The 130,070-nt window shown below is 50.8% G+C and overlaps 8 protein-coding genes across 9 annotated transcripts; 2 read left to right on the top strand and 6 right to left on the bottom strand.

The window, feature by feature from the left end:
* Window positions 1–10,418: 10,418 nt before the first annotated feature.
* On the bottom strand, window positions 10,419–12,496 carry NHLH1 (nescient helix-loop-helix 1). The gene has a single exon (XM_090051959.1). It carries the CDS (start codon window positions 12,025–12,027, stop codon window positions 11,617–11,619), a length of 411 nt encoding a protein of 136 aa, XP_089908085.1. The 5' UTR covers window positions 12,028–12,496; the 3' UTR covers window positions 10,419–11,616.
* A 15,420-nt stretch (window positions 12,497–27,916) lies between these two features.
* On the bottom strand, window positions 27,917–44,075 carry NCSTN (nicastrin). Its single transcript, XM_090050464.1, has 17 exons — window positions 43,919–44,075; window positions 41,866–41,970; window positions 41,052–41,175; window positions 39,635–39,753; window positions 38,354–38,499; window positions 37,561–37,711; window positions 36,931–37,040; window positions 36,306–36,458; window positions 35,054–35,158; window positions 34,722–34,799; window positions 34,392–34,561; window positions 32,167–32,269; window positions 31,811–31,906; window positions 31,131–31,218; window positions 30,840–30,994; window positions 30,220–30,432; window positions 27,917–28,635 (listed from the first exon to the last, which is right to left on the bottom strand). Exons 1-17 carry the CDS (start codon window positions 44,028–44,030, stop codon window positions 28,513–28,515), a joined length of 2,151 nt encoding a protein of 716 aa, XP_089906590.1. The 5' UTR covers window positions 44,031–44,075; the 3' UTR covers window positions 27,917–28,512.
* A 40-nt stretch (window positions 44,076–44,115) lies between these two features.
* On the top strand, window positions 44,116–69,740 carry COPA (coat protein complex I subunit alpha). The gene is made up of 33 exons (XM_090050463.1): window positions 44,116–44,257; window positions 45,804–45,917; window positions 46,457–46,530; window positions 46,857–46,937; window positions 48,090–48,166; window positions 48,532–48,641; window positions 53,356–53,465; window positions 54,188–54,287; window positions 54,734–54,869; window positions 55,017–55,099; window positions 55,695–55,845; window positions 55,956–56,022; window positions 56,552–56,627; window positions 58,970–59,052; window positions 60,262–60,401; window positions 60,867–60,952; window positions 61,597–61,735; window positions 61,900–62,062; window positions 62,171–62,317; window positions 62,839–63,028; window positions 63,161–63,256; window positions 65,005–65,093; window positions 65,294–65,417; window positions 65,671–65,760; window positions 65,840–65,949; window positions 66,374–66,451; window positions 66,636–66,704; window positions 67,141–67,277; window positions 67,469–67,655; window positions 67,753–67,863; window positions 68,254–68,415; window positions 68,727–68,921; window positions 69,043–69,740. Exons 1-33 carry the CDS (start codon window positions 44,125–44,127, stop codon window positions 69,100–69,102), a joined length of 3,768 nt encoding a protein of 1,255 aa, XP_089906589.1. The 5' UTR covers window positions 44,116–44,124; the 3' UTR covers window positions 69,103–69,740.
* Window positions 69,741–70,560: 820 nt separating this feature from the next.
* On the bottom strand, window positions 70,561–73,263 carry S100A11 (S100 calcium binding protein A11). The gene is made up of 3 exons (XM_090051953.1): window positions 73,048–73,263; window positions 71,283–71,441; window positions 70,561–70,874 (listed from the first exon to the last, which is right to left on the bottom strand). The coding sequence occupies exons 1-3, from the start codon at window positions 73,048–73,050 to the stop codon at window positions 70,692–70,694; spliced, it is 345 nt and encodes a 114-aa protein (XP_089908079.1). The 5' UTR covers window positions 73,051–73,263; the 3' UTR covers window positions 70,561–70,691.
* Window positions 73,264–76,275: 3,012 nt separating this feature from the next.
* TCHH (trichohyalin) lies at window positions 76,276–89,234 on the bottom strand. The gene is made up of 3 exons (XM_090053720.1): window positions 89,203–89,234; window positions 85,985–86,143; window positions 76,276–85,422 (listed from the first exon to the last, which is right to left on the bottom strand). Exons 2-3 carry the CDS (start codon window positions 86,120–86,122, stop codon window positions 77,104–77,106), a joined length of 8,457 nt encoding a protein of 2,818 aa, XP_089909846.1. The 5' UTR covers window positions 86,123–86,143; window positions 89,203–89,234; the 3' UTR covers window positions 76,276–77,103.
* A 7,582-nt stretch (window positions 89,235–96,816) lies between these two features.
* On the bottom strand, window positions 96,817–100,545 carry LOC149861093 (uncharacterized). 2 transcript variants are annotated; one of them, XM_090052128.1, is made up of 4 exons: window positions 100,408–100,455; window positions 99,989–100,056; window positions 99,583–99,742; window positions 96,817–98,145 (listed from the first exon to the last, which is right to left on the bottom strand). In XM_090052128.1, the coding sequence occupies exons 2-4, from the start codon at window positions 99,994–99,996 to the stop codon at window positions 97,099–97,101; spliced, it is 1,215 nt and encodes a 404-aa protein (XP_089908254.1). In that variant the 5' UTR covers window positions 99,997–100,056; window positions 100,408–100,455; the 3' UTR covers window positions 96,817–97,098. The 2 variants fall into 2 exon arrangements, with proteins under 2 accessions (XP_089908254.1, XP_089908255.1); XM_090052129.1 differs by lacking the exon at window positions 99,989–100,056 and having other exon boundaries at window positions 100,408–100,545.
* A 19,698-nt stretch (window positions 100,546–120,243) lies between these two features.
* On the top strand, window positions 120,244–122,295 carry LOC149861092 (uncharacterized). The gene has a single exon (XM_090051432.1). The coding sequence runs from the start codon at window positions 120,244–120,246 to the stop codon at window positions 122,293–122,295; it is 2,052 nt and encodes a 683-aa protein (XP_089907558.1).
* A 5,282-nt stretch (window positions 122,296–127,577) lies between these two features.
* LOC149861091 (uncharacterized) lies at window positions 127,578–128,813 on the bottom strand. Its single transcript, XM_090055362.1, has one exon. The coding sequence runs from the start codon at window positions 128,811–128,813 to the stop codon at window positions 127,578–127,580; it is 1,236 nt and encodes a 411-aa protein (XP_089911488.1).
* Between the last annotated feature and the right edge of the window lie 1,257 nt (window positions 128,814–130,070).

The raw sequence follows: 130,070 nt of genomic DNA, 5'->3' as shown, positions 1-130,070 counted from the left end.
GCCAACAACTTGTGACTCCACCAGGACGGTGACTCTGTGTCTCCGGGACTGAGACCAGATCCAGTGCCAACACCTTCTGTTCAGCACTGGGGAGCCCACATCTGGAGTCCTGTGCCCAGTTTGGGGCCCCCACTACAGAAAGGATGTGGATAAGTTGGAGAGAGTCCAGCAGAGGGCAACAAAAATGGTCGGGGGGCTGGGGGACAGGACTGGTGACGGGAAGCTGAGGGAACTAGGTTTGCTGAGTCTGGAGAAGAGAAGACTGAGGGGGGATTTAACAGCATCCTCCAACTCCCTGCGGGGTGGCTCCAAAAAGGATGAAGCTGAACTATTCTCAGTGGTGGCAGATGACAGAACAAGGAGTGATGGGGTCCAGTTGCAGCACGGGAGGTTTGGGTTAGATGTTAGGAAAACTTTCTCACTAGGAGGGTAGAAATGCACTGGAACTGGTTACCCAGAGAGGTGGCGGCATCTATGTCCTTGGAGGTTTTGAAGACCCGGCTAGACAAAGCCCTGGCTGGGATGCCGTAGTTGGGGCTGTTCCTGCTTGGAGCAGGGGTTGGACTCGATGTGACCTCCTGAGCGCCTTTCCAACCCCCATGCTGTATGAGTCGATGGGGCTGTCCGTGGCCCATGTCCACAAGATTTGGCCTGCTCCTGCTGTCTGGGTCGGGGAAAGCTCTAGCATACAAGCCCCATCCCATTCGTTTCAGCCTCCTCTGCCCTACAGTGTCATCCTCTGCACTAAGGGGAGAAAGGCCAAGCGGGTGCAAAAGGCACCCAAGGCAGAGCAGCGGCATTTCCACCCATTTGCTCCGGTGGATACGGCTGCCCAGGAAAGCAGGTAGATCAGAAGCAGAGCTCAGCTCCCGGCGGCTCTGATAGCTCCTGGCTGGGGGGTCAGCAAGAGGGGGTCTCTGTTTCAGAGAATGTAGCTTCTGTCGAGATTGCCCCTCCTCCCACTGTAAAAGAAATCAAAAGCCAACCCACAAAGTGCCCCATGCAAACCCAATCCTGGCACTGTGGGTCTTGGAAAGCAGGCCTTTTACTGAAGGCCAGGGTAGCACTGTGTTGCTGTCTTGCTTTTCTCCCCAGCCAAGCACAATGGCACCTGTGGGCCCAGCTGAGGACTTGAGGTACAGCTCTGCTCTGCAAAAGGATGGTCAGCGCTGCATGCAAAGCCAGGTCTAGCGCCTGCGGTCTTTCCCCACATCCATCGGTCCTTTAACGTGTGACACCAGAAGGCCGTGCTTGCTTCTGACCCCTCTGTGTGGTTTCTGCACCACAGGTTTTCACACAGCCAGCACGGGCACAGTATAGACAGAGATGCAACCTCAAAAACAGCCTCCGCCCTGTGTTAACAAGGACTGTGGAACAAGCTGCCCAGGGAGGGAACGTCCTCCCTCGAAGTCTGGCTGGGCCGGTTTAGGTACCATGTGTCCTTCCCCATCCCTTCCCAGTTACTAGCAGACCTCCCTTGGACCTTTCCAAGAGTCCAATGCATGACACCCCCTCTCCCTCTAACAGCTACCTTGCATAAGAGGAAATAACCTACTACTGCTATCCCAAAAAGGAGGTCCAGTGGCAGAGATCCAGGCGTCTTGGGTATCCAGGCTCTCAACTTCAACCCTGGCTTCCCAGACAAGCCAAGGAGCATTTTCCTGCATTCGCAGTCATTCCTCCACTGCATCTGACCAGGTAGCGGAGAAGCCTGGTGTCCCATTACCCATCCCCTGAGACCCTCTCCTCCCCAGGGCACCCACACAGGCAAATTAGAGTGCTGTTAGAAGATTAGCAGGCAGATTAAAGGATGGAGAAATAGCAAATGAGAGCTGGGAGGGCGTGAAGGAAGGGGCATAGAAAGTCCAGAAGGGAACTGATGACATTGCCTGTCTCCTCACGGGGCCTTTGGAGGCTTGGCAACAAGCCTGGGGGATAACACAGGGGCAGAGAGGAGGTTGTATTACAGGGAAACCTTTATAGCCCTGGGAAAACCACCCAGCAGACTGAGAGAAATGGTCAGGGCTGACTACCATGCCCTGCACACCTGGGCAGGTGAATGCCACCTCCTGTCACTGCCCCTTGTTCAAGGGCAGCATCCAGCTGGGTGCTGTACAGTTGCTGTGATAAACCTAGGCCATAAACCTAGAGGCACGGGAAGGGGGAAGCAGGACTTCCCAGTGCTTTGGGGACCACCCAGTCCACCAGAGAGGGGAACAGGCCAGCCGACAGGCCCCAAAACTGCAGGATCTTAAGCTGGCACAGAGCCCTTTGGGCTCACCTGGCTCATGCCAGGAGCTAGGCAGGCAAGGGAGTAAGAGGCACAGGAGAGCTGCATCTCTACCCAAGGCTCCTGCTCAGATTTCCTTTCCCAGAGCTCCTGAGGTCAAAAGTCAGGGCACTCGGGGGAATGGAAAATAGGAAAACCAGAGGCATCAGCTGCAATTGCAAGTGCTGCAAGTGCATTGGGGATGCAGAAGTGACGGAGCGAGGCTGGCGGGGTTGGGTCTGGAAAGACCGGGGCCACGAAGGTGGCAGGGGTAGAGGGGCTAGCAGCTGAGTGAATGCAGGGATGCAGGACAGCGGGGCTGCTGGGGGGACAGGCAGGCACACCCCATGCATCCAGGCAAGGGGAGGGGGCAAGGGGCAAGTACAGAAGACACCCATGACTTCCCCCATCAGGCCCTTTTATTGAATGGGGAAGGCCTGAGGGGCAGGGGAAAAGGTGGAGACTCTCTCCACGACTGACCAATTGCTGGCGGTGCCTAGCTCAGCCGCCTGCCATTGGTGGGATTTAAATGTATTGTTTTCTCTTAAAGGGAAAGAGAAGCAAAGGCTGGGGTGGGGGAGAGGGAAGGTGGGGGAAAAGGGGAGAGGAACGAGTTGCGTGGAGAAGGGGATGGGGAAGGGATGGGGAAGAGAAGGGATAGAGCAAAAGGGTGAAGGTGCCAGGATGTGGCGGGGAGGAGAGAGGCAAATAGTGCTCCCTGCACCCGAGAGCATGGGCGTTCCCCAGCCTGGGTGCATAATCGGACCGTGATGCGAGGCTGGGCAGGGGGGTGAGCAGCTGCCTGGGTGCAGAATCGGGGCCGTGATGCTGGGCTGGGCAGGGAGGGGGGCGAGCAGATGCCTGGTGCCCCAGGTAGTATCCTCTCTCCAGTCACTCCCACTCTCCCCTCTGCCTCCCAGCACAGACCTTGCACTCACCGATGGCCCCGGGCACCCGCCCAAGAGCAGCGCAGCAGGCAGGGAGCTGCAGCGGGCTCCCCTGGCATTGGACCTCCTCCCAGCACCCTTTGCACGCTGTGCTGCTTGCTTTTGTTGGGATGGCACCGACTGTTGCTGGGCCTCACATCGCCCTGCCCCCAAGCCCTCGTCTGCTGGGACAGGAGCCAACACGTTCCAGAGCGAGTGGCACGAACAACTGATGAGCTGGGCAAAACTGCTTCGGTCAGCAGCCCACAGAAGGGACTGGGATGAGGAAGGGTATTTGGTCACTGCCAGGGGAGGGAGGCAGGAGGGCCCGGGGGTGGGGAGCACCCCACTGCTCCAGTGCTGCCACCCCAGGGCGTTGCTGGTCTGCAGCCCTCTGGTCCCCCTCCTCTTCCACCCTACCCCTGCCCAACTGGTCTCAGCTGCTCTACCAGTTCGTCACAGGTAGATCCTGCCTGACAAAGCTTATAGCCCTTTGCGACCAGGTAACACACTGCCTTGACACCGGAGCTGAGGCGGATGTCATCTACCTGGATTTAAGAAGGCCTTGGATACAGTTTTGCAGCTTTTTCTCATAGGGAAGCTAGCAGGCTGTGGAGTGGATGCTCACACAGTCTGGTGGGTGGCAAACTGGCTTAGGGACCGCAGCCAGAGAGTGGTGGTGGACGGGTCGTTTTCCATCCAGAAGGAGGTGGGCAGGGGTTGGTCCTTGGATCAGTGTTATTTAATATCTTCATCAGCAATGTGGACGAGGGTGTGGAGAGCACCCTGTCCAAGTTCACAGATGACACCAAGTTATGGGGCAAGGTTAATACACCGGAGGGCAGGGAGCGGATACAGGCTGATTTGGACAGGTTGGGTCAATGGGTGGAAAAAAACAGGATACAATTCAACAAAGACAAAGACGAGGTACTCCACCTAGGGAGAAGGAATCCCCTGTACACCTACAGGTTGGGGGGCGACCTCCTCAGCAGTTCAGCAGCTGAAAGGGATCTTGGAGTCACAGTTGATAGGCACCCGGCTGGGGTCGTCTGACCTCGGTCCTTTTCCTGCCTGGGGCATGGGGTCGGACCCGATGATCCCTCAGGGTCCCTTCCGACTCTACTATCTATGAATCTATTCTTCACCTACTGCAGCTGGGAGCAGCCATCCACGCTCAGGCCCCCTTTTTTTGTAGCCAGCCAACCTGCAAAACCATCTCCTGGATGATTTGGGCTCTGCTGGGGAGGGGGGAGAGGTGGGCTCACTTATCAAAACCCTCCAGCCTGCTCCTCCACCCCTTCCGTCTTGCACCTGGCAGGGACAGGGGCCTCTGAATCCCCTTTTGTCTCCTTGTGGTCACTCAGAGCAGCCCCCAGGCTACTGCGACCGACTGCCCCGCAGGGAACGGAGAACAGGCTTGTGCTGGGTGTCCTCCCAGAAGGGCTGTGTATTGTCAGAGGGCTTTGTACCCTATAGCTGTCCAGCCTTTTGGGATGATTTAGGCAGCTGGATGTCCCCCCACACCCACAGCTCCCTGTCTGCCAGCTGCCCCGCCTCGCCTGGGCAGAGGTGATGGATGAGGCCCGTCAGGCTGACCGCAGCCAGCTGGGATGCTCAGGCCACTCTGTCAACTGGGGAGGGGCTCACTGTGATTTACTGGGACATCTCCATCCCCAGCCCTGACTGCCAGAACCTAATTCCAGATCTTCAGACAGCCGGTCCTAAGCCCTCCATCCTTTCAGCTTGCTCCATATGAGCTGCTCCTATTTGTCGGGGGGGGGGGGGGTCCAGACTCCAAGGCAGGGCCTCCCAGCCAGCAAGGATGGGTGACAACGACTTAGGCCAGCACCAGAAAGCAAGTGGAGCTGGGAATTCCTCTGGGAACGGGGAAGCCAGCCCCAAATCTCAGCCTGGGGCTGGAGGGACAAGCTCAGAGGTGGCAGCGGGGTCCCCCTTGTGGTGGAGGAGGAGATTGGAGCCCACGTTTTATTTCCAAACTAGGGGTCTCCGTCTGTCTGTCTGACCCCACTTGTCTCGCCCTGGACTCGGGCCATGAGCAGCTCGGGGCAGAGCCCGTCTCCTCGCTGCATGTCTGCGCAGGGCCCAATGTGCTGGGGCTGGAGCAGCTCAGAGCTATTGCAGTACAATTAGCAAATAACCACAGGTGAGTGCGGGCGGGCAGGACTCCTGGAGTCTTCTTTCAAGTAGGCCACTCGCTTCCTGGGAGGCTGTGGGCAAATCTGTTCCCCTTTCTCCACCTGGGCAAGGGGAGGCTGATCCTGACCAGCCCCAGGGAAATGTACCCAGGCCTGCTCCTGGGAGACAGGTCTGCTCATATCCCGGCTTGCTGAGAAGCTGGTAGAGAAGTGACGGCAGAGGGCACTGCTGACTCGAGCAGAGAGCCCAACATGCTGGGGGATAGTAGGAGCTTCAGCTGCTAGCTGGGGATGGTGGAAAATCACACCTGGACCCCCTGGGGAGAGTTTGGAGGGGACAGGCTGAGGACAGGGTGAGGGGCATGTGCCCCCAAACCCAGCAGACAGGATCAAGTCAGACCCAAATATCCATCCCGTGGTCTCAGCAAGCAGACAGGACCAGCCTGGAGAGTATGGGGAGGGAGGAGACTATGCCTACAATTGGATTGTCTCATGGAGGGAGGGCGAAAAGGAGGCAGAGCTCTGGGTGAAGGGGAACCAAGCATGGAGCAGGAGGGATGAAGAGATGCTGCCCTGAAGATGCCCAGGGGAGGAGAGGTACCTGCAATGGGCTTGCCTGGAGAAGCCTGATCCTGGATGCAGCCGATGCAAGAGGCAGGGTGGCGGCTCTCAGAGCCTTCTCCTCCATGCTGGGGCCGGCGGGCACTGCCTGGCCAGCACCGTTCACACTTGGCTGGCGTGTTTGGGGACCAGGTGGTGGCAGCACCGGAGAATGCTTCTCCCGTGTGGGATTAGCCGGGTGGGGAAAGAGAGGCAGCGTGTGCATGCACACCTGGACCCATACAGCGAGGGCCACAGCCACAAGCTTGCACCCGCAGCTCAGAGCACGGCCAAGGGACAGACGGGCACACTCCTTCCTGCACACACACACACACACGAATGCAAACAGATGTGCCCAGGGACACACACATGCACATATGCCTTCTACACACCTGTGTGCAGACACACACATACATAAACCCAACCTGCTGGCATGAACATGCACGAGCACACACAAAGTTTGCATACATGCACGAACATGCAAGAAGATATGCTCCCACAGATATACAGGAGACCCCCACGTGCAGGCAGTGAGTGAAGCCTGTAGCTGGAAAGCTCAGCTCGCCTCTCTTTAGCATCACAGCTAATAACAACTTTCAGGCCTGGGTTTTTAAGGCTATTCAGGAGCTTGCCTCTCACTGAAACCCACCTGGCCCTTAAATCCCCAGAACAGCCTCCCTTTCCAGCTGCAGAGCCAGGTCTGAGCCAACTTCGGCTTCTTGGCACCTGAGACCCCAGGGAGAGATGACATTGGGTTTGCTTGGCAGATTTTCTTGGCTAGGAAACGAGGGGGTGTGGATCGGTGCCTACACACCCTGCTGATGGCCACAGCAAGCTGGGTACAGTCAAAAGACAGGTCCTGGGCATGGGAGAGGAGGGGAGAGACTGACGTGCCACGGATGGGGAGAAAGAAGCAGAGAGGTTGTGCATGGAAGGGAGGATAGCAAACAGATGGACATCACGGACAGGCACTTTAGACATTAGATTGGTCATTCTCAACTAGAGGACTGCAGCACCCCAGGGTGTCTTCTTATCTTTTCAAGGGTGCCACACACTGTTAGCATTGGTAGGCATGCAAACATGATCCACAACATAAACTCAGAGATATCCTACTGAAGAAGGGTGATTACACCCAAAAGCTAGCAAAAAACTTTTTTCCAACTACTTAGTAGGTCTAATAAAAGATATCCTATCTACCCAAAGGCCTGCTGAGATTTCAAACAGGAATCCAAGGTGTTAAAGACATTTGGACCTGGTGCAGGCTTTCTGAGTCCTTTGCAATTGAAGAATCGCTGTATTATTTCTACAGTAAAGAAAAGCCAAGTGAAAAACAGGAGCTGGCATTTTCTGAGCAGTGTCTTGAGTGTAACCAGGGTGCATTGAGTCTAAAAGGTTGAGAAACACTGAGTTACATGCACGTGCAGAGCCCCACGCACTCAACTCTGTAGATCAGAAAAACAGCGAGGATATAGGAAGCTGAGAGGGAGATACAAAGATAAGGAGCAAATAGGGGATGGATGGACTGATCGAAGGGGTGTGCATGAGGCTAGATAGAGCGTGTTTGTAAAGCAGACGGATGAAGGATGTGCAGGGCGATAGACAGAAGCTCTCTAGGGGGATAGGTGGGGGGCTTGCTGGAGGATGGATGAATGTCAATGGGAGACTGGAGCCAGTGAACCCCTCTCCCAAAAGCTGCCTGGAGAAGCAGAGGGACAGGGCACGGGGGGAGCCCCAATCTGTCGGTGATGACAGTGCGGCCGGAGCCAGAGCCTAAATTAGCATTAAGTGTTTCCATTGTGCGCTGCACAATGCGGACCATATGTCAGGGACTTGGCTGGCAGGCCCAGGAACAATGGGCACTGCAGCCGGCTGGGGAAGAGCGTCAGCATGTTCACACGTCCTTAACGTGATTAATCTGTCCGTGCTCGCGGCCGGCTGTCTCCCCATGCGTGCAAGGCCCAGGGGGTGGCAGTAGGGGCCCAGGCCGGAGAAGCTGCCCCCCTCCCCCCCCCCCGCTGTACACAGCCCTGTTGTGCTCATGGGACATCATGAAGTTTGCATTTGAGGCTGGGATGGAGATCGGAGAGTCTGTGTGTACAGCAGGCTGTTCCCAGGCACCAGGGAAGTTCGGGGGCAGAGGCCTCCCTAAGTCATCTGAGCAGGGAACAGGACACCCCTTGAACCCCAATCCTTTCCCCAGACTCCCAGAGGAGACCCCAGAGCCCACTTTGGGCTCCAAGCCCGTGAGACTGGTTTTCCCTCAGAGCTGGGACCAGAACCTGCCTCCCCTGCCCTGCCCATGATGCACCAGCGCCCCTCTCAAACCCTGCATGCTTGCTCCAAGGTGGGTATTTCTGGGGTGCAGCCCTGCCTGTTCACACAAGGCGCCGTTCCCCTGGGTGCAGGAGCATCCGGCTGTTCCTTTGCTCCTGATTTCTACACCCACCTTCCAGCCAGCTCTGGGCCCAAAAAAAGCTGTGCTCCCCTCCCTCAGAGCCACAACCCCAATTGCCCCTCTGGACATAGCTACAGCCAGGCAAGACCGAGGGCTCAGCCCCTTCCCTTGTCCCCCACAAGCCTCACCCTGGGCCCTACTCTTGGCTCACCCATTCCACCCTGTTTCCCTGGCAGTGGTGAGGATGTTCCCTGGTGCAGGCGGTGGAGGTTTGGACCCTGGCTTGCTCTAACCACAGACTTTGGTAGTGCAGCTCAACAGTTTCATAGCCTGGACCTGGGAAACACCCTGCTGACAAATGTTGCACTCATGTGGCTAGGTTTCTAGAAGCCCTAGTGCTCTGGATGGCATCCCATGGCAGCGAGAGAGAAAACCTGCGTGTGCAGAGGGGGTTGTGCCCAGCTAGGGTGGATGCCGGACCACAGACGTGGCAGCTGTGACCTGCAGACCCCAGGCTTTGCTCCCAGGAGCTCTTCCAAGCTGAGCAGGCTCAGGTGGGACCACGACTTGGCCGAGGGATCTTCCCCTGGCTGCAGTTGTGCTCTGTAACGACCCAGCCTGGGCAGCTCAGAGGCTGGTTTTGGGCCAGCTGGATCAGCGGCGACCATGCACTCGCATAGGGCCTGGCACCAGCACCCTTTACCTTTGCACCCGCAGCCCCAGACAGTCTTCTCCCTGGGTGCAAAGCTCCAAGCAGAGCCGGCCAGGCTCTGCATCCAGCAGGCACAGGCAAGCTTGCTTTCTTCCTCATAAAGTAAGGGATGATGGGACCCGTGGGCCTCCTTTCCCACTGCTACACACCTGAGGGTACAAGCCACTGCCAGGTGGGTCCTGTGACCTTGCAAGGGACTGGGACTGAATCTCACACCCAGTTTGGGAGGAAAAACAAGGGGCTGGGCGGGGGAGCATGCTGCAGTCCGCACCAATCGTTTGGCTCTGCTCAGCCAAGACGCAGCCGAGGCCAATCGATTATCTGAAGAAATTTGGAGCAAGCACCGAGCAGCTGCAACCAGCCCCCCCAGGGACCCCTGGTGATTGCTGGGCAGAAAAGGGAAAGGGGCAATAAATTCTCTCCCTTCTGGATGCTGCAAGGAAAGGGGAGGCCAGAGGGGGGTGGGGAGGGCAGACACCAGTGGGTGTTGAGTTTGCAGATGGAAATAACTGGAGGCAGAGAAGAGCAGCAGCACGTAGCACCCAGGGACAGAGAATGGGAGACCCCCCCCAGCCTGGCTCCAGGGTGCTTTGCAGGAAGGGGAATCCCTTGGACCCCAAGCACCCCGCTGGGGGCCTCTGACCTGCACGTGCAAAGCTCCCAGGAGTTTGGAGGCACGTTGGCCTGGCTGAGCGCTTTGGTCCAGCTCTGCTATTAATGTCCCCCCTGACTGCAGCACAGGGACCCTCAGCTGAGCCCACAGCTGAGCCAGGGATGGGGGCCATTAACCCTGCCTTGCCTGGAGGAGCAAGGACAAGGAGGTCTCGCAGACGGCCATGTCTGCAGGGGTCTGTGGGGAGAGGATCATTAAATGCCATGGGGCAGGTCTGGGGAAATGAGGGGCCAGTGCACGAGGATCCCAGCCCCTTTGGGTCCCCTATTTCCCAGCATAGGTGTGTATCCCTGAGGCTGGTCCACATGAAAAGCTGGGCACCTTGGATAGATGGAGGGGGAAGGTCTGATCTTGCAAGTCCCACCACTATGCCCAAAGAGCTGGGTCTGCCGGTGACCCCCAGCTCGTTCCCCACTGGGAAGGCACAGCTCCAGGGTAGAAACGCAGGGCACGATGCTCCTGCTGCCCAGGACCCCTGGCACACCCCTGCCCAAGCCCTCCAGCTCGCCCCGTGCGGCGAGAGGCAGAGCCCTGACCCCTGCGGCAGTCGGGCCACGCGTAGGAGCATGAGATTTGATTACGCCCGGTCTTAACATCCCTCAATTACACTCATGAAATGACCCAGCTGCCACCAAAGGATGAGGATGGGGAACGGAGGAGTAGGAAGGAGAAGGAGAGTGGCTCATTTCCAAATCCAAGGGCTCGGGCTGTGGCTCCAGCATGGTTTAATTTCATTTCCCGCTCCCAGCTTCCCTATGAAACCCTCCGTAACAAACCCTTGCGCATTCCCAACAGCCGACAAGCCCTCGGGGCCCGGGAGGGCCACAAGGCTGGCTTCTCCCTTGGCGGGGGCTGGTTTGTTGTGGTGGTTTTCTCTCTTCTGCTAAAAAAAAAGTGCACAACACTGCAAAGAAACAGCAACGGGATTGATGGATTGACGTGGTAGGGATCCTCGTGGCACAGAGTCATGGCGGGGAGGCCTGGCTGGCCCCGCTCTGCCCTATGTGTCTGTCTGCCTGCCTGTTGCTCCAGCTGAGCCACGCCGGGGATGGGAAATCCTGCTCCGTTTGCCACGGCCGTGTCTCTTCACCACTTCTCTCCTCCCAGGGATCTCCGAGCGCGCTGTGGACATTCACGGACGAGTCTTCGCAAGACAGAGGTAGGTATCATTCTCCCTGCTTTTACGGGAGAGGGGAAACTGAGGTACAGAGAGGGGGGAAAAGGGGGCACCCCTATCCCCCTGGGCGAGTCAGCGGCAGGGAGGGGACAGGACCCAGGAGTGCTGGTAAGAGCTAAATGTTGGAGAAAACTCTTGCGGTTGGTTTTTTGTCTCTTGACTTTCAGCTGAAACCCCAAATGGATGGGAGAGGCTGAGGGCTGTGAGCAAAGCCCTGGATAGACCAGCGAACAGACACATACCAACAGGCAGAGGCTTTTGGGGTACGTGCTGGGATAGAGAGACAGACAGAGGGAATGAGCACGTGGGGATGGACAGATGGATGGACACGGCATCAACCACGCATGGGTTGTGGAGGGTCCAATGCAGGCGGACAGACGGCTGTTGGCTTGGGAGCTCTGACATCCCAAGGCGCACATGGACTTGGGAGCTCAGATGTCATAAAATCCTAGAAAATGTCCAGTGCATCATTCAGGTAGCAGATGCAGCAGGCAGGCAGGCAGACAGACAGACAGACAGACCCAGGCTCGGAGGCTCAGACCTGCATGCACTCTGTTCAGGTGGGACGTACAGAGGTTGGATGGATGGATGCTTTGTTGCATGGATGCAGAGATGGAAGGCAGGGGCCAGGCGGCTCAGATGTCCAGCACGTGCTTCAAGTAGGGTAGTCAGCGGGCAGACAGACGGATGGAGGGCGGAGTGGGGCGGTCAGACGTCCAGCACGTGGTTCAGGTAGGAGATGTAGCAGATGGCCAGGCGGAGGATCTCGATCTTGGAGAGCTTCTTGTCTGGTGGCAGCGTGGGCAGCAGCTTGCGCAGCTCGGCGAAGGCCATGTTGAAGGCCTCCACGCGGATGCGCTCCCGCGTGGCGTGGGCCGTGCGGTACTTGGCCGTGGCCCGGCGTCGCCGCCGGCGCTCCTCCCGGCTCAGGTGCTGCAGGTCCTTTTTCAGCGCCTCGCCTGGCTCTGCCACACGGGACTGGCCGCACAGGCCGACGCTGCCGGCGTCTTCGGGGCCCCCCCCGCGGCCGCCCACCCCCCCGCAGTCACTGAAGACCGACTCCGTCTCCGAGTGCGTTGGGGGCAGGTCGATCTCGGTCTGGTCTGAGTTCAGCATCATCTTGGAATAAGAGGGACGGACGGACGGACAGAGAGATGGACAGAGTGTACGAGGATAGAGAGGTAAACAGAAAGACAGGTAGATGGACAACCAGACAGACAGACAGCTAGATAAATAGGGTAGGCAAGTGGATAGATGAATAAATAAATGTAGGTAGGATTACACAGTGAAATCGCTTTCTATTTCCTATAAAACTCCTCCAGTTTACATCGTCATCACCATCATGAGGAAAGGAATGGATGGGGGGAATAAATAAGTAATAGTAATAATAATAATAGTAATAATAATAATAAATAATAATAATCTTTCCAAAGTGGGTTTCAAAGCTGCTCCCTTTCTCCGGGGAATCAGCGATGCCAGCAAACCATCTTCCCCATAAATACTTTAAATAAATTTTCAATAAATATATAAATTAAATAAATAAATAAATAAATAAAGCTCTCCTCTGTGCGTGGGCGGGCGTGCGTGCACACGTGTGTGAGTGTGAGATTGGGGGGGGGGGGAGGGGAGGGAGGGTGTTGGCGGAGAGATTGGAGGATCTTTCTTCCCGTTGCTGCCGGGAGCTGGTTTTACTCTTCAGACGTCAGTCTCTGGAAGTTCCTCCCAGGTGCTCTGGAAGACAGAAACAAGCAGCTTCTCAGTAACTTTTTGCTCTCCAGGGAAGAAAGAGGAAAGAACGAGTGAAAGGAAGAGACAGGGAAGAAAAAGAAGAAAACGGGAAGTTTTTTGGGACGCTCTTTTTTATGGGGTGGAATAAAGTCAGGCCAGCTTTCGAAAGCAAGCAATTCTTCCAGGAGACGGGTGAAAGAAAGCAATAAATAGGAAAGAAAGTGAGAGAGAGAAATAAAATGCAGGGTCCAAGATGGATGGATGCAAGAACGAATGAGAGAGAGAACCAAAACGCGCTTTCCCTGTCCTGGAAGTGGAAGCCCTTTGCGGCTTGGCTCCCGGCAGAGCACAGGCCCAGCTCAGCACACCCGCCGTGGAGCCCCAGGCCTTGCAGCACCCAGGGGCGCTGGGGATGGCTAGACGAGGTGGCTGTGGAAGTCGACGGGAGCCATTTCTCCCGGGCTCTCTGGAGAGATGACAGGTGGCGGATGAGTGAAGGGGAAAGACAGACTGCGGGAGCAGGGGGAGCTTATTGTATATTAAATGAGCCCGTATGTCATGGATTCTGGCACCCCAGACATATGGAACCCAACACAGCTGCTTTGCTTGACGTGTCCAAATAGAAACTGGCTCCCTGCTCCCTCCGGGATGTCGCATGCAGGCGGGGAAGGCTGTCTTGCCATCTCCCTTCCCTCCCCCTGCCTTGGCCAAATACTCTGGAGCCCAGGTCGCAAACAGATGCTTCCAAAGCAAGGCGGGGGAAGAGAAGGGGGTGCAGGTCTGGGCTGGGGAAGGCTCGACTGTACCCCCCAGCTAGACTGGCACAGAGCAGGGGCAGGGACAGAGTCCGCAGGGAAAGGGGGGCAGTGTTTGGAATAAGGGGAAAGAGGAAGAAGTCAGTACTAAAGGGGGGGGGGTCACAATCTGGGGTTGTAAATAAGAGATGGACAGACAGCATGATAAGCTCTTTGTGATGAATGACACTACTTCGAGCAGTCGAAGCAGACCAGGTATAAGGGCATGGAAATGAAAGCAATGATCTCTGTCCCGTTAAATGAAAGCAATGATCTCTGTCCCGTTCGAAAGGACCTGCCAGGCACTGAACTGTCCCCAGGGCTTTGCAGAGATAAACCTGGAGACATACTTAAGGGAACTTACCTGCACATACATAGAAACAGCCCCCCCAGCACGCATGAATGCACAAGAAATCCCACATGTCTACACCACCGTTCACCCATGTGCTCTCACACATGCACACGCAGGTCACACACAACAGACAGCTTGACACGCAGAAAGCCATTGGTGCACAAACACCTCTCAGAGCAATTCATTTCCCTGTGGCCCTGTGAACATGCAGCTTTTGTCCCCACGCACATGTATGCACATGTAGAAATTCACACAATAGTGAACCTCATGCCCCAATGCAGAGAAGTGCAAAGGGACAAAAACCCGCTCCATGTCGCACAATATTTGGAAGAAACCAAAAGACAGGCAACTAAGAAAGTCTGCAAAATATGGTCCTAAAATTGCCACAGCTGAAACAAATGGCATGCTTTAATTACAAAAAAAAATCCCAACCCAGGCCCTTAATGAAGTTATTTCAGCAAAGCCCAAAGGTCCCGTGAGAGCAAACGGGTCGGCGGCTTGCTCCAATACTTCTTTCCCTCTCTAAAGTCTAAGCCCTGAAATGACTGGGCTCAGAGCTGTGCTGCATTCAGGCTGGGGTTGAACCTACTTCCCTGGCAGCAAGGTTCAGAGGCGTCAGTAAGTCAGGCCCTGATTGAGCAAAACACTTGCACATGGGTTTAAAGGCACCTGAGTGTGCAAGTGCAAGTGCCCCAACTTGCACAATGACTCAGTGCATGTCTTATCTAACTTCCTGGCTCTCTCCCCCGCTTCTGCTTCCCTTGCTCCTTCCCCCTTTTTCACTCTCCTCTTTCGACCCACAAATGTTCCCATCTAACCAGGATCTCCCTTCTCCCACCATCCTTCCTTTGGGACATCCTGGCCCAGAACAAACACCATGATTCTCGATGATCTGCTCGGGTCCTTCTACCCTACAAACTATGAAACCAGTTGTGCAGATCTGGCCGCGGCAGTGATATTGTTAGAGAGCTTGTTTCTTTGTGGCATGGGCATTTCTTTCGGGTAGGGCAGGCGCTGTCCACGCAGCAGTCCCTGCCCCAAAAAGATTACAGTCTGATCTGGCTGGAGCCACCTTTGGAAAGGTGCTCTCAGTGGCAGACGTGCCAGGCAGCGGGAGCCCTGTGGACTGCAAACGGGGCACTGCTACGTTTAGAAGAAGCTGGCTTCTTCCTGCCCCCCGAGATCCCTGCAGCCAGGCTGGGCAGAGCAGCCTTCCCCCAGGCATTGGGGACTCGCACCAGGAAGGCTCTTCTGTTACCTCCTTGCACCCCTGCAGATTTGAATCCAGTGCCGGGGGGAACAGACACGTGCATGAGCAAGTGCATGTCTAGGTGCATGGCTCTTTCTAACCCCAACCCTTTCTCCCAAATGCCAGGGGTTGCATTTGCTTCCAGGGATGTGCTTCACTGCTCCAGTGGTAGGCGAGCAGCGCAGAACTGAAGCCAATGGGCCCAATTCTGCGCCTCGTGCATCACTTCCATTGCTGCAAAGTGCAAGGCATGATGTGTCCTGACCTGGACAGGGAGCCCCTGACTTTGCAATAGTGGGCATGGCCTGCTGCAGTTACCTGGAGCAGAGCCTTGATGCTCTTGGCTCTGGGAGAGGACAGAAACAATTGCTTGACAAACCTGGCCCCCTGGGAGATGATTCATGGAAGGAGGGGGGGGGGGGGGTCTGCTATCTCCCCAAGGCAATTGCCAGCAGCATTATATGGGGAACATGGTTGCTGCACAGCCCCGTCGCTAGGCAGGAACTGTCTGCATGAATGCCGTGCTGCAGAGAATAAAGTTTATGTGCACCCAGTGTGTCAGACAAGCCTGGGCCCTCGCTGCGACACCTCTGTCTCTGTGAGCGAGGCGGGGAGCAGCCCAGGCATTTGCAATACAAGAAGGGCAAGGGTTGTGTGTTAAACCCCGGGGCTCAGTGTTGGGACTCTGACACACACGGAAGATAACAGGATGCACCAGATCTCTCATGTGGGGGTAGCTCAGCCTCCCCCCGAGGCCTCTTTCCTTCCTTCTGTCTGCCACCCCCAGTTTCTTTACAGCAGCGACTTACTTTCACTTTTGGGAAATTCGCACTTTTCCTCAAAAAGAAATGCAGAACGCCTTGTCTGTCATTATGCCTGTTGTGGGGGTGGGTCTCAGCTAAGAACCCTTCACTTGATCATCTGCCCACGGCCTGGGTGGTGCCTTTAGAGGGCATTAAAAGAAACACAAGAAAATTGAAGGCAGGGGTTTGTGCGTGTGCCTGTGTGGGTGTGCGTAGACACCCCTTTTTTTTGCACCGGCATTCAGTCCCACCAGGAAAAGCAGGACAAGTTTGGAAGGACGGCAGATACCTGAAAAGGCAAAGCAGCGGGTCTGGGCTCGGGACCTGCTTTGGAGTATGCAGGGATGAACCTGCAGTTTCTTTTTAGCCACGTTCACACCAAAGAGCCTTTCCCAAGTGAAGTAAGGGCATGTGTGTGTGTGCACAGCGCCAATCCCCCATCCCAATAGGTCTTTTTGTAGATAGAAATGGGGTCAGAGGAATCAGCCTATCTGTCAGTCCATCCATCCAAATAATATGCTGATACATCTACTTCTCTGTCCATCCATCTGTCCATCCAAATAACATGCTGACCTGCCTAGAAACCTACCTCTCCATCCATCTACCCAGGTAATACGCTGAACTATTTATCCATCCATCTACTTCTGTAACGTCTCACTGAAGCCAGGTATGCGGCGATGGGTACCACAACCTACAGATGCATGGCTGGTGCCCGGCTCTGCCCAGACCCAAGACGCGCCTTACCCCTCACCAGACGACATCCCCGAGCCCCGAAGCTCCTCTGGCTTCTCTCTCCTTGCAGGATGGGGGTCAAATAATCCAGGCACGAGGGGCTGCTTGGCTCCTCCGCTCATGTGTGGGTCCGAAAGTTTCCCGCGGAGAGCTCAGACGCCTGCTCTGACCGGCGGGCCCGCGGCGGGGAGCAGGGCTGTCATGGGGGCCCAGGCTGGTTTCCCCCTGTGCCGAAGGGTGAGCGGGCCTCTGGGCATTGATATGCACGCACCTGGCAGCATGTGCCCGGCACGCTATATATACACACTCATCCTCGCACGCTGAGTCCGACCTCAGGCTTCTCATTGGCCACTTTGGTGCTCCCCCCCTCATAAATATTAAAGGTAGCAAAGGGGTTCCCATTGGCTGGGAGGGAAGTGAGACCCCCCCACCAAACCCCCCAGAGCAGAGGGGAGGTGGGGTGGAAGGAGGTAGTGGGGTGGGAGGGGAGGGGGGTGGACGGGCTCCGGGAAAAGGAGACATCTGTTCACCATGCATATTTCATAAAGGAGAAATAGAGAGATGGGGGGGGCATGAAGAGGGGAGAGAGAGGAAGACTTCTCCATGGTGGGGTGGGCCAAGGGCAGCACGGGATAACACGGTGCCAACAGCTCTCTCAGACACCCTCTGGCATGTGGCATGTGTGTGCATGCACACGCGAGGGCATGCATGTGCCTATTAGCGCTGAGAATGCATGCCTAGGTGCTTGGGGGTGCAAGCGTGCGAGGGTGTGTGTGTGCATCCGGCCCTTCCTGCCCCATGCTCGCCTCTCTGGCTGGCTCGGTTTGCAGACTGGATCATCCCGTCCCCGCTCTCAGCGCCTGAGCTCTCCTTTCTGCCTGGCCTCCTGCCCCACTCAGACCCCCAGGGCCTAGCTCCCCTTGGCCGCTGCGGCAGGCGGGGCCCAGGTGATGGGCACTCGCACCTGGGCAGGCTCCAGCCTGTGCCGCGGACCAGCAGATGGTCCCGGAGTTTGCAGGCCGAGAAGGAGGGGCGGGCGGGGAGGGATCAGGTGGTGGCGAGGAGCTTGCATCACCATTGCTATGGCACCGATTATAAAACAATATCGGCTTAATGAGCTCATGGCAATAGCAGCGTCCGCCCTGTGCTCCCCGCCCCCCGCACGGCAGCCATCGCACACGGGAGCTCGCCTCGCACAGGCACGGACGCGGATCAAGTGCACGCATGCATGGGCACCAGATCCACCCATGGGGACAAGCCTCAAGTATTCCGTACATGTGGCATGCAATGAGCAGTGCACACACACTTCACGCACACGCACGTGCACACACACAGAGCATATGCACACACACATGCAGTTACATATCACGCACACAAGTGTTCAGACACATAATACACCTGTGTTCAGACATGATACGCACACACATGCACAGACACTTATTGCACACACACATATGGGAACTCATGTACAAACACTTCATAGCACATATGTCCCCTAGCCCCATATACCCTTGCGCAATCACATATCACACACAAATGTCACACCCGCATACACACACACACACACACACACATACACACGTGCATGCATTGTGTGTCCACAAGCAGATAAACAAATGTCACAACCACACACACAGAACTCATGGGCATCACAAACTTACGCAAAGCCTTTGGCCTCATGCTCACACACACCCATTGCACACCGCTCCCCTCAGCTTTGACACACACTCTCTCTCTCTCTGCAGTGCACACACACACATATGCACATGCACACACTCTCTCTTTCTCTCTGCAGTGCTGTGCCTGGCTCCCCGCAATGTGACAAACGTGGGCTACACATGCGTATACATATTTGCACCCTCCTCTCCCAGCGCCTTTCCCTCCTGCCCCCAGGGCCATTGTCTGCTGGTGCCAGGATGCCAGCCAGCCCCGCTTACCTCTGCAGCTGATGCTGGGATGCTGCCTGGGCCTTGCTGGGGCCCTGGCCGGGGTGTGGGGGGGTGCAGGTGCTGGAGTTTCCCCCCACTGGGAACTGGTGCCTGGTCTGTGCTTGGCTCCATGCAGGGCCCAAGTCTCTCTGCTCTCAGTTCCCTTCATGCACGATCTACACCAGCCTCAAGCCACTTCTCCCTTTAGCTGAGGCCAGGGGACATCCCAAATTCTCCCAGCCCTGCACAGAGTGGCTCACAGCCCGTGGGACTACCCCCACTCCTGCACCAGGAGAGCAGGCATGGAGAACCCCAGTGAAACCAGCACAGCCCAGTGCAATGGGGATGCAGGTCAAGAACCAGCACCCGAACTCTGGCTCTGAGAGACCCGAACCGTGGTCTCTGCTCCTCTCCTAGCAAGGGCTTGCTCTTGCAGCAGCCATGGGGGTTAGGGTCTAGCCGGATCCATGCCAGACCCACGTAAGATCAAGGGCTTTGTTTTTTAAGCTGGGCAAAGCCTTGCTGTTCATATTGGAGTAGGGCTGGAGCAGGCCTAAGCCCTGCTGTGCTGGGCATTGCACAGACACAGAGGGCAAGGCAGGCCATGCTTGGATGACCTGAGCATCTAACGAGGCTACGTTGACACAGGCAGAGCACTAATTCCTAGCGAAAGGCAAAGTGACTCTCCCGAGGTCATTCAGGGCAGCAGTGGCAGAGAGAGAGGAACTGAATGCGATTCTCCTGCACACAAGAGCCCTCCCCTGCTGTTTCCCAGCCCCAAGGGGAACAGGGAAAAGCAAGAGAAGACACATCTATTTACCCAGCCTCATGTAGCCAGGGACAAAGGCAGTGGTAGGGCTCTCCCGGTCATTGCCCGTATTGCAAAGTCGTCTCTCCTGGGTTCGAAGGGTCTTGCCTACCTTGACCGAGCAGGAGCAGAGCTGTGGCTGGACAGAAGGGCCGTGCAGTTGGACTCGGACACCTCCCCCAGCCCAGCCTGCCCAGAGTGGAGCAGAGCAGCTCTGGACCCCATCGCAGTGGGGAGGGGAGGGGAGGGGAGGGGAGGGGAGGGAAGGGAGGTGGGGGGCAGCAGGAGGTATGAAAGAACCTAGGAGAGGCAGCATTTGGCAGGAGACGAGGTGACATATTGTACCAACCCACTGGGGACCCACACTGGCCCGTGCTTGTCAGGGAGAGCAGACGGCTTTAACCCCTGAGGCACCAGAGCACGCGCAGCCTGGCTGTTTTTACTGGAAGCTGAATGACTGTCCGAAGGCCTGGACTGGGACCCAGCCCTGACAAAGCAACATGGGCATGGAGGGAGGCATGGCTCCAGGGCCCAAGGAGCTGAGACCCTCAAGCTGGAGAGGGACAAAAAAGAGCATCCAATGTTGGGGGACTGAGATGGGAGGAAGTGAAGTGAGCTGCCCAAGGTCAAGAGGGCAGTCTGTGGTGGACCTCTGATGCTCTAGCCGCTACACCACCCTGTCTCTCTGGGGCAGCAGAGGCCATTGGAGCGTCTGCTAGGATATGGGGCAAGGCTGGTGCCAAAAAGGTCACTCAGGAAGGGGTGACTGTGCAGCCAGAAAGGCTCCTGAGATCCTCAGGCTGGTGCTTGTGGTGTCAGAGCAGGTAGAGGGTTTGGGGTAATTCTGAAATATCTGGGAGCTTGCAGGGGTGTCGGTGGTTGCAACGCATGCAGCTCGGCACGGCCAGACCAAGAACAATCAGCCTGACACCGAGTGAATCCACACTCCACCGGCTGTGTGTGCACGCGTGCCCAGCTCTGCATGTGTTTGTCTCTGTATCAGGGCGCCTCTGTGCCTGTGCACATCTGGAGGGGTTTTGCTCAGTTGTGCTCGTGCACCTGCAGCGGTGCACGTGCACCATTATGTGTGTTTGCTGATGCACGTGTGCAATAGTGCCTTTTGGAGCTGTGCTGTTCACCAATGCACGTGTGCCCATGTGTGATCGTGCCTTTTGGAGCCACACCCGTGGGCGTGTTGGTGCAGGTGTGCAAACGCATGCCCGCACGCCCAGCTCATGGCAGACGGTCTCAGCTCTGCCTGGGCCCTGGCTAGTGACAGAAGGTCTCGGCTCCGACACCCCTCTCCTCTCCTCGCCTTTGTCTCCCTGGCTTTTATGGAGTGCAGGTTTTGTGCGCGGTCGGTGACAGACGGCCCCGGAGCTCGGTAGCAGACAATCTGTCACCGCCGCCGCTGACAGCTTTCACAGGAGCCCCTCTCCTTTCATCCCCCCAGCTCCCCACGCCCCTTTCCCCACGTGCTCCCTGGCTTTGTTCCCCCCTAAAAGCCAAATAGCGACAGAAGCTCCTGATCATAATATCGCTCTAATCGAGTCTGTCATCATCTGATCCAATCTAATTACGGCCAGATCCCTCTCTTCTCCTGCCTCTCTGTAGTGCCCGTCCATCTGTCCCCCTCTCCCATTCCAGTCTTTGTGTCCATCCATCTGTCATCTCTGGGCCGTGCTCCCCCCCTGCACCCGCTCCAGAGCCCCTGCCCCCTCCGACGCGTGGCTGCCCGACCCTTCCTCCGGAGGGTCCCTCTCCAATCCATCTCTCTTAGAGGCCTCTCCATCAATCCATGCCTCCTTCGGCCCATCTGCTATTCCCTTCCTGCCGCCCCAGGATGCAGAATGGCTGCTGGGTCTGTCTGCCCCAGTTAGCTCCAACCTAGGCCAGATAAAGCTCCCTTGGGCGGCCTGAAGCCCGGGGTCACCTACCTAGGCTGCCGCCAGCCACAGCCCAAGACAGGATCCCGAGATAGATGGAGAATGGATCTCCTCTGATTTGTAACCTTTAGACCCTGATTATCAACACATGTTGGCACTCAGATGCCTGCTGGGCACCAGCCACTAGGCCAGCGCTGCCCCCTGCACCTTGCTCAGCTCTGCTGTGTCCAGCAGGGAGCCCAGGCCTACCAGCTTGCAGGGCTAGGAGGGGCTGGTGATCTCATGCTAAGAGCACTAACTTGGGAGCCAGGACTCCTGGGTTTTCCTTACACCTTCACCAGCGACCCACTGTATGACTTAAGATGGGCTGGTGAACCGCTCTGTGCCTCGGTTTCCCTCTGCTTTAACACTTACCAGTCTCGCTTTCTTGTTGCCATCAGTTCTGAGTGTCTTGCGGGGCGCAGGCGTGGAGATCTGGTTCCTCCATGTCTCCGAAATGCCCTGACATCCTTGCCACAAAGGCACGAGGGACATGCAAAGCACTGGGGAGCCAAGAAAAAAACCCACGTGTTAAACAAGTGCAAACTAGTTCCTGTAGGCACATGTTTGCCTACCTCTCTTGTGCTGTCTGCTTGCCCTGGGTAAGCATTTCCCCATGCTAGGTATAGCTTTAGTATGGGAAAAGTTTCTCTCATCCTTGTTACCCTGTTATTTGTACGGCAGCATGTGCAAGGCCCTGTACGTGCACCTTGTGGGGGACAGTCCCTGAGTCAAAGATTTGCCAGCTCAAGGAGACAAAGGATGGATGATCACCCCATTTCACAGGGAGGTGAGCCCTGGAAGAGGCAGCTGGTGCCTTAGCCAGCTACTCCAAAGCATCCACATCTCATTTGAGCTAGGTGGCCCCTGGGGCCAGATTTGTAGAGGCCTTTAGGTGCCTAATGCTGCTTGACCTGAAATAGGATTTAGGCACCTAAAGATGCTTCAGATTCCAGCCCAGGCTGCTTTTGGAAATGGGATGTTGCTGTCAGAATACCTCAAGGCACCTGGGGAGAGTGATGGCCTGGAAGAAATGTGCTAACAGGTCTGTCCAGGGCATCAGAGGAAAGCCAGGCTGGAAGGGACCTTGTGAGGTCAGCTAGTCCAGCCCCTTGCTCAGGGCAGGAGCCTCCGTCCTCGAGTCTGGTGGCTGGAAGCAGCAGTCCAGGGGCAGTCTGTAGCCCATCACCATTGCATCATATTAAACCTGCAGCCACCTTGTTACCAGGGGGCTCTTAAAGCGCCTGTGTTCCACCCCAGAGGCAGCCGCATCAACCACGAGCAATACCCTGAGCAGTGTTGGAAACTTCCGACAATGCCTCATTTCTCAGCCTCCAGTTCTCCTGCTTTCCTGAGCTCAGATCCATCCTGGCGTGTAGCAAGGGATCGTCAGTCGGGGCTTGTGAAGCCCAATGGAGTCACAGCAGTTTCCATTGTCTGGGATCTGCTCCAAGGGTGGAAGAGGCCACGTCACCTTCAGCCGTGCGAATGGATCCATCCCCACCACTCATCCATGTGCCTGCTGGCCCCATGGGTCACATACTAGCCCTGGGCTCAGCTCTGTGACAGGCTTCCTACCTGCCCCCAGGCAAGTCCCAAAGCTGCCTGTGCCTCGGTTTCCCTTCCCTACAGGGGAGTCGCTAGCACAAACCTCATGCACCGTGTGGCTGGGGGGACATTTAGTCTCAGCGTATGGAGCGATGGGGCCAGTTGAAAGAGATACTTCCCTATTTGGTCTCTGTCTCTATTGCTTCCCCATGCAGAGGCCAGGCCGTGGGGCTTTGTTCTGGGTATTAATTAACTTCCCTGCCTCTTAATATTCCAGAACGATCGAGCTTCTGGTGCGAGGAAGAAGCACATCCCCTCCATTCTCTCCTTGTCCTCTGCATATGGTCCCCCCCTCAGGGCAGGGGGCAGCTGCAAACAAACCCTCCTCCCAGCCGCAGCCCCACCTCTTCGCCTCCAGGGATGCAGCTGAGTGCAGAGGTCGAGCCAGGAGCCAGGCGGTGGCACGGCTTTGTGCCGAGCTGCCTGGCAGAGGCCGTGGGTGGGGGAGAAGGGAGCAGGAAGGCAATGCTGGCAGGGGCTGGACAGGGCAGGCAGGGTCCTTACTGGGGGAGCTGGGATGTGGGAAGCTGCACATGCCAGCTGCCTGGCTGCCCCCGGGTCCTGGCACTAAGAAGCCCAACCCAAAGTCCTTGGGGGTAGGAGCGGCCGGGGGAGCATTGCCCCGCTTAGGGGAGGCAAGCAGTCACCCCAGGATCAGGACAAGGTGCAGGGGAGGCTGAAGCAGCTTCCATAGAGCAAGCCCCAACAGCCCCCTGCCCCAGGGACAGCTCAGACCTGCAGCCTGCTCCTTACCCCTGAGACGGGGGCCGAGACAGCCGCACCCTGAGCACCTCCTGGCAGCCTCCTGCGGGGGTGCGTCCAGCGCTGCTGGCGTCAGCGCCCTGTTTATTTTAACCAACCGTGCAGTAGTAACGCTTGCTGGAAGTTGCATCATTCCTTTCCCCTGGGCCTGGAGCTGCAAAACCAGCTTCTCCCTGCTTCCTCGCTGCCTGCCAAGGGGGTGAATTTCTCCTCTGCTGCTTTCTCCCTCCCATGGTTTCCATCCTGTGCTGCCCAGACCCATTTGATTTCTAGGACATCAGTGGAGCTGCCCGCATCCCACAGCTCAACACTGCAGGTCCTATCCAGCCCCCGCCAGCTAGGCCAGATCTCAGAATAAGGTGCATTAAGCCCTGCTATGCCGGATACCGGGGAAGATGACATCTCTGAGAGCCCAAGCAGGAGAAACGAAGCGGGGGTCAGTTTGTTCTGCCTGGGGGAAACCGAGCCCTGCAGACACAGGGCGATGTGCCCCATGCTCGAGGATGATTAGTGGCAGCGGTTTGCTACTGCCCATTGCAGCTCAGTGGGGCTTGGTTGGATCAACAGGGAAAGCAGCAGCCTGGCCCCACTTGCAAGCAGGGGGCAGGGGCTAGATGAGCCAGAGCTCTTCTATGCTGGGCATGGGGATCGTGCCCGTGCCGGAGGAAACAGTGGGTCCCTAGAAATGGACCAGTCTGAACTGCACCATCCTGCAGCTGTGCCGGGAGCAGAAGGAGGCCAGCCCCAGCCTCCCCGTGCTAGACAGAGAAAGGGCCAGGGAATCTCGCCCTGGCCCCACAGCGCCGGGTTGTCTGCGGCGCAACTGGATGGCCCAGGCGGCCACTGCAGGGAAGTTATTTACCTTCCACGTGTTTTTCATAACATCCCTCACCGCCTTGCCTAATTATCAAAGCAAACAGGCTCCGAGCAGGGGAATTCTCCGGCCCGCGTCATCCGCCGGCAGCAAGGCAATGCAGGCTTTGCAGCGCCACTGAATGCCGCCAGCCCCAGCATAAGGTCCAGCCTTTTGGCCTCCTGAGTGCAAGTTAGGGGAAGAAACCAGGTGGACAAGGTCTGCTTATTAAGGAAGAGGCCTGGGACTCAGGAGCTCCAGGGTATATTCCCAACCCTGCTTCTTTATGCTTGCCCCAGTCTCTACCTTCTATGGCTTTATCTGCTGGGGAGACCACAGTGCTTTTCATCCTATACAGAGAAGGCCACCATGCACATGACTGCAGACACAGCAAGGACTGGGCCCGTGGGTGCTGCCACCCTGCTCAGTCCTTTCTGTCCTGGGACCATCAAGCTGCTTCCCTTCTCTATGCCCATCTCCCCAGCTGTAAAGTGAGGGAAAAGAGGGAGCCCCTCCTTTCAGTGCTTTGAGATGTGCCAAGAAAAGCCTAGCACTGCCTGAACACAACACTCAAGTGTTTGCCCCAGGATGACACAAGCCCCCTCGCTTCAATGGTGGATGCTCCATCTGTGGAGGTTTTTTTTAAGACCCAGCTCAACAAAGCCTTGGCTGGGATGATGTAGTTAGGGTTGGTCCTGCTTTGAGTAGGGGTTTGGACTAGATGTGACCTCCTGAAGTCCATTCCCACACTTACTTTCTATAATTCTCTTTCCTGTCCAGAGAAAGAGGAAATCAAAGCATATGGCGACACTTGAGCAATGTCCCTCCCTCCACAAACAGAACGAGCGCTGCAATCAGGTACCAAGAAGGCATTTATCCACCGTTGCTTATTAGCATTAGGAATGCTCTAATTAATGCATATAATCACGGGAACGATGGAGGAAGCGCATCAGGGGAGTTGTAAACTTTTCCATTCGCACAGCTGAGGACCGCTGTCGCTCCTGCTGAACGGGCAGCCGGGGCCGGAGCCCAAAGCCCTGATGGCAGCTGCTTTTATAAGCACACCACTGGGAGGCTGAGCAAGGGACGAGCTGGTCAAGGCAGGATTAAGCCTCTTCTGGAGGCATGCAAGATGCAAGGTGGGGAGGGGATGGCTTGGGGGACCAGTGAATGAGCCTTTCTAGCACTGCTGTGACTCGAGACAGGGCTCATCACGGCTGCTCTTACAGGGATATAACATCTCTGTCCTGGTGCCAGGGGTGGGAGTTTGTGCCCCAAACCCATGCCTGGCATTTGGTCCCTTTGCTGAGATTAAAGGACTGGATGGGTCACAGAAACCCCATCCCTTAACAACCAGGAGCAGTATCCTGCTGGTGGATCAAGGCAAGATTTTGTTCTCCAAGGCAGCTCCCTGCCCCAGCTGTCCATTAAACTCTGCCCATGCCAAGATCTCAGGGGCTGTTTGAAGAAGTCTCAGTGCTCCTGCAAAGTAGGACATCACCTTTGCTTTGCATATAAGCAAGCTGAGGCAGGGAGAGGGAGAGTCACTCATCACCAAATTTGTTCAGAACCAAGAATAGAAACCAGGGGATGCCGAGGCGAATTTTGTAATTCCCTAGAGCTGTCAGGAGAACTGCAGTCCTGCCCGCCTGCCCCAAACCCAACATCCAGACTTGACTCTCCAAAGAGAAAGGACTCTTACCCCAACAGGGCAAGCTGGGAACCCAAATCACTGAACTAGTCCCAGCCCATGGCAGAACTGCAGGAGGAGCACTGGGAGGGCCATTTCCTCGCTCACGGCAAGGGGAGACTGCTGGCACGGAGGGCTCGGGAGGGACTCCGAAATCCCAAGCTCAGAGTCAGTTTTGGGCTGACAGTCAAGCAAAGACTTTTGGTGTTTTCCAGCATTGGCAGCAGCGTGAAAATGTGTCTCTGCTGCTCTGGTTTCCTGCCTGGCCCCTTGCTTCTCCGCTCCCTTTGTCAGCCAGTGATAGGAGGGTTGCTTACTGCTCTGTCCGCGGGGAGACCTGTTGGCTATCCAAGGAGTGGTGTAGGCACAGACAACAGAGGCAGCTGTTTGTTAGCCTCGCCAGCGATCGGCTGCGGAACAAAAAGCTGGGACTGACGAACAGGGGGTGGTGGTGGTGGTTGGGGGAAGGTTTATTTCTCTATTCGCACACGGATAAATACCAAGGAGAGGGGGAAGAAAAGCCAGCCGGTAACCTTCAGAAAAAACAGCAAACACACTAAAGCTGGGTCTGGAGGGAAATGAAAAAGACCTCTCTAAAATTAAAAAAGGGGCTGAAGTCCTGTTTGTATTGACACGGTTTGACGACAAGCTGCAGCAGTCATTCCAACTGGCCCTTGGGTAGCACCCTTCATCCAGAGATCTTAAAATAATTTGTTCCGAGTGAAATGAAGGTCTTTGCCAATCTTTAGGAAAACACCATTTTAGGAAACGGAAAGTAAGATAAGAACATCTTTTCAAGCCCCCTGTATCACTAGCACAGGTTATTTCTGCAATATGATGCAACTGGAACCATCCTGGGCACGTTGGTGTGATTCTAGAAGAACTGGGATGGGTCAGATGTTAGATGGGCAAAGGGTTTGGCAGTAACGATGCAGAGGGGGCCTCCACCTGACCTGACACTGGCAGGGTTTCATCGCTTCCAATAGGAGCAAGGAGAAGAAACCAGGCAAGGGTACACTGCTCTGAGTTTGGGGAATGGCTTCCTGAAGGAGAGGCAGTGGTAAGGAGAATCATAGAAAATGAGGGTAGGAAGGGACCTCAGATCATTTAGTCCAACCCTGCGCTCCAAGCAGGACCAGCTTCAACTATAGTCTCCTCAAAGGAAGCACACAAAGACCCCAGCCCTGGTTACTTCAAGACTCAGATGGACAACTCAAAACAGACTGTTAAAAACAAAGCAGAGAGGCTGGCTGGCCCCTGGGGAGGAGGAGGAGATGACGTCTGCCTCCGGGCTGCCTAGCTCCGAGCTGTTCCCTTTGAACATAGCCATCATAGGCTGGGCTCTGATCAGGAATACTGAAGGAAATAAATCCGATGCAGTGAAAAAATAGGGCAGTTTGGTGGCTGGGTCTCCTAGAGTCAAAACAGCCCCAGGTGCCAGCCATAAGTGCCCAATCCTGCATGGGACTAAGCAGTGCCATTGATTCAGGCGCAGTTTGCTCATTCGTATTCATGTGTTACAGATATAATTAGTGACCTGAGCGTAGCCCGTATGCACAGAGAAGCCCGTCTCAAAGAGCTTTGAGTTGCACTGGACAAGACAAACAAGGTAAGTCAGCTCCAGCCCTATTTCACTAAGAAAGGAAAGTTTTGTTGCAAGGAAAAGATAAGTTCAATTTTCCCCATGAGCAGCCACTATGGCAACACCGAACAGATTCCATTCCCAAGAGCCCTTTGGTCCTATGAGCTGCAATTAAGACAACACAAGCAAAGGGGTTAATTTGTAAGTGGCAATTCTTTTTTAATTAAACCAAGCTATTTATATATGTACAAGTCCCACCCTGAAATATTGCACTATTGAAAAAAAAAAAAAAAGTACATCTCTCATCTAATTGTTCAGTATCTCTTCCCCTGCTTGCATTGTAGTATACACAGATTCACAGCAACTCCTGGACAATTCTTCCAGAAGCAGAGGGGCAGTCAGGGATCTCAGGAAGCCACAGAAGTCTGCTGTCCATATACATCAGAGAGGTTTCCTTCATATTTCACACCTGTCCTCACTTTGGAAACATACCCACAGCAGCTTGGTCCAAGCAGCATTAGATCCTTTTGAGTTGCCCAGAAGAGAGGACAAATGAAAAAAAAAAAGTTCCTAAAACCCGAAGCAGCCATGATTTCTTTAGGGCTTGGCCAGCACAGTTTTCTTAGGGACGAGTTTTTTCTGTGAGGGCCTTGGTTCTCAAGCTCACCCTGGAGACTGTGGAGTAGTGATCCATCTGTGTCCCCCTTAGGCAAGAGGGCTATTCCAGTGTAGATCTAGTCAGTATAGTTGTAGTATGAATGCTGGGGCTCCACACCCCAGAGGAACAGCCTCAATAAGCCATGGCCCCAGGGTCCGGTGGGCTGCTGAAGAGCACGTCTGCTTTGGCATTGATGAAGTAGGTTGCGAGGAGCGAGAAGACGAGAATGGCTATGCCCACCACCAGTGTGATGATCTAGGAGGGGGTGAGAAAGGACAGGCATGTATCAGTATGTGAAACAGTGGTGGTTGCCTCTGCATTGTGGCCAAGGGTTTGCATTGAACCCATGTGCCTGCTAGAGGTGACCACGAAGGAAATGACCCAAAGCATTACACAAGGGGCATGCAAGGAGATGATAATCTCTTTGGGTCAGAGACTGTCATCTCCACTACAGACTAGATCAGATCCCCATCTTCAGCAGCAGTCAGCATTCGCTACTTCAGAGGAGAGGGTAAGGAACCCGGTAGTGGACAGAAATGGGATCATCTCATGCTTGAATCAGTTCCTTGACAATGCCCAAGAACCTGAGGGGTCTCAGCCCAAGAGCATCTTGAATGCTAGCTCTAACTCTGGCTGTTCCATTTTATCAGTGAGTTGCACAGTTTTAGAGCTCTCTCAAAGGTAACCCTTACTTTGCTGACACACAAGCCTTCAAGTAACAAAGCGACAACTGCAGAACGAATTTTATCTGACTGAAGATGATGTCAAGAAATTGAGAGGAGATGCAAGTCTCTACTTTCACCTCAAACATGTGACTATCTCTGTGATTGATCCCACTGATCAAGCTGCCAAGGCAGCAAAGCAGCTCATGGGGGTGGGTGGGAATCAAAGTACATTCCATTAAAAATGTCAGAGCTTGATTTTGCAGCCTTAAAAAGACCAGAAATTCCTTCCAATTCCTTCTTTAAAAGGTTGAGCCAAGACTCCCCTTTCTGCTGCTTTGTGCATACACATAACATGGTCTTTAAGTCACAGGCTCACATGTCATTAGGAGGGAGATCATGTCAACATTCCAGTTGCCGCAATTAGGAATAAGATCTCAAGGGGGTGTGGAGCCTTTCCAGCCCGGCTGTGCATCCAAACAACAGCACTTCAACCATTTACTTCTTGCAGAGGTTTTCCTCCACCCTGTAGGCTAGAGTCTTTGTCTTTACAAGGACTAGGTGTCTCTGTGGAACTGTGCTCCACAAGTAAATACACTAAGGACATTCCCCCCTCCATGAGTTTTGGAAAGTCCACATTAATTTGTAGAATATTGTGTTGTTTGCAATGTCCTGTTCATCCATAGAATCCCAGGGTGTTTTCTGCACTTAACCCAACATGCATGATAGACAGCACTGATCTTCAGTTTAAACTGGGGTGGAATACACAAGAAGTTCCATAGTGCACAGCATCACTGAACAACTACAGCTAGAACTACAAAGGGAAAGCTAAGGAATCAAGCTGGAATTTTATTGGACACTGAAGTCAATCCCTTGAACCTTGCAAAGTGTCACAGGCTCTTTAACCAACCCAGAAAAATCCTTGAGACGTCTAGATTTGTGTCCTATCCCCAAAAAGACAATCTATAGCAAGCAGCACAATGACTTGAGAGGAAGAGGATCATCTATGAGCTCTCAAGAGTTGACCAACTCCCACTCTGGTTGATAGCACAAGGTGCTGTGACAGCTAACTGTTTCATGCAAAGTTTGCCAGGAGGCGCTACCACAAGCCACGACAACTTTGCCTATTTTTCAGAGTTTTTCTGAGGTATTTTCTGACAGACATGTTCCATCTCACCTCTAGTTCCCTGCTGGCTACAAGAAATATCCGGGCCCGGATGTCCTTCCAGCGACTCTCTGTCCATGTGGAGTACTCTGTGGAGCCCCACTGCTTCAGCTCGAAGGCAGGAGAGAGGGCTTTGCTTAGGTGGACAGTTGACCGGACGCAGAAGGGGATCCGTGAGGTTGAGTTTGGGTCTCTAGGACCCTGCACCCAGGAATATTCATATAGCTGTAAAGAGAGTACAGGGGAGTTAGAGCAGGGCACAGAAAGAGAATCCCAGTGAGCATTTTGGGTTGAAACCACACTCATTGCCTTGGACAGGGAAGAGCTTAACTGACTGTAAGAAGGTCACTGAAAACCAGCCATCACCCTCAGACTGATGCATTCAAGTTTCACTCAGCCCAGAGGAGTATTTCCATTTCCATTCTCAGGCAGTGGTGCAGCTGGCAGGGCCTCTCTGTTGGCAATACCTTTCCACTTCTCTCTGTGTCTTAAGGACGAGGGCTCTTTTTCCTTCATTCAACCTTCTTCAACAGGGTGAATATAGGACAGAGAGGTCTGAGAGAGATCAGTGGAATTCACTTGCTCAGTGCTCCTGTTCCCACCCCCAACACCCTCAATTTTACTTCACTTACCTCCTTCTCAGGGATGGACATTTTTTCAGGGTTCTGGCACTCCTCCTTGGTGAAGTTGACAACGGTACCTGTGAGGTTGACCAGGACCGACTGCACCAGTTGGGTGGTGTTCACTGGGCTGTTAACAGCGATGTAGTGCTGAGGAACGCTGTCAACTAGTACAGGCAGAGAGAAGTGGGATTGGCACAGGGCACACCAGAAGCAAAAGGTGTTACTAGAGAGCCCCATAAAACTGCCAGGTGACACAGAAAGGACTCAGCAGCCCCAGATACTTCCCCTTGTATTGCTTACCCATGATGCTTTTCATGTCTTGTTTAATGATGGACTGGAACCAAGAGTTATTGGCTTTAATCAGAAACCCATAGAGCATCTGGGAGACCTGGAAGCAAGAGTGAGATTGGTTCATTAGTCCAATAACATGAAAGGAGAGATCAGCAAGAGGAGAAAACAGAGGACCTCAATGCAGCAACATTTGTCTTCTCAGTATTCAGCTGCAGAAGATGAATTAGGACGTACTTCCACTGGCTCAAAGCACTGAGCTTGGAGCCAGGGCATGTCTGTGTTCCTTGTGCAGTTCTGGGAGGCAGTGTGATCTAGTAGCTGAAGCATAAGGTTTGGATTCATGATTCTTGGGCTTTATCTCCACCTCTGCCACTGACTCCTTGCATGGTTTAGGCCAGGGCACTGCATATGTGCCCTGGTTTCCCTTGCCTGCTCTGCAGAATGAGGATTAGCTCTGCTCTGTCTTGTTGTGGGCTATGTGGGGGCCAAGCATTTGTAGGACACTGGGATCCTGATGGAAGGGTAACATGTTATTCATTTGGTGATGCTGGGGAAAGTGAGAGGGGGAGGCAAGCACCCGTGGAGACAGACAGGACAGCATGCTGTGTAAACATATATAAACAGAGACAGAAGGGAAATACGTGAGAGCTCAGCATGGATGCCAGGGCCTGAATTCCATCTGCTCATACCGTTTCTGGAGCTGCCTGAATAGCGGAGGTGCTGCTGTTCCCCCCTGCAAGCTGGTAGAGAGCACGGGCCACCACTGTGGCTACTTCTGCCAGGGACTGCAAGAGAAGAGGGCTCCATGTTAATCAAGATAGGCAGGCCCAGTGCAACAGGGAAGGAAAGCCCGCCAATACCCACACATCCATCAAAGCGCTTACAGCCTGCTAGCATCTCAGCAGCTAATGCCACCATAGCGATATATAGCACCCGAGCCCTCGGCAACGGACGGAGAAACCACCTTTGCCACATGCACCCTGCCCAACCCACAGGCCTCATTTTGCTGCCTTGCAATGGACAAAGGAAAATGTTCCTCAGGAACCTTAGCTGTGTCTGTGACATAGGTCAGAGCCTCCTCGGGGCTAAGCCCTGCAGGGTAGTCCATCAGGATGTTCTCTGGAGTGTCGTACACGCTCTGGTAATATCTGAAAGAAGAATGCAAACGGGATTGGGGAAGGGGGCGGAAAGAAACCACAGGGCATGGAATTCAATTCAGTCTGTGCCTGAAGCGGCGAGCGGGAGTGTCTCCTGGGAGAAGAGTCACAGCCCTGCCAGTGTTGGCCTCCCACACGCTCCTTAAACCATTTAATGAGGCTTTATAATTAACTTGGCCCTTCTGCAGCTTCTCCCATCTGAGGATCTCAAAGCAATTTACAAGCAGGGACTAGCCCTCAGCCAGACAGGCATTATCCCATCCATCAGGCGATGGAGAAACTGAGGCACGGAGCAGGGAAACGGCCCTGCTCAGTGCTACATCGATTAGAGACAAAGCCCCTTGTTCTCAGTTCCCTCCTCTACCAGACTCTCCTACATGGAGCAGAATGAGAATCCAAGTTCACTTGGTGACAGTCTTGCATCAAGACATCTGCAGCAGTGCACAGCTGAACTGAGGTCTGGGCGCAAAGCCCAGCACAACATGCTGTGGTTCCAGGTTGGATGGGACCATTCAACACCATTCTGTGAGACTGAGGGACAGTCAGCAGAGCAAGAGGTACTGCCCCTGCCCCAAACCCTCCAGGATCCCCAGAGCAGCAGGGCACTTGGGTCTGTAAATGGGTTGTTTTCCCATGCTGTCTATGGAGACTGCATGACAGAGATCAGAGGGAGGGGGGAAAAGGCAACCTGAAAGGGATCCCTCCTCTCCCTTCCAGACCCAGAGAGAGGAGAGGACCCTTGTGTCACACTCTGCAGCGCATTTGGGGAGGTGGGGGGCAAATGGAAGTGTTTTCCAATGCCTGTGGCTTCCTGCCACCACAAATAGAAAGATGTATTAAAAAAAAAAAAAAGCAGCTTCTGGAAAAGCAGATGAGGCTCGGGCACGCTCAGTTGCCATTTGCTCACCTCTGGCTTGCAGCCAGCTGCAGGGAACATTTTCTATACAAAACTGGATTTCTTTCGGTTGTCAGAATAATTATGTTGCGCCTGTTCAATTACATGGCATGCGTTTGCTTCTCTACTCCCTTCTGTCCCTCTCTCCCCCACCTTCCCACAGCCTCCCCCCTACAACATCTCTATATGACACTGCACACCCCACAGCCCATATTTCAGGAGGCTGGGCTGCCCTCTGCTGGCTGCACTCACATGCAGAGAGTTTGGCCTGTGGGGCCAGAAAGACTTCGCCTTGTGTCAAGCTTTCATGGTCTTCTCCAAAGGCTTCCCTCCCTGTTTGCTGGTGATACCACAATGCTCTCAGTAAGCTGGGGAAGGCCTCTGTCTGTATTGCAGAGGAAGGGGGCCCCAGGCCAATGGGGGAACTTGCTGGATTCAATGAGAATCCCTATGTACTGGCTTCCCTACTCTGGAAAGAAGATCAAGTGCTTGGGTTTATCTGATAGCTTTCGGGGTACCAGTATAATTCCTTGGATCCTGGGAATTCTTACATTAGAAATGAGCTGGCCAGGCAGAGTCTGCAGTTTAGCACACAGGGCCAGAGACCAGGGTCCAGCTCTAAGTTCCACGTGAATCCCTTTTTGCCAATGTGGCTGGACTCAGCTGCTCGGCAGCTCCAACATTTAAGCTCTTTTGTTTGGACCCCAGAGTTGTAGGCACTCAAGAACATCTGCTCCAATCTCTGGGATACTACTGGCCACATTCTGACTTGCCCTTTCAAATCTAGTACCGTGTTTGGACTGAAAGGTGCAGCTGTCTGGTGGCCACTGTGGCATGAGGTGCGGAAAGGCGTGCGTGGTCTGCGCGTGCGGGGGGGGGGCGACAAGTCATTCCAGTTCCTAGTGAACAGGTGTCCACATCACAACCAGTGCCCTCACTGCCAGATTCATCCCTGAGCTAAAGAGCAAGCAGACCATGGACACCGAAGCTCTTCTTTGGTGTCCAGGTCCAGGCTTTGGCATGTCAGCAGGGCGATAGGAAGGGGTTGCTGCTGCCTGCACGGCATCTGCTTTGGAGCAATCAGCAGTTTCTGAGGCTGAAGCTTCAAAGCTGAGATTTTATTTGTCTGCTGGACTTTAAGCTCCAGACCAGAAGCAAGTCACAAACTACCCAAACCCAACAATTCTCCATTGCAGACTCCCCAGGATGGGTATGTACCTGTTGTGGAAGGATGTGCGGTGATCAGCTAGCACTACCCCTGGGATGTTCCTGGCCCTCAGGAAGCGCTGGAAGGATGAAGGGGGGAGAGGCTGAGACTGACTGACCTCCTGCAAAGTCACATTTGCATCCATGCTGCTTCTGGTCAGAGCTTCCACAAGGTTTTTAACCTTAAAGGAGATAAGGAAAAAACAGCGATGTTCTAGAGCTTGAAATCCAACTTTGGCTATAGGGGGCAGCTGAACCACCCTGAACTGGGTTCACATCAGATCTCAAGCAGGATCAGGGCTGGGTGGGCTTGGATGGGAGACTCAAATCATCTTGCATTACCCGCAACTGAACAGATTCATTCTTCTGAGAGATGGGGTCTGTGTGCACCCACAGAACAGAGTTGTTCCTTAAAGCCACCTGCAAGAAAAAGAGCTGCCCATTAACACACAGATCTAAATGAAGAGTTGGTATGGAGGAACCCACCAATTCCAACCCCACACAGCCCAAGGGAATCAGAGAGAGGGTGGGTGTTATAGTGATTGTGAAATAGGATAGAAATAACAGGGTAAAGACAGGAAGCAGAAACAGGAGAGCAACAAGGGGAAGGGCTGGCTAGGAAAACCACAGCTGAATTTTCACCAAAGGTGGGGAGGGAGAAATTCAATCCACACCTGGCTCAGCTCCAGAAAGGCATAAATGTTGTCCAGCCTAATGGGAAATCTGTTATTTTCCATGTCGTACACCATCCTCGAGCTGCCAATGTAATCGAAGGTTTCCTGTGACAGAATGGGTTCATTTAATCAGCCACAAGCTTGTGGCAAGTTCAAGAGCTCGAGCATGAGCAAGGTGGTGTGGAAGAAGAGGCATAACTTGGGGGATGTGGTGGGTGTCTAGAGGAAGGGGGAGGTGTCTACAGAAAGGAGCTTTCCTACTCTCTCTGAAAAACAGCAAGTGGAATAACCCCTTTCCCACACTCCTAGGCAGCAGAACCTTGTGGCTTTTCATGTCACATGTACAACACCCAGGGGCCATCCAGCCCACAGCACTGTGACTGCCCTTCTCAAGGAGGTACTGATTATGGGTCCCCATAGTGGCAATGGTGCATGGGGAATGTCACATGGCCACACCTCAGGACAGTGGGAGCCAACTTCACAGAGCTGCACAAACAAGACCAGCAGTGCCGATGCCTTGAGGGGAACATCAGCTGTTAACCATCAGTCCACTCTCCCTTCTCCCCTCCCCCAAGAGTTTACCCTGCCTCAATGCAGCTGCCATTGCCAGCACTGTGCTCTTGGAAATAAGATGCATTTCACTGCAGAGAGCCCATATATTTTTAATCCCGCCTTTCCTGGTTTCAGTTTAGGATTCAAAGCTTGGCTACTGTAAGGCATGCTGATTGATGGGGAGAGGGAAGAGGCAGGGCAGAGAACAGGCTTGGAGATTGGCAGGGATGAGAAATCAGTGCGAGAAGCCCTCTATTAGTCTGTCAAGTTCATCATCCTGGCAGGACAGCGTACAGGTGCCTTTGGCTGTTACTACAGAGGGGAAGTTCAAGTCCCAGCCCTGCCCTAGGAATAAGGGAACTACAACACTTCAGGTTTGCAAAGAAGCTACTTTACATCATTTTACCCTTTAAACTAGCTACAATAGTTCAGAGCAATGTCCCTAGAAACTCCATGACTCAGATGTTGGTGGCTTCAGAGCAGCTCTCTCACGAGCAACTGAGGGAGACCTACACCTCTGAACTTTGCCTTTTTGCTGTTTGTTGAGTACAGGCCAGAGTTTGAGAAGGGGTCTTGCAGCTTGGAGCAGGGCAGGAGCAGAAGGACTGGGGGCCCTGTTTTTTTGGGACCTGCTATAGAAAGGCTAAGGGCTTGCCTTGATAGCCCATGACAAGCAAACCAGTGACAAGGATGACCTTACCCCCTGGAAGAAGGTGAACATGATGTTCCTGGGCAACGACTGAATGTCTGGCAGTTTGTGGAGGGCTTCGGCAGCAGCCAAGTGGGTCACAAAGGAGGAGACGGTGCTCTCTGCCCCAGGGGCTATGTTCCAGAAGAATGAATGGCTGTCAAGCTGAAAGCATCAACAGGAGTAAGTACTTGGTGTGCCCACTGTGACAATGGCATTCTGGGATGCTGGCAGAATAGAAACCTGGGAGACACAGGTTGGTAAGAACCAACCAGAAGCTTCATACCCCAACTCCAACCACCCTAGAAATAGAGACCTAAGCAACAAGGATGCCCTCCTAGTCTCAATGGGAGAGAATCAAGTTTGTCCCCATTTTATGAGCAGGAAACGGAGACCAAGCAACTTGTCCAAACTCATGAAGAATGACAGAGTCAGAAACAGAACTTAGGAGCCCTTAGGTGAACCAGCAAAGACAAGTACCATTTAAATAAAGGCTGCAAGCTGCATCATGTTACTGACCACAGCTAGTTAGCCAGATTCAGAGGAGGAGACAAAGATTATGGGAAGGACTGGGCACTAATTCCATGCATTTTCCCCTCCCACCTCCGGCAAAGAAAAACAATGCATCACCACGTACTCGAGCAGCAACCATGATGACTTCGTCTGAAGGGTGCATTTTGCTAGAGGTATTGATGGGTTTCAGGGTGCTCCACACATTATAATCGATCAGAGGGTCACAAAACTCTTCTAGAAATCAGACAGGAAGAGACACCATGACTCAAACAAGGATTCTGGCACTAAGCTTGCCAGGATAGAGTAGCAGCAAGCCTCTTCCTAGTCAACAAGGCTGTATTCTGGCTGTGGGGAAATCCAGGGCAAAGAAGAGATACCAGAGTTCTTTATGCAAGAAAAAGCCAAATTTCACTCAGTCAAGGGCCAAAAGGACTACCTGCAAGGATCGTGAAGACTACAGGTCTATTTAAATACTTCTGGACTGGGGAAAGAGTCATTTTCCACACTGCGATGTGGGGTCCCTGGTACAACCGATTTTAGCAGGGAATGTTTTGGCAATAGCCCGTCTTCATGCTACAACCTACAGTGCCCACAGAGGAAAATTCCATGCTGAAAGCGAGAGCAGGGTCAGGAGCTATACTTTAGCAAGGTGGTGGTTGCATGTCCCTCTTTTCATTGGACAAGCTGTGGCAGTGGTCCTGCCTGTTGGAGTTCCCACTGCCAGCCTTACACTGCACTGCTGGAGCACACTCACCTGGGTTGAGGCTGAACGTGCTCTGGATGGTCCTGCGTCTCATGCAGGTGACCGTGCTGGTGACAGCATGCATGTGGGAGAAAAGTTGCATGGCACACAGTGGGTACTCTGGGATGGAGCCATTTTGAGGCAGGTTATGGTCTCGGTAGCACTGAGATAAAGATACACATGACAATAAATAATTGAGTCCTTATATAATGGTATGGTATTGTGGATTGCTACCTGGGGGACAGATTCTCATGCTAGTTCTGCACATGGCTAGCTGGGTGATCTCAGGCAAGTTATTTCTCTCTCCTTCCCCCACCTGTGCCTATTTTCCCTTCCACTCATTGTCTGTCTTGTTTACTGTTACTGGAAGCTCTCTGGGGCAGGGACTGCTTTGCACTGTAAAGATAGTGCTCAGCACAATACGGCCGTGTCCTCAGGTATGGTTTTAATGTGTTACCATAACATAAATAGCGAGACAACATTCCTTTCCACGTAACAGGCAATGCTTCTCTCTTAACACACCACATTCCTATTAAAGATGTCCAAGAACTATACAAAAGTAGGTAAATGTTGTCCCCTTAAATCCTGAGTGAATATCATTTTCATTGGTTTCCCCCTTCACAAAAAGAAACAGCCCGTTAACCTTGATCCACTGTCTGTTCTGCTATAGCAAGATTGGTAAATGTCACTAGTTTTTGGGATTTGACATCTCCGATAAGCATGGGATACAGCAGGGAGGAAAAGTATAGCTCTACTTAAATAGGCAGTGTTAACCTTTCCCCTTACAGATGCTAAAGGACAGTACCTGCTTAATAATTTGAGTCTCATTGGCATCTTCAAGTAGAAAGATGGGGAAATCAAAATCCTCATAAGAAAGCCCATTTCCAAGAGGGTTCCACACGGTCCAATTGCAGTGGGCATACTGAGGGCCATAATCATTAGAATAAACACCTGGAAGCAGGGAAAAAATGAACAGATCTAATTCATTGAGGGAACAGAGCTGCTGTAGGAAAGGTAGGGCCTGCTGAGAGAACAGCAGTAAGTACAGAGAACACCGTTCCAGGCTAAGAAACCAACTGACAAAAGCAGAGATGGATTTGGTTGCTGCATGTGGCAAGAGGAGAAGAGATGGCTATAGCATGCCAAGTGAATGACACACAGGCACACACTTAATGCCATCACATGCCAAGAGGCTGGCAGGAGCACACAATGAGTATTTATCACATGCTGAGAGAGTGCAAGATGCACACAGAGAAACATTATACTGCAAAAGGCAACCATATAAGCAAGCACTCCATGATCTCTGTCATGAGACAAACATACCTTTAAGGCATTTATAAGGTGCCAGCCACTAACACTGCATGAGCAGCATAAAGTGAAGGGCATGACAAATGCAAAAATACCACACTAAAACCAATTCTGTACATTTACATGGCACCTTTCAGCACAGAGCACCCCCACAGCACAGTAAAGATTATACAGAACGAGGGAATCTCTTCACCCAGCAAAATGCAGCCACTTCTAAGGTAGGATGTACAGCATGGGTTAGCAACACATGGCAACAGTTTAGGACAAATAGTGAACAACCAATCAAACAAGTGCCCAGTGAAAATGTAGAGGGAATAAAAGGAGGCAGTGAAGCATGCTAAAATTTGGCCAGGGCTCTGGGTTTAACATGCCAGCTCTGCAGGAAGAGTCACAAGACCTTTTAATGACCATGAGTGGACAGGATGAGTTTTACGTGTCATCCAAAAGACAAACAGGAGGAAAGCTAAATCAGCCCTGACAGAAGCGGGGAAAAAAAACCAATCCCCACCCCCCAAACCTTACAATCTCTTTGCAGAACCACTGATGTTATTTCCTGGAGTGCTCAGGCCTCTCTGGAAGTCTCCCACCCCAGTGCTTCTGAATTCTGAAGAAGTTCAGCACAAGCAACTCATGCCTAGAGCGTGCATCAAGCCTGAATCCTAACCTGAGCATCCAGCAAATGCCAAACTCACCAATTGGTGAACTCCTTCCCACTTTGATCACACACCTAGGAAATGCTACCTTCCCCAGCAACCATAAGGATGAAATATTTCCTTACCAAACCCATCATTGGGGCATTTTAAGCCAGGGGAGAATCCTGGTGAAGGGCTCGGTTTGGAGAGGGCCACAGCCAGCCCAGAAACCCGTGAGGTTCCCTTCAGCTGTTGCAACAGCTCCCTGGAAGAAAAAAAAATAAGTGGGGGGTAAAACAGCCCTGCATGCCCTACCGATCTCAGAGGGGAAGACAGTGAAAGGATCAAAGACCCTCATTAAAAATAATTAAATAAATAAAAAAATTTATGAAATACCGGCAACATCCCTAGGAACTGTACTTTTTGTGTGTCATGGCCGCACAAAGCAACTTCCCTGAGGTCACACGATCGTTAAGCGATGGAATGGAATTCTGGAACACTAAATACACAGCTCGCCTACTCCGCTGACATAATCCACTCCATCACCCACTCACAGTTCACACCAGGAAGAACTCTTTAGGAAACAGGAAACCAGAGGGAATAAGCACAACTCCAGATGTCCAGTACCCACATACTGCATAGGACCATGACCTAGGCACAGCCCAGGATCAGGTACCACCAAGTGAAATCAAGGAAAGACGAAGCTGACTGTGCATCTTCATCAGTGATGTAGCACTTGCATGGTTTGCACTGCTGACACCCAGCTAGATGACATGTCAAGCCCCTTGGGAAGGTCATTTCCCCACTCCCACTCAGGGCACTTTGCCAGTTGCAGTGCCCAACCCACTTTCTTGTCCTTTCTGAGTCTGCATCTCTCAGCTCAAATGTCAAGTCCAAGAGAGATGGCCAAGGACTTCATTCATCTGACAATAGGAACCAGAGCCAAAACAGACCAATTTTATTGATGTTACTGACATGCTGCTTCTCTCCCTGGAAAGGGTCTTTTCTTCTCTAAACACTACTATTTTTGACATCCTGTGCTGAAGGAAGAGAGAGATGGAAACTCAAACTGTAGTGGAAAACAAAACCTTACCAAGCCAGGCTGAAATGTAAACAATTCTTTCAAGACTATGCTGAAGCTCTTCCTCACAGCCTCTACCAGTGCTTGTAAACGCAACCCTAAGGAGGGTTCACAAATTTCCATGCATGTAGAACTGGGCTCATGAGTTTTGTTTGAACTACTAAACCATGCATTAACACAAACAAGCAAGGTACTAACTCGCATCAAATGCACAAATGCTTTTTAAAACAAGGCACTGATATTGAGCACTGCCTTCTCTGGAGGGTGGCAAGGGCACAACACTCCATAAAACGAGCCATGGGAAGGCTGACACTCAAACACCCCCCTTGGGTCAAAACTCCACCTGAGGCTACTCAAAAAACCATAGGCATCTCTCCTTGGAGTCCTAATCAGAGCTCTGGCCACCGAATTACAGTGCCCCTGTTTGTCATTTTAGAGGAGAGGAGAGTCAATAATTGTCAACACTAACAGTGGCCCATTACCTGGTGAAGAGCTCCCCTTCTAGCAGGACCATGTATGGAGGATGGGGTCCATCGGAAAGCACCCACTTCAGGTCCTGCTCCTTCTCAGCCACATGGATCACTCCTGTATCTCCATTAATAGAGGCTGCAGAGAGACACGCACAACATTGCCATGTTTCAGTGAAATCCATTTCCCTCAAAGCTGTACACTTCCTGGGTATTGGAAGGGAGGAGACCAGAAGAAAGTCTGAATTAAACTATGGCTCACCCCACAGTGTGGAGGAGCTGGAGAACCCCTCTACACTAGCTTATTTGTTAGACTGTGTGCATTTCCATCCTTTAACCACAGCAGACAAGATCCACTGTGGGGCAAAGCTTCTACTGAAGAAACAAGATGTTAAACCACAAATCAGCAACATGCTAACTGGCAGGAAGCCCTTTCACCAGCCACAATGTGGAAACCCTTCAAAATCAGCGTTCCTTATTTGTCTTCCTCCTCTTCCCAGCCTAAGAAACGCCAAACCTTGACAGCTCACAAACACACATATACACAAAGTCAAAAACTAAACAAAGCTTATAACCTATCTAGTTTTAAAATACTAGCCTAGAGAGATGAGAGGAAAAGGAAGATGCCCAAATGATTATACTTAAAGCAAACAGTTACAGTATATTACTCTTTCAACTGGGTCTGCTTCTGGGACAACTCTGATCACAAAAGACATGCGATGTGAGGATTTCCTGTACATTTAAGGTGTACACATACGTCTCCCATATCTTGCATCCTCCCAGCTTAAAGTAGAAGAACCACTAAAGACATGTGCTTGGTCATACTTACACTGACAGCCTATTTGATGAGTAGCATTCAAGAGACGAACACATGGGGCAGTCCTATTTAAAGTAATATAGATTTTCCTCTCCACAGAATTACCCCAACAGGAACCTGAAAAGGCAGAACAAAACTAAAGATGAACAGGATGGAGCAGCTTATTTTTTAGCATTCTTGGACAGAATTGTTACCTCTGTCTGTGCCCAAAAATACCAAACATACATTGACTGGTTTATTTAAGAACACATGGAATAAAAAAAAAAAAAACACCCAGTAAAGAGCACTACGTGATGATCACTGCAAATGCACGTCTGAAACACAACTTCCCTGGTGGGTCGACTAAAAAATGCTTCAGGGGACTGTACCAGGATTGGGAGTCAGGAGCTCTTTTATCCAGAGGCAAGGTTTTTTGGGGGGTGATCTGTTTTACTGCACCACTCACTTCAGTGGGACATTCCAAATAAGGTCACATTGCTTGTATGCCCACATTTCCCTCTCTACTATCAAGACTGGAAGTGGGTCACTTCCCCAGCTTCCTTATTAAAGCCAGTCAGCACCATGTCCGAGGTTTCTAGACAGTTTATTTTACACGGGGCAGTCTTGTCCCCACAAAAAAAAGAAAATCAACGAACTAAGCAAGCATGCAAATGGCAAAACCCAAACTTGCAGCCTTCCTTTAGACCTTGGGAGGAGTGAGACAGGCTCTGTATTTTTCCACAAGCACCATCACCTCCTCTCTCTTGCTCTTTGCTCCTCGAGCTCTTAACACCCTCTCTAGCCCCACCTTCACTTCCTGGTTATCCTTTATAGCTGCTCCCAGCCAAGCAGGCTCTTCACTACCGACTCCCTGCAGCTGGGTCTCAGGTTGAGTTGCAAGCTGATCACCTCTTTACAATGACCTTCCTGATACAGGAGCGGTGAGAATCCACCTTTCACCAAGCCTTTGCATCTTCTGTATATTTTGACCATATGAAGAACTTCTTGCATTCAAAAGCTTGTCTAGCTTTATCCCAACCATGCAGTTGGTCCAATAAAAGAGATAACCCCTCAAAACCCTTGCCTCTGGCATACTCTTTAAAATGTCAATGCATTGCCTGTCTGCTTTATAATGTTTAGCAACAGCATCTAGAAACCCACTTGGAGCCACATTAAACATGTCGGCTAGTCTGCCACTTTTGCTTTGTATCAGCAAAAATCATGCGATTGACTTTAAAAGCACGCAGATCCACCCCAGTCAGGGAGAAGGAAATGCATGGGAGCAAGCACAGGGCTGGGCAAAGTTTCACTGGCTGTTTTGTTTCAAGGCTGTTTTGACTCATTTCAAGCTTGAAACAGCAAAATTGAAATGAGACGAAAGCTTCGAAGCAGCCTGGAAAAGAGAGCAGTCGAACCATTTCCAGTTTCGAAGCTGAAGCTGGGCTCGCTGGCAAGGAAGCTGAAAGTAAAGAGACAGAAGGGAAGATGGGGAGAAGGATTGCTCTCATATTGACTGTGGAGCTGGCCAGTGACTGTGGTTCTGCTCCAAGGTCCGTTCAATCCCGGTGCTCTGGGGGAGGGATGGAAAAACAGCATAAGCAGCAGCGTTGTTTGAACTGCCCTGCTTTCTGTCACCCTCGACTATGAGCTTCGCTTGTCAGCAGCCTGAGGTGCAGTTTCCCAGAAACCCCTGCACCGATCTCCTTGAAAGCTGGCAGGTTTCGTGGCCTTAGTGGAGGCTACCATCCCTCCAAGTTTCAGCCGAATCAAGCACGAATTGTCAGAGTTATAGGCAGTTTCACACTTCCCCATCGCAGCCTATTGGGCGAAACGTCATCAAAACTGTGAAACGGTTTTGACGAAACGAAACGGAGCAGGTCTCCCGCGGGATTCTCCTGTCGAGGCGAATCCATTTCCGATGCGTGACCCTTTCGTATGCTCTTGCCACCCGCTCTCCGGGGTCGAGACGCGCGGCCGCAGCGAGCCCCAGCGGCCGACACGCGACCACACAAGGACGCTGGCCCCTCGCAGGGGTCACGGAAGAGTCATGGGGGGGATCACCGGGGGTCACCTCAGCGAGACTCACCCGAGGCCGCCACACAGAGCAGGATCCCGCGGAGCAGCGCCCCGCCGCCCCCCGGGGCTCCTCCTCCTCTCGCCCGCCGGGACTCCCCGGCTCTCCCCGCCGCTGCCGCCATCTTGATCGCCGCTTCCGCTTCCGCCCCTACCCGGGGGAAAAGAGGGTGGAGGGAGTACCTGCCCCTTCCTTCCGCCCCGGAGGACTTACTCTCTATGGTTCCGGCGGGCCGGGGCGGAAGCGGAAGTGGTGGTGTGAGGCAGTTCCAGTGCCGACGTGGAGGCCGAGGGCAGTGGGGACGGTGCGCGATGCTCACCAAGTTCGAGACCAAGTCGGCCCGGGTGAAAGGTGACGGGGCCTCCCCCGGGATCGGGCCCATCCCAGCACCCTGTCTCCTTCCCCCCTCTCCCCAAGTCCAGGCCCCTCCCTCAACACGGCGCATCTCAGGATCGGGCCCATCGCAGCACTCTGTCCCCCGTCCCCCCCCATTTCCAGGCGCCTCCCCCAACTCGGGGCCTCTTAGGATCTGGCCCATCTCAGCAACACCCCTCCACCCAACCCAGCGCCTCCCAGGATCGGGCCCATCCCAACGCCCTTCCCCCCCCCCACATGCATGCCCCAGCCCCACTCTTCCCCATATTCATCCCCTACCTACATCCCATTTTCCATGCCCCTTCCAAGCTATTTTGCCTCCCGTGGGTTCCCCCACACCCCAAACCTGACCTTGGTTCCTCTTTCCCCCCCACCGCTGCCTCCTGTCCCAGCCTCTGCCTTTGCTCTCTGCAGCTGCCCCAGCATCTGTTCCTCTCAGCTGGGATCAGGGGTCATGTATGCTGTTTTCATTCCCACTGCAGCCCCAGGTCCTGGTTAGCAGCACCGGTCTCTTGAAACTGCCGGGTCTGGTTTCTGTTAATGTTTGTTAACTGTTAGCTCATCACTGTTTCTAGGCCCATGTTATGAGCTCATGGACTGTAGATGTCAGTTATATCTTTTACCCTTTCTTTTACCACCGCTGACAGTTGGTTTTAAGTTCTGGCTGCCTTCTGTCTGCTCATCCATCCCTGCAATGCTGGAAGGCTTTAAAGAAAGTCATTGGTGGCACGTGGGAGTAAAGCAGCCTACCGTTGTCTTGGAGCCCTTAGCTGATGTTTTCAATGGAGCTTTTAGGTGCCTGATTGTGGCTCCTTGGAAGGACCTGAATTTTTTTTTTTCTTTTTGGAAAATGACAGAACAAGGAGCAATGCTTTTAACTTGCAGCAAGGGAGGTTTAGGTTGGATATTAGGAAAAATTGTCTTATTAGGAACGTGGTGAAGCATTGGAAGAGAGATGGTGGCATCTCCATTTTCGGAGGTTTTAAAGACCCGGCTAGACAAAGCTTTGGCTGGGATGATGGAGTTGGAGCAGGGGCTTGGATTAGATTTGACATTTTGAGGTCCCTTCCCACGCTTATTGTCTGTGATTCCATGACGTCTACCCACCCTGAGGCCCCTTTGGGTCAAGATAAGAAGTGCCTGAAAATTAACACTGATGATGATGATCATGCTCTGTGTAGTGCTTGAGGATGTACTTTTTAAGCATCTCCCATGGGCTGTGCCAGGTTTATTTCCACATTTTCATAGAGATCTAATGCCTCCTTGTTCTTATTGCTGAAAGTCATTTGTATCAGAACTATGATGCAATAAATCTCTCAGGAGCTATGACCTATGAACCTCCCAGCAAGGTAGGTTTGCATGCTTCCCTTTTGGGAGTTTGACAGCCACTTGTATCCCATGTTTGAGACCTGGCAGGTCTAGAGGACTGGTTCTTCCCTGCTTCCACTGCTGTCTTTGCCTCCAGAGACTGCACTTAACTGAAGACTTGACCACTATGTATCTCTATGTCTGTCTGTTTTAGGGCTCAGCTTTCACCCGAAGAGGCCCTGGATCCTAACAAGTTTGCACAATGGAGTGATCCAGTTGTGGGATTACCGGATGTGCACCCTCATTGACAAATTTGATGAGCACGATGGTGAGTGTGTGAGCTGGGGTAGGGGTGGGGTGGGGTGTAGGAGATAACACTTCAGGAAGAGACTGAAGTGCAGCAGGCACTTTGCAGAAAATGACAAGCACGTGAAGGGAGGACGCGTGATCTTTTACTTGATTCCCAGGTTTGGGCTTCCAGGTCTAGTTTCTAATTCCAGCTGTGTTGCATATTCTGTCTCTGGCTTTGGGAAAATTACTTGCTCTCTGCACTGTTCCTGAGCTGTATCATGGAGATAATGCTGCTTTGCTTCACAGGGGTGTTGTAAGGATAGATTAATTGGTTGTGTAATAGATTCTTAGGTATTATATTGATGTGGCTAGGAAAGCCCAGTAGAGAGAAGAAAACTTGCTCTGAGGAGGTCTTAGGAAGCTGCTCTGTCACTTTGAGGCATTACTTCATCCATTGAAATGCAGTAGGAAGTGATAGACCTGCACTCATCTTCAAGTGAAGTGATGGCTTGTGCTGACTGCTGAGTAACTATTAGTTCTATCCCTGTGTCTCACTTGTCCCATTTCCCCTTGCAGGACCTGTCCGAGGTATAGATTTCCACAAACAGCAACCTCTCTTTGTCTCTGGAGGTGATGACTACAAAATCAAGGTAAAACTTCCTACTTCCCATTGTCCAAAGAGTCAGGGTGTGCAATAGAGCATGGGAAAGCTGTAAAATATGTGAAACATGCGTGCAAGCTTAGAGCCTAATAATAAAAAATCAAAAGACAATGGAAATGGTGAAGTTGAGCTCAGGAAGGCATCATGGGGAGCTGAACTTAGTGATGAGATCTGTTTCTTGCTTGACTCAGGTCATGTAAAATGAAAGAGACCAGCCTGTGGGGCAGCTGGCTTCTTGCAGGTCCAAAACAAGTTGACAGCAAGGATCGGGGCCAAGTTTGACAAGCCTCTCACAGTGTTTTGTTTTATCATTAGGTCTGGAATTATAAGCTACGCCGCTGCCTTTTCACCCTGCTGGGACACCTGGATTACATTCGTACCACCTTCTTCCACCATGTAAGTTTTCCTGCAGTGTAACTTGCAATATAAGTCATTGTTATGCACCTTGCCTCATTTTCTGTACAGGAAACAATCTCTGTCTGCTTTTCTTTCATGGTAGTAAGCACTGGGGTTCCTGGTTTTCTCTGATTAAAAAAAAAAAAAATCCCCAATTTGTGGTTTAAAAAAGTGACCCAAAATCCACATTCATTCTGTGATTAGAATGAAACAGCACTATGGATATCTATATATTAGTGGTTTTCATTTTTAATCACAGAAAGATGTGGATTTTGGGTTGCTTTTTTTAAATCTAGAAATTGGGGTGTTTTTTTTTAAATTGGAGAAAACTAGGGTCCTGGATTAACACAGTATGCTGAGTGCTATTCAGTTGTAAAGAAAGTCCTGATTCCTGCCTCTGAGATGCTTCATATATGAAATAATTCACAGGGACAATTAGTACTACTCACTGAAAGGGGTTTTTTGTTCCCGGTGGCATCATTTGGAGCACAGACAGGGATTGGGTCTATTTTTTCCTGCTGGCCATTTGTTTGTGCATTTGGAAATAACATGGCTGATGTTTACGGAGAACAGTAAAGAAAAGCTGTTCGCTGGAATGTGTCAACATGCAAAAATGCACATCAGTCCCCTGGCAAGGCAGATGCTTGAATACAACTTTAATCTTCAGCATTTCAAAGATGTTTTATTCCATACCACTGTCATGTGTAAACTGTGGATTGCAGTCTTCCTAAGAAATCTTCAAGAGGAAACTAGACAGTCACCTTGCTGGGGTCACCTGACCCCCAGTTATCTTTCCTGCTTGGTGCAGGAGCTGGATCCGATTATCTTCTGAGGTCCCTTCTGGCCTTACAGTCTGTGAATCTATGAAATTCTCAGTAGTGTCCATTTGATCTGAAGCAGATACTTGTGGAAACCGTGATGTATCAGTGCCCCACAGATACATAAGATACTTGTTGAAAGCAAGTGGTGCTGTATGTTATGTAGCAGTTGAGCCATTGCTTTTTTCACCTTTGTTTTTTCATAATTATTCTTTGGGACACCTAACCCAGCTAAGCACAGAGTCTTATGGCTGCCTCTGGCTAAGCTACAGACCATGTTTGTGGGTGTACGTGGCATTTCAAGTAGGTAATATTAAATGTCTTGTCTGTTTAGGAATACCCCTGGATTCTGAGTGCATCGGATGATCAAACCATCCGGGTTTGGAACTGGCAATCCAGAACCTGCGTATGGTAAAGACACCTGACACTGTAGACATAATAGAAATATGAGCATTCTTGAACCTTAGGCAAGACTGTCAGAATATGTCTACATGCAGTTCTTTTAATGTGGGAATTTCCCTTTTTTTTAAATGGATATTTTAATGCTTGCTCACGCAGATAATTGATAATAGCTATCAATTTTAAGCTATTAAAAACTGGTGTCACCTATGCATTGATTCCCTGCAGAAGTGCATTTCTCTTCTGTACCCTCTTCACCACCCATCCCCTCGTATCCTTGATCCTTACCAGATTCAGCTTTTAAATGCTAGTTTGGATCAGAGAATGTTTTGCTGCCTCCTTGGTTTCAGTGTTATTTTCTGTCCCTTTTCTCGCAGTGTGCTGACAGGACACAACCACTATGTGATGTGCGCCCAGTTCCACCCTTCGGAAGACCTGGTAGTGTCAGCCAGCTTGGATCAGACTGTGCGCGTTTGGGATATTTCTGGTGAGCTGCCCAAGTCGAGGGGGCGTCCAGTGGCTAAGCCAAGCTAAAAACTGCAATTACTGAAAGGAAAGCGAGGAAGAAGTAACAAATCAGACAGTTGCTGTGTCTTTGAGCCCAGCAGTTCTCTAGACTGTGATCTGTTTTCTTCAGTCTTCTTTAAGTGTCTCAGTCTGATCAGCCATGTGGGCGATGAGTACTTTTATCCAGGAGGGATGTAGCACAGTCCCTTTTCTCTATACTAAGGGGGAGATTGGCCATGCAGAAGGGGTCCATGGGTCATCTTTATCCTAGGGGAATTGTTCTGGAATAAACAGGGTCATGGAGACAGCAGTGACTTATTCACTGTTATCTCTAAAATGGCCTCTGCATTAAATAAGGAGAGGATCTGATTTGTGCTGTCATATGTGTTAGGAACAAAGGGAGGAGGTTATCATGGAGAATGCTGACTCCTGGAATGGTTCCTAGTTTACCTATGTCCCTTTCTCAAAGACGGAGTACAGCACAGAGATGAGAGTAGGGAGCTGGGTATCAGAACTCCTGGGTGGTGTTTCTGGCTCTTCTGTGTTTCGCTATGACCTGTTTATAAGATGATGCTGATTCTGTGGGGGTAATTAAGAAATGTCAATGAAACATTCTTAAGATCTCATGAGAGAGGCTAAGTACCCTGTGGAGAGAGCGTAACAAATGTTGAGAGGCAGGTGAGTCACTGAAGGAGAGGAGGTAGGATCTGGTCTAGGAACAGTACTGGCAATATTGCTACACTCAAGGTTGTTCTAGAGCTAAGCTCAGGCCCCTATCCCTCACCTGCCACTTTCACCATTGCAGTTTTGGCTGGGCGAGTCACTTCCTTTTGTAGAACACGTTCAGAAATGACCAGCAGTGTCAACAGTAGGGGCTAAGGACAGGCTCTCATCATTTATGACCTGTCCCTTCTCTCTACTGCCAGCATGGGGAGTGTAACATCTGTTCCACCAGTAAGCTCACTGTTGCTTTTACCCACTCTCTCTCAGCAGAGTTCTGGCACCCAAATACATTTGGAGATGGAACAGCATTTTCTCCAGCTGGTCTGTCATGAAGAGGCTTTAGGGACTCTGCTGTACATGCTGAGTTATTGACTTAGATGTCACTCCATTTAAGCACTGGAAGGAGAGTCTGTTAGTGGGAGAGCAAAGTGAGAATAAATGGGATACTGGTTTGAAATGGGCTTATTGCATGGCCAGCACCACTACAAGTTCTGTCCTCAGCTGAACTCTTACACAGAGGGGCCTTTGGGAACATTTCTTGTCCCTTACGGGTTGCTGACCAACACTAGAGATGCAGAAGCATCTAGCAGTCAAGGAAGGCCCTAGCACTAGTCCTGAGTGGTGGTGGGTGCCTACAGCTCCCATTGGCTTCAGCAGGACTTGTGAACCCCCGGCAGCACTTGGAGTCTCAGATATCAGTTGCTTGCCCCTGGAGAAATGAGGTGGGGGAGTCTTACTTCCTCTCCTGGTGCCTGACAGTCCAGTGATTTGAACCAACACCAGAGATGCTACCTTTTTGACAGTTTGAACAATGAGGCCAAGTTATATATGGGCCACAGAGAGTCCAGTACTTGGAGTGCAGTCAGTGTGAGGAAAGGTCCCCTGTTTTTACCTGTGCTCTGCTTCTGTGGATAGAGGCTTTCTCTTTCCATGGTTGTCAGCTCAGCATCCTTTTGCAGCATGACGTCCTTGTTCAGAATTAAAGGGCCCTTGTTCTGCTGATCTCCTGAGAGAGAGTGTGTGAACGTAGCCAGAAGGAGCTGGTTTCCAGCTGCCATATTAAATTGCATGAAAAGCTGTGTTGTAACATGATCACCGGTGCTGTAGAGTGAAACCTCTTGCTTGTGACACTAACATTAACCCCAGAGTTCACAAAATAACCTGTATTGTCTGCCTCTCTGTAACCATTAACCCAGAAGGAAGGCACTCTTCTCACTATCCTGAAATAGGAATGCTTTAATTTTTACTGGAAAATAAACACACCAGCTTCTCTTTACTCTGTCTCTCAGTTGGCGAGAGCTTACATCTGCTGCTTAGCAGGAAACCTGGTCTGTCAGGGTCTAGGTCAGTAGAGCTGGGTGATCAATCACCAAGCAGGGAACATCAGCCTGAGGGCTTAGCTGCAATCCTATCTTTCTAGTGAAAAGACCCAGAGTACAGGGTGTTGGGGCAGAGAGCAGCACAGAGGTGGCACTATCCTTTCCTTGAGGGTGCTTTGGGGCAGACAGTCTTGCTGCAAGCTCATTGGTCAGCATGTAGTGATGCTGATGGACCCTTTCCTACAACACCCAGCCCCGTAACTACACTGTTGGATAGTTGTGAATGCAGATGGATTAGGCAGGAAGAAAGAATACGAGCTCAAGGGGAAGCAGTTGGTCAAAATCTCAAGCACCCTTGTTCAGTCTCCTCCCTCAGCCCCTTGGTATGCAGCTGTGGATGGGGGACAGGAGAGGGCAGCCTAGATACCTGATGCCCTTGTAGCTAATACAGTCCTTTGCTCAAGCTGCCAGGTTGTTGCAGTGCCTCTGTGGCTCCAGCCAGTGCATCCCAGGAAAGGAGACTGTAGGAACGTCTGACCTCTTAGGAACTCTCTCTCCCTCTCTCACCCCCCAGTCCATCAAGTTATGTGTGTTAAGCTAGTGTTTAATCCTTTTTTTCCTAGTGCTCTCCTCAGTCATCAGCAGCCTCTCTTAACACCTGCTTTTTTATCTGAATGCTGTTGTGCATGTTGAGCCCAGGCTCCTTTCTCGACCTCTTACTTAACTGTTCTGTTCAGAACATCTAATGTCTGTTCTGCTACAAGCCCTTCTTTCTCTGCCTCCCTCCCCAGAGCAACACAGGAAGCTGGTACATTCTGCAGGTGTCCTGCCTTCCCTCTGGATTTGTGCAGTTGCCCCAGAAATTTTCCACCTGTTGTTTCAGTCCCATTCTGTTGGCTTGCCAAAGGCTGAAGTATCACTTCTTCTACAAGTCTTCTGTTTCCTCTTCTGAATTGTGTGTGTGTGCATTGTCCTTTCCCCTTTCTGGGTCAATCTGTGTCAGCTCATTAGAAGCTTCCGCTCAACCATTCAAGCTCTCCATTTTCATCTGGACCATCTGTGTGCACCTCTGCAATTCAGTGTGTGAAATGCTCCCATTTGGTTTTGATTTACTGATCCACGTGCAAATCTCACTAGACTAACCTTGTCAAAGGGACTTGTCAGGACTGGAACCTTCTCTAAAATATTCCCTGCATTACTAATATCTGGAAGATCAGAGATGGAAATTTAAAAAGAAGTAACTTGCTTGTTGCCATCAGTGCTGTCTTTTTCCACTTGGCTTATCATGGGCAGTATCACAAGCAGAATTGGTTTCACTTTGATCTTGGTTAGTTTTGCCTCCTGGATCTTGAATGGTGGTCTCGTTGTCAACTATTTTAAATTGAAAAGCCTGTTTGAAAACTTGTTGCCCCTTTCTTTGCAGACATATCTCCAGCCTCTCATTTGATGATAAATGTTTCTTCCTGCTCTTTCCTTTTCAGCTTCTGATGGAGAAATGTTTTGGCACTTTGGGTAGAAGGTAGTTTTGCCGCCCTTTTGTAGTCACTATGTCCTGGAAAGAATAATGTAAAGCAGCATAGGACTTAAAGAAATAGGTGGTTGTGGTTTCAAAACACTTATTCCTATGATATTTTGCAATACATAGAAAGGCACCACTTCATTTTAAAAAATAGGAGGATCTATACTCGCCTCCAAAGGCCAGCTGCGGGAATCTTCTGGTTTATGCTTGGTTCTTGAGCACTGGCTTGCCAAAACAGTTCAGCTCTCATGTTGGTCTCCAGAAGAAGCAAATGTCAGTGCTATGGGTTTCTCATTCACAAGGTTTCCCTCCTTACATAAACCCCACAAGTTCAAGGTTCTGCCATCTTGTTTGGGTGGGATGGGTTGGGGTGGATATATTACTTTTAAGGCTCTCTAGATATGCTCCCACCAGATGGCAGTCCTTTCCAATTGCTGCTGATCAGGTCATGGAATGACTAGAATATCCTATTTACGGTGTGTTACAAACGCATCCAACTTGGGGGAGCTGCTTGTGAATTCTGGGCTGACTTCTGAGGGGCTGAACTCCCAGAGAGCTCATTTAAGGCCTGTTAGAACTGTGGGTTCTTAGCACTTCCCTCCTTATTTACCTCCTCCAGAAGAGCTTCATCTTTCCACAGCCCCTGGTAATTTGGATAAGTTGCAGACACCACAGTGGTTTTAAAGACAGCGCAAGAAGTATTTCCACATTTCAGGAATAGTCTTAAGAGAGCAGGTGTCCACACAAATGGTCCAAGTCCACAAGCAAAGGATGAGAGCAAGAGCTGCTGTCAGGCTGGCCCAGGTGAAAACCCCCTAAAAGGTCCAAGCTTGAACCAGGGGTTAAACATTGCAGTGATGGTATCCCTTTCTGTGCGGCATCTCTGCTTATCCATCCTGATGAGCTGAGGCTGTCATCTGGTGGGTGTGCTTCATTGCAATCTTTCTCTCTGTGGATCTGGTTTGAACTTGTCCTTGATCTCTCTCTCTCTCTCACTCTCTCCTTTCCTTTCAAACTCCTCATCTCCACCTTAAGATACATGCAGATTGTCTTTGTGGGCCCTGTGTTACTATCAGTGTCTTGGTAACTATATTTTTGCTTCCGCCATCCTGCTTTCTCCTTCCCCCTTGAAGGCCTAAGGAAGAAGAACCTGTCCCCTGGAGCTGTGGAGTCGGATGTCCGGGGAATAACTGGTGTGGATTTGTTTGGGACTACGGATGCAGTTGTGAAGCATGTTCTTGAGGTACTGTCTGTATGTGTGCGTGTGTGTGTGTCTTGTTCTATTCTACTTACTGTAATTCCCATCAGGCAGATGGTTCTTGAACAGGTTTGAGTAATAGCAGCAGGGAGATGATAAGCTCTTTGAATTTATGTGAGCTCTTAGAATAAGATTAGAATAATTATGCAAAGAGCCAGAGATTGGAGATGGCAAATTGCAAGGCATTGAACTCTTTGGGACAGGGACAGTATCCTGTCCCATGCTCGTGTAATGGTGACCTGGTCCAGAGGCGGGCATACCAGAGCCTTCAGCAACACAAATGACTGTCATTAGCAGGAGTGAGCCCATCGTGGGATTTTAACAAGAAGAGCAATTTGGGACTGACTGGAGGCTGAGGTGATGAGGTTTGTCTGCTGTTCCTACAGCAGATGAGGCATAGCAGACATGCCTGTAATTCACTGCCGATGGAAATGGTGAGGAAACTGTAGAGTGCTCTGGCTTGAGTGGCTCTTCTTCGTCTTCTGATTACTCACATAATTCCCACTGGCGTAGCATGGTGTAGCCTTGAACTGTGTGCACGAGGTATGAGCAGCACAGTAGGCCCATGAAGCTCATGGCACCTATACCCTCTCATGGCATATCTTGGAGTCTGTGGGCTGTGCTCCCTATACTGCTCCAGCTCTGTGGATTGGCACCATGGAGCCAGAGCCCTGGTTTGAGAGACTCCTCCTTTCCCCTTCACTCAGGGACATGACCGTGGGGTGAACTGGGCTGCTTTCCACCCCACCATGCCTCTCATTGTGTCTGGGGCTGACGATCGGCAGGTGAAGATCTGGCGGATGAATGGTAAGGAGCAGCCCCTAATGGAAAGAAGTGGGTGGGAACTTGGTCTATTCCTAACCCCACCGATAGAATGAACCTGAGGAGGAACCTTACATTCTTGCAGAGGGCCTGTACTGGGAAGCATTGGGGAATACCTCTTTTGTCCCCTGTCTAAAAGGCACGTTGGCATCTGCAAACAGGGGAAAGCCAAGCTCTTCAGCCAGCCCTTCCCCTGCCCTCCCATTTTATCTCGTCCTTACTCAGGCAGATGGTTGAATAAAAATGAGACTGGTTCCATGGCTCAAGGCTTGTCAAACACAGACCTCTAATAGACCAACAGAGGAACTCTTCCCAGAGCTGGATTTGCAGCCTAGCAGGCATGGATGTCCAGTTGATAACAGTGCTCATTTCCTTCAGGAACAAGAGCTTTCAAGCGTGCTCCCACCTCACTTTCTCATGTTCTTGCTTAGAATCGAAGGCCTGGGAGGTCGACACTTGCCGGGGACATTACAACAATGTCTCATGCGCAGTCTTTCACCCGCGGCAGGAACTGATCCTCAGCAATTCGGAAGATAAGAGCATTCGCGTCTGGGATATGTCAAAACGGTGAGAGCTCTGCCTCTGGTTTTAGCCGGTGAAAAGGACTGTGGTGTAAATGAGTGATGGACCATCTTCTGTATCCATCTTACAAACTGGGTTCATTCCTAGGCTTCTGGTTCACTCTGTGTCTTGTCCTCCCCCTTCCACATTTAGCACTGGTGTTCAGACCTTCCGCCGAGATCACGATCGCTTCTGGGTGTTGGCTGCTCACCCTAACCTCAACCTGTTTGCTGCAGGTAAAAACAGATCCTTACAGGTTGTGGGAGACTGGGGTGGGGGGGAGTGGTTATCCTGTAATTGTACTATGGGGGTAAAAGGTTTCTGCTGGGCATTTATGACAGAGCTCCCTTTGCTTGTTGGTACTTGTTCCAGTGTACTGTAGAAACCCTGGAGGAGCTGAGAACCTTATTTTTTTACCGTAATATCCCAAGGGCTCCAGTTTATATGCTTGGACTCCATTGCACTGCAAACAGGCTGTGAGCCACCCTGTGCTGGTTACACTGCTGAACCTGTGCACACTTTCTGTCACATGGGTCTACACAGATGCTGAGACCCTCACTTGACTGGGAACTGTAACAAGAAGGAGATGGGGCAGCTGCTAATGAGGAGCACACAGAATTCAGTTAAGGTTGCAGGGTCATAATTGCATGCTGAGTGTCAGCCATCCCTGCAGTCTTTGTGTCCAGTTTCTGGAGGCCTGTAGGGATCCCCTTGTACTTTCCATGAGGTCCCCTTTGCTAATGCAGCCAAAAGGTGTTGCAGGCAGCTGAGATGTGTCCATCTCAGGTTTAATCCTGACAGCCAGTAGTGATCCTGGTCTTTTGTTTCCAGGCCATGATGGTGGCATGATTGTGTTCAAACTGGAGCGCGAGCGGCCTGCCTATGCTGTGCATGGGAACGTGCTGTATTATGTGAAGGACCGATTCCTCCGTCAGCTTGACTTCAACAGTTCCAAGGATGTTGCTGTCATGCAGCTGCGAAGGTGAGCCAGGCTCTTGGGACAAATGGGTACTTTGTGGCAAAGACTTTGGTAGAGAGCACCCAACGATATCTGTTGCTGAACTTTCCCTCTTCATGGTGTGTCCTCTTTAGCGGTTCCAAGTTCCCAGTGTTCAACATGTCGTACAACCCAGCGGAGAATGCTGTCCTGCTTTGCACGGTAAGCCAGCCTAAAAGTGCTTAGTACTCCAGTGCTGGTGGTGGAGAGCCCCTGTATTAGTGTGTGGAGAAACTAACTTGATTTTAGTGTTAAGCCCTGTCCTGCTGGCATCAGAAATGTCCTTCCTCAGCAGAGTGGTATCAGCCATTGATATGGGCATTTGTTTAAAGCTGCTTTTTGCACTCTGTGCTTGATGTCACTGCCCTTTTCTTGCTGCACTGAGCTAAAGGGATGTTCAGCCTCCTCTGTACCCTTTTCAGGCTGTCATGTTATTCTTTACTCATGCTTCTCTTACCAAGTTTTGATGGTCATCTCTGCATAGCTATAAAACCATCTCATTCACTGGGTGTTTGTAGGCATGAGTTGCCCTTTTAGCAGTGCTTTACTGTTGGCTTCTGTCACTCTGGTTAATTGGTTTCCTTTCTCAAAGTGTTAACCTCCTTAACACTTTGAGAAATGCTAGTGCAAGAATGTTGTTGTGGATGAGTGGGCAGCAGGGAAGTCCATACCTATGTTTCTCTTCCCTTAGAGAGCCAGCAACCTGGAGAACAGTACCTATGACCTCTACACCATCCCCAAAGATGCAGACTCGCAGAACCCTGACGGTAAGCCTGGGCTGGTTTGCTTTGTTCCTGATCAGTCTCCATCTCCACTCTCCCACTGCGAAGAACATTGTTCTTCCAAGCCTGTGTGTTGGACTCTTTCTCCACATTTCCCATAGCCCGAACAGCGCACACCATTTGGCAGGTGCTGGGCTTACTATATCACAGGCCACATTGACTTGAAAAATTCATGTTCATCCCAAACTTTACTGCTGCAAATATATATTTTATAATTTAGTTATTAGGAACTTTCCTCTTTCCCTTTTGACACAGCAGGCAGCCTCCCTGGCTTGTCAGTGGAGATGGATTTTGAGCAGATATGTTCTATTCAAAGAGGCTTTATACTCTGAGAAGTGGCTGTAAAAGTGACGCTGCCAAGGTCCAATGTTCATTCTCTCAGTCCAATTTCAGATCGGCTTCACTCAATTTACAAGTCAAAACACAATTTTTTTTTCTCCCTCCTAAATACAAGTTCCATTTGGGATCTGAAACTCCAGCTGTGTTCTGCCTGCCTCTGTCATCACAGCCATAAAGATTCTACGATGAGTGTTTTGCTGGCAGTGTCGGGGCATGATGCATGAGGCAGATTAGAATCCAACTTGCTCATTAGCTGCTTTACTGGTTTCTGCAGGTCTAATGGGGAGAAGAGTGTTGTCAATGAAGTCAGCTGGTGGGTAGCAGAGATGGGAATCAAAAGGGGGTTGTTTTTAGTCCCCTAGTGGTATTAGATGTTGGTTGAATAATACAGAACATAATTCAAGTTTGTGTTCATTTTGGTCAAGAGGTGTTGAAGTGACAAGTGGCTTGCGGGATCCACAGGGCAGGTGCTCAGAGCAATCTTGATACCAAAGTCCTCTTTGGGAGACTGACCCTCTGCCTTTGGTACTCACAAAGCAGTTATCTAAACCCAAGGGATACATGCACCCAGGATAATTCATAAAATCATAGAAAATGAGGGCTGGAAGGACCTCAGGAGGTCACATCTAGTCCAACCCCCTGCTCAAAGCAGGACCAGCCCCAACTAGATCATCACAGCCAGGGCTTTGTCTAGCCAGGTTTTAAAAACTCCCAAGGATAGGGAGTCCCCAACCTGTCTGAGTAACCCAATCCAGAATTTTACTACCCTCCTAGTGATTTTTTTCCTCCTAATATCTAACCTAAACTTCCACACAGAAGAGTTCTCAATAGCAAACCGCTTCTACTCCCCACAAGGTGCTGCTCAGCGGAAAATACGCTGTGTCAAGTTGAGCTCTTCTGTTAAGTCTCCCATAAGTGCAGGCCTTTGAGCCAGAGAAGGGTATTCGCAGCCTTGGAGGATGTCATTTCTTTTGCTGTAAAGAAAATGATTTAGTGATACCCATGTTTCAGGAGTCTGAGGATCTCCATTCATTGGTGAAGCTCCTCACTTGTGACTCTGAGAGAAGCCGGTAATAACCTGAGCTAATGCACTATAAAAATGGGTATAAACGTGATGGCTCTCTGTCTCCAGGGAAACGGCTGAGCTGAGCCAGGAAGAAATCCCAGGTCTCCAGCCTTGCTTCTAACCATGCAGCCCTCTTCCTTTCTAGGGGGTGTATACATGTGACTTGATGCCCCTTCTCTTGCCCTGGACTCTTTGGGATGTTGGCCTGTTGATGAGTGGTGGGATCACACTGATGCTGGGATTGGTTTGGACCGAGGTGTCTTCAGTGCATCCCCACAAGATGCACGTGTCTCAAGACGGAGACAGTTTTGTTTTACCATACCTGCATTACCTGGTCCCCTCCAGGCCTCCTTTCCCATCCTTTAGCATGGAGGAAGCCTGTTGTGGGTTCGTCTGACCCATGTCCTGTGGTACAGTTTGCTCTGTGCCTCTGACACATGCAGCCCTGTCTTTATATTAGCATTTAAAGCGGAGGGAACAGCTGCGCACCGGGGGAAGTGCATCCTTTCTCCTCCAGCTCGTTATGCTGGGTAGCAGCCGCGGGGACGGGGGAGGAGGCTTACATTGAAGCCGGGACCCTTGCTGCTCAGTGTGTTTGGCCAGCAGAGCTCTGCTCGTTAGCTTGACAGACTGTGCTGTCACTCAGGATGGCCTGCTTCTGTGCCAAGTGGTGGCGTTGGCTGTACAGGCAACCACTCGTCTTGTGCCTTGGCTAGAGAGAGGGGCTGGCACTGGCCATGGAGAGCTCTGAAAGGGTGTTAGGGGAGGGAACGAATCTTGTGAATAGCCTCGGGTTAAACATGAATTAGTAGGAAGCAGCTGATCTAACAGAGCCAAGATGGAATCAGACAAGACTGACTAATGTGTCTCTGTCGGCACCTGCCAGAGGTTTTATTCACTGCCTGCATTTTGCTGTCCCCAGCCCCTGAAGGGAAGCGGTCCTCCGGGCTGACAGCTGTGTGGGTAGCGCGTAACCGTTTTGCAGTCCTGGATCGCATGCATTCGGTAAGGGGCGCACTTAGGTCATCATTAACTATGCTCTGTATTGTTTGGATATCTGGGAGGGGGCGAAGTGAGGTTCACCAGATTGTTGGAGGTCTCGGGGTTTTGGCTGGGCACAGCCGGGGAGAAGGGGCTCTGAGTCAGGTGAAAAAGAAGGTTAAAAAGGCTAATATTGGAACATTGTCATGATTTCCATTTCTGGTCAACTCCCTTTGTTATGTAAACTCCCCCCCACTCCCCTTGGGAGACCCAAACAATAGACTAGAGGAAGTGATGCAGGAGATTAAACGAAGCACCGTTGGACAGTGACATCAGCCAGGCTGGTTTTGTTGCATCAAGGATGAAAAAGCAAGTTTTTGATTTTTAAAAACCTGTCCTCAATAGCTGAGGAAGGGGTGTGCAGCAAATGGTCATTTGGGGCTAGTGACATTTCCCCGGACCTGCTAGCCGGAGTAAAAACCCCTTGAGCCTCTCCACCACCCTCAAATTAAAATAAACCTGTTAAGTTCTGTTTCCTGTTGTATTTAATTATGTCACGATCAATGTACTTACTGCTTAGTAATGTCAGAATTTTGCTTTTATTGCTCTTTCTTTCCTGGCTTCCTTCTTCTGTTTGTTTCTCTGTGTTGTTCTTTTCATTGCCTTTTAATTTTCTCTCTCCTTGTATTCCACCTGCCCTTCTCTTTCTCCATCCTTATCCATCCATACACCTTCTCACCTTTCTCCATCCATCTTTGCACATAACTTGCATGTAGATGTTACCAGTTTGCTAATAGCGACAGACTGAGTTTTACTACTTGAGGATGAGGAGAAGTGTCTTGCTGCCCCTCTTCTTTACCCAAAATCACAATAAACAGGTGTAGTGAGGATATGAGGGGAAAAAACAGATTCTTTTCACTCTGATAAAGTAGCAGGTGGATGGCTTTTCATACTTCGAGTCCATCTTTCATGTATCAAGCATTGATACATGCAAATTCATCTGTTCTCTGTGTTCCTTTGCTGTTCTAAAGAAGGAAAAGTTTCTCTTTCCAGTTCCCATCACAAATGACCCCCCCCGATCCCTGCTTTTACTGCTAGGCAGACCAAATGCTTACTACTCGTATGGACTAGTGAGGAGACTTGATTTTTCATTGTGGAAAAAAGACTTTTGGGTTTCCCTAACTAACCGAGAACCTCTGTGCTCTTGACCCTCTCCACCCTCTCCAATGACAGATCCTAATCAAGAACCTGAAGAATGAGATCACCAAGAAAGTGCAGGTGCCAAACTGCGATGAGATTTTCTATGCTGGCACTGGGAACCTGCTGCTAAGGGATGCTGACTCCATCACCCTCTTCGACGTGCAGCAGAAGCGGTAAGGTCCTCCTTCTTGGGAGAGCCAGAATCTTGTAATATTGCTGGCATACATCCTCTGGGGACAAGCCACAGTCATTAATGCACTCTGCATGTTGCCCTAGCTGCAGGCTGTGTCAGATTGCACTCTGAGTTTACTGTGGTTTGGATCAAAGCAAAAGCAAAGTAATGGTGCAGTTTATACCTCGGCCATTGTGCTAGTGATCACAGGGAGACTTTTTCTTGATAGGATGGACCCAGGGCATATATCTTTGCACTGCTCTTCAGAGTAAATTCAGTCTAATCTCACTCTGATGCACTTCTGTGGAGCCAGAACAGTATAAAAGGGTTTGTGTTCTGGAAATCAGGTCCCATGGTGTTTGGCAGTGAGTGTTATTAATACCCACTGCCAAACACCCACGGACAAGGGCCCTGTCTGTGAAAGGGCTTCGTAGGAAGACTGATGCTATCGCTGTCTTCCCTGCAGAACTTTAGCCTCAGTGAAGATCTCCAAGGTGAAGTATGTCATCTGGTCAGCTGACATGTCCCACGTGGCTCTGCTGGCTAAGCATGGTAAGGCAACTTCCTCCTATGCCCACCTGTTCAGGATTCTCAGCCTTCTGTTTAGGGCAGCCCCACCCATGTCACCTAGTAGATGCACTTCCTTCTGCCAGCTGGTACTTCCCCAGATACAGCTGGGCAGTTCTACCTCCTCACTGTTCAGTTCTCTCTCTGGAGAGATGGCCCCTCAAGTGTCTCAGTCCTCCGCCTGGGTAAGACACCCAGTGATGGGCACTAAGAAAAGCAGACCAGAATAGAAAGGGAGGAGTTAAGCGCATGATGCTTTTATTGCTTCTGGACCTATCATCCCAACCTGTGGCTCCTAGCCTTGGTTAACTCTGGGTTTGGCTTTGAGGCTGAAGGAGCAACTCTATTTATGTGGAAGGAGAAAAGGAACTCTTGTCTGTTGAAGGGGATTTGGGCTGAGTTCTCTGGAAAAGGATTTGTAGGAGACTGATCCAGAAAAGGAAGGGGCACTGAAGCTTGGCTTTGCATGGTGAAATGGGAGAGACCGTTAACTGGTGTCCGGTGTGCCAGTCTCACTGGTGCCTGGGTTGTTGTATCTAGCCCATGCTGGTGTAGCTCTAGCAGAAATATAAAAATGCAGTGAATGTGGGATCTCTCACTGTTCTGTCTGGGTTGCCCCTTTCTTCCAGCCATCATGATCTGCAACAGGAAGCTGGAGTCCCTGTGTAACATTCACGAAAATATCCGGGTCAAGAGCGGTGCCTGGGATGAGAGCGGGGTCTTCATTTATACCACCAGCAACCACATCAAATATGCGGTTACCACTGGGTGAGTCTGCTCTGTGAAGCACCTGCTGAGCTCTGAGCTCAGGGCTTATGCACTGACATGGGTCTTAACTCAGGTTAAAACCAGGAGGCTGTGATTTTTAACTGGCGTTGGAAGTTCCGGGTATACCCCGCACTCTCATCAGGTCCGTTTTGTCCTGGCTTTAGGGACCATGGAATCATCCGCACCTTGGACCTGCCAATCTACGTCACCCGCGTGAAGGGAAACAACGTGTACTGCCTGGACAGGGAGTGCCGGCCCAGGGTCCTGACCATTGACCCCACTGAGTTCAAGTTCAAGTTGGCCCTGATCAACAGGAAGTATGATGAGGTGAGGGGCTGGAGCTAGCCTGGCACCTGGCAACCTTGATATGAAAGCATAGGTGAATCCCTGCCTTGTGGCATTCTCATTCTGTCTTCCTGGCTTCCTCTTGGCTAGGTGCTGCACATGGTGAGGAATGCCAAGCTGGTGGGTCAGTCCATCATTGCCTACCTGCAGAAGAAAGGCTACCCCGAGGTGGCATTGCATTTTGTTAAGGATGAAAAGACCCGCTTCAGCCTGGCCCTGGAGTGCGGCAACATTGAGGTGAGGCAGCTGCCTGAGCTGGGATGGGGGAAAAAAAGGAAGTGTCTGCCTGCACCTCTCCAATCCTGCCTTTGGAGATGGGTCCTGTGGTCCTGTGGGACCTAATACGCAGGTCCCAGTGGGCAAAAGTCCATTCTTGGAGCAGTGAATCATAGATCCTGCACCTGGGGACTAAGAGGAGATAGGAATCTATTGGATGTTCAATAACTACATGGCCCTATAGTGGAGAGCGCGGTCTGGTGCGCCCCTCCAAATTTTCACTGGAAGTCTCTGCCAGACTGTATTTAGCTTTGCAAGCCTGACATGAGGCTGGCAGTGTTGTTTTTTTTCCCTACCTTACAAGGAAGGGTCTGGGTTGCTGAGGGACTTGTTCAAGGTCATACTAGGCCTGTTTTGTGAAGTGGGGAATCGAACCTGCTCCTTTCAGCCCCAGGCTGGCACCCAGCCATTGCATGCCCCTTCTGGGTTCCTCTGACATCTCTGCTTTCATGTCCATTTCCATTTCTCCCATGCTCTGTCAGATCGCCCTGGAAGCAGCCAAGGCACTGGATGACAAGAACTGCTGGGAGAAGCTGGGCGAGGTGGCCTTGCTGCAGGGGAACCATCAGATCGTGGAAATGTGCTACCAACGCACCAAAAATTTCGACCGGCTCTCCTTCCTCTATCTCATCACAGGCAACCTGGAGAAGCTCCGGAAGATGATGAAAATTGGTGGGTCGTGTGGCAGTGGGGCGGATAGGGGACAGGGGGAACTGAGTCAAGCCCCAGGAGGAGGACAGGGTCAGCAGTTTGGGGATGGTGGAGAGTTGCAGGGGGTGGTGACTGCTGTGTTCCCTGCTCTAGCTGAGATCCGTAAGGACATGAGTGGCCACTACCAGAATGCTCTGTACCTTGGAGACGTGGCAGAGAGAGTGAGGATCCTGAAGAATTGTGGGCAGAGTGAGTATGGCAGCACTGGCCTTGTTTGGGCCTTTGCTTCCTGGGTTTGGAGAGATGCTGCAGTCAGTATCCTTCCCTCCCATTTCCCATGTGGGATCTACGACACTGTCTCTCACCCCATTCTCATTAAGAAATTAGGTGACTGTGGCATCAATGCCTACACAGTTGGATGGGTCACTAGTTGGCTGGAGGGTTGCACCCAGAGAGTGGTGGTGGGTGGGTCTTATTCGACCTGGAGGGATGCGGGCAGTGGGGTCCTCCAGGGCTCATTCCTTGGGCCCGCACTGTTCAACATCTTCATCAGCAACTTAGAGGAGGGGGTGAAAAGCACCTTGTTCAAATTCGTGGATGACACTAAAATGTGGGGAGAAGTGGCATGCCGGAGGAGAGGGACAGGCTGCAATCGGATGTGGATAGGCAGGGGTGGGCTGATGAGAACATGATGGGATTCAGTACTGACAGGTGCAGGGTGCTGCACCTGGGGAGGAAGAACCAGCAGCATATCTACAGGCTGGGGAAGTCCCTTCTCATCGGTGCAGAAGCAGAAAAGGATCTTGGAGTCATTATTGATGCCAAAATGAACATGGGCCGCCCATGTGGGGATGTGGTCAGGAAGACCAACCGTACCTTGTTGTGCAGCCACAGATGCATCTCGAGCAAGTCCAAGGAGGTGATCCTCTCCCTCTGTGTGGCACTGGTCAGGCTGCAGTTGGAGTACTGCGTCCAGTTCTGGGCACCGCACTTCAGGAGGGATGTGGACAACATGGAGAGGGTCCAGAGGAGGGCCACTCGCATGATCAGGAGGCAGCAGGGCAGACCCTACAAGGAGAGGTTACAGGACCTGAGCCTGTTCAGCCTCCATGAGAGAAGGCTGAGAGGGGATCTGGTGGCCATCTACAAACTGGCCAAGGGGGACCAGAAGGCTATGGGAAGGTCCCTGTTCCCCCGAGCACTACTGGGAGCAACAAGGAATAATGGCCATAAGTTGACTGAGAGTAGATTCAGGCTAGATATCAGGAGGCAGGAGGAGACTTCACTGTCGGGGCAGCTAGGATCTGGAACCAACTTCAAGTGGTGCTCACTTCTACCCTGGGGGTCTTCAAAAGAAGGCTAGATAATCACCTAGCCGGGGTCGTTTGACTCCAGCACTCTTTTCTGCCCATGGCAGGGGGTCAGACTTGATCTGCTTAGGTCCCTTCTGACCCTACCTACTATGAAATTATGAAACTATAGTGCTATGGCTAAAGAAGACACCAGGTGTCCTACGAGGTGGAACAGATGACCACTTAGGTATGATATGCCAGGAGAGTCATGTATGGGCAGTGGGTGTGCCCCTCACTGCATCCCCCTCCCCATGCCAGCTGAGTTGCTCAAAGCACTTCGCAAATGCGTTGTCATCCTAAACTTATATATAGGGGAAATTGAGGCACAGAGCAGCGAGAAAGTTGTTTACAGTCACACAGCAAATTCGACAGCTGGGAACTGAAATCAATGATTTCCTGTCACTTTGATTGCTAGAGACCACTGTTGTGTCTGTGTGTGTGCACACCCTGCCTGCTCCTAACTTGATTGCTGCTGGGAGGGTAAAATACCTCTGTGCAGGCTGCTGATTTCCTTTGAATGTCACCGTGGCAGTGAGACCAGCAACAGGCACTGGCACAGTCACTCCAGGCACTATGTGTGTATCACACATGGAAATCCTTATGCATGGGAATCCTCAGAGCCATAAATGGTCTGTACCTTTGCAGAGTCCCTGGCCTACCTCACAGCCGCCACCCATGGCTTGGACGAGGAAGCTGAGAGCCTGAAGGAAACGTTTGATCCCGAGAAGGAAACGGTCGGTAAACGGGTTGGCACTTCCTGCCAGTTCCCAGCTCTGTCTGGTTTGGGCAGAGGGTGGCAGTGGGAGCTGGCCTCTGCTCATGCAGCTGTAACCAGCACCCTCCTGGAGTAGCAGCCCTCTCCCTGAGGCTGAAACGAGGGGTCTTCCTGTTGTGGCCTGCAGGTGATTCTCTCCCTTTTGCTTTCTCTGAGCAGATCCCAGATATTGACCCCAACGCGCAGCTGCTCCAGCCTCCTGCTCCTGTCATGCCTCTAGACACAAACTGGCCGCTGCTTACTGTCTCCAAAGGATTCTTTGAAGGAACAATTGCAAGCAAAGGTACTTGGGAGCTCCTTTAATCAAACTAGGAAAAATTAACCTAAATTTCCCTCCAGTGGCTGCAGCAGTCCTATTCTTACACCCCTACCTTCTCATTGGTTCCATTAATGATATTGTTAAAGTCATCCCTGGGAAACCCTTGGGCACCCTTCACCCACCATCCAGGTGTCTGTGAGCTTTCCTGTGGCCTGGCTTGGTGGCAGGAGCTGGATTGTCGTGGGGCCTGCCTGATACCTTGTCGGACATCTTCTAGGCAAAGGAGGTGCAATGGCTGCTGACATCGACATTGACACCGTCGGCACTGAGGGCTGGGGGGAGGATGCCGAGCTGCAACTGGATGAAGGTGAGTCTGCCTGGGCACAGCGCGAGTGTGGGAGCCTCCAGCAAGTAGTTGCTGACTGCGGTTCTGTTCTGTCCTGCAGATGGCTTTGTGGATGCTGCGGATGGCTTTGGAGATGAAGCTGTCGGGAAAGGGCTGGAAGAAGGAGGTGGATGGGAAGTTGAAGAGGATTTGGACCTTCCCCCAGAACTGGTATGGGGCTGTGAGCTCAGGCACTGGTTTTGGGAAGCAGCTCGTGGCTCAGTTGCAGTGATCTCTAGGAAGGAGAGAAGGGTTGCTAGGCTCTGATGGCTGTTGGATTGTGAGACAAGCCAGTCCAGTTCTTCACCCATTTCCACTCCTGTTCCCCATCCAGTCTCCTGTTGGATGTATTGACAGGGTCCCTCATCTGATTGACTCTGGAGGCTGATCCTCCCTCCTGCTTAGAAGTGATTGTGGAGGTCAGGCCTGGAGCCCTTCGACCGGGCAACTGGGGTGTGAACTTGCACCAGGGTCCTCGCTGCACCTGTTTTTGCCTTGTGTGGTAGTCTCCAAGGCTGCAGAGGCACCTTGCCTGGTGTGGCTTGTGTGTGTCCATAGTGCTCAGGAGCTGATCAATGCCTGTTTGATTCCATAGGACATCCCTGCTGGGCCAGCAGGAGGAGCAGAGGATGGGTTCTTCGTGCCACCCACCAAGGGCACCAGTCCGGCCCAGGTAATGGGACAGACCCTTTGCTGTCTTGCTCTGAAATGATCTTGCACACCCCTGATGTGTGATGCTGGATTATCAGTTGGGAGCACGGTGAGGGAACTCTGCAGGATGCTGGCTGCAGCCCTGCTGTGTGGTTGGGGGTGGCTCCCAGAGCTGCCCCCTGTCATGCATTTCTGCTTTCCCTCAGGTCTGGTGCAACAACTCGCAGCTGCCTGTTGATCACGTCCTGGCTGGCTCGTTCGAGACAGCCATGAGGGTGAGTTACACCATGGATCCTCTCCCGGGGCAGCGGGTGAGGATGGTGTGGTGGATGCAGGGCGTTCGAGGCCCTGATATACTGTCTGTGCCATAGTTTGGTGTCCCTTGAGACTGAAGGATGGAGTCAGGGGTCCCATCCCATGCTGGGGTGTTAACAGGGAGGAGGGGCTCAGTCCCTCTCTGCTGCACTGGGAGCTCATAGTCCCATTACCAAGAAAGGAAGTCTTGTGGCTAAAGCTTGGTGACAGTGTTCCAGTCTCTGCCACAGGTTCAGTACATGTCCTGAGCTATTTCCCTTAGCGTCTTGAGTATGAAATGGGATTCCTGTGGGTTGAGACTGGTTTCTGTGGTCCCCTGGCTGAGATGGAGTGGGTGGGGGGGTACAGGCATGGATGGCTCTCACCCAGTGGCTAAGTACATCTTTTCTTCTCCAGCTCCTTCATGACCAGGTGGGAGTGACTGATTTCGGCCCCTACAAGCAACTGTTCTTGCAGACCTATGCCCGGGGCCGCACCACCTACCAAGCCCTGCCTTGCCTCCCCTCCATGTATGGATACCCACATCGCAACTGGTGAGTAGTGAGGTACCTTCCTACCTCTTCCTTTGGATCTTGTCCCATCCTGTCACTTCCCTCTCCTTCCTGGGGCTGGTTGCCATGTCCTTTCTGGTTGGTTCTCCTGGTGCAGCCAGGCAACCTCTTCTGCCATGATCTGGCTGCCCTTCCTGTGAGACCAAAGACTTTTTCCCCTTTCCCACCTTCAGGAAGGAAGCTACCCTGAAGAACGCACTCCCAGCAGTTGGCCTGAAGCTGAATGACCTGATCCAGCGCCTGCAGCTCTGCTACCAGCTCACCACCTCCGGCAAATTCGAGGAGGCAGTGGAGAAGTTCCGGTCCATCCTGCTGAGCGTGCCGCTGCTCGTGGTGGACAACAAGCAAGAGATTGCCGAGGTGAGGGGCCACTCTGCCCACCCCCCACATCCATCCTCTTGAAAGGCAGGGGGTGAATGGTGCCTGACTTGCTCTTTGTTCCTCCTCCTCCTCACAGGCCCAGCAGCTGATTGCCATCTGCCGGGAGTACATCGTGGGGCTCTCCATGGAGATTGAGAGGAAGAAGCTCCCCAAGGAGACCCTGGAGCAGCAGAAGCGCATCTGCGAGGTATAAAAGCTGTTCCCCCTCAACTGCTCCAGGCTCCTGGCCTGGGGTGGGAGGGTGAGGCCTGTGACAGACGGACTTGAGAGCCCTCAGATCAGTGTCCTCATATGACTGGGTGACCTTCGTTACCTTGATTTCCAAGAGACCCTTACAGTGAGCTGTCTCCCAAGCCAGGCTGGGAGGGGGGTCGTCTGCTTTTGAGGGATGCTGACAACAGCATGTACCTGGCCATCATGTTATCAGGCCAGTGGGCAGGCTTCTCCCCAAGCCAGCCAGAGTGAGCTGTTCTGCAGCCATGGCAGTGGCAGGGCTTGTACTCAGCTGGACAGGGATGCTGCCCTTGCTGCAGGCAATAATTCTGTTCACTTGCTGGCTTCTCTCCCCCCACACCAGATGGCTGCCTACTTCACCCACTCCAACCTGCAGCCTGTGCACATGATCCTGGTGCTCCGCACTGCCCTCAACCTCTTCTTCAAGCTCAAGAACTTCAAGACAGCTGCCACCTTTGCTCGTCGCCTCCTGGAGCTGGGCCCCAAGCCCGAGGTGGCCCAGCAGGTACGTGTTTGTGGTTGCGTGCTGAGCTGGAGTTTGCGGATCACAGAGGAGTGGCGACCCTGGGACACCCACATGAGAGCAGGCGGAGCTCTAGGCTGGCTTGGTCTGTTAGCCTCATCTTGGGGGCAGAGGCTGTATGTCTCTGGCAGATGACCCATGCTGAGTGGAAGGGATGTTCCTATGTCTGCCCGGGGTCCTGGGTGGACACTGCTGTTTGGGAGGCAGGTGGAACAGCCACTCTGGGTGGCTCCTGCCATGGGCAGTCAGCAGCAGCCCCTGTGTTCATGGCTGAGGCATTTCCCCCTTCCTAGACTCGCAAGATCTTGTCTGCCTGTGAGAAGAACCCTACCGACACCTACCAGCTCAACTATGACATGCACAACCCCTTCGACATCTGCGCTGCCTCCTACCGGCCCATCTACCGTGGCAAGCCCGTGGAGAAGTGCCCGCTCAGTGGGGCCTGCTACTGCCCTGAGTACCAGGGCCAAATCTGCCGCGTCACCATGGTAAGGAGCCCACGCTGGCCAGCCGCATGGACCCTGCCGCAGCAGGCGCTGATGGCAGCTTCTGTGCCAGCCCTATTGGCTTGCTGTTGACCACTGACCTCTTCTCCCTTCCGCTCCCCAGGTCACAGAGATCGGCAAAGATGTCATCGGGCTGCGCATCAGTCCCCTGCAGTTCCGCTGAGGCTCTGTCTTGTGCTGGCTCGACAGGACCTTTAATCAGAGGGATGTGTGAGCTGAAACCTCCCCCTTGGCTCCTCCCTTCCACCATGCCTGGAGCTCTCGCCTCCACTGTGAATGTGCTGTTGTGTGTAACGCCCGCTCTCCCTGCCCCACAGACGACCGCCCTCACCGTGCTCCCCACCCCATTCCCCCACAGTGACTACCATTAACCTGGGGGTCTGTCGCCAGGAGCGCTTGCAGCTATGTTTGCCTGCAGGTAGAAGAAGATTGCATGCCCTGTGGCCACATGCCACAAGAGGCTGGGCAGCTTCATTTTCACCCTGATGCACAGAGGTGCCACCTGAAAATAGCTGGGGAGCTCGAATCCCAGTGCCCGACTTGCTGCTGCATCTGTACAGCCTGTTCACGAGCCCAGCAAGAACCCTCTCTGCCTTGAGCGGAGGACCCGGGCACTTCATGACCATCAGCAGGGGTTGCTCTCCTAATGTCTAAATTCCTGATCAAAGGGGCATATGGGTGTTTTGCCTTCTGTAGGGAGCGAAGATTGGCTCAGAATCCCAGGGCTTCGGCTGTTCTGTCCTTCCCAGCTTCCCCCAGCCTTGTCTCCTCACTGTAATGAAGTACATTAACTAGCTGAAACTCCTGTCGTGCTTCAGCCGTGCTGGTGGAGACTCAAAGGGGCATGTGTTTCCACAACTGCATTTTCACCCTGGAGTGGCTTGTGGGGGCATGGAAGGGACCGGTACCATGGTAAAGCACTGAGTTTTGCCCCAGAGAGTCTGGGCTTGGCAGGGTGAAGCGTGCCAGCCTGTTTAGTGGGGCAGGCTGGGTGATCACCGTGCAGCTGTGAATGGGTTTGGAGACTAGGAGGGGGCAGTGGTGGGCTGGTGAGAGCTCCATTCAGCCTACCCCACGTACCAGTGCTAGCTGCAGCACTTGCCTTCTGTGTCTGCGGCAGCAGCTCTACCACCGGTGGGGTGGGGAAAGTACCTGGAGGTCCCATCCTGCTTCCCCAGCACAGAGGAGCCTGAGGGTACTTGTGCCACCTTACTGGCAGATGGGTTGTGGAAGGGGCCAGTGGATCCTTGAGAACCCTGCCCAATGCCCCTCCTGCCCCAGCTCTGCCCCAAAGGCAGGGCTTGTTCTGCAGTGTGCCAGAGCTGTCCTCGTGCTGCTGGTATGATCGGTACGGCTAGGCCTTGGCAACTCTGGCCCTGCAGCAGCCATGCTTTGCACTGGTGTTTTCCACAGAAATGACATGTCCTGTCCCCCACACCGCTTCCTTCATGCTAATTCCTCATGTGTTGCTCAGGGTGGGAAATTCCCATCAGCCCCCTGCTTTTGCAGAGGCAGGAGCTCACCCTGGGGTCCAGAGCAGAGGACTGGGGCTTGTGACCTGCAGGCCCATGCTTGTGCCCTTGCACGCGTCGTGCAGGAAAGAAGCACACCCGCCAGGGAGTTTCATCTCATCACTTTATTAATACAAAGTCATGGGGGCGGGAGGGTTTCCAGCTCTGTCTTGGTCTCACTCAGGTGCTTGTGGAATGTTGGCCCGGGGGCGCAGCGAGTGCAGGGCACCGGGAGAAGGGGTCACAGTTTCTTGGGGCCACCGGGACCCTTGGGGCCACCGGGACCCCCTTTACACAGGGCTTCGTGGCAGGCCACTGCTATGCCCCCAATGAGGTTGAGGAACTCCTGGAAATCCAGCTGCCCATCACAATTCAAATCCAGCTTCTTCATCATGCGGTCCAGGACACCCGGGTCCTTCTGGTTCTGTGAAGGAGCAGGGGAGGGTGATCATTAGGGTCCCTGGTGGGGCCCATCAAGCAGGCATCTGGGCACCTTTTTCGGGGCTTTTGGTCCAGGCAGGGAACCCTGGGCCCCCACGGGAGCCAAGCCCAGCCCATGATGTCTCTTGCCTTACTGTCTGCTCTGGATTTGGGTGGCGGTGGGTTTCAGAGGCCACTGCTCTGCCTCGTTCTCCCCCATGGGCCTGCAAATGGGCTGTCATGGGGAAGCAGGAGCCAGGATCCTTTCCTGGGTGGAGGGCACCTCAGAGCCCCAAAGGGCTGGTGGTTCCCAAGCAGCCACACCCTCCCCTCCAGTGCCTCTGCGGTGACTCGGTACCGGGATGCTTCCCTCCTGCTCCAAGTCTGGCCAGGCTGTCGTGGCCCTACTCACCTTGGTGAAGGAGGCCAGCTCACTGTTCATGAAGGCCAGGAACTCCGTTTTGGAGAGCATCGTTTCGTCTCTGTCGCTCCTCCCCGCGTAGCGCTGGAAGACGGCCAGCAGGGACTCGATGCAGCGCTCCGTCTCCGTGGGTGCAACTGGGATCTTGGACTGCAGGTACAAGGGGGCTCTCGTGAGTAGGGGGTGAGCTGGGGCTCCCTGCACATGCAGCCCCCTCCCTCAGGTTCACGATGTGCTTCCTTCCGCTTTGCAGCCGCGTGGGGGAGCAAGCTTCAGGGGCTGGATGGGTGGGGGGCACCGAGAGACCCTGGATAGCAGAGCCCAGACCCTCATGGCTAAAGCAGGAGGTGGGGGCCAGACTCCTGGGTTCTTTCGCCTGCTTGTGCCTTGGGGCAGTGGTTATAACTGGGCACTTGCAGGGAGGAAAGGCCTTCCCCTTCCTATTGCAACCCCATGTCTTCCGCGTCCTGTCTGGACACTCTCGTCACAACCACCACAGTAGATTTCTGGTTTTCAGGCCTGTTACTAGGGCAGAAGGCGTCACGGGGCAAGGGTGTCATGGCTGTGAATTTGGAAGGGCTCCCACGCACCCTGGGGCCTGGAGCAGGAGGATCCCCTGTCTAGGCGCTGCACAGGGCGTAGCCACCCACCTTGGGGAATTGCTCTGCCCCAGGGTGCATGTGGGGTGCAGGGGGCCTCTCCAGTTGCAGCCCAGTCCCTGCCTCCCCTGCCTGCTAGTGGTTTCTGGCTGCAGCTGCAGGTTTTGGGGGATGGGAGGGAACATGCATTTTTCCCCCTTTCATGTGCCACGTGACGTGTTGAGTCAGGAAAGAAGAATGTGACTGAAGCAGGATCCCATGAGGATGTGGGAAAGGGCAGGGCTGGATGGGTGGTGGGGCCCCGGGGGGCTCCAGGGGCAGAGGCAAGTGGCAGAGCCGTGCCCAAATCCTGCTTCCATCCCTGTGTGAATGGTGTGCAGCCTCGAGGGGCCTCGAATGCAGTTGGCCCCTGTTGGGGAGTGCAATATCAGGCTCCCCCTACCTGCCCCTGCCCCATGGGGAGAGGAAGGGGCCTGGGTCTGAGCTGCTGGCATCTCCCAGCACCAGGCAGCCTCTCTCTGGCCTCCTTGGCCGGGAGCGCGGGACTTTTCTGATGTGGAGTAAAGCCAGGATCAAAGGGGGAAGGGGCGAGCAACAAGGGGCAGGAAGGCAGGCTGAGGCCGGGAAAGAGGAATTGTGCAGGGTGCGTGGGGACGGGCAGGAACCAGCCCTCCCGCCCTGACCTCTGGTCCCGTGGGCTCCGTTGCTGCAGCCTGCAGCCCCTGAATTTTGCCATTTTTAGCCCAGCGAGACCGGAAGCGCGCCACACCCAGCCCTTCCTGCCCCAGGCAGGGGGAAATGAGGAGCCTGGCTGCCCTGGTAATGGACACATTGCAGCTACCAGGGCATGCATGTAGCAGGGCATGGCACGGAGACAAGGCTTGGGCGTGGGAAGCCTGGATGGGCACGGCTGGAACTGGGGGGCACGGATGGGATGGGAGAAGGGGGAGACGCTAAGGGGCAGGGAACTTGCAAAGTCCCTGCGTGCCCTGTACCACCCTTTCCTGCCAGTCCACTCGGTCCCGGCACCTCTCCCCAGGCTGAGGGCCACTGCTGAGCAGGACTCCTGCTCTGTAGGACTCCCCCCCGCCCCGCCATGCACAGCTGCCCCCTGCCCTCCCCTCTGCTCTCTCCTTGGGGCAAAGTCCCAAACTCACCATGACTGCAGCTGGGGAACGGCACACGGCAAGTGCTAGGGAACGGATCTGCTCAGAGGGCAGAGCCTCGCCTAGCCACCGCCCTGGCAGCTACGTTGCTCTCACAGACCCCTCGCGTCTGGTTGAGCAATTGCCGCTCGGTCAGATCTGGACTTGCTTGTTTCTTTTCCTGCAAAGCCGACCTCAGAGCCCAGGAACGCGCTGTGCTGGGGGTTTGGCTGCTTCCACTCACTGCTCCCGCCTCTCTTTTGCTGCTTCTCTCCTCCCTCCCCAGTTTTCTTCCTTCTTTCCTGTGCTTTTTCCTTCCTCTGGCATTGCCCTCCCCACCTCTCTCCTCAGTTTCGCCATCTGCCCCTAACAATGCCCCATACCTGTCCCCCGTTATAGTCCAGGCAGAGGGGGCTAAGACCTGCAGGGCAGCAGCAGTGGGGCTAGAGGCCGGCATGCAGCTCTGGGAGCCCAGGCCCCAGGCCTTGGCTGTGTTCGTGAAAGGACGTGGGCTATATAGGGGGTATGACCTGCAGATGAGCGGCTGTTTCTAATTAACGTGAGGCAGTTGTCACTCCTTTTTCTGTATCACATGGATATGTGTATATGCACACGTGCACCTCCAGTGCCTGTGGAAGAAGTGTTGCGTACTGTGTACACACACACGCACCAGTTGTCATGGAAGAAGCACAGCGTAATATGAGTACACAGGCACTCGCGCGTGTGCACACACTTCTCGGTGCTCACAGAAGAAGTGCAGTACAACGAGTATATGCATACATTAGTGCTCATGGAAGAAGTGCAATGTAATGTGTACACCCCCCCCACCCTCAGTGCTCCTGGCAGAAGAGCAATGAAATGTATACACCCACACACACGCATCAGCGCTCATGGCAGAAGTGCAATGTAATGTGTGCACACACACGCACGCGTGTATACACATGCATACGTGTGCGCATGTGTGTGCACACACACACACACACACACACAGAGTGTTCATGGAAGAAGCACAGTGTAATGTTTTATAAAGCCTGGTCGGGGGTTTTACCAGCCATTGATTGTGGGTGTCAGGGGAGAGCTCCCTGGAAGATTTGTAACACCCCTTACCTGACTGCCGACACCGTGGGATCTGCAACCACTGCCCCCAGGTACCATCAGCATGGCCTGGGCTGCAGATTTGCCCTTATGGATGTCACTGCAAGACTGAGAATATGCAGCTTAGACCAGGCCTCCCTGGTGCCCGGTGCTGCGCAGTGCAGTGAGAGACAGCCCCAGCCCGCACAGAGCTTACCGGGGTGGGCAAAATACAGCCTGTGGGCCGGATGCAGCCTGCCAGGCCATTCTGTCTGGCCCGTGGGGCCCCTAAAAAATTTAGAAAATTAATATTTATCTGCCCCTGGCCACCTATCAGGCGGCCCTCGATGGTTTCCAAAACTCAGTAAGTGGCCCTCTGCTCAAAGTAATTGCCTGCCCCTGGCTTAGACAAAAGGTGGGAGGGGAAACAGGTACAGAGAGTAGGCGTGATGTGCTTAAGGTCCCGTGGTTGGGTCCTGAGTCCTTGGCAAGTGCCTGATCCTCTCTGAACCTCTTCTAGCTCAGGTGTGAGACAGTTACTGCTCCGTTTGTTTCCCAGGCAGGGGCCATGGCCAGCCAGCGTGTTGTGGGCTTGGACTCTTCTTCCAGAGCTGCCTTCACTCTGGTTTTGAAGCATTTACCTGCCCCATGGGCCAGCTTCTGCTCCTGCATGTTTTTGCCGCTCCGTGTTCCTGGCATGGAGATACCTGCTTTCATCTCACTGCAGCTCCTCACCTTGCTTCTCTCCTCCCTTGTTTCACCCCGGGCAGTAATACTCCCTGATTCTGGGCAGGCAGCCTAGACACAAAGCTTGCCCTAGCCCCTGCACCGCAATGGGTTTCGCCCTGAATGCAAACTGCCCTGAAGCAATGGGCTTCCTGCCTCTCTTGCTCAAGGGCCTTGCAAGAGGAGACCCTGCCCCGGCCCTAGAAACAGCTTCAGGCTGTGGCTGGGATGCTTATTCTCAGTTGGGGATGCTGAGGGGCTCCCATCAGGTTGCTACAGCTCTGCATGTGCTCATGATTGAGCTGATTCTCCTCTCTGAGTGCAAAAGTCCTGATCTGAGCCCAGCGTTGGTGTGAAACTGGATTCAAAGAAGGAGCAGAGAGAGGTGTCCCAGCTTGCAAGGGAGAATCAAGCCTTCTCCAAGCTGCCCCTTGGCTGGGGTGGTGTCTCCTGGTTTACAGGGCCAACCCCAAAGAAAAGCAGGTCCCCGGCACCTCTCGCATGTGGGAGAGAGCTACTGCCCAAGTACTAAACCCACTTCCCCACCGTGCCCTTGGAGGTGTTTCATTTGCACCCATGCAGCTCCGCCGGCTGCGTTCCTCGGAGAGACGGGCCAAGAGCCAGTCTAGTACAACATGCTGCTTTTAAGGGAAGGGCTGAAAAACTGCATCCTGAGCCAGATTTTCCAGAGAGCTGAGGATCAGGACCTAATCCTGGCTCAGGACCAAAACCAGTGAGAATGGTGCGTGGCCATGAAAGAGGGAAGCGTTTTTCCCTCATTGACTGGGGCATCGTTGCTGTGTGCATCGTGCACTGCCTCACCCTGCCCTGCTGCATCACAACCCTGACCTCAGGCCCAATGTCGGACACCTGGGAGGAAGCCGGACTTGCTGGGGGCGAGCAGGTTAGCAAAGAAGGAGCCCTTTGTGCCTGCTCTGGGAGCCACGCCACACCCTGTGCCGCTGTCGTGCCAGCCCTATTGTTCTTACTGTGATTTTTTCCCTGATACAGGGGCAGGCTCTGGCTTGCCTGATCAGATTTCAGGCAGAGCCAGGCAGGCGCCGCGCCACCCTGGGCAATCATCATTTCCACTCCTGCTGCCTTGTTAATGAGGAGCTCCCTCTGCCGGCTAAAAGAGCCGTATCTCCTTTTGGTTTACAGATCAGGGGAATAATTCTAGGTAGCCTATGAAGACTGAGGCCCCCCTGTGCTGGGCGCTGTGGGAGTGTGAGTCCTTCCCCAGGGCTCACAGATGCAGGATGAAGGGCACAGGGACCTGCACTGTGTCACTGCAGAACTGGGAATAAAGCCCAGACCTCCCAGTCCGGTCCCCTGTTTGCTGGGCCCGACGTTGAATCAAGATAAGCTTTGTTGTTGTGAAGCTATTTCCAGGTGGGCATCGGCCTTCTGGGATATAACATACCAGGTTGAAAGAAGCAGTTGGTCAACTCAGTCATAAGCTATTTATTGGGAATTTTCATGCAATAGAGCAGCGAGAATAAGAGACCGTCCCCAGAGCATAATTCATCTGCCTCAAGACATGGGGAAGATGGGAGTTAAGTCTGCTTAGTCACTGGGAATGCAGAGGTAGAGCTAACAGCTATCAAATACATCCTTCTTACCCAAAATGCCTTCAGATTTCAAGACCCAGCAATTACTGACAGACACATGGAGATGGGAGGCTTTGGATGGAAATGATTCTTCCTTGAGCAGGGGGTTGGATGAGATGTGACTTCCAGCCAGCCTGACTTTTTGATGAAGATTTTGTGGCACAACACAAGCAGCAGCCTAACACAGTACCACTCTCCTGAGCACCATATAAACACTGACAGCCAAAAAAAGAAAGAAAAGATAGTGGTGTAGGAGGGTTCAGGATGGGTGGATGGAGGCAGACAGACACGAGTGTAGATAGGCAGGAAGGTGGGTCAGTGTGACATAGAGAGGCGGCAAGTCTTGAGTCTGGACTGCTTCTCTGTCCCGCACGGATAGCCATCGAGCCCACTCCATCTCGTTCGCTAGCTTGTGGATCCCAAGATTTGTGTGAAACCCCAGGAGATACCACCCATGGCTAAAGCATACTCTAGCCCCATGTCTTGGACGTGTTAGACTTAGTAAGAAGCTCATGCAGGCTAGACAGAAGGAACCCTACAAAACCTAATAAGAAAAGAGCAGTAGCAAGGATCTGGGCATGCTAAAGGAAAGGCAGATAAGCAGAACTGCCTACTGCCCCAGACAAAGTAGGCATGGCCTTGTTGGCCCTCCAAGCTCCTATGGCTGTTCCTGGGGTGGTGGTGCAGAGCAAAGCTGCTGCTCGGCTTTCTGCGCCAGGAGATACACATAGAGTGGACTGCAAGGCAGGGAGGCCTTGGCTTCATCCAGCCTAGGGTCCCCTAGCCCCTCCTGGGAGACTACGGGTTCAGGAGGGTGGTGACTCTGCTCCCCTTCTTGGGACTCTGCTGCCCGAGTGGGACTTTCCTCTTGCAGCTGTGCCAGAGCCTCCCTTGGCAGATGGCTGCCCGCAGCCTGTTCAGGTGCAACCTCCTGCTGACGCCGGCTCGCTGCATCTCCCTGGGGCGGCTGCTGGCGGCTTCCTCCCTCTGCCGGTGCTTCCAGTGCCTGCGGTTGTTGCCGGCTTCCCTCGCCCTCTCGCAGCCCACGCTCTGGTGCCTGGCTTGGTACTGCTCTGCATCCAGGCTCATAGGCTTGGGGCTGGCTCCCCTCATCCCCTCTGCCCTCAGGCCTGCTGCTCTGATGGCGACTCCCGTCACGTAGTTCACCTTCCCGTGGCTGAGTCTGGCTGCCTGGATCTCCAGTGGGTGGAGGTGCGGGTGCTGCGCGGCTCCTGTTGTCATCCGTTGAGTCGGGATTGTGCGGCTCGCGCTGGCTTGCCTCCTCCTTGGATGGCTTAGCCTCACCTGCCTGAGGCCTGCTTCTCTCTCCATCTTGGGGTTCAGCGTTTTGGGGCGGCTTGTTGTCCCTCTCACCCTCTTGGGGTGCAGCCTTCTGTGGTTGATGGGGGCTGCTCTTGACCCCTTGTGACTCAGGGTACCGTGGCTGACGAGCCCGCTCAGGTCCTTGCGCTTCAGGTTCCTGGGGATTACGGGAGGTTGTCGTGCTGCCCTGGGCTTCGGCTTCCCGTTGTTGAAGGCGGGTGCCTGTGCCCCCTCGTGGCTCAGTTTCATGCGACTGGGGCTGCCTCCCTCCATCATCCCTTTGCTTGGCAGATACCAGATGACAGATCTCACCGTCCCTCTTCGGGTCAGGAGTGTAGGGCCGTTGGCCATTCTTCTCGGCCTCCTGGTGCTCCGGCTCAAGTGTTTGATGTTGGGTCCTCTCGTTACTTTGACGTTCAGGCTCCAGGGACTGTGGGAGGCTTCGGTCATGAGGTTTGACCTCAGGTTGTGGGTCATCACTCCTATCACCCCGCTGTGGCACAAGCTGATCTGGCTGTAGGAGGCTTTGGTCATCCCTTGGTGGCAACACCTCATAGCGCTGACGGACGTTTCCTGCAACCACCCTGGGTTCAGGCTCATGTGGCTGATGGCAATTCACCTCATCCTGTTGTGGAGTAGGGTCCCGTGACTGACCGCTGCTCTGCACGGCCCTTTGTTGTTCGGGGTCGCAGAGGGGGGTCGGACGGCGGCTTCCCTCATAGACTTGCTCTTTTGGTTCTCGAGGTTGACGTTGGCTCCCCTCACCCTTTTGTGTTTCAGATTCACGTAGCTCTCGGCGGTTTCCCTTGTGCACTTGCTGTGTTGGCTCACGTGGCTGATAGTGGCTCCTCACGTCCCCTTTTTGTTCTGGGTTCTGTGACTGATGGCGAGTCCCTTCATAATGCTGTATCTTGGGTTCCTGTAGGGTACGGCGACTTCCGTCATGTGCTTGTGGTCTAGTCTCGAGGGGCACATAATGGGGCTGTGCATCCCCTTGTTGTACCTGCTCAGGTAGATGAGAGCGACTACCCTCTTTTACTCGTTGCTCAGGCTCATGTGGCTGGCCATGACTCTGCGAGTTCCTTTGTTGTTCTGGGCCACGTGGCTGATAACAACTCCCCTCGTTTGCTTCCGGTTCTAGCTCACGTGGCTGATAACGTCTCCGTCCATTCCCCAATTGTATGGGGGCACGTGGCTGACCAAGACTTTTCTCATCCAATTGCAATTCAGTGTCACATGGCTCACGCGTCTGGCCATCCCTCTGTGGTTCAGGGTCATGTGCCTGAGCACGGCTTCTCTCATAGGTTTGTGTTTCAGGATCAAGTGGCAGAGAGCGGTCCCGCAACTCTCCTTGTTCTCTGTCACGTAGCTGATGGCGGCTTCCTTCATATACTTGCAGTTCAGGTTGACGAGGCCGAGGCTGACTCCTCTCATCCACTCGTGGATCAGGCTCGCGTGGCTGAGAGTGGCTCCAAACATCCCGTTGTTCACGAGGCTGATGATGGCTTCCCTCATGCACTTCTGGTTCGCATTCATGGAAGGGACGGCGGCTTCTTGCATCCCCTCGTGGTCCTGGCTCACGGGGTTGATAGTGACTCCTCCCATCTCTTAGTTGTTCTGGCTCATGGTGCTGATATCGGCTTCCATCATCTACTCGCTGTTCAAGCTGATGAGGCTGACGCTGCCCATCGTAAAGGCAATAAAGGCTCCTTGTTTCCCTTTGCTGTGGCTCAAGAGGCAGATGGTTGCCCTCATCCACTTGCTTAACCTCATGTCTTCCCTCATGCAGTTTAGGTTCACATTCAAGTAGCTGATAGTGTCTTCCCTTAAATGCTTGTGGTTCAGTCTCATGTGGCTGATAGCAGCTCCTTACCTCCCCTTGCTGGTTTGGTCGACAGACCTGATGGTGACTTCCTTCATACACTTGTTCAGGTTCTCTTGACTGATAACGATCTTTTGCACCCCTCTGTTCTGGGTCCCATGGCTGGTGGAGACTCTTCTTAGGCACTTGTTGATGCTCATGTGGCTGAGAGTGGCTCCTCACCTCACCTTGTTCCACTTCGCTGAGCTGATGGCAGCTTCTCTCATACACTTGTTGTTCTGGATCTTGGTGACGACGTAGTCTCTGCTCATCCACTCGTGATTCAGGCTCGTGTAGGAGATCCCGGCTTCGTTCATAAGCTTGCAGTTCAGTTCTGTGGGCCTGGTGTCGGCTCTTCGCATTGACTTGTCTTTCAGGCACATGTGGCTTGTAGTGGCACCTTTCCTTCTCCAGCTGGTCTGGCTCAGGTGGCTGCCTCTGGCTTCTCTCATATAGTTGTGGCTCTTGTTCAAATAATGGACGGGGAGCTCTCTCAAATGCTCGTGTGTCAGGTTCACGTGGTTGATAGCGGCTCCTCACCTCCCCTTGACGGTCTGTGTCCTGGACCTGATGGTGTCTTCCCTCATGCACATATTCAGGCTCACGTGGCAGATAGCGGGTCCGCACCTCCTCTGGCCATTCTGCTTCACTGGGCTGATGCTCTTGTTCTGGCTCTCGGGATTGACGAAGTCTCCTGCCATCCACTTGTTCACGTTCGTATGGTTGATAGGGTCTTCTCACATCCCCTAGGTGTTCTGGCTCACAGAGTTGACGACACCTTTCCTCATCCACTTGAGGCTCACATTCACGCAATTCATGGTGTCTTCTCTCATCTGTTTGTGCTCCACGCTCACGTGGCCAATAACGGTTCCTCACCCCTTCTTGTGCTAGCTCACGCAGCTGAATATGACTTCCCTCATACTCTTCTGGTTCACACTCAAGGAACGGATAGCGACTTCTCTCGTACGCTTGTGTTTCAGCCTCATGTGGCTGATGGCGCCTTCCCTCATACCGTTCTTCTGACACTCGTAGCTGATGTTGCCCTCCCTGATTAACTCGTGGTTTGGAGATATGTGGCTGGTAACAGCTCCTCACCTCTCTTTGTTGGTCTGGCTCAAAGACCTGATGGCGGCTTCCCTCATACACTTGTTCAGGCTCTCTTGACTGATAACAGTCCTTCACCTCCCTTTGTTCTGGGTCTCGTGGCTGACAGTAGCTCTCCCCAGACACGTGTTCAGGCTTATGTGGCTGAGAGTGGCTCCTCACCTCCTCTTGCTGTTCTGGTTCACGTGGCTGATGGCGTCCACCATCATACACTGGTTGTTCTGGCTCTTGGGGCTGGGAACGGGTCCTCGCTTCCTCTCGCTGTTCTGGATCACGGCGCTGATGGTGGCTTTCCTTATAAAGTCGAGATTCACGTTCAAGTACTGGACGTTGGCTTCTCTCATAGGTTTGTGTGTCATTGTCACGTGGCTGAGAGCGGCTCCTCACCTCCTCTCGCTGTTCTGGTTCACGTGGCTGACGGTGGCTTTCCTCATAGAGTCGGGGTTCACGTTCAAATACCGGACATTGGCTTCTCTCATGGCTTTGTGTTTCAGCATTACGTGGTTGAGAGCGGCTTCTCACCTCTTCTCGCTGTTCTGGTTGACGTGGCTGATGATGTCTTCCCTCATACACTTGTTGTTCTGGCTCTAGGGACTGACGTTGTCTTCCTTCATCCCCTCGTGGTTCAGGTTCTTGTGGCTGAAAGCGGCTCCTCAGTTCCTCTCGATGGTGTGTTTCAAGAGGCTGATGGCGGCTTCTCTCATAAAGTTGGGATTCACGTTCAAGTATTGGATGTTGGTTTTTCTCATAGGTTTGTCTGTAAGTGTCATGTGGCTGAGAGTGGCTCCTCACCTGTGCTCGTTGTTCCAGTCTATGTGGCTGACGATGTCTTCCTTCATCCCCTTGTGGTTCGGGCTCTTGGGGTTGAGAGCGGCTCCTCACCTTCTCTCGTTGTTCTGGTTCACGTGGTTGAAGGGGGCTTTCGTCATGAAATTGAGATTCACGTTCAAGTGCTGGACGTTGGCTTCTCACATAGCTTTGTGTGTAAGTGTTAGATGGGTGAAAGCGGCTCCTTATGTCCTTTTGTTGTTCTGACTCTAGGGGCTGATGCCGTCTTCCCTCATACACTTGTTGTTCTGGCTCTAAGGCCAGACGTTGTCTTCCCTCATTCCCTCGTGGTTCAGATTCTTGTGGCTGAAAGTGGCTCCTCACCTCCTCTTGCTGCTCTGGTTCACGTGGCTGCTGGTGGCTTCTCTCATAAAGCTGGGATTCATGTTCAAGCACTGGATGTCGGCTTCTCTCATAGTTCTGTGTGTCAGTCTCATGCCACTGAGTGCAGCTCCTCACCTCGTCTCGTTTTGGGTCACGTGGCTGATGGCCTCTTCTCCCATACACTTGTTGTTCTGGTGCTTGGGGCTGAAAACGGCTCCTCACCTCAACTCGTTGTTCTGGTTCACGTGGCTGATGGCTTCTTTTCTCATGAAGCTGAGGTTCAAGTTCAAGTGCTGGACGTTGGTTTCTCTCAATGTTTTGTGTGTCAGCGTCATGTGGCTGAGAGCGACTCCTCACCTCTTCTTGTTGTTCTGGTCCATGTGGCTGATGGTGTCTTCCCTCATACACTTGTCGTTTTGACTCTTGGGGCTGAAAATGGCTTCTCACCTCAATTCGCTGTTCTGGTTCACGTGGCTGATGGTGGCTTTCCTCATAAAGTTGAGGTTCACATTCAAGTACTGGATGTTGGCTTCTCTCATAGGTTTGCGTGTCAATGTCACTTGGCTGAGAGTGGCTTTTCACCTCCTCTCGCTGCTCTGGGTCACGTGGCAAATGACGTCTTCCCTCTTCCCCCCGTAGTTTGGGTTCTCGTGGTTGAAAGCGGCTCCTCACCTCCTCTCGCTGTTCTGTTTCAAGAGGCTGACAGCGGCTTCCCTTATAAAGTTGGGATTCATGTTCAAGTACTGGACGTTGGCTTCTTTCATAAGTTGGTGTGTTGGTGCCACGTGGCTGAGAGTGGCTTCTCACCTCCTCTCGCTGTTGTGGTTCACGTGGCTGATGGCCTCTTCCATCATACACTTGTTGTTCTGCCTCTTGGGGCTGAGAACGGCTCCCTGCTTCCTCTCGCTGTTCTGTTTCACGTGGCTGACGGCGGCTTTCCTTGTAAGGCTGAGGTTCACGTTCAAGTACTGGATGTTGGCTTCTCTCATAGGTTTGTTTGTCACTGCCACGTGGCTGAGAGTGGCTTCTCATCTCCGCTCGCTGTTCCGGTTCATGTAGCTGACGATGTCTTCTCTCATTCCCTCGTGGTTCAGGGTCTTGGGGCTGAGAGCAGCTCCTCACCTTCTCTCGCTGTTCTGGTTCACGTGGTTGACGGCGGCTTTCCTCATAAAGTTCAGGTTCACATTCAAGTGCTGGATGTTGGCTTTTCTCAAAGCTTTGCATGTCAGTGTCATGTGGCCGAAAGCAGCTCCTCACCTCCTCTTGCTGTTTTGGTTCACGTGGCTGACGACGTCCTCCCTTATACACTGGTTGTTCTGGCTCTTGGGGCTGGGAACGGGTCCTTGCTTCCTCTCGCTGTTCTGGTTCCCGTGGCTGACGGCGGCTTTCCTTGTAAAGACGAGGTTCACATTCAAGTACTGGACGTTGGCTTCTCTCGTAGGTTTGTGTATCATTGTCACGTGGCTGAGAGCGGCTCCTCACCTCCTCTTGCTGTTCTGGTTCACGTGGCTGACGGCGTCCACCATCATACACTGGTTGTTCTGGCTCTTGGGGCTGGGAACGGGTCCTTGCTTCCTCTCGCTGTTCTGGTTCCCGTGGCTGACGGCGGCCTTCCTTGTAAAGACGAGGTTCACATTCAAGTACTGGACGTTGGCTTCTCTCGTAGGTTTGTGTGTCATTGTCACGTGGCTGAGAGCAGCTCCTCACCTCCTCTTGCTGTTCTGGTTCACGTGGCTGACGGCGTCCACCATCATACACTGGTTGTTCTGGCTCTTGGGGCTGGGAACGGGTCCTTGCTTCCTCTCGCTGTTCTGGTTCCCGTGGCTGACGGCGGCTTTCCTTGTAAAGACGAGGTTCACATTCAAGTACTGGACGTTGGCTTCTCTCATAGGTTTGTGTGTCATTGTCATGTGGCTGAGAGCAGTTCCTCACCTCCTCTTGCTGTTCTGGTTCACGTGGCTGACGGCGGCTTTCCTCATAGAGTCGGTGTTCACGTTCAAATACTGGACATTGGCTTCTCTCATGGCTTTGTGTTTCAGCATTACGTGGTTGAGAGCGGCCCCTCACCTCTTCTCGCTGTTTCGGTTCCTGTGGCTGATGACGCCTTCCCTCATACACTTGTTGTTCTGGCTCTAAGGGCTGACGTTGTCTGCTCTCATCCCTTTGAGGTTCAGGCTGTCGTGGCTGAAAATGGCTCCTCACCTCCTCTCGTTGTTCTTGTTCACGTGGCTGATGGCGGCTTTCCTCATAAAGTTGGGGTTCAGGTTTAAGTGCTGGACGTCGGCTTCTCTCATAGCTTTTTGTATCAGTGTCACGTGGCTGAGAGCGGCCCCTCACCTGCTCTCGCTGTTCTGGTTCAAGTGGCTGATGACGTCTTCCTGCGTACACTTGTTCTGACTCTTGGGTCTGTGAGTGGCTTCTCACCGCCTCTTGCTGTTCTTGGTTACATGGCTGACGGCGGCTTTCTTCATAAAGTTGGGGTTCACGTTTACAAATTGAATGTTGGCCTCCCTCATAGTTTTGTGCATCATTGTCACATGGCTGAGACCAGCTCTTCACCTTCTTTCCCTCTTCTGGCTCATGTGGCTGTTGACCTCTTCCCTCATACACTGGTTGTTCTGGCTCTTGAAGCTGGGAACGGCTCTTTGCTTCCTCTCGTTGTTCTCGTTCATGTGGCTGATGGCGGTTTTCCTCATAAAGTTGGGGTTCAGGTTCAAGTACTGGACGTTGGCTTCTCTCATAGCTTTGTGTATCAGTGTCATGTAGCTGAGAGCGGCCCCTCGCCTCCTGTCGCTCTTTTGGCTCGAGGGGCTGACGTTGTCTTCCCTCATCCCATTGTGGTTCAGGCTTTCGTGACTGAAAGCGGCTCCATGCCTCCTCTTGCTTCTCTGGTTCACGTGGCTGACGATGGCTTTCCTTGTCAAGCTGGGATTCACGTTCAAGTAACGGACGTCGGCTTCTCTCATAGGCTTGTGTACTGGTATCACGTGGCTGAGAGTGGCTCCTCACCTCCTCTCGGCATTCTCGTTCATGTGGCTGATGGTGGCTTTCCTCGTAAAGTTGAGGCTCGTGTTCAAGTAGTTGACGTTGGCTTCTCTCATGGCTTTGCATGATGTCACGTGGCTGAGACCGACTCCTCACCTCCTCTCGCCATTCTGGGTCACGTGACTGATGACGTCTTCCCTCATACACCTGTTGTTCTGGCTCTAGGGACTGTCGTTGTCTCCCCTCATCCCTCCATGGTTCAGGCTCTTGTTCTGGGTCCTCAGAATGACTTCTTCTGCCAACTCTTGGTTCAGGCTCACGTAACTGATGGCCCCTCCCTCTGTCTGCTTTTGCTTCAAGTTCATTCAGCTCTTTACCTCTTCTGCCCTGCTCCTGCCTTTCCTGGAGCTCTGGTTTTGGTGCCAGGTAGCTGTAACAGGCCTGAGCCACTCTAAAAGCCAGAATCAGGAACTCGGAGAAGTCTATTGATCCGTCGCCATCCTGATCAAGGAGCCGCAGCACCATGTCTATCGTCAGTGGGTCATATGGTTTCTGTAGGGAAACCAAATCAGGAGGAAAGGGCACTAATTTTGCTGGTCCATCCCACTTGTCTTTGCAATGGTACTTCAGGTTTCAAGCCTCTCTTCATCTCCCTCTCCCTAGCCTTGCCCCCAGTGCTCAGCAGCTACCTCTCACTACTACTCTGTGCTCCTTTGTGCTAGTCACTCGCTTGCTGCCACGTTACCTGCCCAGTCATTCTTTTCCCTTGCATTTATATTGTTAATGGGACAAGTATCTGGACTGGCACATTCAAATTGGTTGCAGGGGGAAACAAATGCAGGGATACACATTTTTTTCCAGGTGTCCCTTTTATCTAGAAGAGGAGGGTTGTCCCCTTTTGAATATCTGATGCAAAGAATATAACTCTACCTGGCACTGCTGAGCTCCCTACATCCGAGAGCCTCTTTGCTATCTCCAGGTAAGAGCATTCCTATTCTGTAAGTTGCAATGTATATTAGTGAAGCTGGGGACATTTGCAATTAAAATTCCTGGCTTTGCAGGCTATGTTCTGCCTGTATCAGGCCTTTAAGGGTGTTTGGGGACCAGCACTCACCACAAGGACATCAGCAAACTCCTTCTGGATAAACAGTCTCATCTGTCTCCGGGACAGGCGGGAGCCCTCCCTGTCCTCCGTCGCATATTGGTAAAAGACTTTGATGATGGTACCAATGCTGTCCAGAACGCGAGGCATTGTCCTGCAGATTCAAGCTAGCTTGAAAGGAAAGAGAAGATACAAGTACAGGATACATGTCCCCCATCTGAGAATGGGACGGGTTCCTGTTGGCTTCAGTGGGCTTTGTATCAGGTAAGAGGCACTACTCTCCTGCTGAGTCCTGTAGGAGAGGACCAGCTCCCTTCCCTGGCTCCTATCGTGGGAATGTGCAGCAAGTCAGGAGCACAGGTGATGATTAAACCCTAGAGAGCCGGCTTTCAGCTCTCTTCTCCTTGCTCTAGCTACGAGATGGAGTTCCTCCTTGCAAAGCCTAGTTTTGTACTAAGCTCATGCATATTATACCTGAAGTGGAGTTTACACACCAGTCAGAGATGTGGCTGCAACTTGATGTAGATACATCCAAGCTAACACTAAACTATCTAACTTCAGTAGTAGCCATTTAGCTAAGAAACCCTGGAGCTCAGCTTTTCTGCCTGCCTATATATTTATCCATCTTCTTGGGTGGGTTTAGATCCTGCAATCAAACCCCACGTTCTCCAGAGATGCTGGTAGCAGGACCCATGCTACCCTGTTTAAAGTGAGTTCAGGTTTCTTTACATGAACTACACTCATTTCCAGGCATACAGACCCTTAATGTATTATTTGGACAGGAAACTTGAGGTGGGAACTGTAGAGGGAGGTCTGAAAGGGCGAGCAGGAAAAAGCTATGGATGTTTCATAGTTTCATAGTTTGTAGGGTCGGAAGGGACCTGAGCAGATCATCTAGTCCGACCCCCTGCCATGGCAGGGAAGAGTACTGGGGTCAAATGACCCCAGCTAGATGTTCATCTAACCTCCTCTTAAACACCCCCAGGGTAGGAGCCTGCACCACTTCTCTTGGAAGTTGGTTCCAGATCCTAGCTGCCCTGACCGTGAAGTAGCGCCTCCTGATATCTAGCCTAAACCTACCCTCTGCCGGCTTGTGACCATTATTCCTGGTCAATCCTGGCGATGCTCGGGGAAACAGTGACTCCCCCAATGCCTGCTGATCCCCCCTGACTAGTTTATAACAGGCCACAAGATCCCCCCTCAGCCTTCTCTTTTCGAGGCTGAACAGGTTCAGGTCCCGCAGCCTGTCTTCATAGGGCCTGTCCTGCTGCCCCCAGATCATGCGAGTGGCCTTCTCTGGACCCTCTCCATGCTGTCCACATCCCTCTTGAAGTGCGGCGCCCAGGACTGGACGCAGTACTCCAGCTGCGGCCTGACCAGTGCCGCATAGAGGGGGAGGATCACCTCCTTGGACCTGCTCGAGACGCATCTGTGGATGCACGACAAGGTGCGGTTGGCCATCCTGACTGCCTCCCCACACTGCCGGCCTATGTTCATCTTGGAGTCAATGATGACCCCCAGATCCCTTTCCGCCTCCATGCTGACAAGAGGGGAGTTCCCTAACCTGTAGGTATGGTGCCGGTTGTTCCTCCCGAGGTGCATCACTTTGCACTTGTCTGTGTTGAAACCCATCCTATTCTCGTCCGCCCACCCTTGTAACCTGTCAAGGTCTGATTGTAGCCTGTTGCATCCTTCCAGTGTGCCCACGTCCCCCCACATCTTAGTGTCATCAGCAAATTTGAACAGGGTGCTTTTTACCCCCTCATCCAAATCACTGATGAAGATGTTGAACAGCGTGGGCCCGAGGACCGAGCCCTGGGGACCCCACTGCCCACGTCCTTCCAGGTTGAGAAGGACCCATCCACTACCACCCTCTGGGTGCGGCCCTCCAGCCAGTTGGCGACACATTTGACTGTGTGGGTGTCTACACCACAGCCCCCCAGTTTCTTAATGAGAACGGGGTGAGAGACAGTGTCAGAAGCCTTCCGGAAGTCCAGGAAGACTATATCCACTGCTACCCCTGCGTCTAACGATCTGGTGATCTGATCGTAAAAGGCCACCAGGTTGGTCTGACAGGACCTGCCACTGATGAACCCATGTTGGTTGCCCCTAAGCATGCAGTCTCCTGCTGGCCCCTCCTGGATGTGTGCCAGCATAATTTTTTCCATGTAGGTCTCAAGGCAACAACAGTTTTATTAACATCACTAGGATCTAACCCAAAACCTTTGAAGTCAACAGGAAAAGTCCCACTGGTGTCTGCTGGTTTTAAATTAGGCCCCGGACAACACAGTTCTTAGAATGAAAAAGTAAGCCCTCTGTTCTGACATTTGATAGAAAGAGGCTGACCAGCCATGAGAACTGCAGTGCCAGGGTAGAAGCAAGGCAGAAACACATGAACATAGGGCAAGAAAGCCAGCGCTTTCTAGGAAGACCTGAAACACAGCAGCTCAGGGTAAACTCATTTCTGCATGGCCTCAGCTCAAGATGCAAAGTAGTCTGGTTTCTTGCACCAAACTTGGCGTGGGTAGCTCGACAAGACACAGAATGTCTCCCGTTGATAATTTACTGAGCCACTGCAACACCACTAACAACAATGACAATAACATTTTGTGTTTATGTAGCCCCATCTGCAGGGACTCTCAAACCATTTTGGGAAAATGGCTCACTAGCCCCATTTTACAGATGGGGAAAGTGAGTCAGAGAGCAGAGAAGTGACCTTGAAAGATTACAGGGTGAGCTAGTGGCAGAAAACAGCTTAGACTAAAATCTAGGCAACTGCCATCATCATTGGTCCATACACTTCCTTTTATTTGGACCCATCAATGAGCCACATTAGAGATCATCCTCGAATCGAGGGATTGCTGCTGATGATTTGATCTAGAAATGTTGTGTTAGCCATACCTACATCCACATGCATACATTGCACATCAAATCCTCCTCTCTGTTCCCTCTGGGATAACTTCATTGTTTGAACCAGAGAGAGGCACAGAAACCTGTATCCCCCCCAGATAAAGGTCACTATCTGCTTTCTAAGCGCTGCCATTAGTTTGCATCTAGCAGAATGAATCAAAACAGCATTTTCCTAGAGACAAATGTTTAAGGCTTTCAGAAAAGCTCTCTGCAGTTTATCTTGCAAGATCCTCACTATCGCCCAGGCATCAGGATTAACTATTTCCTAATAAAAATTCCCTGCTGTGAAACTGAGAAGGCTCTTTTAAGAGCTGACTTACCCGACTCACCAGTGGGAACCAGTGTGATTCAGTGAAGCCGCTGGAAGAAGCCAGAGACCTGGGCTCTTTTATAGGGTCCCTAATTGCATTATGGCAGGGAGACACCCCTTCTGGACGGTGTCCTGATTCATCTGTCGCCAAGCCCAGCTACACCTTCAGGTCCTAAAACGGGTTATTTCACTTATCAACCCCTCACCTATTATTTGAACCCAGAAATAGCAGCCAGTGTGTAACAATTCTAGCACCCATTGGTCCCACCTCATCTGAATTGCAAGGTCATTTTCCAGGAAGGCTGTATTTAATTTTTTTTAAAACTAACAAATGCACATTAAATAGCTGAACTTGGTGGGCAAGGCGTGGCGTAACAAAAGGATTGTCTGTATACTGTTACAGCAGCATCTGCTCATCTCTGAGGGCCAAATTCTACCCAGATCCCAAAGGCGTAAGGTTGGAAGATGATGGTGTTGCCAAGATCAAAACCTGGATTGCAAGAAATCTGATTTGCCCACAGGATGGGCCTGATCCAGTAGCACTGCTGGGTTTTTGTGCCTGTTACTATGTAAATGCTATAACCATCCTGAGCCTGATATCAGTGGGCTTTGGATTTTGCTTTGTGATACCCAGGGATGAGGACAATAGTAGATCTGTTAGCGATTGGTGTAGTATCAATGCCTAGCAGAAAGGGCATAGCATGGTAAAACGCACAGAAAAAAAAAAGTCAGATTTACATACCAATGAAAAGGGACCACCACCTGTGTTAGATTGTCATCAGCAAGAAAAAAATTAAATAAAATTAATGATAAGTCTCCCAAAAGTCCATGTCGAGGCTGAATCAAGCTGTAATCCATGCTTGGAGCTTTTAAAATCTTTTTCATGGAGGCAGAAAATACAATGAAATCTGAATGAAGACAATGGCATGTAAATGGAGTTGAGAGTCCAGGCCTAAGTGACTACCCGGATATATCTTTATTAGGGCAAATTGAAAGAAAAAAAAAAAGGAATGCATTTTCAGCCAGAAAAGGCAAAGAAATGGAAATGTTTTCAATGGTATTTTTCTATTGGAACAATTCAGTTTTTTGCTTAAAAAAAAAAAGGTGAAAGCTTAAAAAAAAAACCAAATTTTCCTATTTGATGGGGTTTGAGAGGAACATGCAACACTGGGAGAGTTTGGGAAACAGCGACTTAGCCAAAAAAAAATTTCTCATTGAAAAAAAAACGCTGGTGAAAAAGGCTCAACTTTCCTTGCTTCCGTGTGCTGCTTTCAGTTTAATTGTGTTCAATCTCTAATTAACAACCTCTCCTCCCCACTCCAACACCTGTAATAGGAAATTGCTTTGTGCTGGATCCTTGGGTGATTGTTTAAGGCAATTTAGAGCTGAACTGTGCAGTACTGGATCCTTAATATTAACAGCAGCAGATGGACCATTGCTCTGAGGGGCATGGGGTCCAGAGGGGATTCATCCCCAGGACTCCTGGGTTTCAGCCGCAGCCCTGCATCAGCTTGCTGTGCAACTTGGGGTTGAGTTGGCCAGTCTGCCAGAGAGAGAATCATGGGTGTAGTGAGGCTTAATTAATTGATACCTATAAAACCCTTGGAAAGGCTTAGATAAGTAAGTGTGAAGGACTGTTACTAACAGTTCTTCATTTTTCCCCCTTTTTTGTGATAAAATTATATTTGTGCAAACTATACCCCTCCCGTGGAGTAATGATACCCTTAGGAAACAGTAATGTTATGGTGGATTTGTGGTGCTATTAAAAGGAGAATATTATAGTGCAGTGGAGCACGTACATGTAGTTTTACGCAACAGCTTATCAACCCACCTGGACAAGGTAAAACAATACAGGACAGCCAGGTATGGTTCAGCTGACCAGCTATGCAGAGCCACTGCAGTCCCATCATACATTGCAAACCAGCCAAAGACACGGCATGTTTAATATGGGCTGTGATACCTTGCTTTCTGACTGCAAATTTTACAAAGTCAGTCTGGTTGCTATAGCATAGCATAGTTTGGCTGAGCCCTCTATGTAAAAGCTTGACTTAATAATGCTCATATACGCTCGCTGAGCTGCAGAAAGATTGTCTCTCATTGGGAATTGAAGGCCTCGTGGGATTTAAGCTGGCAGTCGAAAAGGGGCTGAATATTTTGGCTGTCTCGATTTTGTCTGGCTTGAGACACAAGAGCAGGGATCTTTTCCGTATTGTTCAGTACTTTGAGTGGATGTTGGTGCTGATCTGTTCTGAAATGCCGGCCCCCGAGGCCTGAAGTTAGAAGGCAGCAGTTCCTGGATCCTGGATGTGGCTTCTCTGCAATGGTGTTGCCTTTGGTTGCCATCCATGCTGGTAAAACGTTGCAGAATTCATAGCAGTGCTAAGAAACCAACAGCTTTAAAATATATGTTGCCTTTCTTAGGGTTCCTAAGTCTCTTAGCTGCTTTTGCAAATATAACTTTCGAAGTCGAAGACTTCCAGTTGACTTGTGTTGTAAGATGTTGGAACAATCTCCTGTCTTAGTCCTGAGGGACTTCTGCATCTTTTGACCAGGGATCTAGTGTTTGGGAGCTGACATGGAGTTAAAATAAAAAAGAAAAGTTTCCCCTGATTGTCTTCTTGACAATTAAAGGTGTGATTTTTATCCCTAGTTCTGTCCTGGTGCATAGTTGCAGAGAAGGACCAGTGCTTGTGCAAATTATTACATAGGTATTAATAAGGGGGATTAATTACCTTCCCCCACCCCCAAATCAAGATCTGCCCACCTGCCAGGGGACAGACAGTCTTGGCCCTTTCCCTTTCCATGTGCAAGGAGTAGGGCGGCCTAGCTCTGCACTGGGTGCCTGGTAGGATGCCCCTTTACTCCTTCTCCTGTTGCCCAGTTCAGCACAGCTCAGTGGACCACAGTCAGGATAGGAAGGGATGGACACTGCAGCACTTCGGGGGGCTTCGCATCTCCCTGTCTACCAGGCCTCCTGGTATTACTACAGTTGGGTTAAACACCTCCCCTCCCTTTGGTGACTGCTTCTGGGGTGGAGTGCACCCACACCCCTGCTCGTGGAAGCTGAATTAAGCTACTTGAATTTGCTTTACAAGAACTTACAACATTTATAATACTGCTGAAACTGCCACTTTTGATTATGGAAAAAGCAGAGGGAGGGTTATTTGACACTTATTACAGGGTAAAATCAGGAGGCGGCTTATTTTACAGGGCATTAAATCATGGACAACCCATGTCCTCCCCGGGGCATACACTCCCTAGCAGACCCATTTTCCTTTCCACTCCCTCCAGGCTCACAGGGTTGTACCTGCATGCTCATCTTGGCTCCATTATTGAGGTTGCACTATAATGTTCCCATGTAAAAGAAATGACCAATATATGCACTCCCTATGGCTAAAATATCTGTGCTAAGAGGACAAGGTGTAATTATAGAGAGAAGAGCAGAGGCTGGGTCAGGTGTGTCTGCGACAAGTATACAGTAGCTAACTTCTACACACCTCCTTGGCTCATTGTACAGAAACACCCAAAAAAATTTTGGGCCTCTTCAATGCACATTTGCACTCAAGGGCAATGACCCAGGGAAAGAATGATGGCTGGGCGAATTGCAGATTAATCTTGTTTTTTTGTCTTCACTGATGCAGTGATGATGACCACTATAGGAACCAAGACGGATGGACGGATTGAGTGCAGCCCTTGAACCCGACCCCCGTGAAAGCAAGGAGCAAAAGGCGGATTGAAAAACTGAAAGGCAGTGTCATCAGAATAAAAAACCTTCCACCGACTGTGTTGCTTTCAGCTGAATTGTGGATGGAAAAGGAAAGCCTTGAAACTTTTCTCTGTTGCTGAGCTAAAATACATTTCTTTCCACTTTCTTGTTTGGTTTAATTTAATTTTGACTGTTCGGCTATGCTATATCCTGGTTCTCGCTCACTCAGACTGTGAATAGGGAGGTTAATTGCATCTGGGCAGTAGAACAGCAAAGCAGCAGTCTACTCTTTTCCTCTGGAAGACCTGAGAAGAGCCCAGTGTTGGTGTTTTCTAGGGAACTTCTCAGAAGCCTTATGTTTCAATAGGCTTTTCCCTTTTCTGGGGTCCCCAAATCCTGTGGCAGAAATGTCATTCCTGTGAACATAGACAAGAAAGCTTTGGCTTGGCATGATTCATAGATTCACAGATGCTAAAGTTGGAAGGGACCTCAACAGATCATCGAGTCTGACCCCCTGCCTAGGCAGGAAAGAGCGGTGGGGTCAGGTGATCCCAGCCAGATGCCTATCCAGCCTTCTCTTAAAGACCCCCAAGGTAGGGGACAGCAACACCTCCCTTGGAAGCACCTAGGGTGCAAAAATATCCATCTACTGGCTGGGAAGTGACCCTCTCAGCAGCACAGAAGCAGAAAGGGATCTCAGACTCATAGCCGACTCCAAGATGAACGTGAGTCATCAGTGTGACGAAATCATCAGCAAAGCTAACCGCACTTTATCATGCTTCAGCAGATGCATGACAAATATCACCAAGGAGGTGATACTTCCTCTCTGTGCAGCATTGGTCAGACCGCAGATGTAGCACTGCGTCCAGTTTTGGGTGCCGTACTTCAAGAAGGATGTTGATAAATTCAAGAGGGTCCAGAGGAGTCCACTTGTATGGTTAGGGGCTTACAGTACAGGCCCTATGAGGAGAGACTGGGGGACCTGGACCTCTTCAGCCTCTGCAAGGGAAGGCTGAGAGGTGATCTTGTGGCCGCCTACAAATTCATCAGGGGGGCACAGCAAGGGATCGGAGCTGCTCTGTTCACCAGGGCGCCTCTTGGGGTAACAAGGAACAATGGTCACAAACTGGCCGAGAAAAGATTTAGGCTAGACATCAGGACAAACTTCACAGTAAGGGCGGCCAAAATTTGGAATGGGCTCCCAAAGGAAGGGGCTCTCCCCTACCCTGGGGGTCTTTAAGAGAAGGCTGGATCAGCGTCTGGCTGGGATCACCTGACCACAGCGCTCTTTCCTGCCCAGGCAGGGGGTCGGACTCTGTTTAGGTCCCTTCCAACCCTAACGTTTATGAATCTGTGACTCCCTTTCCACGTCTGTGCTGCTGAGGGGGTCACTTCCAGCCAGTAGGCGTGCTGGATATTTTTGTGCCCTAGGCGCAGCACTCTGCACTTGCCCCTTTTGAACTGCATCCTATTGTGTACTGCCCACTTTTCTAACCTGTCCAGGTCTGCCTGCAATTGTTCCCTACCCTCCGGAGTGTGCACTTCACCCCACAATTTAGTATCGTCCACAAACTTGGACAGAGTACACTTCACACCCACATCCAAGTCACTGATGAAGACATTGAAGAGTACAGGTCCAAGGACCAAACCCTGCGGGACCCCGCTACTCATATCCTTCCAGGTAGATACCGACTCATCTACTACCACTCTTTGGGTGCGACCCCCCAAGCCAATTTGCCACCCACCGGCCTGTGTAAACATCTATGTCACAGCCTCTTAATTTATTTATGGGAATGGGATGAGATACTGTATCAAAGGCCTTGCTAAAGTCCAAGAAAATGACATCCACCTCTACTCCTGCATCTAAGCATTTTGTGACCCTGTCATAAAACGAAACCAGATTGGTCAGGCATGATCTGCCTGCTACAAATCCATGCTGATTTCCCTGCTGCATTATTTTTCCCGCTGGACTCCCACAAATATGATCCTTCATAATCTTTTCAAAGCCCTTCCAAGAATAGAGGTGAGACTGACTGGCCTATAATTACCCAGATCCTCCTTCCTCCCTTTCTTGAAAATAGGGACCACATTGGCCCTTTTCCAGTCCTCCAGGACCTGACCTGAGTGCCACGAGTGCTCAAACAGCCGTGCCAGTGGCTCTGCTATGACACCAGCCAAATCCTTCAGTACCCTCGGATGCAGCTCATCCGGGCCTGCCGACTTGAACACATCCAGTCCATCCAAGGGACTCTGCATCAAGTCAGCGTGGACAGCTGGTAGGCTGGTGTCCCGCTGATGCCCATCTACGAACCTGTTAGGAGATTCATCTTGAGCCCTGTTCTGGAACGTAGAGGCAAAAAAGTCATTGAATAGCTCAGCCTTATCCCCCCTGTTTGTCACTAATTGCTCCTCCTTGTTCAGTAGGGGTCCTATGTTGCCCTGCGCCTTCCTTTTACTCCCTTTATATCCCAAAAAGACTTTTTGTTGTCTTTTGATGGAGTAGTCCGTATGTCGCATAATAATCTCTGGCTCATTATGTCCTGGGGGCTGCTGACACAGCCACGCTGACATGAATGCCACTGAAATGCAGCCGTAGCTGGGTGCTAAGCAGGTTCCTTAGGAAATCCTAGCCTTATGGTCTTGAAGGGAAGGTGGCTTCCATGGGATGATTTCACTTTCATGTGTCTGTGTCCCTCTTATACTGCGATTGTGCCCTTTTTGGGCAGGGACCAGCTTTTTGCCCTGTGCTTGCCCAGCGCTTGGTCCATGACCAGGGCTCTGTAATGCTCCTGCTGTTGTTTCTGCCATGAATGGTTTTATAAAGGAGTTTCACCTTGAGATTTTGTGGCTGTTAACCCCCAAGCTCTGAGGGAAAGGCAAGGGTCCGTGTGTATCTTCCCCCCCTTAAACATACCTATCCAATGCAAGCACTTTTTCTCTTTCTCACTCACGCTGCATTTATGCTGTGTTTGCTGGCACCTGCACATTGACGTAACAGAGCCCTCTGCCTTTCTGCAATAGAGGAGACACTCGGGCTTGAGGCTGGGTGTTTGACATTATATTATGTCAGCTTTCCCCATCTCATTAGCTCCAATTACCACGAGGTGGCACAAACACAGGGCATCGTTTTGTGACTGGTGATAGTCTCTTATGTATAGATGGAGAACCCTCCTCATCAGCTACAGGGAAAGACAGGCTGGGGAGGAAGACATCTTATTAGTGATCGTCATCACCATGAAATCTCTTGAAGGGGTCACTCAGGGCACTGGCAAAAAGGGGTTGCTTAAAGGACATGGGGCATGGGTGCAATGGTGAGAGACTTGGGCTAGTGTCCAAAGACAGAGTTGGGGGCTCACTTGTAGATGGGACTTTGGATTTCTTTTTGTACATGTAACCACAGGAGTGCAGAGTAGCTAGGAGAGAGGAAGCAGCCAAGCCTGGGTGAAGGCAGAAGAGAGGATGGCTTCGTTCCTAAAGCCAACACCAAGGGAGAAAGGTGTGCTTGGACTCTGCATAGTGGCCAGTGGGTGGCAAAGGGTCCTGCTTGCATGTCTGGGTGGCGGAAGGACAACACCACGCTGGCAGGAAGTCCAGGGCAGCAGGAAGCTGCCAGTATTTAGCAGGTTTCTTGTACCTTGTGTTTAAGGGAATGGGATGCGGTGCATCCTGTTTTTTAAAACATGCATCATCCAGGTTATTTGTTTTGCTTTTTTGCAGACATTTTCTGGGAGTTTAGCTGCTTCCTCCCTTTGCATCATCCCCTCAGAAATCTCTGACAGCCTGAGCTCGTTTTGCTGACTGAGCGGTGGTGGAAGATGCCTCCCCACGTTGCACAGTGGAGGGGCTGCATGATGAATGGAAGCACTGGAGGCAGAAAGCACGCTAGCAGTGAGACACCAAAGCACTGCAACATCGTGCTCTTGCATTTGGGTTTTATTACCTTGCTTACACATGGAGCCGGAGACCAACAGAAGGGGGGAAGCAAAAGCATCTGTTAGGATTATGGCTCAAAGGACATAAGGAATCAAACTGTACAGAGCAGGACTGTAAGCAAATGGTGAAAGACAAGCGGAGTGCTAGGAAATCTGAACTGGCCAGAGAAGCTGGGTAAATAGACAGTGGCCTTGAGTTAAGCTGGACTATTTGGGTGTCTATAGCCTTTTTTCTTTTCCTCAGTGACAGGGGGTCTGATTTTGGCCCTTACTGCTTTGGTAGCCACTGATAGGGAAATGTTGGTGGTGTCTGGCACTGGTAGATGTATGGACGGTAGGCTGTCAGAGCTTCTTCTCTTGGGTCTTGCTGAGCACCACGGTCCTGCTGAAGTGCCGGAGAGAACGGGGTGCCCCCACGGCTCACATCCCCCTCGGGGACCCTGGGTGTCTGGGTCTCCTGAGTCAGGTCTTGCTTTGTTGGCTGGGCTTCCTGGGGCTGGTGGCGCAGGGTGTGCTCCAAAGTCTCGGGCTCCTCCGACTGATGGCGGTTCTGGTCTTGCTCAGCTGGCTGGGACTCCTGGGACCCCTGCTCTGGGGCCTGTGGCTCATGGGCTTCATAGTGGGTTGATTCCCTCTCTGCGGTGGGGCTCAGGTCCTGTTCTGGGGCCTCTGACTGCAGGCCCTGATGGCGGTCCAGGTCCGTCTCTGAGGTGCTGGACTGCAGGGCAGGATGGCGGTTTGGGGCTTGCTCTAGGGCACCAGACTCCAGGGCCTCGTGCGTCACGTCCTGCTGTGGGACTTGAGGGTCCTGGCCCTCACGATTTGGGTCTTGCTCTTGGGCTCGATGGTGGCTCGGGTCCTGCTCTAGTTCTTGGCCCTGGCGGCGAACTGAGTCATGCTCTGGGGTCTCAGCTGCCTGGGCCTCGCGGTTTCCATCTCCCTGAGATACTTCTGGGTCCTGGGTGTGGCGGTGGCTCAGGTCCCCTTCTGCGGTGGGGGTCTCGGGAGCCTGCGGGCGACTGGGATCCTGCTCTGGTGCCTCTGATTGTTTTTGGCCCTGCTCCAGAGCCTGAGGCTCCTGGATGTGACGGCGGCCGGGGTCCTCCTCTGCTCTCTGTGCCTGGCCCCTACTTGCATCTCCCTGGGATGCTGAGCTTTGACCGTCTCCCGATGGCTGGCATGGGTTTAACTCCTTGTGACAAGCCTTAGCCACTTGGAATACCAGGACGAGAAACTCATCGAAGTCGATTCTGTCCTCGCTCTCTGCGTCCAGATGCTGCAGCACCTGGTCGATGGTCTGGAGGTCATGGGGTTTCTGCAAGGAAACAAAACCCAGACCCCAGTCCATTAATGCATTAACCCTTCCTGTGTCCTCCTGTTCAAAACAACAAGACCAGCTCTGGAACAGCTCTAGGAAACCCCTGGACCACTAAAATCCCACTTGAATCCTGAGTCTGTTTTGTTCCACAATTGCATCGTTCACTATCATGGAGAGAAACCCCCCGTATGGTGTTGCACCCCAGCCCTGCAGTCAGCATCAGTGGAGTATGTCACACGTCCTAAGGAGGAGAGCCAAGAGGACGAGCCCCTGATGAAGAGGAAGGGTATTAGCCTGGCACATGGAAATCAGGTTTTTTGAGCCAGGTAGATATATCTGGTCCCTTGTCTCTGCATTATGTTATGCCTTCAGGCACTTGAGGAATTCATGTTAGAACAAGGAGGCAATTGTTACTTATTACAGAGCTCCAGAGGCGTACAAGAAAATTAACAATTAATGAGGATCGCTGGTGGTGCTCTTGGAGCTACCCTGGGGATTAGAGATGGCGGTTAGGTAATTGCTGGGCTTCAGAAAGACCCTTGCTTGGCTGCAGAAGCAAGAGCAATTACTTGGTTAAAGACTTGGCGTGCACACAGCGCTGAAACGTCTTTCTAGAAATCCGCCCATGCATATTGCTCTCTCTTTAGGCTGATATAAAGGGTGTTCCCTTGATTCTGGTAGCATCCTGGCATGTCATAGTCTAAGCTTCAGCGTTCGCAGTGTCAAACTACAGACACCGGACAGCGATTCAGACTGCTTGAAGAGCCCTGCAGGCCTCCCAGCATGTCGATGGGCATGCTGGGGTTTGTGTTATATGAATGGAAATGCATCCTGTGGCTTTCAGACAAAGGAAGACCCCAGCCGTTTTGATCAGACTCAGAAGGAAAGCAGTTGTAAATAAGGGTTTTAAGCTGCAGCTGACACTTATGAGCTGCTACTCACAGCCTTGTCCTGAGGAGCTAAAATCTTGCCATGACCTGTGATGCAAGCAGAAGGGAGGGAAAACCACAAGTCGGTGATCATTTGCCATCCTGATATGTTTCAGGGATGTATTTGGTAGCCTTGCTGGTCTGAGGCAAGAAGAAATGCAAAAATCTGGAACCCTTGGTTCAGAGATGATACCTTTTATTAGACCAACTGAGAAATTGCCAAAAAAAAAATCTTTTTCTGCAGATTTTTTTCCTGCAATTTCTCAGTTGGTCTAATAAAAGCTATCAACTCCGAACCAACCACCGGTTCCAGATTTTTACATTGCCATCCTGCTATAGCACGAGTCAGGAACAAGTCTTTGAGGCTCTATTCAGACTGGCCCTATTGATTTCAGCGAGACTGGACCGGAGGTGAATTTGGCTGTTGTGCGTGGTCTCTCAAACAATCAAACAAGAATACTCAACAGACTGTCACTGCTAGAGCAGGTGCCTTGGGAGTGCTCACCACTAGCACATCAGGAAACTCCTGCTGGATGAGTTGCCTCAGCTCTCCCTTGCTCAGTGTGATGCAGCCTCCATCCTCCTTCGCATATGCATTGAAAGCACTGATGATGCCTTCAATATTGCCCTGCAGCTGGGTCATCTCCTTGCAAGTGCCAATGAATCTGGAAATAAAAAAGCAGACGCTGCTGGTTGGTTTTGTTTTCACAGGGATGCCATTCTCGCTGTTGCAGTGATATGCAAGGCGGAGCTGTTCCACTGGGGAGACAGATGGACAAATGGACCAACGGAGTGGGTGGATGAAGAGACGGAGTGGATCCAGATATGGATGGATGGATTAATGAGACAAAAAAGAGAGAAAGAGGCAGAGAGATAAAGGAATTGGAGAATCTTGCATAGGAGATAAATACCTGGACATTTGTGTGGAGATCTAGTTATCCGGATGGATGCCTATATGAATGGTTGGAGAGATGAACAGCTGAATGGAGAGAGAGATGGGTTAACAGAGGGGCAGATCAATAACACTCATTCCCCTTTTATCATTTTGCTTGTTGGTTAAATACATGCTGTGCAAAATTCTGCTTTATAAATGCGACTACGCTGGACAGAGGACCGTAACCCAGCTTGGAGGAGGCACAGAATCTTATCGCTTTGATCCTTAATATGTAATTCAGAAAAAAAAAAGGTGAGAACAGTAGAAATTATTTGATTAGAGATCAGCACCAAGAGGTCCAGGAGCATTCTGGCCGTTCCACTAGCAAAGAAGTTCAATAGCTGTTAAAATGTTTAATAACATATTATTAAATAGCCTCTTTATCTCCAGACTTACCTGGTCCAGGTCTGGGAAGGAGTGAGGTGCAGTGCAGCAGTTTGGAGTGGGTCAGAGGGCTGAGGGCTTATATAGGGGTGTTAATCATACCTTCCATCTCCACAGGAGACACCCTCTCTGCTCAGTGGCCTGATTCATAGGTGGCAAACCCAGCTACACCTTCATCTCCTCCACATCCTTATTTACCCCTTGTACACTTACTTCTATTGTACTGATTTGCTACAAAAGCTACCACAAGGTATGTCCAAAGCAAGCCCAACCCTGAGGGCATCGCAAAGACATTTTACACTCAAAATAAAAAGAGGCTATTTTTAATTTTAGGATTTTTCTTTTAAGTGCGGCCTACAAATGCTTCTGAAATGTTGTTTAGCAAAACATGTTTTGCAAGGATGAACTTCTGGAAGGGATCTGCTTCATACTGCTTGGATGCATCACAGAAGCAGGGGCAGACACATAGGACGTAAAGGAATTTTTTTTCAAGGGAAACTGAGATGTTAAAGTGAACGTAATGCTTTTTTTAATGACAGGGTTTGACGTAACCATTTTTTTTCCCTTGCTGCTATTGTGTCTGCCATCTCCCAGGGCCAAATTTTAAAGCATTTCTTCTTAGAAACTGTGTGTGAGAGAGAGACCGCATTATGGAGGGCAAGTACTGTTGCTATGATAGCTTCTCTGCATGCGAGTGCACTGGGAAGTAATACTCTTCTGTGCATGTCTGCGTGTTAGGGGTAGGTACTGTTAGGACTATTTCTCTGAGTGTAGTTGTACGTTGACCATATTTAAATCACAAGTGATCGTAATAACTGATATTGCAGAAGGGAAGGGGGAATGTGCAAAGAAACACGTCTATGGGAGAGAGATTTATCATCTAGCCTTTCTCCCCAGGTAGATGGCGTTTGCTTAAGGCAATATTTTTAATGTACCATAAAGTAAAACTCACAGGGCCCTGTTACTCTAAGACGATTTATTGCCTTACATAGCAATAAGTGTGGTCTAGTGGATCACACCCTGGTGTAAGAGCCCTACAACCTGGGTTCTGTCCCCAGCTCTGCTGTATGATTGTGGATAATTCATTTCCCTTTCCACTGCTTGACTGCAGTCTCCTGAGAGCATGTTTTGCTCTGTGTTCTTATAGCAAATGGGGTTATGATTGCAATCAGCATTGCCGTAGTATGAGTAATAATGATCGCATCCATGGAGATGCAAAAGAGGGGTCTCTGAGCTGAATCTGGTCAGTGGCACCGAGAAGCATTGCTCTTTGGGGCTCATTCCTGGTGAAAGGGAGGGGTTCGTTTCATTAGACTCTAGGGTAGACGATTGAAGAATGCTGCTTTTTTTTCTTATTCAGCCGGTCCTATGTCACCTCCTTGCAAACTTCTTGAGATGGGTCACACAGACTAAAAATGCTTCTTTTGTCTGCATGCAATTGCTCTCCAGCATAACAGTCTTGAAAAAACCTAATGCTTCCAAATGACCATTTACAGAAATATCAGTAATGTCAGGGAAGGGCATAATTAACACCTAGTGGAGAACTGGACTAATTTAGGTGTGCTCAGAAGAGTCTCATTTGACCAGATCCCTCCAACTGCACAACAACCCAGTTTGACACCTCCTTCACCTTGGGAATAAGTTGATTTGTTATTGCAATTAATTCTGGTCCCTGAGCACTATAGAGGTGGATGGAAGCACATTTCACCTAGGCAGGAACTCCAGCTGGATTCCCTCTCAATTCAGGCATTTTTATAATGCATGTCAGAGGTGTTGGGTTGATACAGCCGGAGAAGAAAGGCCTCGTATTGCTCTCAGCTTTGTCTTCCCTGGCCAATCTGCTGCTCTGCTTTCTGCTCTGTGCGCTAATTGTGGATGTGCTGCTTGCCCCCTCCTGATTTGTCATGTGCCACACACTGAGGCTGCCTGTGTCACTTGTGACATGTGCTGCATGTTGCTCCCCCCACCCCCTGCTCTAGTGCCAGTTCATGCTTTGTTAGCCCAAGTAGCAAAGGGTTGACTTTTAGGACAAAGGGAAGCAGTGTTTATAACTTTGCAAGACTGCAAGTGGCCGACATGAGTAATACAGTAGGACCCACGATGTTCCAGCTAGCTGTGGGGCTGTTATAACACAACATATTCCTATAGCATCCTAAGTGCACCCCAGGGAAACGGCACAGATTGCACTGCTCAGAACTGGCCAGGACTGGCTCGTAGACTCACCGAATCATAGGAAGAGAGGGTGAGAAGGGGCCTCGGGAGGTCACATCTAGTCTAACCCCCTGCTCACAGCAGGACCACCCCCAACTACATCATCCCAGCCAGGACTTTGTCTAGCTGGGTCTTAGAAACCTCCAGTGATGGAGACTCCACCGCCTCTCTGCAGCCTGCTTCAGCGCTTTCTTACTGGCCTCATGAGAAAGTTTTTCCCAACATCCAGCCTGCATTTCCCTTGCTGCAACTGGAGCCCATTTCTCCTTGTTCTGTCTGCCACCACTGAGAACAGTCCAGCTCCATCCTCTTTGCAACCATCCTGCAGGGAGTTGAAAGCTGCTATTAAATTCCCCCTCAGTCTTCTGCAGACTAAATAATAAGCCCAGTTCCCCCAGCCTCTCCCCATAAATCATGTGCTCCAGCCCCCCGTACCATTTTCATTGCTCTCCTCTGGACAAGGCAACACATAGCACAAGGCAAACCTTTCCGCTGGGCCTGCTCCTCCCTGGCTGTGGATGACAGCAGCTTTATCAAAATAGTCATTTGTCTGCAAGAACCTGGCCTAAGTGCACATGGACTTGGTTGCATCAAGAAGCTATAAATTCAATGGATGCCTAAAATTACTTCTGAATACCATGGGTCTGGCCATGTTACAAGCCCTGTTTCTGGACCTCAGGGATGCAGGCTGTCATTCAGGCCTCTGGCTATATAGACTTATAATAGGAACCTTTTCCACTATTGCCACCACGTGGCCACGAGGGATACAACAGCGGCCAAACACGGTGCTAACGAGGTGCCTGCTCTGACTGTGAAACATAACGCTGCGCATCATACACAGACACTAAGCTCATCCCCTCTGCAGATCGCCCACGGCTTCCCAGAGACATGAGTGCAATGATCTCCCTTTCACCCAGGGGGAAACTGAGGCACGTACCAGTGAATTGACCATTTAAGCTCAGATCTGCCTGGGTCAAAAACCCCAGTTCCATCTTCGACCCAGCAGCCGAAGCAAGGCCTCTATACCCACCACAGGCACAGCAAAGACTGGGGCAATGCATTCCCCACTGCTGTGCTTTATCTTCGTGGGGGAAGAGATGTGGGTAAGTCACTCCTCTGCCTTCCCACTGGGCCTGCTCCTCCCTGGCTGTGGATGACAACAGGGTTATCAAAATACTCATTTGTCTGCAAGAGCCTGGCCTAAGAGCATATGAACGTGGTTACATCCAGATGCTATAAATGCAATGCAAATGAGAAACATGCTATTAGGCGTTTAGAACAAGCTCTTAAAAGGAGGGTCCTAACATTAAGTTTCCATGTTTGAAAATCTTTGCTTTAACTGATAAATAAAGAGTTTTATTTCCTGCCCCTGCCTGCAGCAAGTCAGAAATACTTACCATTTTTTAAAATCCACATAATCTGAGAGGGGCAGACTAAAATAAACTTAGCTTTAGAACATATGGCTGGAAAGGGCATTGGGAGCAAAATACCCCTATATCTGCATGCTAGTCACATAGAGGGCTAATGACTTCCATGCCCTGGTTTCAGATCACTGCAGGTGTGCCTCCTAATGAGGCAATGACCAAGCAGGAGGAGACTATAAATTGGGCATAAACAGCAGGTATCAGGTGATGCCTGAGAGCAGGGTGGGTGATAGGAGAGATGAGCTCTAGAGCAAATGCTCTGGGAGAGATCCTAGGGGAAAGTTTCTTCTGCTGTTTGTGAAGTGGTTTCTGGTAGCAGACAGACTTCCTCACTGAGCTCAGGGCCTACTTTCTCAGGTGCTCCAGAGATGGCAGAAGACACTCCCTCCCTTATAGCTCAAATAACTTCGTGTCCAGTTTGCAGTTACAGCCAGGGCTCTCTCAAGCTGCATTTTTAGTAGTCAAACTTGCTAGAAAGCAGGGGTGAGAGGTGCTACGATGCTGATGCTGTCCCTCTATTCCTCCAACCACAGCAAGGAAGTGCTCATACTTAAAAACAGCTCATGGGTCTGAGTGACTCTTCAAAGCCACCCGAGTTTTTATACAGAGTTTTAGAGGGGGCTTGACTCTAACCCTAGACAAGCGAGCTCTCTGCAGGTATCACATGCTCCAGGGAGGAAGGGGGCTTCTATTTTTTCTTGAAGCTACAGGAATGCAGACACACATTGCTTTTTGTCTGTAACAGTCAAAGTATTTAGCTGCAAACCTTGTTATTATGCTAAAAGGAGGGTGGAGCACAACTAGGGCTGTGTTGAGGGGGGAAGCAGCTTTATGATGAAATTCTTTCTAGACACAGCCTTTGCCCAGGTTCTGGGTTGATTAACACACAGGAAGGATGATTTTTTTTTTTTTTTATTGAGAGACCAGGCGTAAAAGCACAGATTTTTATTGAGTAGGCTCTTTTGTGTATATATACTTTACCGAGATAGACACTGCATGAACAGCAGAATTGCAGAGCGTATCAGCTATAGGCAAAGGGAGAAGAAACGCCTCCTGTGCTTCAGCTGCCAGCTGGAATAAGACGGGGAATCTAGGAAGTGGAAAGATTTTTCCAAATGGCAAAACTGCACAGTTGTGTGAATGTTGTGCTAGGAGAGACCGGGAATCCACAAATTTGGCTTGAGCAAGCACGTGGAGGAACTTTAAACTGGATCCTGATGAGTGGAGAAGTCAGTGTAGTTGCCTGGGGCTGGGGAGATGAGGATGTCTCTTCTGAGACGCAGGAGTTCGGGGTGTGGCTGGGAGATGTTTTTCCTGAAGTTGGTCTTCATGTTCACAGGCAAGGCAAAATCCAACGTGAGATCCCCACTGCCCCATCACAGTTCAGTAATGGCTATTTAAGTTACTTTCTCCTTTTTTTTTAATGATTTGTTTCATGATGGAAGCCAGGACTCCAGCTGTGAATCAGACCTAGGTGCTGTAAAAATAATTCAGTTCCCCACACATTATCTTTAGCCAATGACAGTTCTCTGCTCCTAGAGGCATGTGATGACTCTTCTTTCCAAAGGATCCCCACGGAGGGTGGCATGCATATAAGCAGCATGAGCTACAGGGTGCAATTCCTGGAGGCAAATCTGTTCCATTTTCACCCAGAAAGAGCCAGATGAAATGTTCTGACAGTGCCCCAGGTTCTGCGGTGCCTTTCCTGCCATGCAGTTTTTAAGAAGGAAGGATAATCTGAGGATTGTTTCTGTTCTGGGTCCTGGCACTCACTTTGCTGAGACATAGCATGGAAAAAATGTTCCCCATTGCAACACACCCATAACACGCTGCTGGGGCCATCTTGCCTGGTGATTGCAAAGCTCCTTGAAATCTTCCAAACAGGCAGGATATCCCCGACCCCTCAGTTAAGAATTTAGGGCAGAAGAGAAGTGGCTGGGTGTTATTTATTTGTACACAAGGTTTTTGGGGTAAATGTAATAGCTTTTATTAGACCAACTAAATAGTTGGAAAACTTGTTTTTTGCATGCTTTAGGGAACAAACTCTCTTGTTTATTTGTATGGAATCTAGAAACCAAATGAGAGAAAAGCTTTAAGCATCCTATAAACATTGGCACCAAGGGATAAGGCTGAAGTGACCACTTTAGATTTGATATCTGTTGCAAGGCATCATCAGTCGCCTGGTGCAGGTCTGCAGTGCAGCTATTAAAAAGATAATAGACATTCCCTCATGGTGTGTGCTACAGTTTGGGTTTCTCCACACTCACACTTGGTCTTTAATAACATTACATTTATGGAGTAGGTAGTTACATTTACCTTGGCCAGAATGAGCCCTGTTCAACATTCAGTACAGGGGAAGGAACATTGCTCAGCTCTGCCTTGGTAAAACAAAGGCAGGAGGTTTAGATGTGGAGTATCGGGTCATAGAAAATGAGGATTGGAAGGGACCTTAGAAGTCACATCTAGTCCAAACCCTGCTCCAAGCAGGACCAGCCCCAACTACATCATCCCAGCCAAGGCTTTGTCTAGATAGGTCTTCAAAACCTCCAAGGATGGAGATTGCACCGCCTCTTTGAGTAACCTATTCCAGTGAGATTTTTTTTCCCTAGTATCCAACCTAAACCTCTTTTGCTGCAACCTGAACCCATTGCTCCTGGTTCTGTCACTTGCCCCCACTGAGATCAGTCCAGCTCCGTTTTCTTCGGAGTCCCCCTTCAGGTGGTTAACAGCTGCTGTTCAATCCCCAGCAATAAGAAATGTGTTAGTGATGTCAGGGGTGATCCATTGCTGGATCCAGTTTTCCTTGATGTTAATATTTTCATTGTTGAGCTCTTTCCCCACATGTGGGCACTCATTGTGTTTCTTTTTATAATGGCAGCTCTGAGAACGAATAGTCTGGGATATCTAAGAAGTCAAGTAGGTGACACGTGTCTTCACTGAATTGCAAATATTTACTTGACAGTGATGGGGATGAAAGTTGTTAGGCATGGCCCTGACGTAAGAGAATCTGGCGCAGTTGATTGTTTTCTCAGGAATCACCAGTGATCCATTTTCAAGGATGCGTCGGATGGGAAAGTGACCCGGCTATCTCAGCTTGGGGGAGTAGACAAGGGAGCCTCTTGGCAACACGAGCTCTGCTAAGCAGGGACCTTAGTAAGAATGAAAACAATCATTTAATGACTCAATGCAACCACCATTCAGCACAGAACTCAGGCCAATTTAGGTCTGGATGCCAGAAGAAAAAGGCTGGACTGGAGAGAGATGGCTTGGAAAATGAAAAAAAAAAGGGGGGGGGCTTTTCTTTCTAAGGGTCTTGACTATGCCACCTCCTTTGCATTTGCACCAGGGGTGTAGGTATGGAGGGCAGGAGTGGTCCAGAGTCCTGTGATTCTGTCCGCACGTGATACTGTGCCTATCCCTACCGCTGGGTTATTTTAGTCCATTGAAACCCTCATTATTACTGATTCATTGCGGACTGTAAGACAATAGTACGTCAACTCTAATAAGCCAAATTACATTGCTTTGCTCACGTATTAATGAATATATGCAATGCAATAAGCATACTTCTCCTTAGGCGAAGATACAGAAACCTATTTAAGGTACTCTTGTGCTCCCATCACTATTCTCCCAGGTGCTTAATAGCATGTGAATAATGCAGTGCTTGATGTTAGGGATGTGAGTAACCGCTCAATGAATAATACAGACTCTTTAGCAGCATGTGTTTGACACGTATTTTAAGAACTTAAATAGATTCTCATATTTTGCAAGAATGATGTCATCTTCCTACAACACTAGGGCACAGACTGTTTTTAATTCCTTTTTTTCCCATTTTCTCCCATTCCCCTGGCCAGAGCAGGATTGTTTTCTGTGGTTCATTTATCTGGCTGAATATTAATGCCCCCACCCACAGAGAGCCTCTCAGAATAAAGTACTTTTTGCTGATGGTGGAAGGGCAGATCATTAATTCATCTGCTGATTTTTCTCTGCCTCTAGATCTGGAAGGAGTCAGGCATGGGAGCTTTACGGGACTCTCCAAAGTTATGGGAGACAGTGACATGCGCAATAAATATTAAACCTCCTGCTTCAGAGATTAAGCTGGTTTCTAGACCAGGGTGGGACTTTTATGTAAGGGCAAATGACCTGCCTCTTCTACCGTTGGCTTCTGATGGCTTTCTCTAAAGCACCTGGTCCTTGGCACTGTCAGGGCTGTGAGCAGGGTGGATGGCAGGGCTATTTCAAAGAGTGTAAAATATACTTGTGAGTGAAAGTATGCGATGAGTGACTAAAAAGAAAAAGCACTTAACTCGCTACTATTCAGTTGCATCCAGCTGAGGGGATTTGTCAAAGACTGATACATCATTCCCCTTTAGGAAATCATATTTAACAGTTTGTAAGAGATTCTTTCCTTGCTTTCTTCCCCTTCCTTGTCCCCTTTTCAAACCTATCTGGAAAATGTCTCCAGGCTTCTGGGTATGCCCACGTCCTATGCACACTTTTACCAGCAGAGGCCAGTGCACACCGCACACCATTAATACAGATTCTCCAACAACTGGATTAATAAATTGGCATGCAATTCCAGCCGGTGCATGGCTCTGAGAAAAGAGCTCTGCCACTTGGGCTTTGCCTGAAGAGGTGCAGTTTTGGTATCCCCACACATTTTTCAGCCTGGAAGACAAACACTTGGCCAAAATGCTGCTGATCAGCTTCAACTGGGTAACATTTGGCCGAAAGCTGAATCACACTAGTCTACAGAACTAAAATTATTTTGAGCTTTTGGAGCATGTGCCGGCATATGATGGGGGTCCAGCTACTGAGATTCATTTTCTCACGCTTCCTCTGGGCAGCTATGTCTGTTGTGGTACAGCTTGGTTGATCGAAGCATGTGAAGCGCTTTTGTGTTCCTTGGAGGAAAGGGCCTGAAAAAGAACATAGAGGAATGATTGTGATCCATAATCTAGTCATCATGATTTGGGTACACATAGCTAGCTTTGCTAGAGAAGTCTGCTTTCTGCTACCTCTACCATCAGCATTAAATCCTTACGTAGGACTTTAAGGACATAAGACTGGAGAGTATCACTGTGTTCAGGCCCTTGCTCTCTCAGGCAGCCATAATCCCATCCACCAGATCATCTTCTGGAGGGTGAGTGCCTTCACTCAGAATAATACTGCTGCTGTTATTTTTACAGCATCTCTCAAACATGTGAGAGTAAGTTGCAGGCCAATGAAAGGATGTAGCTGATATAGTTAGGGATGGTATAGATGATATAGTTGATGGTATAGTTGGGGATGGTCCTGCTTTGAGCAGCGGTTGGACTAGATGACCTCCTAAGGTCCCTTCCAAGTCTAATTTTCTATAATTTTCCAACCCTAATTTTCTATGATTCTATGGTGAAAGATGTAGTCTCAACCCTAGCGTTTCTGATCTCATTTGGTTAAACAATATCATCCATCTAAGCCCCCTCTACCAAAGAAGGAAGTCAAGGAGCCATGAGATCTGCTAGAGACCCACTTGACTTAGAAAGTGCTTAGATATGCCACTGGTGTGTATAATAGAAACTTGTGTGATATGCTAGGGGCTGGTAGGGACCTCACAAAAAATCGTCGGGTCCAGCCCCCCTGCGCTTGGGCAGATGACCCCAGCAAGATGTGTGTCAAGTCATTTTTTAAAGATCTCCAGGGTAGGTGATTGTTTGAGATGAGTAGCTCAAGGGATAGCTCCAAGGAGGATAAGGCATGTGCATGGAGGGTAAGGCAGGTACATGGCATTAACTTACTTCTGTCATGGATTCTTCTAGATTGCTCCATTAAAAGGCTTGAGTGATGGTTGTAGTTTTAATGGCGACCATTTGTCAGAAGCAGTGAGTCATGAGGAGTCATGGATGCGAGTCATGAGGAGGGATTTAAATGAGAAGGTGGAAGTTGCTGCAGGCACCAGGACTGAGAGGAAGTTCCATTCATTCAAGGGAGCATCAGGACAGAGGCTTAGGGATGGTTTGGGAAACAAACAGGGTGTCGTCAGGGCAAAAGGGTGGAACTGGGACAGAGGCTGACATATCAAGAAAGTAGGCCAATGCCTATGGAAATCAAAGGGCATCTTTTTATACATTTTTAGCAAGCTTTCAGAAAGCCCATGAGTGTAATATGCATGTAAGGCAGAGGAATAGCAACACAGAGCCTTGAAAACCAGGGCTGGAAGTGTAAACTAGACATGGCTGTATTGCTTATTGGGAATGGCAAGCTCCAAAGAAAGTGCCTTGCCCTTGCAATGAAAGTTGATAGAGTTCACTCTGGTCATTCGTTCTCAAAGGAGATCCTTCTGCAGTCTCAAACTAGCCCATAGTCTCTGTACTTTTATTCTAATATCAATAGAGCAGTACTGTAAAATGAACAAAATGCTCACACTCCTGACTATGAAGTTACCAGCCTACCTCTACCAGTCTGGTAACTGGGACCTGTCCCCAATATACAGTGCTGCATCTAGATTCCTGGCACCCCCGGCCAACTTTTAGTATTGGCCCCCCTTCACCAGAGATAACGATCATAATAATCGGACAATGGAAAAAATACCATTTTTATACATTTTAATAAATGATGAGTAGAAGATATAATGTAAAAAAAAAAAAAAGAAAACCAAATATTCAAATCACATGCTTTTATTATAAAATGTTTATATAAACACCACTCAGTGGCATTTTGTTGTTGTTGCAAAAGTCTTTATCACATCTGTGGTATTGATGTCTTTAAATAGTTCATTCTCAATTGATAACATTGCCAGTCCTGTATATACACCATATTAACACTTTTTTTTGCTACTGTAATTCCCCCTCTCAATTTTTGGGCCTGCTTTCTGTCTGGGCCCCAGGCAGCCTCCCGGTTCACCAATACCTGTGCCTGGGTCTGCCAATACATGGTGCATGCTTGGGGAAGCCAGAATTGGGCTGAATTTCCCATTGTATTTTAGACTTGCGGGCCTTGAAGGTTTTCATAGATTTCATAGACATTTGGGCTGGAAAGGACCCCGGAGGATGATCGAGTCCAGCCCCCTGCCCCAGGGGCAGGAAGTCAGCAGGGATCATAGGATCCCAGCAAGCTAAGCATCCAAATGTGTCTTGAAGGTTTTGAAGAAGTGCCTGATTTAAACAAAAGCAATCCAGCTACCTGCTCTGTTCCCGTTGCAGGGAATGCATGTTCTTCGGGATTCTCGGTAGACTTTGCAACTTTCTTCTCAACTGAAAATTAGCAGGGGTCCATGTCCTGGGGGAACTCATGGCGGAAGATGACTTGGACTGGTGGAATATAGACTTCAAAACTGACATTATCAGTGATCTCAGAGATTCAGGGACTGATCTGCTCATAAACATCACCTTCCACCCAGTGTCACTTGGCTCAAAGGAAAAGCCCTGCAGGCCTCAGGGAGGGAGTTGTTGCCATCCTTGTTGGTTGGAGAATTCCAGACCCAGGCATTTAATAGCAGGCAAGCTTACACATGCCGTTCCTTTGGGGAGATGCGTATTTGTGTGGCATGAAAGGTTTCTGTTTTCAGATTGGCTATGAAATTACTACTTACAGTCTGTTGCAACATGGAGCTGCAGGTAGAAGGGCAACACCCGTGTGCCCCTCTCAGCCTTTCCTACAGTTCATAAATGGGACGCTGTGATACCATTGCCTCCCTCTCTTATGTTGACTGCATGGTGTCTGTCCAGACTCCAAAGTACTACCTTTTGCTAATAACCATGCTAAGGCAGGGGTCAGGAGCTTGAAGCATGCTTTCCTGACTCACCACAAGAGAGGAAGGAAAAGAAGTGCAGAGAAAATACACTGCAACCTCCCTCAGTAGTTTTTGAGTGTGCAGTTGAGCTGGTAAATCAGGAATCAAGTTGGACATCTCGGATACATGAGCACTGATGTGAAAGAAGGCCCCGTTGTTGAATTCCTGCATGCTGTGATTAAGCAGAAACTCCTGGAAGTGTTCAGAAGAGACTTCTACATATGGCAGGGCTGGTGGTATTGCTTGATCCTCTGCTGATTTAAGTGTCAATGTGGATGCATGTCACTACTGGGCTACTTCATATGGTGAAAATAGTTTCACCCTTGCCATGCCCCAGTGAGAGCCATGCTAGGTGACCTGCCTGGCTTGCTTACTACAGCCTGCTACATAGATCAATTAGAAAGGAGATCATTTTTCTGTCTCAATGAAACTGCACACAGTTCTGTTGTTGTTACTTCCACGACAGCCACCTTCCCTTGATAAAACAGACCCATGAGAACTAGTTGAACCCCATCTCTCCATCATTAAATGTTCGGAGATGACAAAGGACACTGAACTGCATATGCCCTTGTTCATGTATTTAGATCCTCAGTGTCACAGGCAATCACAATCATATGTTATCCCATCCATAAATGTATCAAGCTCTGTCACGTGGAACTGGACGCTGTAGAAGAATATGATGTAGGATTAGAAGTACAGCTTCCTTTCTAAATCTCTCATGCTATTTCCATGTGCTCCTTTACTCTCCATTAGAGCCCTGAATGCTGAGTGTGTCTATATGTGCACATTTACTGTGTGGTAACCAAAATTACTGTGCAGTATGGGCATGCATCTACACATGCACACCCATAGTGTGCAGGAAATACGGCGACTTATGTCGGCTAGAGTGTAAATTTAATAACTGCATCATGCAAGTATCAAACTTATGCCTGATTAACTACTGCGCAGTAACATGTGTAGATGACTTCCTGCACAGTAACACTGTATGTGTGGACTGATTTGGGACTAACTTTAGTCACCATATAGATGGTTGCCTATTCCCGTTTACTGCACAGTAAATTACTGATCAGTGAATTTAAGCCAGCATAAATGCATATGTAGACATGCCCACTGAGTATCATTCTTGTTCCTAGACTCACTACCCAGAAGGTAGAAACAATTTTCTTTGTCTTGGTCCCAGTGATTAGGAACTGCCAACCCAAACCAGAGCTCGGTGGTGCACATACTGCAACGTTTTGTCTGTAACACAGGTTAGCATTACATCCTTTGGAGAAAGATGCAGTGGATTGCAGTAGAAAAGTCTTGGGATAATCCTTCTCCCATGAAACTCTCCCCCTCATTCCTAGTACTGAGATGTTGGTTTAAGCCTAGAAGCATGAGGTTTAGCATTTAGCAAATGTTTGTGGGTGTTAATTATTTCCCCATATATTCTGGTTAATCTACATCAAAGCCCGCAGGTCCTCTTTGAATCTTTCTATGTATTTTGCATCAGCAGTGTCCTGTAGCAGTAGCACTGTGGGTTGTCTTTACAGTTTCCTGTCAGTTTATATTCATGGAAGCTCTTACTTTTAAATTATATGTCCCTTGGGGGAGCATCCTCTCAGGAGTCATGACGTCTCTTGAGCAGCCTTGTGGAACGCTGCCTTTTTCCTCCCGACTTCTCTCTGGCAGTGCATTAAATCCTCCCAGCTCCTGTGTGGATTTCTCATTGCCTTTCTCATTTCCTCAACTCTCCCGATAACCTGCAAAACAAGAAAAAATGTTAACTGTTTTGGCTGTCTGGTTACCTTTGTAATCAAGATGGGATCTCAACGGCCATCGTATGAATTGTGCCTGGGATTGCCTTGTTTACAACTTATGCTGCCCTGTAATGATACACTAGCTGTTAATTTATGAGACAGGAAAAATCGGAGATGGAGAAGCCGGGGCAGTCTCCCACTGTTATGATTTCCCAGGAGCCGGTGCTGAATGTCATCCTCTTTTGTTCTCCAGATTTTATCCACTCCTGTGTGTAAGACACCAAGCCAGGGCATCCTTGGGGAAAGACCCTTTTTCACATATTCAATACATTTTATCCTCAGGAAGATTTGATGGCTATTGGGCCAAAATATTCCCATTCTTACTTCCATCCCCTTGGCCTCAGTGATTCCCCCTGCCTCAAAAAGGTCTCAGCCTGCACCTAGCTGGTCCAGTCAGCTTGAGTAAAGGCAACCTGGTTTTTATGGCCAGTGTTGTACAGATGAGGAGTGATGAGGGTAGGTGTCACGTCTAGCTGCCTTTGACTCTCAGGCCCAAATGGCCAGATTTCCACTTACAGCTAAGTGTGAGTGAGGCCCAAACTCATGCCCGTAACTGCCCTTACACTGCCCCTGCTCCTAGTGACAGCACTTTCTAATTTCCTCCTGCTTACTGCTTAGCTCTTCAGGCACTTCCAGATATTTACTGCACTTCCTCAGGTGCCTGCAAAGTGAACTAGACTTCACAGGCTTTACTCTGTCCTTCTGGGGGATAGCTGCATTGCAGATGTAGCCTGGCCTCCTACATGCTTTTGTCTAGACTCCTCTGCCATGTTTATCTGTGCTTTACAACTCTGCGTGTTTGCGTAACTGGAGGTGTGTGCTAAAGCCCTCGCTGTCCTTCATTTTGGAGATGGAATACTCCTCTTCAGCCACGAGCAGGGAGAGAAGATTTGGCGGGGAGGGGAGCATTAATAGCAGCCTTCAACTCCCTGCAGGGGGGTTGCGAAGGGGATGGAGCTGGACTGATCTCAGTGGGGGCAGATGACAGGACAAGGAGCAATGGGCTCAAGCTGCAGCAAGGGAAGTTGGGGTTAGATAGCTGGAAAAACTTTCTCACTAGGAGGGCGGTGAAGCACTGGAACAGGTTACTCAGAGAGGTGGTGGAGTCTCCATCCTTGGAGGTTTTTAAGCTCCGGCTAGACAAAGCCTTGGCTGGGATGATGTAGTTGGGCCTGGTCCTGTTTTGAACAGGGGATTGGACTAGATGTGACCTCCTGAGGTCCCTTCCCACCCTCATTTTCTATGATTCTATATGAGGGCACACAGAAAGTCATTCAAATGCCTGAAGTCCCTCTGAGGTCTGCTCACCATTCTTTAAGGGACAGACAAGTTCTTTTGCAGCTGACATAACTGACTGGAAAAGACCCTCAGAGTAGCTTGGTACAAAGGTCTGTGGAATATGCCCCTAAACACACAAGGAACAAAAAGGATACACTGATGCATGGAGGGTTTTGCTATAGGAATACTTGCATGTGGCCACTGGGTTCTCAGGGTTATTTGCCTGGACTGTATGAGGCCTGTGCCCAAATGAGATGCTTGTGGGGAGAGAACCTGGGTTGAAAACCCCAGCAGTGTCTCATGGGGGAGATGGAGAAACTGAGAGCATGGGTGTTGGGGCTTGTATGTGAACAATGGGGTGGTTGGATGATGGAAGAGAAGGAGATTCCAGGGGCTCATATTTGACAAGTGAGTGACAAAAGTCTGCTAGGCAGCACTGGTGAGTGATCTGCATACAAGACGATGGAGCCCTTTCAGATGAGCTGCAGTATTATTGGAAAGGAGAAGAAGTTGGTATTCTATATTTGGAGTTCAAAAAAGCCTTTGACCTGGTGTCCCATGATGTTCTCATGGCAAAACTGGGGAACTGTGGCCTTGACAACCTTACAGTCTGATGGCTGGGGAACTGGCTCCAAGGTTGGACCCAGAAAGTGGTAGCTGATGGAACTGAATCAGTACAGTGCATGGTGATGGGTGGCATCCTCCAGGGCTCCATTCTCGGACCTGTACTCTTTAATGTATTTATAAATGATCTGGATTCTGGTGTCAGAAGTGGACTGGCTAAGTTTCTGATGATACCAAACTTTGGGGAAGTGTGGTTATTCTTGAGGATCGGCTGGTGATCCAGGCCGACCTTGACAGCCTCACAAGGTGGGCAGATGAAAACCCAATGGCATTCAACATGGAGAAATGCAACGTGCTGCACCTCAGGAGAAGAAAACCCACATCGCATTTATAGGCTTGGCAGTGCTACACTCGCTCGCATCATGATTGAAAGAGACTTGGGGGTCATGATTGACCACAAGATGAACCTGAGCCACCAATGAGATACCACAGCTGGCAAAGCAAACAAAACTCTGGCTTGCATCTACTGAGGCATCTCAAGCAAGACCCAAGAAGCCATCCTTCCACTGTACTCAGCCTTGATGAGGCCGCAGCTGGAGTACTGCATCCAATTTTGGGCTCTGCAATTCAAAAAGGATGTGGAGGAGCTTGAAGGAGTCCAAAGGAGAGATACTCACATGAATAAAGGGCAAGAGAGAAAACCTAATGGAGAGAGGCTGAGAGCCATGGGACTCTTCAGCCTGAAGAAGCGAAGGCTCAGGGGTGACTTGGTGGCAGCCTATAAGTATATAAGGGGTGTGCACTGGAAACTAGGAGAACATCACCATGGTACCCCAAGGGAAGACAAGGTCCAATGGTCACAAACTCCTGGAAGACCATTTTAGCCTGGACGTAAGGAAAAACATCTTTACTGTCCAAGTCCCCAGGGCCTGGAATAGACTCTCCCCAATGTGGTGCATACACCTACTCTGGACACTTCCAAGAAACATTTGGATGCTTAGCTTGCTGGGATCCTTTGATCCTAGCTGACTTCTTGCCCCTTAAGCAGGGGGCTGGACCCGATGATCTTGCGAGGTCCCTTCCAGCCCTAATGTCTATGAAATCTATGAAAGGGATGGATTGAAGCCTTGTTGGCTGATAAGCCAAGAGAAGAGATTCACATGGGTTGTGAGGACTTGATTCGTTCTGAATCCACATTGCTCAAACCACAATCTGGCTTATATGTGCTACGGGCAAGTTGTTCAAGACTGCAAAAGACAATTGACCATTGCTTCTGAAAACCTCCAGCTCCATTTCACATCCATTGTTTCCTTTCCCCAAGGGGTTGCTTTAGATTATAATCATGACAGTCAATCTGAGAATGTCACCATTAATGCCGTATTTCCTGCTATGTTTTCTCCACAGGTTTCATAGAAAGAAGCCTGTTGAAATCACTTGGTCTGATCTGTAGCTCAGGGCATACACTTTCATACTGCTGCCCTTGGCTTGAGCCACCCAGATTTGCATTTGGTTAAATATGGTCTCCCAGAAGCCTTCACTCCTTGAACAGAGTAAGGCATCCAAGCCCAGGAGACATGTAGCTCCCAGCTGGTTAGTGTTAGGTGCCATGGTGTGTGTAGACCCCAGTTTTTGAGGTATGTAACTTACTGTATGCTCTAGATGCCTAACTTTGGGTTCTGCATGGCACTAGCAACTATATATTAGGGATCTGGGATACTTGGCTTCACAGTGGCCAGGCACCTTTTAGGCCGGGGTGTCAAAGGAGAACTGAAACGGTGATAAGACAAGGAGGTAAAAGAATTACCTAGATGCAGAAGGTGCAGGAACAGTGCACATTACTGTAGCATGCCTGCAGGTAAAAAGTGCATGAAACCTAGCACAGCACACTCTCCAGCTGGCTTATGACTCCATAGGGTGTGTGCGATACCCAGGAGGAACAAGCAAGTGGGTTACACATCATAGTGGGAAGATGCAGATCCTGTCCACATTAATAAGAGAATGAGCATAGAGCAGAAGGGTTGTAGGCAAGCCTGGAGGGGAACAAAGAACATGGCATCAGCAAACTCCAAGCAACCAGCTCATACCTGCCTTCTGGGTGAGCTCCCAAACCATCCCAGCCATGAGCATCCAAGCTCACCCAGCCATGAGCATCCAAGCTCACTGATTATTACATCTACTTATGCTACACTTCCCCTGTGACTGCAGTCCACAGGTCTACTGTGAAGACAGGGAAGCAGTTATTTTGGTCAGCTACTAAGACTATGGGCCACGTGGCAGCGAAAAGTGACGTGGCAAATGCAAACTATTTGCTAAAGAATCAGCAAAGTGGAAGACATTAACTCCTATTACTAATTACTTCTGCTGGAGCTACCAATTTATTTTACCCAAACACAGTCATTTGCAACAATACATTTCTGCAAGGCCTCCTATCCAAGAAACCCCTTAAATAGACTTCAGTTTTCTTAAGCACAAGGGACTTACCAAGTTTGCCAACTGTAGCAAGCAAAAGAGATTGTGAATGGAATCTCTCATGGTTTATGAAGTTTGTCTTCTGGAAATGACACCCCAGGCTTACAGGGAAATTAGATTTGTTCACCTAAGCCTGCTCTACCTGGCCCTCATTATTATGTTAATTAATTAATTAATAAAAAAACTCCTCTGCCATTTTCATGGCATCTGTATGACGCTACATTAGCAGGGGGCTGTTGGCAAATTCACGTGCTCCTTCCATGCCACCAGCACCAATGAAACAATTTAGCACGTGGCTGGATTCTCAATTTGCTCTCACATCTCCTGACTGTTGTAGACTATTAAATCTTTGCATTTCCTGTTGATGTACATTTTGCTCCAACCTTAATGCAACATCTGCAATATGGCAGCCTCAGAATAGGATTTGGGGATTGCCTATTCCTTTTCACAGCATTTACTCTCATTGATTCAATATCAGATCTTGAGATTCTCAATGCAAACTCTCATGCGTTTATCCATCATCTTCTGACATAGGAAAACAGTCTATAAAGCTAGGTGAGGAGTCATAAGGCATGGGTAGGGGGAAGACCAGCATGGGTCTTCTAATGAGGTCCATCTTGCCATGTTGTGGGCTTCAACATCATGATACCTCTGTACCAGGGGGGACACCTAATATAACAGAATTGAACAGCCAGGCAGATCAATAAGGTTCCCTAGGCTAGGGTCATCTTTGTGTTTTGAATTCATACAGTGCCTAATGCCTCGCTGCAGCAACTTAGATGAAGGGATTAGCTTATCACATAATCCCATGTACCATCAAGCCTGTGGTCAATCCAGCTATTCCAAGATAGGGAGAACAGTTTTATAAAATCCAAATTATTCTGGGACAGGAACATTGTTTTCTGCCCAGCTCTGTTGATGGAGAATGAGTGCCTTGAACTATGACATTCATGGTGCCAAGCTCATCTCTGAGTCCAAGGAGGGATATTAGCAGTCATACAGGGAACCAGACCAAAAGGTCTGTGTATCCCAGTCTCTAGTCTCTACCCAGGGACCAGCACCAGGTGCCATGGAAAAAATATGCAAAGAAGCCAGCAGAAAGAACATGTTGACAGGAAAAGTTGAAGGAACCTTCAGGAGTAGGGGTTTTGTGCAATCAAAGAATCCAGTTGGGGGCTTTTAATCATCTTTTCTGCACAATGTGACCTCTGTAGATCCTGGCAATAAGCTCCCGGTTGACGTTCACTCCCTTGGTGTCACGCGGGCCACCCTCACGTGGGTAGGCTTCCTTTGGACATCATGACGGATGTCAACAATTTAAGGATTTGCAGCTGGAATTCATGGGGACAGGCAAAATCAGGTTTCCATGCCCCTAGGGTGCCTCACTTCCAGAGACGAACTCTACCACCATGCCGATTATAAAGAGGCTTGCTGCTCCATGCTCCTCAGTTTTCTGCTTGACAGCTTCGTTGCTAGATCTCGTTGACCAACTGGGTGAGTCTCTTTCTGCTTTTGGGGAGCTAATGAGGTTATCTCTTGACTGTATCCTGCAGAGAGCTGATGCTGGTACAGGAATGAATAATGATCTGAGAGTGCTTTGCTTAAATTATGATACTGATGTGATGCTGAGCTTTGGGCTGGGAATTTAGTCCCTCCTCCTTGGCACCAGTGGTACCTTAAGCCACGCTTTCTCTGACGAAATAGTCCCATGGCATCAGCCCCTGACTCTTCAGAAGGCTTCATTTCTATTATTTCATTATCTCCATGTACTCAGGGAAATAAATAAGTGGGTACGCCAGGGAATTACAGGGCGAGGTTTGGGACTTCAAAGGCAAGCTGAAGGATAGAGGAGACCGCAGGAGATAGGAAGGCTCCAGGCTAAAGAGATGCTTGGAAGAAAGTCAAGGTGAGAAGTGGAGGAGGGCTGGAGCTGCAGTCTCAGGGCTGTATTCTTCCCTGTTGAAATTCAGCGTAGGCCTTAGGGACCCAGTTGGGGGCCTGAAGTTGGATGGGAGTCTTTCATCTCCCACTGCAGCTTCAGAAGAGCAATTGGTAGCTTCAAGAAAGTGCATCAGTAACAGTAGATCTACTTGAAGCTGCACTTAAACAGAGCACTGGGGAAGGTTAACAAGGGAGGCAGAACCCCTTTGTACTCTCCCAGCTCCATCCCTAGGGATTTATGTAATGAAAAAACAACAGGGGGTCCCTTGATTTGGGGCTATTGCAAAACACCAATTATGACTCTAAAGCAGCTACCAGATAAAGAAGAGGGGGTGTCTTGATCTGGCCAGTCCTGAACTTCTGTCTCTCTTAGGTCTTCTGACAACCCACGAAGATGTCTTATCCTCATCAGCATCAGTGCAAGCAGCCCTGCCTGCCCCCTCCCATCGTGAAGAACTGTCCTCTGCAAACTGTGGAGCCTTGTGGCACTGTCCATGTGTCACAGTGCACCACCAGATGTATGGATACATGTAGCACTGCCAGTATAGCTCAGGCTGCAAGTAGAAGCCTGAGTCCCTGTGGTGGCATCAGCGAGGCCCAGGCTATGGGCACAAGCCTGAGTCCCTGTGGTGGGGTCAGCGTGGCCCAGGCTGTGAGCAGAAGTGTGGACCCTTGTGGTGGTGTCTGTGTGGCCCAGGCTGCAAGCAAAAGTGTGGATCCTTGTGGTGGTGTCAGTGTGGCCCAGGCTGTGGGCACAAGCCTGTGTCCCTGCGGTGGTGTCTGTGTGGCCTGTGCTGCAAGCAGAAGTGTGGATCCCTGTGGTGGTGTCAGCGTGGCTCAGGCTGCAAGCAGAAGTGTGGATCCCTGTGGTGGTGTCAGCGTGGCCCAGGCTGCGGGCACAAGCCTGTGTCCCTGCGGTGGCGTCTGTGTGGCCTGTGCTGCAAGCAGAAGTGTGGATCCCTACGGTGGTGTCAGCATGGCTCAGGCTGCAAGCAGAAGTGTGGATCCCTGCGGTGGTGTCAGCGTGGCCCAGGCTGCAAGCAGAAGTGTGGATCCCTGTGGTGGTGTCAGCGTGGCCCAGGCTGCAAGCAGAAGTGTGGGTCCCTGTGCTGGTGGCAGCATGGCCCAGGCTGCAGGCACAAGTCTGTGTCCCTGCGGTGGTGTCTGTGTGGCCTGTGCTGCAAGCAGAAGTGTGGATCCCTGTGGTGGTGTCAGCGTGGCCCAGGCTGCAAGCAAAAGTGTGGACCCTTGTGGTGGTGTCAGCGTGGCCCAGGCTGCAAGCAGAAGTGTGGATCCCTGTGGTGGTGTCAGCGTGGCCCAGGCTGCAAGCAGAAGTGTGGATCCTTGTGGTGGTGTCAGCGTGGCTCAGGCTGCGGGCACAAGCCTGTGTCCCTGCGGTGGCGTCTGTGTGGCCTGTGCTGCAAGCAGAAGTGTGGATCCCTACGGTGGTGTCAGCGTGGCTCAGGCTGCAAGCAAAAGTGTGGATCCGTGTGGTGGTGTCAGCATGGCCCAGGCTGCAAGCAGAAGTGTGGATCCGTGTGGTGGTGTCAGCATGGCCCAGGCTGCAAGCAGAAGTGTGGATCCCTGCGGTGGTGTCAGCGTGGCCCAGGCTGCAAGCAGAAGTGTGGATCCCTGTGGTGGTGTCAGCGTGGCCCAGGCTACAAGCAGAAGTGTGGATCCCTGTGGTGGTGTCAGCGTGGCCCAGGCTGCAAGCAGAAGTGTGGGTCCCTGTGCTGGTGGCAGCATGGCCCAGGCTGCAGGCACAAGTCTGTGTCCCTGCGGTGGTGTCTGTGTGGCCTGTGCTGCAAGCAGAAGTGTGGATCCCTGTGGTGGTGTCAGCGTGGCCCAGGCTGCAAGCAAAAGTGTGGACCCTTGTGGTGGTGTCAGCGTGGCCCAGGCTGCAAGCAGAAGTGTGGATCCCTGTGGTGGTGTCAGCGTGGCCCAGGCTGCAAGCAAAAGTGTGGGTCCCTGTGCTGGTGGCAGCATGGCCCAGGCTGCGAGCAAAAGTGTGGACCCTTGTGGTGGTGTCAGCGCGGCCCAGGCTGCAAGCAGAAGTGTGGATCCCTGTGGTGGTGTCAGCGTGGCCCAGGCTGCAAGCAGAAGTGTGGATCCTTGTGGTGGTGTCTGCGTGGCACAGGCTGCAAGCGAGAGCGTGGATCTCTGTGGTGGTGCCAGCATGGCCCAGGCCAAAGGCACAAGCCTGAGTCCTTGTGCTGGAGCCAGTGTGGCTCAGGCCACTACCAAATGCATAGAACCAGGAACCAAAGGCTGCGTCCGGCCATATGCTATTCAGTGTGCAGATGTGTGCCGTCCCAAATGCGTGGCTTCATATGGCCAGGTAAAGGTGGATCCTTGTGCTTCCGGCTGTGCCAAGACTTACCCTCTGCAGAACGTGGACCCCTGCCTCCCCAAAGGCTCTCCTGTGCTGCAGTCCAAGAAATGTTAATGTCCATGGATGATGATGAGTGACATCCCTGCATGCGGCAGGGAGCTTTCTCCAGGCTCTAACACTCTCCGCTGTTCTCCCTGCTGCTAGTGATGTTTTGGTGAATGTTTAACATGCAATTTCTGGTGTTGAGCATGGACTTGGCACTCTCCCGTAGTCACTGCCTTGCCAATGATGTCGGCTGTGCCTAGGGATCCTTTTGGCTTGGGTAGCTTGGTGTTGGAATCCTCCTTGCTCTTCTTCCCCACTTTGTCCTGTAATGTAGATGTGCAGCAATAAAAACTATGATTCATGGCATCATCTGTCTCCTGGCATTTTTCTGGCACTGTTTCTGTGATCTTTGACAACAACTTCCCTGTCTTTTTAGAGATGCTGCCTTATAAAGTGGCTGTCGGTGGCCAGAACAGACTCTTCCTTTCAACTGGAGTGGAGGGTTTCCTGGGTATAAGGCCACAGGGAAGAGGGAGAGATTCCAGGTGAAAGGAGTGGAAAGATGCAGAGGGGGCTGTGATGCTTCTAGCTGATTTCTGGAAGGCAGCACAGCCTGCGTCCAGGCTGCTGCCCCCTCTGCTCAGGGAACTAAGTCATATGCATGCTTTGTAATTAAACAAATTAGAGCAAGAAAACACCCAAATTAGAGTAGAAAACTGGCCTGGAAACCTAGCATAACTGGCCACCCCCAGCAAAGGTGAACAAGGGAATTTTCATACCCTCCCCTCAAATACCAAAACACCTTCTGCTTTAACATTGACATTGGCAGGTTGAATAGGCAAGTTAGATGCTACTAGGCTGGCTGTTTTCATTTAATAATATCTACCCCATCAATACAAGCCCAGTAGAAGAGCAGACAGCATGTTTTTTATGTGTAGTTCCCACTGATAAGGTGCAGCACGGAGGAGTGTGGAGGATATATGGTGTCACAACATGGAGGTCATGACTCCCTTGCGGCTGGGGGGTCATGAGCTACATCAGGGGGTCTCCCTGCAACTCTACATGTTTCAAGAGGCAAAACAGGTGGGTTGTTTGAGCTGAATGGAGAAGACTGTGAGTCACAGCTGTGGGGGGTGGGTGTGCACAAAGTAGATCTAGCATCTGAGTGCATTTCTAATTGACTACAGACCAGCAGGCTCTGATGATGCTGTAACCCTCTTCTCTCACCTCCCCATAGTAATATCCATTGCCAGTGGCACGCTCGGGTAACAGTGGCTCTGCATTTCTCTCTAGTCCGTAAAACATGCAGTTTCTAGATAGCTTTCTATGACTACTTCCCTTCTCCTTGGCTCAGGTGGCTGAGGTCTGAGCTATGATACCAGGGGCCTCAGGCTCCAAATCTGCTGGTGTCCAGTTGTGAGGTTGATTAACACCTGGGTAAATCCACTATCTTTTATTAGACCAACTAGCCTATGGCCCTAGACCAACATGGTTATGACCAACACCTCTTAACACCTATTCCACACTCACTGGCAGGTGTCCCATATGTTGGTCAGGGATTTGAACCCTCTGCCCCTAAGACAGACACTCTTCTGTAAGCATTTCGGGAAGATGTCGGTGGAGCATGGCTTCTTGAGTGCCATCGTTCTCTTTCCCCCAAAACCATATGAGTGTCAGTCATGTTTTTTTTTAAGAATTTCCTACAGGCAATATTCTGTTTCCATGATTTTTTATCCTTTTGATCTTTTTTAGGCCCAATGGCTGTTCCCACTTCTCCAACATTGCCATGGCAATAGGTTCTGTTTTCCTTGATCACTTTGACTTTGGAGTTAATGGCATTGCCCACAGTAAGAATTAATCCTTTGTGTGTAGCCAGCAATACATTTCAATACTTCAGATGATGGGCAATTTTACAAAGGTCAAAATCAGTTCTTAAATGATGTTCATTTATCCTGGGGTGTTGGTTGTAGCCGTGTTGGTGCGAAAACACAGGCAGACCAGGTTCTTTGGGTAAATGTGATATCTTGTATTAGACCAACTAAATAATTGGAAAAACATTTCTTTGCAAGCTTTTGGGCACAAACACTCTTCTTCAGGCATAGGGAGAGTCTGCTGTTGTTGAGAGGGAGAGACAGCAGGCTCTCCTGAAGAAGGGTGTCTGTGTCTGAAAGCTTGCAAAGAACAATTTTCCCAACTATTTAGTTGGTTTAATAAAAGATATCGCATTCATCTATGCTGAAATTCACAGCACCACCTATGTCATAAAACCCTAAACTGCAGATAGAGTCCTACACTTAATTTATTTGTAGGTATATTGTGATGCTGTAGCCCTGCAGGTGAAGGCAAAAAGTCAAAATATAAAAGATGCCAATTTTGCAGCATTGGCAGCAGTGAACAGTGAAATAACTTGGGCAACAAAGCCCACATGATTGTAAAGTTGATTGATTTTTGGATTTTTTTTCTTTGTTTTCTGGCAGTGGAAACTGAAGGGGTTTAATCTTTACCATGGGAGCTATACATTTACTTCTTTAAACCAAATTAGGTGAAACTGGTATGAAAATAGCTAATGTCATACTAGGGATAAAATCCTGGGAATTTGAAAAATGTCACTAGGTGTCTGCTAATGGGAGTAGTGAATCTAGGAGAGCAAATATCATGGAGAGGAGGAATAGGCAAGATTTGGCTGGAAGTGGTGGGGGAAAAAAACCAGAATCCAACTCGATCCAACAATGGAGGTGACGCACTGGGTGAGAAGGATGTTCTACATACGTGGGAGTGAACATGTGTTTGCCATGAGTGTCCAAAGCAGGGGCAGGCAATTATTTTGGGTGGAGGGCCGCTTACTGAGTTTTGGCAGCCACTGAGGGCCACATGACAGGCAGTCAGGGGCGATTAAATATTAATTTCTAAATTTTCAGGGGCCCCGCTGGCCGGATAAAGTGGCCTGGCAGGCCGCATCTGGCCCACGGGCCACATTTTGCCCACCCTTGGTCCAAAGGCATGAAAACAGAACTAAGGGTCTAGCCATTTATTACATTACTTCTCCACTGTGAATGACTTGGAGGGACACGTGTGTTTTCAAACAGCCATTGTTCATGCTTGTCTTTGCACATTGCAACTCCAAAGGCAGGCTTTCATCAGAAATAATTAGGTAAATAAGCCATTAATGAGCTACAGGCAAGCATGGTTTGGATAATCTTCTCATGTGCCTGGGGTGTCCCCATCCACTGGCCGGTTTCACTGACTGTTGAACTGGGTAAATCTCCAACCTGTATTGCTGAGGTTATTTGGCTACCACAATCTGCAGAAATATCTTACTGATAACATCTTTGTTTGATAAATTATTGCTCTCATTGGGAGCAGCTGCTGGCTGGATTTAAGCTTTCCTCATTGTTTTCTCTTTGGAAAATGGCTCTTAGTTGCCACACACACCCTGCAGACATGCCCCGCATTGTACCAGTGTATTATCTGGAAATGACTGCTTTAGCTTTTTGCTGAGTGAAGGTATGTCTACAGTGCAGTCACTGCAACAGGTTCCTGATACCCTGGGAGACACTCAGCTCATCCCCCCTTTGTGTTTCTCTTTCACGCGTTCACATACACTTACTGTGTGGAATTTCTTAACATTTATCACAAAGATCAAGGCATGGTGTATAAGTCCCTTTATTATGAGAAAATACCAGGAAGTTAAGGTTTCTCCTAATTTAACAGAGAAAGGTAGAGCATGAGCCAACAGCTAGAAGTTACAGTGGGGCACATTCAATTTTGATACAAGATGCCCTTCTTTAAGGGTGAGAGTGAAGGATCATTGGAGAAAACCCATGGGAAGGAGCGGATGCTCAGTGTATTGCAGTTTGCAGCTCAAGTCTCAGTGGGTGTATGTACACGCCACGTTTTTTGCTCTTTCAAGTGCTGCAACTGTGTGTCTGTTTGCACGAGTGGGATTTCTGGATACTTTGAAAGTCTTTCTTGGTATCTTTCCGCAGTATATGATTTTCCAGTAGCACTCACTATAAAGCAGCCATACCATTTCTTAGAAAGCAAGTCTCAAGCTTGAATTTCTCTTGAAGACATTCTTAAAATCTCTCCCAGTTCCCTCCTTCTGCTTTCTTGTTCCTGCGTCCTTAACACATGAGAAACCCTTTAGTCTAAAGCCCTTCTGCTAGGATCAGAGTCTTGAAAAGCAGCCTGGCAACAAAGCTGCCTTTTGTACAGTTGTTTTGCAATCCCCAAGCTGATTTTTAGTTCAGCTCCATGGATACTGTCTCAGGCTCCCTGCTGCTTCTGCTCTTTCTTGCTACCCACAGCATTGTGTGATAATGATCATGTTTTATAGAGATACAAAATAAAGCAGCAGGGCCAGATCTAGAATTCACTGAAGCCCTGCTGTCTCTGCTTCTGCTTGTAAGGAAAGAGGGCAGAGAGTTTGGCATGAGCCTTTGACCAGCTTTAACCAAGCCATGCCAGCATATTTAAGATCTGAAATGAACGCAAGTATAGAAGAGGTCTTTTGAATTTGGCTCCTTTGATGAATTAACCATAACCAAAGTCGCTGACAAGCTTTAAGGCTCCTGATTGTTTCTATCAAAATGAACAGACGCAGCAATTATGCCGAAAAACTCTTCTGTTTTCTCCCATTCCTAATTTAGGAGCAGGCAGAACTGAGCAGGAGGAGCTGTTGGGGCGGGCTTCATTAATAATGACCCAAAAATGATGGGTGATGTTGCATGCAGTAGGTTCCTACCCCAGCCAGGAGGTCACAATACACGAGCTGATACCAGAAGAGTTCTGGGGAGCAGCAAGGCAAACTGCCACCGGAGCCCTACCAAGGCACGGGATAGACCGTGTCTCACCCTCCCTGCTACCAGCAGCTCTGCCACTTGTTTCAAATACCCCCTACCACTTCGTAAGGATAGATCTTTAAAAAGGATACTGTCTGAGAGCCTGGATGTGACACAAAGAAGGAAATGCCAGGAGACCGAGGATGCCGTAAACTGTAGCTTTTATTGCTGCCCATCTCCACTAAAGGACAAAGTGGGAAATAAGAAGAGACAAGAAATATTTTTCCAGCAGCAAGCCATCTATATAGCTCAAGTCTTAGTGGAGCTCACCTAGGCATAAGCAATATCCTGGGGTACCAAGTTCATCACTTACAAATTCCAAGGAAAGTATTGATCCCTAGACGGCAAGGGCAAAAACAAGGCATAAAGTTAGGCTGAGCACAGAAACTTTTGAAGAGTCACGATCTAAAGCAAAGGGAATGCCAGATCCACAGGCTGGGGAAGCTGAACAAGTGGCATGTGTATTCATCGCTTGTCCTCATGCCATAATTGCTGGTGCTTCAGTGGTTGCTAACACTGCTTTGGCTTCTGGCAGCACTGCTGCACCGGAGGGCGCTTGGGGAGGTGTGGATCCACGCTCTGGAGTGGGTAGGTCTTGCAAACAGGAGCACAAGGATCCATGCACATGGTACCAGAAGAAGCCGTGCACCTAGGACAGCATGGATCCACGCACTTGGGAACAAAAGGCTTGGCACAAACGGTGCTGCATGTATCCATGCACTTGACAGTGCACTTCTTGATGCAGACGGTGTTACATGACTCCGTACACTTGGTGACACAGGATGTAACACAGCTGGTGGTGCATGGATCCACACACTTGGTAACACACGGCTTAGTACAGATGACATCATGTGGATCCATGCATTTTGTAGTGCATTCCTTCACACAGATAGTGCCACATGGATCTCCATGCTTAGCAATGCATGGTTTTGGGCAGACGGTGCCGCACAGCTCCACGCACTTGGTAACAGTTGGTTTTGCACACCTGGTGCTGCATGGATTCATACACATGGTAAGACATGGCTTTGCACATATAGTGCCACATGGATCCATGCACTTGGTAACACACAGCTTTCCACACCCAGTGCAGCATGAATCCACACACTTGGTAATGCATGGCTTTGCGCACTCAGTGCCACACAGATCCACACAGTTAGTAACACATGGCTTTGCACACCTGGTACTGCATGGATCCACACACTTGGTAGTGCATTCCTTCACACAGACAGTGTTGCACGAATCCACGCATTTGGTAACGCACAGCTTTGCAGAGCTGCTACAGCTTGGATCCACACACTTGGTAACATACGGCTCTGCACAGAAAGTGCCACATGGATCCATGCACTTGGTAATGCACTCCTTGACACAGACGGTGTTACCTGGCTCCGGGCATGGGGTGACACATGACGTAACACAGCTGGTGCCACATGGATCCACGTATTTGGTCACACAAGGCTTCGCACAGACCATGTTGCTTGGGCACATGCATTTGGTTGTGCACTCCTTCACGCAGGCTGCGCCACATGGATCCACGCATTTGGTCACACACAGCATTGTATTGATGTCATTGCAGGAGTCTACACATTTAGTTGTGCATGACTTTGTACAGATGTTGCCACACGGATCTGTATGCTTCTTCACGCAGGCAGCATCATGCTGATCCACGCATCCTGGGGGACACTTCTGAATGCAGACAAGAGACGGCAGGCAGGGCTGCTTGCATTGCTGCTGGTTTGGAAAAGCCATCGTTCTGGGTTGCAGGCAAAACGGGAAAAGAAAGAAGACCTCAGTTTCTGCAAAAGCTCAGCACAGCCTTTCTCATGTAATTAGCTTTGTGCATCTGATGTAAATGGTGAATAATTTCAGAGGTTTTAAAAACTGATCTTGACATCAGCAGCAACAGAGGGGTGAGGGGAGAGTGTGCGTCTTAGAAGAATTTGTAACTCCTGACTATTTTTGGATTCAAATGTTTTCATGTAGAATGGAGAAGTGAGTCACTCTGCTTCTTTGAAGGTACAGCAGGCAGGCACCACTTCGCAGAGACGCTTTCCAGGCTATGGGTCTAAATTATACAAGGTCGGATTGATTGAGTGCTGTGGAGCTGGGTTGAGGATAGCTAGGCTTTGCAGACCCACCAAACTGAAGGTCATTTTGTGTGACCTCTGGCTTTCTAAAATAAATTTGACAATTATGAAGATTTCATAGATTTCATAGACATTAGGAGCTGGAAGGGACCTTGTGAGATTGAGTCCAGCCCCGCTTCCAGAGGCAGGAAGTCTGCAAGGATCAGATGACCCCAGCAAGATATGCATGCAAATGCCTTTTGAATGAGACCAGAACAGGTGCTTGCACCACCTCTGCGGGAGTTTGTTCCAGACTTTGGACACTTGGACTGTAAAGAAATTTTTTCCTAATATCGAGTCTGAATCGGCCTTCTAGAAGTTTGTGGCCATTAGACTTAGTTATCCATTGGGGAGCCCTGGTGAACAACTGTTCTCCAAGATCCTGATGTACCCCTCCCCCCATATACTCATAGGTAGCCACCAAATCCCCCCCTGAGCCTTCTCTTCTCCAGGCTGAAGAGTCCCATGTCCCTCAGCCTTTCCTTGTAAGACTTGCACTCTTGGCCTTTGTTCATATGGGCTCTGGACTCCCTTGACCTTATCCACATCCCTCCTGAAGTGGGGGGCCTAAAGCTGGGTGCAGTACTTCAGCTGCACTCTCACTAATGCCAAGTAAAAAGGCCCCGATTTTTGCTCAAGATGCATCAGTGAATGCATGCCAGAGTTTAGTTTGCTTTGCCAGCTATGGCATCGCACTGGGGGCTCATGTTCATCTTGTGGTCAATCAAGACCCCCGAGTCTCTTTCAGTCATGGTGCCTAGCGAGTGTAGCACCACTGAGCCTATAAGTATGATGCTGTTTTTTCCTCCCAAGGTGAAGTACCCTGCATTTCTCTACATTGAATGCCACCAGATTTTGGTCTGCTCACTTTGCAAGCATG

The sequence above is a fragment of the Crocodylus siamensis genome, chromosome 6 (genome assembly GCF_052110815.1).
Source record: "Crocodylus siamensis isolate JL-2025a chromosome 6, ASM5211081v1, whole genome shotgun sequence".
NCBI classification, from domain to species: Eukaryota; Metazoa; Chordata; order Crocodylia; family Crocodylidae; genus Crocodylus; species Crocodylus siamensis.
Note: the sequence above shows the minus strand (reverse complement) of the source record. Positions and strands in the feature narration are given on the sequence as shown.

What these genes read in the sequence shown, in the direction of transcription:
- LOC149861092 (XM_090051432.1), top strand. Translation starts at nt 120,244, where the DNA reads ATGTCTTATCCTCATCAGCATCAGTGCAAGCAGCCCTGCCTGCCCCCT.
- COPA (XM_090050463.1), top strand. Translation starts at nt 44,125, where the DNA reads ATGGTTCCGGCGGGCCGGGGCGGAAGCGGAAGTGGTGGTGTGAGGCAG. An exon ending in GCTGTCATGCAGCTGCGAAG is followed by an intron (nt 55,846 to 55,955) that starts GTGAGCCAGGCT and finishes TGTCCTCTTTAG; the next exon opens with CGGTTCCAAGTTCCCAGTGT. An exon ending in ACAAGCAAGAGATTGCCGAG is followed by an intron (nt 67,656 to 67,752) that starts GTGAGGGGCCAC and finishes TCCTCCTCACAG; the next exon opens with GCCCAGCAGCTGATTGCCAT.
- TCHH (XM_090053720.1), bottom strand. Translation starts at nt 86,122, where the DNA reads ATGCCTCGCGTTCTGGACAGCATTGGTACCATCATCAAAGTCTTTTAC. An exon ending in AGTTTGCTGATGTCCTTGTG is followed by an intron (nt 85,423 to 85,984) that starts GTGAGTGCTGGT and finishes GTTTCCCTACAG; the next exon opens with AAACCATATGACCCACTGAC.
- NHLH1 (XM_090051959.1), bottom strand. Translation starts at nt 12,027, where the DNA reads ATGATGCTGAACTCAGACCAGACCGAGATCGACCTGCCCCCAACGCAC.
- NCSTN (XM_090050464.1), bottom strand. Translation starts at nt 44,030, where the DNA reads ATGGCGGCAGCGGCGGGGAGAGCCGGGGAGTCCCGGCGGGCGAGAGGA. An exon ending in ATGAATCTGTTCAGTTGCGG is followed by an intron (nt 34,562 to 34,721) that starts GTAATGCAAGAT and finishes ATCTCCTTTAAG; the next exon opens with GTTAAAAACCTTGTGGAAGC. An exon ending in TGTCCATCCCTGAGAAGGAG is followed by an intron (nt 30,433 to 30,839) that starts GTAAGTGAAGTA and finishes CTCTCTTTACAG; the next exon opens with CTATATGAATATTCCTGGGT.
- LOC149861093 (XM_090052128.1), bottom strand. An exon ending in AGTTTCCTGATGTGCTAGTG is followed by an intron (nt 98,146 to 99,582) that starts GTGAGCACTCCC and finishes GTTTCCTTGCAG; the next exon opens with AAACCCCATGACCTCCAGAC.
- S100A11 (XM_090051953.1), bottom strand. An exon ending in AGCTGGCCTCCTTCACCAAG is followed by an intron (nt 70,875 to 71,282) that starts GTGAGTAGGGCC and finishes GCTCCTTCACAG; the next exon opens with AACCAGAAGGACCCGGGTGT.
- LOC149861091 (XM_090055362.1), bottom strand. Translation starts at nt 128,813, where the DNA reads ATGGCTTTTCCAAACCAGCAGCAATGCAAGCAGCCCTGCCTGCCGTCT.